At 39.4% G+C, this 141789-nt stretch overlaps 5 protein-coding genes, 1 non-coding gene and 1 pseudogene across 16 annotated transcripts; 2 read left to right on the top strand and 5 right to left on the bottom strand.

Annotated features, from left to right (window-relative positions):
• Positions 1 to 15110: 15110 nt before the first annotated feature.
• On the top strand, positions 15111 to 18733 carry LOC143884693 (O-fucosyltransferase family protein). Of its 6 annotated transcripts, none has more exons than XM_077388415.1 (3): positions 15142 to 15167; positions 16848 to 16942; positions 17070 to 18733. In XM_077388415.1, coding segments are annotated over exons 2-3 (1179 nt in total). In that variant the 5' UTR covers positions 15142 to 15167; positions 16848 to 16940; the 3' UTR covers positions 18247 to 18733. The 6 variants fall into 6 exon arrangements, with proteins under 6 accessions (XP_077244524.1, XP_077244530.1, XP_077244529.1 ...); XM_077388414.1 differs by having other exon boundaries at positions 15146 to 15167; positions 16837 to 16942; XM_077388413.1 differs by lacking the exon at positions 15142 to 15167 and adding an exon at positions 15414 to 15671.
• A 3884-nt stretch (positions 18734 to 22617) lies between these two features.
• LOC143882794 (fe(2+) transport protein 1-like) lies at positions 22618 to 27706 on the bottom strand (annotated as a pseudogene).
• A 34086-nt stretch (positions 27707 to 61792) lies between these two features.
• Positions 61793 to 63036, bottom strand: LOC143883388 (putative BOI-related E3 ubiquitin-protein ligase 3). Its single transcript, XM_077386746.1, has 3 exons — positions 62813 to 63036; positions 62488 to 62713; positions 61793 to 62402 (listed from the first exon to the last, which is right to left on the bottom strand). Exons 1-3 carry the CDS (start codon positions 62866 to 62868, stop codon positions 61839 to 61841), a joined length of 846 nt encoding a protein of 281 aa, XP_077242861.1. The 5' UTR covers positions 62869 to 63036; the 3' UTR covers positions 61793 to 61838.
• A 6572-nt stretch (positions 63037 to 69608) lies between these two features.
• On the bottom strand, positions 69609 to 99745 carry LOC143884692 (OVARIAN TUMOR DOMAIN-containing deubiquitinating enzyme 11-like). Of its 3 annotated transcripts, none has more exons than XM_077388408.1 (10): positions 99696 to 99745; positions 96057 to 96258; positions 92772 to 92845; positions 88990 to 89044; positions 88781 to 88855; positions 86313 to 86386; positions 86110 to 86158; positions 79142 to 79226; positions 69963 to 70019; positions 69609 to 69867 (listed from the first exon to the last, which is right to left on the bottom strand). In XM_077388408.1, exons 2-10 carry the CDS (start codon positions 96234 to 96236, stop codon positions 69824 to 69826), a joined length of 693 nt encoding a protein of 230 aa, XP_077244523.1. In that variant the 5' UTR covers positions 96237 to 96258; positions 99696 to 99745; the 3' UTR covers positions 69609 to 69823. The 3 variants fall into 3 exon arrangements, with proteins under 3 accessions (XP_077244523.1, XP_077244522.1, XP_077244521.1); XM_077388407.1 differs by lacking the exon at positions 99696 to 99745 and adding an exon at positions 99583 to 99654; XM_077388406.1 differs by lacking the exon at positions 99696 to 99745 and adding an exon at positions 99590 to 99654.
• Positions 99746 to 103874: 4129 nt separating this feature from the next.
• LOC143884691 (FKBP-like peptidyl-prolyl cis-trans isomerase family protein) lies at positions 103875 to 112829 on the bottom strand. Of its 3 annotated transcripts, none has more exons than XR_013253039.1 (5): positions 112527 to 112829; positions 111733 to 111855; positions 109143 to 109259; positions 108670 to 108770; positions 104246 to 104389 (listed from the first exon to the last, which is right to left on the bottom strand). XR_013253039.1 is itself a non-coding variant. In XM_077388405.1 (5 exons), the coding sequence occupies exons 1-5, from the start codon at positions 112785 to 112787 to the stop codon at positions 104298 to 104300; spliced, it is 624 nt and encodes a 207-aa protein (XP_077244520.1). In that variant the 5' UTR covers positions 112788 to 112829; the 3' UTR covers positions 104246 to 104297. The 3 variants fall into 3 exon arrangements, 2 of the variants coding, with proteins under 2 accessions (XP_077244519.1, XP_077244520.1); XM_077388405.1 differs by lacking the exon at positions 108670 to 108770 and adding an exon at positions 105229 to 105259; XM_077388404.1 differs by lacking the exon at positions 108670 to 108770 and having other exon boundaries at positions 103875 to 104389.
• Positions 112830 to 113082: 253 nt separating this feature from the next.
• On the bottom strand, positions 113083 to 113155 carry TRNAK-UUU (transfer RNA lysine (anticodon UUU)). Its single transcript has one exon. It is a non-coding gene; the product is annotated as a tRNA-Lys (tRNA).
• Positions 113156 to 115186: 2031 nt separating this feature from the next.
• On the top strand, positions 115187 to 141042 carry LOC143884690 (LOW protein: exocyst complex component-like protein). Of its 2 annotated transcripts, none has more exons than XM_077388401.1 (7): positions 115187 to 115393; positions 121943 to 122037; positions 125162 to 126203; positions 131115 to 131627; positions 138901 to 139089; positions 139862 to 139998; positions 140397 to 141042. In XM_077388401.1, the coding sequence occupies exons 1-7, from the start codon at positions 115298 to 115300 to the stop codon at positions 140638 to 140640; spliced, it is 2316 nt and encodes a 771-aa protein (XP_077244516.1). In that variant the 5' UTR covers positions 115187 to 115297; the 3' UTR covers positions 140641 to 141042. The 2 variants fall into 2 exon arrangements, with proteins under 2 accessions (XP_077244516.1, XP_077244518.1); XM_077388403.1 differs by having other exon boundaries at positions 115265 to 115393; positions 121863 to 122037.
• The last annotated feature ends 747 nt before the right edge of the window (positions 141043 to 141789 follow it).

Raw genomic sequence — 141789 nt, 5'->3', positions numbered from 1 at the left:
CCCCTCACTCCCTCGCAACTTCACCAGTCTCTTCCTCTCGGCCTATCTGTCACAACTGGCCCACTAATATTCCATGGATTTTTTTTTCATGGTATCGAAACATGCCCATAGTGTCCTTAGTTTATTGGTCTTCATAGTTTTCACTTTTTCTTTTTCCTTTATTTTTCTGGGGTGAATGGATAGACGGCCGTAAGACTAAACTGGATACACTATTCTGTAAAGAGAAGCCTCCCTTGGGCAACAAAAATTAAAAAGCCTTTTCGGAACTTACATTATCCCACACGACCATATTCCTCACGAACTTGCACTAGAAATCTATTAATTAACCCATAACTTGTAAAAGTCCTCTTTCACTCACAACCATTCAACATGGGTTTAGTGGATCCACTTGTCTTGGCCATGATCCATTTAAATTCCTTATCAATCCGGAATGTCCTTCGGATCCTGCTCGTGTCTCAGTCACGATTCATTTTAAATTAGAAGAGGGCAAGGGCGAATGTAAGCCCCAATGGCGATGGTGCAGTGGTTATGGACTTAGGGCCAATGGTTATAGAAGGAAGAGAAAGGAGTGACTCGAGACTTGAGAGAGATGAATGGCAAACTCCTAAAAATAGGAATCGTCTGAAAAAATTACAATATGCCTTATTCTTACTAAAATACCCCTGAAATAATACTTAAAGTTATAAAAATAGAAGGATTTTTGTAAAATAGTATAATAAATTCGGTTTCAGGACTACCCCATGGGCTTTTGTTAGTGGTTTGGTGTTGACGGACCCTAATCGTCTGGACCCATCCGATTCGGATCCTCCTAAGATTTAAAATCTTGGCCGATCAGACCTAAGAATGAATATCATTCAAAAATCTCACCACATTAGACAAGATTCGCATCCAACGGGAGTAAATCCATGATCAAATTAACTTCTAGCACATTCCATCCGATCCGATCTGATTTGATTGGATCCTTACTCATCTATGTTGGGTCCCACAATTAACAGTGGAGATTGAGGTGGGCTGCTTGAGCAACAACACCCTTTCATTAAAAGAAAATAATACAGGCAAAGTAGTCATTTAAATTAGTGGGAAGTTTCTACTTTCTAGAGAAGAAGCTTGGCGTCTTGCTTCAGAAGTGTAATCCGTAGGGCCCACAAATGATGTAATCGAGATCTATTTGTCATAGTCTAAGGCATTTGCTTCCGGTTTGATTCTCGCAGCTGGGTACATGCACGTAATGCCTGACTCCTTTGATTGTCTGAGATCGGAGTGCTTGCCGGAGAATCCATGGAGGAAGTTCCCCTTCACGACGTTCGTCGCCATGTTATCAGCTATAGCAACACTAATGGTGGATTCTTTGGCAATGAGTTTTTATAACAAAGGTAATTCTGACGTCGCCCTGAACAGCCATGAAGACAACCCTGAAGCTAAGAATAAAGATGGAATGATCTTGCGATGATATCGGGTAGTGGCTCAGGTTCGCCTTCTTGTTTCTGATGAAGAATTTAGATTTCATGTTTTGGAAGCACTTCTTTTTCTGTTTGGATATAGGGGGAAAAAATTTATGGCAAAAGAAGTATCATTTTCCAATTCAAAATTTTGCCCTCCACTTTTGGAGGGATTAGGACGATTCAATGGACCTGATTTTTGGTACACACCCTATCTATGATAGAGCCTTGCAAATGAATGGTTTGGATCACCACTAGGGGTGCAGCTCGGGTTGGGTTGGGTCGGGCTGAGGCCAACCCTAACCCAACCCGAGATAACATTCCCTCAACCCTAACCCGAGACTTGGGTTGAGAGTGGTCAACCCTAACCCAACCCACCTCCAAAATCGGGTTGGGTATAGGACCAAATAGAAAAAAAAGTAAAAGAAGGAAAAACATAATCTAAGAAAATCAGAGAAAATAACTTTTTTAGAATGCCCAGGGAAGAGGATTGGCAATGTTCTGATTGTCGCTATCATAATTTTGGATGCCGGTTTAGATGTAGAAGATGCTCATAGGCTAGATTGATTCCCTCCCCTTTCCCTCTTGGGAGTGGGGAAGGAGTATCTATAGAGAGACCCAAACATGCTCAAAAGAAAAGGATTGGGGCATGGTTTTGCTCTCCTTTCCAATACCTAAACTATAAATGGAGGGTTGAATGTCGCTGGTGTCATTCGACCAAATCATCATTAAAATGGATTCCTCGATCTCCCAGGGCGCAATCTAAGGATGATGAAGACAACCTTTGGCCCGACTCGGGTAAAATTTATCGCAACAGAAACTCTGCGATTCTAACTTTATCTATTTCAGGGTAGGAAGTGAATGTGCGATTAGGTTCTCTTCTCATAGATCCTGCTTGATCGGGAAAAAGAAACATGATAATAAGTCTTTGCAGGAGCTGTGGAATTGGGCACGAGTGTTTTGGGAGCTCCCCTCATTACATTGCCCTTCTTTGCTGGCAAAGGATGAAGTTCTTTTTATATTTGATTCAGAGTTGCAGGCTTCACAGGTCATTGCTAAGGGATCTGCGGCCTTGGACAACCATCTACTTTCCCTCTCACCATGGAAGAAGGAATTTATTCAAAGAGAGGAGGTGCTTTGGGTTTGTTTATATGGCATCCCTTTGCACGCCTGGGCTGTTTCTATGGTGGAGGCTTTAAGGGGGCTCTTTGGTAAGGATGTAGAAACCAAGATAGAGGGCAACCATAAGAATTGTATGAGCTTTGTTTCGGCTAAGATCCTAGCCCCTCGATGGCTCTTCCCTAATTCGGGTGTAAGGCTCCAAATCTTTGGCTAGTACTATCCCATCGGGGTTGAGCCCTCAAAGGAAACCCCTAAATCTGACGTCAGGAATCCGGTTCATCGTTAGTGGCGGATCGTCCTCCGATGACCTCAAGGCCATTGCCAGGTGAACCGTTGAACCGTATTGAGAATTCAAATTCAAATTCAAAATTCCTTGCTGGGAGGCCCAAGATAGAGACGTTGGTTATGCGAGGAAAAGGCATGATAAGACCTAAACAGAGGAATGAAAATTATTTGGGTTCGTTGGTAAGTCCCAAAAAAACCTACCCATCACATCAAACGGAAGCATGCTGTCAGAAAGAGCTTCGTCAACCACGCCCCTGGCGGTTCTTACAAAGACTCGACCTTCTCAGTCAGGGATTTAAGTTCCCAAGATCATCTCACCATGAATAAGATGAGCACTATCTTGGGTTCCAAACCGGGTGCGAAGAAAAAACTTAGCAGCTTATTTAAACTCTTAAAGTTCTATTCCAGGCCTCCTAGGTTTGGCCCTATCTATAATTAGATCTATAGCTGGGGTTCACGGGGTTGAAAAAGGCTATGACAATCAAAAGTACCCGAATGATTTGATTTTTTAATTGATAGCTAGGGAGGCGTATTGTCAGAATCATAGCTCTCATCTCTAGGAATGGAGGGTCCAAGGCTCCATAACCATTGGTTTTGCTATTAAACGGCCCTCCACATCTACTTTTGAAGATAGGATCTTTAAGAAAGTCGGAATGGCCTCCCTTGAGGATATGGGAAGACCAGCTTCCCCAAGTAGTCAGCTCTCCCTCTCTATTTCGTTCTGGGACCTCACTAGGAATTCGGGGATCGGACTTTGCTTTCGATGGAGACAAAAGAGATTCCACATTAAGGCGGTGGGTTGCCGCTTGGAAGTGAAAATTTTGGCGATCAGCGACCCTATGGAAGTCCTTATTTCCGTTTTTCGGGGTTGTATATCTGCTAGAGTCCCTGACTCAGCATGGCATGTTCAAGTCTCCTCCGGTTTTGTTGGCTTGTCTAGATCACCAAATTAAATGACAATCTAAATGGTGATGACATGTTTTGAGGAAAGCCTTGCATGAGAGGCTCCCAAATATGGCACTTTAATTTCGTTGGATTCGATATGTTGGAGGCCTTGGCGTAGTGCTATGGAGTTTTTGGGGGAGTGGTGAAGTCTATCTAGGCTACGATTCTAGATAGTAGGGAGGTAAAATAGGTATTCGGCAGGATTGCAGTGTCTGGATGGGTGGTCATCACTGTAGTGGATGAATTAGTAGATTTTCTTCGTTGGTATTATCTGGTCTAGGAGTATGCTCCAGGCCACCCTTAATTGATTCTATGTATTGCAAGATGGGACTGGTCCCCAATGTAAGTACCATAGTATCAATAAAATTGTCATCTTTCAAAAAAAATAATCTAAGAAAATCATGATAAAATTAAAGGACGGAGGTCAGGTTCGGGTTGCCAAGGCCTCAACCCTAACACCCGAAATTAAATCGGGCACAACACAACCCAAGAAATCGACCGGCCAAAAAAACCCACCCGAAATTAAATCGTGCTCAACCCTAACACAACTCAACCCAAGAAACCGACCAAAAAAACCGGCAAAAAAGGCCCAAGAAAATGCCAACCCAACCTAAGCCAAAATCGGGTTGAACCAGTAGGGTTCGGGTTGAGCCCGACCCGAGTTGCATCCCTAATCACCACAAAAAATGTAGGACCCATGTGATTGGGCACTCGAGCGCATATAAGCTTAGGTGCGCCCGAGCGCACCAACACTTTCCTCTTTAATAAATAGAGTGTTGCTTTGGAAACCGGCTGCCTAAGGTGCGTTTGGATTGCCGGAATCAAGAATGGGAATATGCATTCCATTGCTTTCCCATACCGATTCTCTTGCTAATGGGAATGTCGATTCCGATTTGGATGTTTGGGGAAGCATCAGAATCAGGAGGGATCTATCATTACGTGGTCTATTAATCCAACTACAAATTCTTTGACCGGCTTCAAAGAAAATGCCATGAAAGAAAATTGAGCAATTGAATGAAATAACTTAAGCTTTTATGGTTGATTGGCTTTAAGATGTTCAAAAGCTTTTCTCTCTCGACATCTGAAATCAAGAAACCAAAATAATCTATTAACTATCCCTTTTAAATTTCTGTTTTCTGTAAAGAAAGAGGAGGAAAAGAAGGTATTTTTGTACTCGTCTCTGCTGGGGCCATGGTACCTGGTGACATGGTGACGCATGATAAAAGAAAAATAGATGGTTTCTAGTTCTATGTCAGATCTAGAGAAAAAACCAGGTGAAAATGCCCGGATCGAGGGGAAAAAAGCACCGTTTTCCTGCCTGCATAAAAAACAGATGGTTTCTTGTTTCATGAAAAAAAAGTAGGAAAAAAAGCACCACAGAGGGAGATGAAAGAGAGCTAAAAATGTTGGATCTTGTTTTTTTTCATGCAAGTAAAAAAATCAGATTTTAATGGTCGTTAGAGTTGCTTGAGAACAAGTTTGTAATGGCTTTGTCGATTAAAAAACCCACTAGAGACGGATAAGAGAGAGAGGGAGAGAGAGAGAGAGAGAGGGAGAGATTCTCGGGATATGAGTTAGAAAACGTTGGGAATCAGAATACCACCTCTCTTGGTGGGTATCGTAATCCGCCCAATAATCCCCCTTTAATTCCGCCCGGAGTCGTCATTCCAATTACTAATCGCCATCCAAACGCGTGAAATGGGGAAGACCGAATGGGATACCCATTCTTGTTTCCAATTACCGCAATCCAAACGCTCCGTAACCCGTTTGGATGCCAGAATTTTTTCGGTTCTTGGGCTTTTGTGGAATTTCCGCAGGAAACCCACGTTTGGTTGCTAGTTATATAGTGGGCAAAAAAGAATCCTACAAACCAAAATAACCCCGCACGAAACCCAAAGCAGGAAAAAAAAAATCACAGGAACCAAAATAATCTCGCACGAAATCCGAGGAACCAAAATAACCGAAAGAAGAACTTTTTTCTTCCCAACAGTTCAAGCAACCAAACAAGGATATATTTTACCGGGATTTTTTTTTCCCACCATAGTCCGGTCAACCAAACATGGGATTTTTATTTTAACGGGATATTTCCAGGGAGTTTTTTTTCCCACCAATCTTTTTCCCACCAATCTCCCAGGAAGTTTTTTGTTCCACAAAAGTCCCAATAACCAAAATAATTCTGGCATCCAAACGGAAAATGGAATGAAAAGAAACTACTGCTGGTTCCAGGTTCCCAATTCGGTGTCCCTATCATGATTCTAATAAGTATACACTTGGTATGGTATAAGCTTTGTTGGCCTACCAAACAGCTAAACATTTTCTATATTAGAAAGTCTATAGTAAAGAAAGTGTGTGGCAGAGGAAAAAAAGGTGTATACTATAGAAAGTGTATACTTGGTACTATGTTTCCATTAGTTCTTTTTTATCTACCGGATAAGATCACACCTTTTACTTTGCTTTAGATTGCACATTATAACACCATTTTAGCTCATGTATGATAGTCAACAAATTTTCTGCTTTCTACTACATGCAGGTATTGGAACTAGGCATTGTAGTCCATTCAGTAGTAATTGGGCTTTCTCTAGGAGCTTCCCAGAAACCCTTGCACAATCAGGCCTCTAGTAGCTGCTCTGTGCTTCCATCAGCTATTTGAAGGAATGGGTCTTGGTGGATGTATTCTTCAGGTAAATTTCTCCCAATTTTCAGGATCTCTATTACATATGTTCTACTCAGCTTTTGCTCATTTTCTGAATTTTATTTTTGGGATATTGGTGAGGAAAATTTAGGCAGAATCTGTTTACCAATGCTGCCATGCTTCTTTTCACAAAAACATGCTATGTCAGGAGAACAAAATGTTGGGAGGCATAGCACAAGTTGCTGAAGGCAGTTTGGTGGTTATCTGAGCTATAATTCCACTGAAGAGCAGAGCCAAAAGATCTCCAAATAACAAAAGAATTGCTCAGAAAGTTTCAATCCAAAACCACAATTAGCAAGAGATCTTATTAGAGCCATAGCTGATCTCATTAAGGCTTGAGTCAGACATATCAGTCATCCATCTCTGTGGCCCCCAAATTCTCCTAAATATTGTATGCATAAGAACTCCACCTTACACTAGAAGACCTTGTACCACCCATTCCAATCAATTTCTTTTCTTTCGAGTGCCATAAGGATTGAAAGTGTTGAAAAACTATTACCCACAAAATCATCTGCCCTCAGACAAACTTCATAATCAATTGCAGATTTTATGAGATAAGGATAGTTGTTGTAGATATCCCAAACCCCCAATTTCATCCGAAAAGGGAAAAAACCATCCTGCCAACCACTCAAAACCGATGCATCTTCCAGAAGGCTATCGGCAACTGCAAGATAAAGAATGGTCGGATTTCTTAGGCCCCTTATATGGGCCATTATGTCCATAATCTCCTTCTCACTAATGCAGATTTAGCTGATGTTAGACCTCTGCTCCAGCTTCTTACAATGAATCATCCAATCCTTCTCAATCCTCACAAGGTGTATGCCCTTTAGAAGAATTGATATTGAAATAAATAAGTCGTCCTCAAATAAATAAGTCGTCCTATTAATCGTCGAAATGGAGTTGGATAAAAGATTTGATCATCTTGGTTCTTCAATTTGATATGCTACTCCATAGGAAAGGCCACTGGTTTGCATGCTAATATTCCCATATCTTGTAATATTTCAAGGACATATTTGCGTTGTGAGAACAATGCCTCATTTGGAAAGAAAGACCTCAAGTCCCAAGAAATAAGTCAAAGGACCTAAATCCTTAATGTGGAACTGAGGTTTGAAAAAATTCTTTAGATTACAGATTTCGCTCATGCCTAGTTATCACATTGCCATCAACATAAACCAAAATATAAGTGTATTTGCTACCGGATAATTTAGTAAAGAGAGAATAATCAGCCTTTGATTGTGAAAACCCACATGTAATTAAGGCATTAAAAAACTTAGGAAATTACTGTCAAGTGGCTTGTTTAAGCCCATAAAGTAATTTATTCAGGCAACAAACACGTTTCTCCCCCTTTCTTGTGAACCCAGGTGGAATTTACATAAAAACTTCTTCATTTAAATCCCCATGTAAAAAGGAGTTCTGAATATCCAATTGATGTAAAGACCTATTTTTGGCGATAGCTAGAGCGAGTAGGCATTGAACAGTGGTGAGTTTAGCGATTGGTGCAAAGATTTCATGGTAGTGAATGCCTTCGTTCTGGTTGAAACCGTTTGCAGCAAGCCGTGCTTGTAGCGCTCAATGGATCAATCGGCAACCAAGGGTACTTTTCTAACAGGTCAAGGAACTAAAGTCCAAATATGATTTTCTTCAAGGGCAGAAATTTCTCTGCTCATAGTCTCACATCTTTTTAGATTATTTCCATCTTGTTTAAAGGAAGTTGGTTGAATAATGCTTGAAATAGTGGCAACAAATGGTTTGCATCCTAGGGATAAACAGTTGTAGGGCAAAACTTCCTTCAAAGGATACTGTGGAACCTGACCGGTCATCGAAGTTGATGTAGAACCTGGGGAGGAGGTACTTATGGCCAATGAACAATGGTAATCTTGGAGGTATCTGGGCTTTTGTCTGTCTCGATTAAATCAGAATTGGTGGTATAGGAGATGGTTGGATTAGAATTGGTGGAATGGTAGATGATGATGGTGGTGGGTCAGTGGGGTGTGACGGTGAATGAGGACGATAGATATAGTAGTGGGGTTTCAGGGTTTGGGTGAATGTCGGTGATGGTGGATATAGTCGAAAGATGAGGGTCTTCGGGTAGAGATAAAGGTAGAACATATGGGTGACTTTTATGGGCATTTGAGGCAAAGGGGTTATATGTTGATGAAAAACTACATCACTGTTTGTGAACATCCTTTTGGAATCAAGATCAAAGACCTTGTAACCTTTTTAGAATGGGGGTATCCAATGAAGATACAACCCCTTCGTAATAATACAGATAACATTAGCATAAAGAATGACATGCACAAATCGAGAAATGGTCCAAATTCGTACATTTAGATAAGCTTATCTACACTTAAATTATCTATATTTTTCACAGGATAAGGTAGACAAAAACCATGTAAACATCCCTAAGAGCACACACTTGTCAATGTCTCATTGGGTCTACTTGTTGACGTCCCATTGTGTCCCGTTTCTGTAGAACCTTGGTGCTGATAAACTCCAACACCATCCCCACAAGCTGATTCACATCAGAATTCCCCGTGGTGTCGACGATGATCTTCGGCACATCACCGGTGTCATAGTCGTTGCACCCTCTGTACCCCTCCACCAACCTCTGTAGCTCCTCCCAACTCGCAGGCTTATGCCAATTGACACTACCACTAGCCACGGCCCTCTCTTCGAGTCTCTGCCTCCACATGGCCTCATTACAGGACCTACACTCAACAATAAGGATAGGGGCCATACTAGAATTGGCCAATTCTAGTAAGCTATCAAGGTGGGCGCGTCGGGATAGCGGTGAGTCGAGGATAAGGGTGATGCCCAATTGGAGTTGGGTCTTGGCTATACGCCATAAGACCACGTATGAGAGGTCGTTGAGCAATGAGGAAACATGGGGATTAGAAGAGAAGGATTGTTGGAGGGGTTGAGTGCAGTCCCGAACATCGTCTTTGTCGAGGAGAGGGCATCCGATGTGGGCCGCGATGGCACGTGCGAGGGTGCTCTTGCCCGTGCCAGGGTGACCCTTCATGGCTATGATCATTGGACCTGTTTTATGATCCATTTCTCTAATCTCTCCCTCTAAACTCAAAAGACTTCTGTTGTGTATATTGTTAGAGTCAAGTTTTTATTGATATATGTATTTGGCTTCTTATGATTTTAAAAAAGGGATTTGAGCTTATCCATGGCCGGCAGAATTGGATAAAGAATTCCACCAGTGTCGGTCATTAGTTCTAGATAGGAATGGTTGACCAAAATGTGAGCAATTTTAGAAAATTGAAGAGGTCCGAATGGTATTGTTCTGAGATTTTCTTAAGGGTAATGATAAATTCGCACCTCTTGTAGGATAATTTGCTCTCCTTTTAACATGATTTGGCGTGAAAAAACGTTTAAAGTGTGCCACAATACACGTTATCAGGGGTGCGACTCCGAATTTATCATCGCCCTTTTCATAAACATAAATCCTAATGTTTCGGTCGAATTACATGCCCTCAGTCAAAAGTAAAGTGGGGCCACCTATTTAGATGATCTATGCCGTTTAATGGTTGGTCCGCACCGTTGATAGGCCTTGCCTCAAAGATCTTCTATATAGGATGATCCTAACCGTCGGATGTATTTGATGTAAAATAGAAAGTTTTTAAAAAATATTGACAGTATAAAACCTAGAGTCACGTTCATCCTGTGGAGAATATTTTTTTGCGGCACGGGGAACAAAAAAGTGGACCCACTTTACCTTCTTGTGGTGAAATACACCCAAATGTCATATAAAATCTCATTTATGAGATTATATAGAGATTAGGGCTGCAACTCGAGCTGGGTTTTACCCGACCCGAAAATAGCCTGGGTTGGGTTCAGGTTTCATGGGTTTCGGGTCGAGCCGGGTTGAGCATTCAAAAGCCCGCATGAATCTCAGGTCGAGCCGGGTTTGAAGGGGCCCGACCCGACGCGACCTGAGTTACATAAGTTATAGTGTGTACATTTTTTTCTATTGTTAGTTAAAAGTTAAAAGTGAAAACCCACGCACCCACTGTTACTGTATGTGAGTGTAATTTCTGCTTCTATGAGTTGAGTTGATTCAAGTGTTTGATTAAGCATTGTTTGATTGTAATTACAACATTGTTTAATTACAACATTGTTTGATTCAAGTGTGATGTGAGTGTAATTACATCATTGTTTGATTCAAGTGTAATGTGAGGGTAATTTCTGCTTCTATGAGTTGAGTTGCCTTGCCAAACAAGAATTTTCCTTAAAAATTGCGTCAACGTGAAAAAACCCGACCCGACCTGAACCGACCCGAGATTTATCATGGGTAGGGCCGGGTTTGGGAATCGTGGGTTTTCCGAAAAAAAACCCGACCCGACCCGACCCGAGATATTTCTCGGGTAGGGTTGGGTTCTCCAAAACCCGACCCGCCCGACCCGAGTTGCAGCCCTAGTTATCATAAGAGATTTGTAAGTAATTGGTTAGAGATTTCCATGTCGAGATCCCGCCCAGCGCTTTGATGTGGTGAAATACAGACCCACATCATAGGTGAAGAAAGAAAGGAAAAAATGACGTGGATCTATCCAAGGGCCCTTCTTCTTTAGCCCTTGCATCTATCATTCCTCTTTTTTAAGAGTTTTGCAAAAGAAGTCTTCTACTTTATTTGCAAAAAGAGCCTTCTAGTTTTTCAATTTGCAAATAGGCTCATCATATTTGAGTGAATCTTGCATATGTGAAAAGATGAAATTTATCTTAAATTACTCGTGACACACTCAATGATCTGTTTTGATGGGGTGGGTCCCACCGACTCAACTCAAACCGTGCATAGGGTGGGGCCACCATTTTACACCTCATGTTTTGATGGGGTGGGGACTTCAAAGTTTTGATAGGTTGGGTCCTACCAACTTAACTCAAACCCGTGAATCACTCAGGTGGGGGCCATCATTTTGCCTCATGTTTCGATGGGGTAGGTCCCACAATATCCATCCAAGCCTATGCATAGGGAGGGGCCCACTATTTTACATCTCGGGCTTTCATGGAGCGTCGAAAGTATTCTTATCTTTCAAAAGGTAATTTTCATCTTTTCAGATATATTATAGACATTTTGGTCTTTCACGAGTAAAAAAAAAATCTGCCATGGGTTGTTTGGTCACAAAATTATGGCATGACCTGATTTGCAAAATTCTATCAAATTAAATGTGATAACTCTATTTGCAAATTGTCAGACTATTTGTGCAAATAAAGCAAAGAAGACGGTCCCACCATAATTGGATGATCTGAGAACCTTGATCACATACTACCAAAATCACGTCAGGTCCTATCACGCGGACCCACCAAATCAATGGTTTGAATCACACGTGATGGATATTGGATAGTAGAGATCTTTACACCCCCCTCTTTGTCTTAATATAAGGGAAATGCTATGTTGCCCCCTTCGTTTTTACTTGGGACAGCCCCATCTACTATAAAACAGTAGTCAGAAATACACCAGAGAGGCCTCTCCCAAGTACAAAACAGGGGGAGGTGGGTACCACTTCCTAATATGTTTCACAACCTATTTTTGGTTCTCTAACTATGCCAGTTTCTTACTTTCTTTCCTCCAAAAACATACCTGACAAAATTTGGTCCTACAGGGTACAGATGATAAAAAGCAGATACCACCCAAAGTGAATAACCTTTTTCAGCTCTCGGCTCTCAGGCCCCTTCTTAAAAGACTACATTATCCTCAATGTTTTTGTTTAGGCCATCACTCTTTGGCAGAAGAGGCCTCTGTTTCTCAACTTTCTCTTGAGATGTGTAAATCTGACAATTTTAATCAGTGGGCCCTCAATGTAAAGCTGGATATGTAGCACACCCATAGACCATTCATTTGGTGGGACCCTAATATCACGTCCGCCGTATGTACACATTTCGGGGTTGTCGAAGCTGGAACCGTTGATGTTTAGCTTCAACCAACAAGGGTCAGGTAGGGTCTATCTAAGGGCCAAGACCACCTCTCGATCCTTACTTGCACAAATCTCCCTTCACCAACATATGGTATCTGTAGTCGAATACATATTGAAGCAAGGGAGAATCCTAGCCCAAGAATTTGTTGGTCGATTACATTCTTAAAGGACCGAGTGCTCCTTTCTTTCCATAAAGCCCAAATAGTGGCCAACAAGACTAGCTTCCAAAGAATCATCCCTTCCTAGGAAGACGCAAAGAACAATGAGTTGAGAAGATCAGAGAGATGAGTTGGAAAGACCCAAGAAAACCTGAACAATACCAGTATTTTAGCTCACACAGGTCCAGAGTACTTACAATGGAGAAGTATATGTTCCACGGATTCACCTGCCCGCATGCATAGGGCACATTGATCTATGATGAACATGTAACGGCAAAGATGGTCAACTGTTTGGATTTTGAAATGCTATTCATCCGGACACGCAGACTTTAGGTGGGGGCTGGAACACTCCAAATTCTGGATAACGTCAATGGAGAGGGCTGGAAGTGAAATGGTAGTAGAACAACTTCACCGTTAAAGAGACTAGAGGAGTCTAGCAACGAAACCCTTTGTCACTTCTAGCCTTCCCAATGTAGATGACAACCTTATCATCCTCCCAATCGAAGAAGTTCCGCCTAAACTCAAATTTCCATGAGACATTGTGTCCTTTCCTTGTGAAACAATCGTGAACGAAGACTTCTTTCCTCAAAGACACTGTAAAAAGACTGAGAATATGTCCATACGAAGTGATCTCTGAGCACCATTTGTCACGTCAGAATTGAACCATGTCACCCGAGTAAACTCTGAATCTAATGCCTTGTATGAATCTGTGCATGTCTCAAGATATCCGTCCAATATGTCATCTGTACTTATAAATAGACCATTGCCAAATCTGAGCAACACAAAACTGTTTTTTGTAAATCTTGAAAAATGAGTTCTCCAAAGTTTGTCTAAATTGTTTTTTGTGATTTGTTTTAAGCATTAAAAGAAAATCTCCAATTTCTAGGAAAACTTCAACCATACAAGACTGATTTTTCTTTTCATTATTTTTTCCTAGAACTAAACAAACAAAGGAAAGGGGACGAGGCTTGTTTATTTAAAAGTCCAAACCCATGTTACCTTATAACTGAGTTTTGTATAACAAACGAGTTTATCCATTCATGACAATTCCCAATATCGAGTTTACTTTCTCATTAAACAATCTCAATTTTCGGTGGGGACTGATTTCCTGTATTTTTTCAAGCCCCAAAAAACTATCCGATAGATAACCTTAGGCTCCGTTCATTTGCATCCCCACGCAGGGAATTGATACATGTGCATCGTGCACTATCACGAGAGGTGCATCTTGCGCTATCACAAGATAAACAGTCAAGATCATCGGACCCTCAATCGGATCGTCGAGGACCCTTTGATCAATAGATATCAGGCGGCGTTTAAATCAATGGCCCACGTTGATCGCTAACCTTTGATTTATTAGGCCTTTTTTTATTTGAATTTTAATTTCCTAGGAGTTAGTCGAGATTCTTTTTTAGAGTAGGATTTGATCTTTGAGAAATTGTAGGAGAAGATTGAGTTGGACAATTTTGGTGTCTATTAGGATTTGTTTTAGAGAATATTTAGGAGTTCTAGTAGCAGTAGTAGACGTTTTTCTCATTATTAGGCCATTTGGATACACAAAATATAAAATTCAGGTCTTTAGTTTGAAAACAGTGTAAAAGTGGCTTAATGATCAAGCTGATGTATGCTGTCTTGACAGGATTTCTTAGATTTTGAGTTAGAATTTCAAGTTTTAAAAATCTCTTCTGCATGAAATATGGGAGGATCTTCTACTCTCTTGCTGTCGGAAAGAAGGGTGAGAAGTAAAAAACAACGGCCCGTCTTCGTCTATTAGCTACAATTTTGAAGAAATCCCAGATTCTAAAATCAGCGTACCCAAACGGTGCTTTTAGGAATCTTAGAATAGCTAGGATCTTGGCCATGAAAAGTCTATAAAAGTCTATCCCTTGTAGACGATTCACAACTTTATGAATAAAATTTTATTTTTGGTCCCTCGGTTGTCCCTCGGATTTGTCCCGGAAAATACTCAGCCATCTGCTGCTGTTACATGAACAAGCCACCTGCTGCTTGCCACAATCGATCATCTTAGTCTAGGCATGTTTTACCCGTTCAACCATCCTATTGCTGCCATTAACTTCACCCTTTTCTCCTAAATATCCTCTCCAAAAGCAACAGATTTAAGCTCATATTTACCCATCTTCGATTAATTGCCCTCCTTAATCTTGTTTCAAAACAGACTTCATCTCCTCCTAGTTTAATAGTTTAAGCAGAACACCCACATCTTGAACCGCCCTTTTTCTCTTGAACGTAGCACCCACACCCACTCTTTCTAACCTGTCTAACCTTTCTAAAAGCATGTGCTCACAGAGAGAGAGAGAGATTTACATGAAATAAATAGAACCAAGGAAAAGAAATTTCACCCCACCCCGGCGCAATTTAGCGGGGTCCCGCCACGTGGAATGTTTCCCAACAAGAAAACCCGATACGTGACTGTCTCTGATTTGCATATCGGGGACATTTTTTAAGAAAAACTAAAAACTTAAAGGGTATTTTAGTAATGTTTCTAAAAGTGGACTTCTTTAATGGTGGATTTCATTACTTTTACATGATACCACCTTGCTCAGATTTCTCTGGGGTACAGAAAGGGATCCAACTGAACAAAAAATGGCAGGTACTTTATTTATTCATTCCTCATTTTACAGCTTATCACTGCAGCCTCTGTAGTTCTGGATTCTTTCATCTGGTCTCTACCCATTCCTGTCAGATTCTTTTAATCTCCATTTTTTTGTTGGGAAATGATATTTTCCCCCCTGTAACGGTCTCTTCTCTGCTTGAGGATAAATTCACCCCCCCCTACCTTTAAAACTTAACGGATAACGTTAGAGGGGGGATTTTATCCCTTGGAAAATATCATTCCCCTTTTTGTTTCTTGGCTTCTTTTGGGTTTTATTCGATTTTTTTTTTCTTGATGGGTGTGGGTGAAATTTTACTGAGAAACTGGTATTTTCATGGGTTCTCCTCTGGTTTGTTTTCTCTTTGGTGGGTATTTGTTTTTTTTTCCTAATAATTGAGGCCGGATGGATAGGTTAAATGGGTTTGTTCTGATTTTGGAGGTTCTGTTGTTTTCTCTTTGATGTTTGATTGGAGCTTTTATTGTATTATTCTCAGATTTGAGGTGAGAAATGGGAATTTTCATGGGTTTTAATCTTTATTCTTATATGGTCATATTCTGATGATTTCTTATGAGGGCAGTGTTTTAATTTGTGTTTATTTTTACTCTTGGATTTAAATTAGCAATTGGGTATGAGTGAAATAAGATTTTGAGTCTTTCTGTTCCTTTTATTGAGATACCACAGTTTTAGAAATGGTAATTTTCTTCAGGCTTTTTAGGTGTTAAGTTTTGAGAAAAGATCTTTAAAGCTTATTTCTGTTCTCTTTTTTCTCATTTCTTTGTTTTCCCCCCTACACTAAAGCTGATGCAGACGGCACTTTGCCGAAATTTCAGCCAAAAATAAGAGGCGTTAAAAACCCCATTTGAAGGATTTTGTGAAACAACCAGTTACTCCAAAAGCTTAAGCTGTTGGAGAAGGGCGTTATTTAATCTTTTATACTTTAACACTCCTCCTCACGTGGGCCCCTCTTTCTAGGGTTGGCCTACACGTGGCACATGTGGCCCCTCTTTTGGGTTTGGCCATTGCATGTGGACTTTTGCTATCAAGGAGGTTTGAACTCAAGACCTTTGCTCTGATACCATTTGCTCTGATACCATGTGAAACAACCAGTTACTCCAAAAGCTTAAGCTGTTGGAGAAGGCGTTATTTAATCTTTTATACTTTAACAGATTTTGTTTTCTAATATAATCCTTATCTTTTTACCTAATATTTAGTAGTTTAGGATTTCTTTAGTTTCCTTTTGATTGGTGGTTTTAATAGTTGCTTCAATTAGGAGTCCTTTTTGAAGTCCTCTTAGAGATTTTTGCTCTTATGCAATTACAAAGAAATGGACGATTGAAGACACATGAAACACAAGGAAAACACGAAATATGTGGTTTTGTAGATTTAAATTTTGTTAATTTCATATTTCCATTTGAATTTTTCTTATTTTTATTTTTATTACAATATATGCTATTGTTTTCTTTTTTAATATCTATTCCACAATTTTTTACTGTTTTTTTCCAAAATGATTTTCGAAAGTTCCACAAATGTTTCCGACACATTTCACATGTGTTTTCTACGAGTGTTGCATACGTTTATCATGCGTTTCACACATGATTTATGGGGGATTTTTTTGGAGATATTGAAATTTTAAGCAAAGTTTATTTCTTTCCATCTTCTTATTAGTTTTTTTGCAGAACTGTAATTCTGGCAATTTTGTGACTTGTGATGCCCTCAGAGGAGGAATTGGGAAGAAACATTGCAAGGATCCTTGCAATGGCCTGGATGACATGTAAGCGTCTTATATTCTTGGGCTTCCAAAGGAATTCTATTTTTTGCAAATGCCTCTCTTTGGTGTGTATTGCTCTTATATTCAGAGCTGTTTTCCTTTATCCTTTTCCTGGTGTTGGTGTCTTAAGGGAGAATAGTTTCTACTGGGTGCATAGTTCTTCTGTTTCCAATACTCAATATGGTGTTAGAAAAGATAAGTTCTTGGAGGTTCCTCAGATTGTTTGGGGATTAAACAATCAGAAAATTTCATTTGCCAGAGCCTGTTTGACTTCGAGAATGCTGAATCGGACTTTGTTAATGCCTAGCTTGAGTGCTTCTTTGTTTTACAAAGAACTTGAACTATTGCAACCCATCTCTTTTGATAAGATTTTCCAATTTGAAAGATTCAATTCCCTCTGTAATGGGTTTGTTCGGTTGAGTCGATATTCTGATCTTTCCAATCGAACTGTTCCATTTGAGCTACAGAAGGGAAGTGGGAGGAAGTGGACTGTGGAAAGGGATTTGGATCAATTGAAACAGTGCAGGGAAAACCCAATTGACGAGTACGAGTCCATTCGGATTGTTGGAAAGAACCCCTTTCTTTGGCATGATCATTGGCCTGTTAAGGATTATGCGAAGATCTTTGAATGTTTGGTTTTAATTGATGAGATAGCAGATGAAGCAACAAAAGTTGTGTCGAAAATTAGAGAGATGGGGAGTAATTTGAGAAGTAAAACTGAGACGCTACAACAGAATATCAGTTCTTCTAAAGAGCATACACCTTATGTTGCTGTTCACATGAGGATCGAGAAGGATTGGATGATTCACTGTAAGAAGCTCGAGCAGAGGTCTAACATCAGCCAAATCTGCAGTAGTAAGGAGGAGATTATGGACAGAGTGGCCCACATAAGGGGGCTAACAAAGCCGATCATTCTTTTTCTTGCAGTTGCCGATAGCCTTCTGGAAGATGCATCGGTTTTGAGTGGTTGGCCGGATGGTTTTTTCCCTTTTGAGAAGAAGAAGTTGGGGGTTTGGGATATTTACAATAAATATCCTTACCTTATAAAATCTGCGATTGATTATGAAGTTTGCCTGAGGGCAGATATTTTTGTGGGTAATAGTTTTTCTACATTTTCAAGCCTTATAGCGCTCGAAAGAACACAGAAGTTGATTGCAATGGGTGGTTCAAGGTCTTGTGGTTTAAGGTGGAGTTCTTATGCATACAATATTTTAGGAGCATTTGGGGGGCCACAGAGATGGATGACTGATATGTCTGACTCGAGCCTTAATGCAATCAGCTATGGCTCTAATAAGATCTCTTGCTAATTGTTGTTTTGGATTGAAACTTTCTGAGCAATTCTTTTGTTATTTGGAATCTTTTGGCTCTGCTCTTCGGTGGAATTATTGCTCGGATATCCACCAAACTGCCTTCAGCAACTTGTGCTACGCCACCAAACATTTTGTTCTTCTGACATAGCTTGTTGTTGAGAAAAGAAGCATGGCAGCATTTGTAAACAGATTCTTCTATTCTTTTCGGAACCTTTTGAATTTTCCGGTGGATATGGATTACTTTCCTAACATGTACTAGCTTTCAACAGCAATAGAAGGGTTCATTGGCACTCGTGATTGCGAAATGTTAATGCCATTAGAACACCTCCATCAGAAAGTGGGCATATCTATGTAAATTGGTATCATACTTGTGATGGAATCAGGTACCATAGAATTATACAATTTTGTATGTGTTGATTTTTTTTCTGCGATGTCTATTGGTGTCTAATTTGATATATTTAGCATATTGTGATTCTGATGGCAACATTCTTGCATTTTTTGTGGAAAATGCACGTGATTTAAATATAATTTCTTTTAAAATGTTTTACCACAAGAATGGATGGTATTATATTAGAGAAGATGATACAATAAGATGAACTTGTGTAAGTGCTCTTGTGAAGGGCAGTGACTCCCCCCAAATAATGTCAACATGCTCCTGGCTATTCATATATTTGGCCCTATCATGAAGATGCCATAACCATTTGTCAGTAACCTTCCAATTGATGGTTAAAGAAAGATAGAACAAAGGTCCAGACTCAAGGGGGAAAAAATTCCTCCTATGGAATGGTTAGGATTTGGAAGAGTGACTTTTGGGATATGGTGTCTGCATGGTGGGGTCACCAGATGAACGGTCCAGATCATGCTGTATGTCATGTGGATGGGACCAATGGCAGCATCTCATGGGAACTCTTGTGAAAGTGCATCTCATAGCATCATTACAGGTTCTCATACTTCAGTTTTATTGACTCCAAAATGTATTGATTAGTTTACGAGGCATTGACTCTTTTTATGATATTTGTGCCTCTTATTTGATATGTAAATTGTCCGCTAGAAAGTGAACGCTCTTTGATGTTTTAATTTGTATGCTCTGCTTTGATTGATTTGCTGAAGTTTACATACTAATTTGCTTAAAATTGGTTTCAAAGTCCGTGTCCTTCATCTACCATACTGCTTTATCTTCATTTTATTGCTTCTGTATCATCATGGTCTGATTCTGAATTTTTATAAAGATTTTGGTCCTCGATACAATCCCAGAGATCTGTTTGAGTCAAAGAGGGTGGAGACGGGTTCTCATAGATGGACCCCTCCAGATCCAGGATGGCTGAAGCTTAATTTTGATGGATATAGTATTAGTAATCCCGGGGCAGATGGTGTTGGGTGGTTCCTCAGAGAGGAGTTCAGCTTGATTAGATTGCCATTTTCAGGCTCCAATGGGACCTTTTGGATACGCAGATTTTAGGGACTTTGATTTCCTCAAAATCCTGGATGGGAGACAGAGAAGAAGGAGACCTTCTGTCGATTTCTAATTTCTCGCCCTTCTTTCCGTCGAGCAAGAGAGTAGGAGATCGTCCCATGTTTCCAGATTTTGGAAATCTCAGGATGGAGGAGAGATTTCTAAAACCTGGATTTCTTACTTAAAATCCAAGATAATTGATTGTAAAATCCAGAATTTTACACCGCTTTCAAACTAAAACCTGGATTCTAAAATCCACGTATCCAAACAGCCTCTTGGGGGAAGATTCCTAATGAGGAAGAAGTGAGAGTGATGTTGCAGAGGATCAAGATCATTGACAGTAATGATTTAGACAGTCTTATAGTGGAGGAAGATTCCTTCAATATTATTAAATGAATGATTGGTTCTCAGCCTCACCTGTGGAGGCTCTCCCAATTCTCTTTCAGCGTATTATGAGATCAGCTAATGGAGAGGCACAATTAGTAGGACGATATTGGAGATTTTTTATACTCCTTGATCTCTCTTGTTTGTTTTTGTTTTCATTCTTTATTTTGGTGTGTTTCTAAAAAAGAAAACACGTATCAAAACTTCATAAGTTTACCATCCTCGTCTCTGATTGTCTTCTCTGCCCTACAGTTTATGTAGCTACTGCAGTGTTCACAAATACGGCCAAGAAGATATGAATTGATCAATCTTTTTTTTGAGAACTTGTGAAATACATTTTTACTTACATATCATGTTCTTGGTAAACTTGATGAACCACATATATGGATGATAGGCATGCTATATTTGAGCTCAGTTTCAAGGTCATGGTTGTAACTTCAAGCGCTGCTGTTTTCTGATTTTGGTTCAAATAGTATCTTCTCCTAACTTTTCTTTCATACTTCAAATGCCTAAAACTATTAAATGTAAGATATAGTGCAAGTCAACTACATTTTGAACTGCCAAAACTTTCAGTATATTGGAGCATATTGTAGATAATACTGTCTGGAATAAGTTCTGTTTTTAGAGAAGCAGCTTGTATTCAGTCAATGTAAACAGATTAATGATTTTTAATATTGATCATGCTGGTGATGCATTTCTATTTAGTTCCAGCTTCCAGCATCTGAGATTGGTATGAAAAAGTAACTGTTGTTCCTTCTGCAGTCCATTCCAATAGATGGTATACTTTGAGACTACAACAGAAATTCAAAGCTATGTTAAAATGGTTAGAAAAAATTGGAGTACTTTTTAGAAATGCAGATAACTTCTTAAGGTTATGGTTCTTGTCATGTTGATTTCCGTAGTTTTGAGTGATAAAATCCAACAAGAATCCTGAAAAACAGATGCTTAATGTGGAGAACATCATTTTCTTTCTTTATGCTTTTTTTACGGTATTTTTTCTCTAATGAAAGCTTGAAGCGCTCCCTCTTTTGCACTTTATATTCGACTATTTGGAGGGAATGATGCCTAAAGATACACCCATCTGAGATCTTAGGCCCACGATGGGGAATGGTAGTATCAGATGCACTTAGATGAGATACTTGTATTAGGCCCACTTGGGCCCACTAAGGACAAAGAAGCAACGATCCATGTTCATTTCTTCGATCGGATCGTCGGGATCATGTGATGATTGTGGTTTCTAGGTTTTCATCTCCACAATGGGTTCCACTGGATGAATGGTACTGATCATGGTGATGATGAATGAGTGGCTCAACAGCATGTCATTTCACAATTGTCCTGTGAAAGTTTTACACAGCAGATCATTACCTACTACAAGTTTTAGGGGAAAATGCTGAAAACACTGACCATTTGGTTCTTTTCTTGACGATACTTTTTTTGGGCCCCTCGTGTGTCATGTGGATGTGATCGGGTCCATTGATCCAACTGACAAACACATGCCCGACTAACCCAATACTGTTGGCCCCACTATATCAGATGTTCCTACTCTTATATATTAGGTCCTGTTTATGATTCAGGGAAGAGAAGAGAAGCTGAGGTGTTGATATTTTTGCCAGCCTTTATCTTACGGATGGGATGTCCATTCAGCATTGAACCAAGACAGTGTGGGCGGACTCATGATGGGCTTCTAAATCACTGTCTTGACTACATACAAATGTCATCATGTTGGACCCAATGTTGATGGCTGCGATTGATCCCAACAGGGCTTCTTCAAATAGTCAAACTCTAGCGTTTAATGGCAATGGCAACTTTAGTCTATTGTGATGATTCATGGTTGGGCTCCAATATCATGCCCACAATATCACAACAGAGAGGGTCACCTGGTGACATTGGGTGCTGGCTTTCAAAGCTGTGATTGGCTAAACATGTTGTTGGAATGCTTCAACAACACCGCTACGGATATGCGATGTGAACAAAGCAAATCACAATGCGTGATCATAGGAGCTATGTACTTTGACACTTTGATCCAAAGAGCACTGCTTATATACCTAGTGTTGGCCATGATTCACAAGAATATTCTGTAGTCTTAGTAAGGGGCGAGGATTTAAGATTTATCTGGTGTGAGAAATCATATTTTCCGAGGAGCCTTAGATGCTGTCAACAAGGGCATTCTAGATTCTTATATAAGACTTATCATTTGATGATCCCATGTGAATGAATCGCTAGAAACGTGTATGGCTAACCTAATCACGAAGATTTTGTAAGGGGACGAGAGAGAGAGAGAGAGTCATTTTACTTCATTAGAGAGTCCTTTCACTTTATTAGCACTCAATCAAACTCGAAATTCAAACGGAAACCGTTTTAGATACTTAATGAACAGTCAATCTAAAAGAAAATTTATGATTCTCCAAGCCAAGAAAGCAAAGCAAATGAATGGAAGTAAAATTTAACAATCACCAAAACTGGTTCCATCTCAATTTAGAATCCGTAGAACCAAGGTTTCTTTTCAGAACTTTAGCTTCACCATTGCTCTCTCAGGCCCATTTCACCATTAGTGACATGCCGCCATTGCCTAAAAGAACAGCAATATATGACCATCCTTGAAGCTTTGGAGAGCTTTGTTGGGTATATAATATAACCCATATATGTTCTAATATAAGCCCAATAAGATAATGAACCGGTGTAGTGGGCCTACATGGGCCAGAGTCCATTAACCAGTCAATTACCCTAGTGTATCTCTATATATAGGGGCTGGAGGCAACAAACTAGGAATTCCAAACTAGATACCTTGGGTGTAATACTTCAAGATTGTTAGGGGTTAAAGACTATGTAGACATGTCTTAACCTACATCCATGTTATTTTGAATTTTTCGAATCTCCCTATCTTGGCCAAGATAAGCACTTGATATGTTTCAATGATGTTTACAGTTGTCTTTACGTCATTCCACATTTGATGACATGTCCTTCTTGGGGAAGATTGTTTCATTCCAAACTTGATGATACAACTTAACTCAATTTGGATATGATGGCTATAACATTTCAAATTGAAACATGAAATGGTTCTTTGCAAAAGAAACTATTTAGGTCTTGTTCTTGATTGAAACTTGACGTTGATGCTTATTGATATTTGTTTTTCAACAATTATGAAATTGTACTAAGTTCTTCTGGTATAACTAGATACTTTAGCATTTTACACAAATGATTGGAATTATTTTCATGAAATTCATATTTGGTAATTTACAGGAATTGGCAAAAATGGATGAGCTTGCCTCGATTTGGATTTTGATGAGGATGACTTACTTGATGAGTGAATCCTTATAGAGCAGTGGGGACTATTATTTTCTTTTCAGTTGAATGAATAGTTCACTTATATGCTTTTATTTGAGTTTAAATTATTTCTAAAACTCTTGGTTATTCTTAGAAGTATTCTTGTTTTTAGTTGGATTACAGATCTTTTTTGATATGGTGATATGGATGATTCAATATTTTGTTTGGACATCACATTATCTATCTATTGGATTGTGCTATATGTAGAACATAGGAAGGGATTGTTGGGTTTATAATATAACCCATATATGTTCTAATATAAGCCCAATAAGATAATGGACCGGTGTAGTGGGCCTGCATGGGCTAGAGTCCATTAACCAGTCAATAACCCTAGTGTATCTCTCTATATAGGGGGGCTGAAGGCAACAAACTAGGTATTCCAAACTAGATACCTTGGGTGTAATGCTTCAGCAACCTCTTGCTTGACCTAACAAGCTTTGCAGCTTTGGACCCATGAAGTCCTCTGCAAGTAGATCAACCAAGGCCATGTAATTCAAGAGCTCAGCTGATGATGCATTCAGTAGTCCTACAACGATGAGAGCCTCCGGGCTGTTATCGCTGTACACATTCGATAATCCGATGCCAAGTGCAATCCCAAATGGGGTTGTGAAAGAGAAGTAGCTTTCATCTTGGTTGCATATTCTGCCTAAATTTTCCTCACCAATACCACCAAAAAAATTATGAAAATGAGCAAAAGCTGGGTACAACAGATGTGATAGAGAAGTAGAGATCCTGAAAATTGGGAGAAATTTACCTGAAGAATACATCCACCAAGACCCATTCCTTCAAATCGCTGATGGAAGCAAAGGGCAGCTACTAGAAGCCTGATAGTGCAAGGGTTCTGGGAAGCTCCTAGAGAGAGCCCAATCATTACTGAATGGACTACAATGCCTAGTTCCAATACCTGCATGTAGTAGAAAGCAGAAATTTTGTTGACTATCATACATGATCTAAAATGGTGTGCAATCTAAAGCAAAGTAAAAGGGGTGATCTTATCCGGTAGATAAAAAAGAACAAATGGAAACATAGTACAAGTATACACTTTCTATAGTATACACCTTTTTTTTCTCTGCCACACACTTTCTTTACTGTAGACTTTCTAATATAGAAAGTGTTGGTAGGCCAAAAAAAGCTTATACCATATAAGTGTATACTTATTACAATCATGATACGGACACCGAATTGGGAACCTGGAACCAGCAGTCCCTAGCCTCTTAACATGTTGACAACTACACTTACCTTCATCTTAGTTTCTTTTCATTCCTTTTTTTTTTTTCCCTTAAAGTTAGGCAGCCGGTTTCCAACGCAACACTCTATTTATTAAAGGAACAATTACCAATGGGGGACAAACATTAGGCAAAATTATCAACAGGACCTATGCTTTTCAAAAATTATCAACAAGGGACAAAAGAGGTCTTATCAATAAAAGCTGGACGGAAATGCCCTTTGGCATTTACAACACATTTTGACCTTGTTTTTTCCTTCTTTCCTCTTCTTTTACTTTTCCATTATCACCTTTTTGATTTTTTTACCCTACTAGTCGTCTTCCTCCTTGTTCAGCCACCATTGTTACGGCCAAATCTTGAAAACTTGAATGTTGAGTTCTTACCATCTGTCTCTTTGTATTTAGGTTTTTTTTTTTTTTTTTTTAGGGTTTTGCATTATTTTTCATTCCTCTATTTCTGATTTATCTTGTTTAGGGTTTAAGCGATTTGTATTTTAGGGTGAGTTTTAGAGATAATGCATGGATGGCTTCACTCACTTTTTTGGAAGACAAGTGGTTGTATAAAAAAAAAAGTTGATGTAATACATGAATGGATGGCTACACATTTTTTGATTTACTTTTTTTTTTTTTTTTTTGTAATACACAAATTTGGATATAATACATGAAGCACATTTAATGAAAACAACATCCATTTCTGTTGTTATTTCTATCATGAATAGAATTGTAATGCCATTAGAAGAGTTGATATAAGCAGAGGGTTTTGTAGCATAAGGGGTTTATCAACTCTCTGGAAGGGGGTTAGTAACTCTCAAAAGTAGGGTAACCAATTTTCAAATGGGCTTATCAAGTGCTTGAAAATTGGCCGAGGATACTGGAAGTTTTGGAAGGGGGTTTTCAAGTCTCTAGGATTGGGGTTATCTAGTATAAAAAATGGGGTTACCAATTTCCGAATGGGGTGATCAAGTCCCTGAAAATTGGCCAAGGGTACTAGAGTTTTGGAAGGGGGTTATCTAGTATAAAAAATGGGGCTACCAATTTCTGAATGGGCTTATCAAGTCCTTGAAAATTGGCCGAGGGTACTAGAGTTTTGGAAGGAGGTTTTCAAGTCTCTCGGATTGGGGTTATCAAGTATCAAAATGGGGTTACGAATTTCCGAATGGGCTTATCAAGTCCCTGAAAATTGGTGGAGGGTACTAGAGTTTTGGAAGGGGGTTTTCAAGTATTCGGGATTGGGGTTATCTAGTATCAAAATGGGGTTACCAATTTACAAATGGGCTTATCAAGTCCCTTAAAATTGCCCAAAGGTACTAGAGTTTTGGAAGGGGGTTTTCAAGTCTCTGGGGTTGGGGTTATCCAGTATCAAAATGGGGTTACCAAATTCCGAATGGGCTTATCAAGTCCCTTATGAACACGTTTTTACTTCCTGTTTTTTTTTTTTACTTGTTCATTGTCACGGTTTTTTCTTTCTACCCTACGATTCAACTTCCTCATCCTCCATTGAAAGGGAGAAGGAGAAATGCAAAACGCTAAAACAAATGAAAAACAAAACCAAGATATTGAGAGATAGATGGGAATGAACTCACGTTTCAAAATTTTGAGTTTTCCCGCCTCCAATGGTGGCTAAATGATGTAGAAGATGACTGGTAAGGTTAAAAAAACAAAGTTGAAAATGAAAAAGTAAAAAAAAAAAGAGGGAAAGAAGAGAGAAGAGGGAAAAGTGGAAAAGCAAAACGTGTTGCTTAAGAAAAGGGCATTTTCGTCCAGCTTTTAATGACAATACCTCTTTTGTCCCTCGTTAATAATTTCTGAAAAGCATGGGTCCTATTGATAATTCCACCTAAATTTTATCCCCCATTGGAAAATGATACTACTTTTGCCATAAATTTGTTTCCCTATAATCCAAACAGAAAAAGAAGTGCTTCCAAAATATGAAATCTAAATTCCTCGTCAGAAACAGAAGGTGAACCTGAGCCACGACCCGATATCGTCGCAAGATCATGCCATCTTTATTCATGGCTGTTCATGGCTGTTCATGACCTTCTCCGAGTCGCCACCCAGACCGTTGTCTTCTACCAACATGGTGCCGCCTGAATTACCCTTGTTATAAAAATACATTGCAAAAGAATCCACCATTAGTGTTGCTATAGCCGATAACATGACGACGAATGTTCTGAACGGGAACTTCCTCCATGGACTTTCTCAGGCAAGCGAAGGAGTCTGGCATTACGTGCATGTACCCAGTCGCGAGAATTACACTGGAAGCAAATGACTTGACTATGACAAATCGATCTCGATCAGGTCCAAGGGCGGGGACCTACCACACGAAGAGAGGGAGATATACACCTAACATGCTAGTGACTAGGATGGAACATATGGCTATGAACTTGAGACGTAGGGCGGAGGGCTCGTTATAGCACTTGGCGGTGGACCCAGATAGTTCGCAATTCGAAGAAGTTCCGGCGTCGTCCCTGCCATAAATTTGTGAGGGCTCTCCAAACTGTCTTACTTAGGTGGGTCCCATCTCTTTATTGTTTCCTTACTTGGTAAAAAATAGCGAAGAATCTCGTGTGATAAGAACAATAATATTCGTTCCTCTCAGTACCAATATGGTAATTTCACTGTTAAGAGAAGGCATTTGCGTGCGTAGGATTGTCCGAGGGGAGACTCTTGTTTGGAGCAGGCCCCTTATTTCGGGCACATGCTCTGCGTACCAAATTACCACTTTTTCTATCTAAACTTCACTTTTTTGATCCTCGAGGCCATTCATCGCACCAATCTAGCCGTGATCAATGATCCTAACCCTTGGCGAAGGCAACAACGAAAGAGATCAACGGACAAAAAAGGTTTACAAAGAGAAATGATATATTTGGCCCCCTTTTATTCCCCACTCACCCCCAGTCATCATACTCATAAGTCATAAATACACTAGATGGGGTCACCCGGGAAATAAAACGAGCCAAATAATTCACTTACCTTGTCATGGCAAAGACTAACTGACATAGGCGTAAGAAGGAGTTCCTCAAGTAAGGCATTTCGAGATCAGTATATTGATTCGAATTTTTGTTCTTCATTTCTTATTTGGGTTTTGTTTTTTATTAATCTGTATGCTATTGCCAATCTTATTGAACTCAAATGGTGTTTTTTTTTTTTTTTTTTTTTTTTTTTTTGTAGAAGTTTATTTATTTTTATTGTCTATGAGAAAACTGTTGGTGCGCTTAAGCCCACCATTTTTTTGGTGCGCTTAAGTTGTTATAACGCCTCCCATTCGTTTAAATGTTTGGGTCCCGCTTAAGCACACCAATGGGAGGCGTTATAACAACTTAGGCGCACCAAAAAATGGTGCGCTTAAGCTCACCAACAGTTTTCTCATTGTCGATTGGGTTTATATTCGAATTGTCACTGGTTTTATATCTGGGGTTAAGCATGGGAGGTAGCTATGACTAACTTGTTCCAAACATATCTAGTTTACACTCTCTTTTCGTTGACTAGTATCTGATGGATCTTCCCATAATTTGATTTTATATTCACTCTCGACGTAATGTGGTAGGGATGACGTAGAATGACACTTGTGATGGGTTACTTGAGACACCTTGAAAGATTATGGCCTTTTACCTAATGAATTGTGTCTTGATTGATCAATCAATTTCATCCTCTCAGGAACACACATACTCACATACTTTATCACATACTATTTATACCGATTTCATGTTTTATTATTTACTTATTAATGTACAAAACATGTTTAATACATTATTTATCAATCATCTTATCTTTCTTCCACGATTTTGTACATGTTTGTTGTTTTGGAATTTGGAGTGACCACCCCTCTAGAAATCCTTAGATAAAAAAGGAACATCTTTAGGTGTCATATCTTATGAAAGATGTTGGTTTTTATTGTATGCGGGTGGTTATGAATAATACAGTGAAGTGCATTGGATTTGGGTGAAAGATAGGGTGACAATATTGTGAACATTGATAGTTTCTGCATCTTGTGGAGGAATAGCTCGGTATGTTTTTATCTCTTCCAGATGGCAAGTCTCTTTTGAGGGCTCTAGATATGATTCTCCGGCTAACATTATGTGGGGTGAGTTGTTGGACTATGGACTGTGGGAGAAGTTGGCTTTTGATGTTGGGCTATTTGATGTTGGGATTGGATTAGGACTAAAAGTTGGCAGGCTTTCTAGGACTTGATTTTCTTTTTTCTTTTGGTTTAGTTATGGAAATTTTACATTTACTGTTGAAAGGAATGTCAATTGGTATGTTTTGGTTAGTAGGGGAGCCAGCTAAAGCATTTAGAAGATTTTACTTGATTAGGATAGGAAAGGTTTGGGGTGGGTATCACATTTAAGGAAGTAGTAAGAGGATGAAGGTCATTGGTTGGTTGCTGTTCAGTAAATGCCTTCTGCATGGGATGAAGATGATTAGACTCACCAAAATTTCACCTTGATTTTCTGCCTCCATTTTGCCTGTTTTGACACTAGAAGCTAATTCCCTTGGAGGATGTTGCTGCTCGAATCTGGCTCGGGTCAATCGAAGGGCCTCTCCCCTTGGACGCTTTGGTTGTGCCCCAAAAATCATCTCTATTGGATGATCTTAACCCACTCTGATATGGAGACGGACTACACCATACGTAATTCTCTCCATATCGAAATCTTAGGATCTTCCTATGGAGACGAATTTTAGGGCAAGGCCTATTTATGTTGGGGCCAACAAATGAACTGCTTGGATCTTCGAACAAGGTAAGCTATAGTGTATTTTTTAAAGTATGCGGCACTTGGTCATATAGCTTTCGACTATCTATGTTCAACAACAAATTGTGTAATCTGAAAACAAAGGAACAGGCGTGTTTCAAAATGTAAATCTACAGGGTTTTCTATTTTTCAAAGTCTATTGACCAGGGTGCATTGGCCGGGAGGTCTCCCATATTTTAGGAGAATTTTTTAATCTTCTTCAAGACTTGCCTCAAAATATGACCAAATCCCCTGCAGCTGTAGAGCACGAGATGAAGGAACAAAAAGATTACAACATTACAAGATCAATCAGAATGCGGGAGCACAGGGCCCTATTAGTAAGGGGGTACGGGAGCATAAGACTAAGGGTGTGTTTGGCATACCGTTTGAAATAGCGTTTAAAACGCCGTTTTACAAAACGGTGTTTTGGTTCAAAACAGCATTTAAACGGCAAACGGAGGTATTGTGTGTTTGGTTGCAAATGCCCCAAAACGAAGTTTTAGTGGTAAAATGACCAAAAAGGGCATTGTTTAGTTGGCCTCAATGTAACTCAACTACTCTCTCATTAGGCCCAATATTAAAAGGCCATTAGGATCTTATTCAAACACTATTAAAATTAAACATCATTGCCAAAAAAAAAAAAAAAAAATGGCTATACCTTTGGGGTTCTTCTCCTTCTTCTTCTTAACGGCCGGATTTGACGAATGAGTGGAGGCGCTGAGGCAGTGAGGCAGACGAGTGGGTTTGCAACTTTGTAAAGTAGATGAAGAAAGTAAGAAACTAGGGTTTCTTTTAATTCTTGTCTTTAAAAAATCAAAATTAAGCGATCATATAATGATATCAGCAGCCCCATTGTTTTGAATTAAATATTAACAATTTAACAAATTTGTGTCCTCAAGAATGATATTAATACCCTCACTTTTTTGGTATTTGACGTAACACATAAAGTCGCACGCATATATGTAAAAATGGGTTTTGGTGAGGGCAAACACGTAAAAACTCACTGCCCAAAAACTTCGTTCAAAACAGCGTTTTGCAAACTGACCTCCCCCCCTCCGTTTGCAAAACGCCGTTTTGAGGGTTCAAAACGGTGTTTCAAACGGTGGTTGCGCACCCAAACACTCCCAAACGGCCGTTTGGCCTCAAAATGGTGTTTCAAACGCCAAACGGTGTTTTAAACGGTACGCCAAACACGCACTAAGAGTCATGTAGTCCCACTTTCTTTTACTTTTTTTACACGGATTTGACCTTCTGGCCCAGGATTTGCAGTAGCAAGGGTTGCAAGGAGGCTTCTAACTATGCTTCTCCACATTGGTCTCCTCCCACTACTGAGATGGTCAACCTGGACTTTAATCATGCCTACAAAACTAGGGTGCAGCTGGGGGGATCACCCACTTGAAAATAAGATTTTTTTTTTCTCACTGCTGTGCTTGTCAACTTCAATCTTTTAGTTGGCAAGAGTGGGTTCAAGTTTCTTGATAGTGTCAATATGGTGGTCATGCAAGTGTTCCACCATGTTCTCCATTTTATCGCTAGAGTCAGAAATATCCCAAGTCATCACTAGATGTCAGAGACATCTAGGGGCCGTTTGGATACGTGGATTTTAGAATCCAGGTTTTTTTGTTTGAAAACAGTGTAAAAGAGGGTTCATGATCAAGCTGCCGTATGCTGTCCTGACAGTGTTTCTTGGATTTTAAGTAAGAAATCCAGATTTTAGTAATCTCTCCCACATCCTGAGATTTCTAAAAACCTGGAAACATGAGATGATCTGCTACTCTCTTGCTGTCGAAAATAAAGGGGAGAAATCAGAATACGACGGCTGGTCTCTTTCTTCTCTCGTCTCCCACCTACAATTTTGAAGAAAACAAGGATTCTAAAAGCTGCGTATCCAAACGGCCCCCAAATGTTCGGTAGAGTTCCAAGTCACTGGGTAATTAAACCCCATATGCATTATCACCCGTTTTCTTCGAAGGTACTGTGCTAGCAGCACAATTGATGCTTCCTTGTCCACGGGCAACAACATCAGTCTGCTCTGTTCCACAATCACCACACAAATTTCCAAAGGTTTTGGTAAAGTATAATCTAAAGATATAGTTGCAGAGAGATGTGTACATACAAATAATCGTCTACATACTTCAAATAGCATTAACATGTATACAGATCTGTTCATTTTTTTTCTAAAGAAACAGGCCAGAGTGATAACTGCAATTGTTCATCAGTGTAGAGAACAATTCAATATGTTAGCTTCCATCAACATAAATAGCATTTCTAGTCGGATGCATTGTGTTATTGGACTCAGTGAGATTTCCTTTGACCTTTACTGATTTAGTTTGCTTTCACTAATTAACGTTACAGTTGAGAGCATCTGAAGAAGAACTTGTGGTTCTAAGGAAAGAGAGAGATCAGCTATTGAAGCAAAAAGACTCTGCCTTCCAAGAGGCACATCTATGGTGTTCTGAGCTTGCAAAAGCTAGAGAACGTGTTGTGATATTAAAAGCAGCTGTTGTTAGAGCTGAAGAGAGGGCCAGGGTTTCAGAGGCTGATGCTCAAGCTAAACGGAAGGATGCTGTACAAAAAAGAGTTGGTTGCTACAAAAGAAAAGGAGGACCTTATAGTCCATGTGAATATTTTGCAAGATTCCTTCAAAGGCAGTGGTTTATTTCTGATGTTTATTTTTAACTCTAGTGCTAATTTTCTACTGTTATCCATATGTTAGTTTCAACTTTTAGCATTTGAATAACAATACGTTAAACCTCCTTTGGGGTGTCTGTGGGGGTCTCACAAGGACGAGTATGGTAATGATTTGGTTATTTCCATAATCATTTGATTTAGTCATTTCTCATGATCCTAGAAAATTACAAATAGTCCCATTTGCACATTTTCGTCTGTTACAGACATTGCACATTTGCATTCTTATGTTATTCATTTATCTGGGATCTTCCATTTTCTTTAATTCTAGGAACTAGGATGTTAGTATGTCACCTATTACGATAGAATGGGCATAGTAAGACAGAGATACCAATGAACCAGTAATGAATATGAACAAATAAACAACATACCAGATGCCAAGATCAATGCATGAGAGCACAAAGAGTTCGAGAATAAAAAGAAATGAGAGAGAGTCCTGAGATGAGATTTGGTGATCCACTAACCCCACATCCACGTGCACTGTTTATTCTCTCTCAACAACCAAAACAGTTAAAATTAATAATGACATTGACAAACAAATTCTATTTGAACATTTTGGTGTTTGATTTGAAATGAGAAAGGCTTGAGATGAGAATTTTATTTTTTGCCTTGAGATGAGATTTGGTAGTCCAGTATCCCTACGTTCACGTGTACTGTTTCTGTTGTCTACAAAAGGTAAACAAGAAATTGTCAGTTATGGTATCTCAGTCATTTAGATTTGAGACACGGGTGTATTTTGAGGTCTAGCATCTTCAGTGTTTATGTGGTCTTCTCTCTCTACACTTGGATTTTGGTTCTGGCATCTTCAGTGTTTATATGGGTCCTTGATCTTGTATCATGACTCAATTATGGTGAAAAAAGGTGTCCTTTATTAGTTTTTGCAAAGCTGTTTGACTTCTTTGCATGCTGGATCTCATCAGACTGTCTAATGTGTCACTTAGTTGTAGCCCAAGTGACCAACATTTACAATCACCAAGCATGTGATCTATGTATGGAGGTGGGTTATGAGTCTATGTCCATTCAGATGGTAACTCTTTCCTAGTCGAACTCATGGTTATTACTGTCACCCTATGATTTGGCCGACACTTTGAATTTATTGTTGACACACGTGTCGTGTCGTGTCCGACACAACACCCATTTCCACATGTGTCGACACTCTTTTCAACACTTTTAAATGTCCGCTAGTAAGTGCCGGTAACTTTATATGTATGTACGCGTATGGGCATGCCACTATTTCTAGATTTTTAGGGGTTGACATGTCAAACACCCCATATCTGCGTTGAAACTCGGCACACAAATCTATATCCACAAATCAAGATTATATATACTTTATATTTTAGCCGTGTCTCCGTTCTAGATTTTGTAAGCTCGCTGTGTCCGACACTCCGTGTCCGTGTCGATACGCGACACTCGTGTCCGTGTCCACAAATCATAGCTGTCACGCAATTGAGGCCGTACTTGGGGTAGGTTTTAAAGAAAATATTTAGAAGTATCGCGATTCTCTTTGAGGTATAGTGGATTATGAAGTTAAAAAATGACATTTGTTTTGAAGAATTGTCATGCATACGGTTTTACTAAAACTATTATATAGTTCTTCATTTTACCATATTAAATGTATGGGTGTGGTTCTACATAGCATGATTCAATAGTAAAGCAATTTTTCCCTCCTTATTACTGAATCTAAGCTAATAGATGTGAAGCCTTTTTCAAGGTCAGGACTGTTCATCAGGCGGGACTTGCCATTGGATTTTGGCCTTAGCCAAAAAATGATCATTGACGGGAGAATCCTTATCCACCTTGGGGACTTTTACCAGTTGACTGTCGACCATGAGTCAATTCTTTTTAACCATCCTTCTACAGTCCTCAAAAGCCCTCTGGCTGCATGATCAGGATTGTCTGATCAGTTATCTCTTGGCTATGGTGGCTCCATGGTGGCGGTCTGCTGGGTGACTGGTTTCTATCTTTCAGATAGATACCATCTAATTTCAAATCCCCTGGTAGGGGGGAAAGTGTTTTGAATACTATACATAATCTACTTTTTTTCTTTTTTTTTGAAAAGTGACATATTTCATTAATATTCAGATAGCATTCGGGACTAGGAGTCTCATCCTGCAATACAAAATATTAAGGTGAATTCGCACGGGCATACCCAAGACCAATTCAAAAGTAACCAAAAATTGCAATAGAAACTAAGCATTCCTTTCGTCTATTCTGTAGTATGTGTTCTTTACATCTTTCATAGCAGTCTTTTAAACCCGTCAACTGTACCTTTTTTAGATTGCGTATAATTGTAGATCTCCTAAACAAAAACCTCTTGAAACTTCAAGCTGACTGATTCATCTGAAACTACCAAACCTGCCTCCTGAAACTCTTAAACTCCAGATCTGATGTAAAATTCCAAGAAGGTATAGCAAAGTTAAAATATCCAGACAGGAAAACTTAAGCGAAAGAATGAATCTCTCAAGCTATGGCTATGGAAAAATGACAACTTCTGGATAACGACAAGCAATTCACAGTGCTATTAAACGATAGGTATCCTGGAAGATTTTGAAAGGGATTTACCCTTTAACGACATACAGTTCCAAATTCTGAAACTCCATTAAAAAACCATCAGATTAGAAACGAACCTATCTACCACCAAAAGGCACTGGACTGAGGGATTCTCAAACCTATGGGGAAGAGCATCCCACGGAAGAAAATGCTTCTAGTGAAGCCATCCCAAAACACCTATCTCTTTCTTATAGTCCGGCCTTCAATTTTCTCACTGAATTCTATTTTCCTTTCTCCTTCATTTCTCTATCTATTCATTTTCTTTTCTCTTTTTTTCCTTCCCTCTTTTTCCTCTTCCTTCTCCATTTGTCCTTTTTCTTCTCCCCTTCTCTTTTCTTTCCTCACTTTTTTTTTTCTAGGGCCGGAAGGCCTTTCATTGAGGATTGCTACCCTCGGCCCCCTTTCCACCATCATCCTTCTCAAGTCCAACCTCCCTTCGCTCTTTCAAATCCCTAATAGCCATAGGCTGAAACAAATTTTTAGTGGCTTCCATATCATCCTCAAAACCTATTCCAAAGACATCCCCTATAGCCAACAGCTCATCCATTTCCTCAGAGGAAACAACTTTACTTTCTTCTGATTCCAGAAAATCCATCAACCTTGAGTCCGCCTCTTGTCCTTCCACATCCACTCCCATCCGAGTCCAGACCTCCATGATGACTTCCCGGTCTAGGGAATCCCTTGACTCCTGAGATACGTCTAATGGGGTACCCATCAATTTTTCCAATCGCTCAATCTCTGCTGCTTTAACCTCCTCCCAACGCTAACGGCGAGCTCTTCGCTCCTATTCTAGAGCTTCCTTAAAGTATGGAAGTTTATAAACTCTGACAAAAGCCTCCTTCGGGTCAGTCTTCCCCGAAACCTCTAGAAAACAGTCCTTGTTAGCCAGAGCATCCATCTTAAATTGTTTCCATTGTCTCTTCCAAATTCCCATGGTAATTTTCCTAGGCGTAGAACATTCTTCTGCCGCCATTGCTTCATCATATTCCAGATCCCTAAGAAACTGTAAATCATCTTCCTTGAACGTAACCGCCTTCCTCTTCCTAGATAAGGAACCAGAGTCGGACGACATGGTAGATGAGAAGGCTTTGAAGGGTTTATCAAAGTCTTTAAGAAGGAGGCTAAACTTGGAAGCTAAGTTAGTTTTTTCTTGGTTCTTCTTTTCTCCGAAAACCCAATAGGTTTCTTTTAAATAGAGAAATACCTCCTTTTGTAGCTAATAAATAGTTCTCGAGGCACACGCCCCGCTCCTTCTGACCTATTTTTTCTTTCTGAAACAGAGTGCCTTTTTTGGAGGGATTAACACGAAACCTTTTGATGTGACTGTTGATATCATTCAAGACTTTTGAACTTCTTTTATTCGTTTTGCTTCTAAAAAAGCGGTTTTTAATCCTTACCGCCTTTTCTACTGACACTGGTTGTAGATTGCGACAGTCGGAAATTTCTTTTCTGAAAGCTTTTCCGGTGAAAATACTAGATTTAGCTTTTAATGACTTCTGACACAGTCCTTTCTCAGGACTGACCGATTTCCCTTTCAATGATGGGACGAAACTTTTTAGTGTATCTGCCGGTTTCTCCATTCCTAAAGTAGAGGATAATTCAAAATCTGTGACAGATTTGTCCAACGTCTCTTTTAACTTGGATATGACAGATTTACCCCCAGGGAACGCCGGTAGAGACCCAACTACAGGCGGGTCAACCACTGACGGTGGATCAACAGAGACATCTAAAGCAGGGACTAAAGGAGCGGAATCCCCCTCTTCCAAAGGATCTTTAAAGACATTAAAGCCTCATCCACCATCTTAACTCCAGCTGGATAAATCATGGAGTCTACCATAAGATTTATGAAAGATGGTAAACAATTCCACAACGAAGTTAAGACCTTGACAGAAGCTAATTCCAGGCAGTGGTTATGACTGCCCGATATCTGTGTTTCCAAAACTTGTCCAAAATGCTGACCCAAAATCTCCACCGTAGAAAGAGACCAGTCATGAAGTAGAATATTAAAAAACCTAAGTCTCCTTATTCTTGCACCAGTATTTAAAGCAGGGGACCACGGTTGAAGGGAAACAAGGTATCCACCCAAAGCATCACCTCCCCACCGTAGGATGGAAGTAACCTGACTCTGAGACTTAAAGCAAAAAAGCACCATTGAGGGACTAATGCATAATGGTTTGCTGAGAAGCGGCAAGGCCCATTTTCTTTTCGCCCAGGTCCAAACTTCTTCCAACAGGGACCTGTTTCTCAAAGTACCTATCAAGCAACTTTTTAGAGTCTTCTTCCTATCATTGATCAATTCGATTGGGATAGTGAACACGGGGGTTTTTTCATCCACTCTAGGTGTATGGATCTCCTTGGGGGGCGTCTTAGGTATCCACGAATTAACGACCTCTGCCTTGTTGCTATACTTCGGCCCCAAGCATTTTCTGCAAATACGGCGTGTGCCATAGTTGTTGTAGCTGCACTTCATACACTTCCAATTTGGAATACTTCGCCTTCCTCGAACAGATCCATTTCTAAATTCAAACCTTCTTGTCATCATGTCTTCGATCGAGGAAAAGATCTGGGGGGGCGCCTGTGGAACCAGATCCGAGGACGGGCGTGAGGGGACGGGCCCCCGCGCGAGTCTCTCTAGATCGTCCACGTGAAGGAGAGCCCCACCAAGGAACCCTCGAAAGAGTGCCCCTCACAGCATGAGCGGCGATGTAAAGTGAGATACCTCTCGATTCGGGGACTAGCCCGGATTCGAGACGCACCTCGAACAAAGAAAGAGTCGCCATCCAAGGAAGTGGGCCCTGGATCCCATGCTGTGCTCTGTTGCAACGGATAACCAGAGATATAAAATAGGGTTCGTGCCTGATGACGAATGAGGAAGGGATTAGGCGCCCCCAATTCGCCCAAGTGCTAGCACCTGGTCTCTTATGCCATTTATTATTAATTTTGAAGAGTTTTGGGCGAAAATCATGCGAAATGAGAACGAATATCTCCGAGATAACGTCTAGCTAATCATGCATGTCTCGGAGATGAATAAGAAGCACACACAAAAGAAATGAAAGATATGTCGCCTAAGAATAGCTAGGTTATGAGTGCCATGCCTAATTGGTGTCTAAGTTCTGGTGGACAAGCACATGCATGTTACAGCTAAAGGTATAAGATCTGTACATAAAAATAAGAAAACACAGCAAAACACACAACACAACACGACTCGACACACGACCCGACACGACAAACCCTAGACTCTAATGCAATACTTGACTCGGACCAGAATGGCCATCCATCCTAGCTGCACTACGTATCCCGGCCTCGGGAAGAATCAGAGCCAACGTAGTTCGGTGCCCTATTCTAAACTACGATGCCTAAAACTCTAGGACCGCTATCCTAGACTCGATCCACTAGACTCGACTGATTTTTAAAGCTTTTTGTGCGATTGCTTAAATTCAAGTGGATTGTAATTTTTAGGACTCTATATGCCCTAACTAATGCAAGTTGATTAGCCTTAGGCTAATGCAGGTGGGCCCTACATCCTATGTGTACCTAGGCTGTGCATTCTAAGGAAAACCATGGGTTGACTATATGCTTCCTAGTCTAGCCATCGGTTCGACTAAATGTCTAACCGATTGACTTGAGGCCTCCTAACTCTAGGGACACTCACACGACAGGACACACCATATCAATACAAATCAGGACCGACTCCTAACTCTAAAACACCCTAAATATCTAGGACAGACTCCTAACTCTAGGGGAAGATCTTTTTGAAAAGGTTTTGAAGTTTTTTGTATTTTTTTGAGGTTTTGAAGTTATGAAAAATGGTGAAAGTTGTGAGAAATATTTACAAAAATGGTGTCTAAAAATGGTGAAAGGGTGTAAAAATGGTGACTGAACTCAGGGTGCCAGCAGCACGCCTGAGCTGCCTACGTACCCCTCAGCTAGGGATCAAGCCATCCGTAGTTCGGAACAGAATTCCTAACTACTCTGCACATGACTCAAGATTTTTTTTGAAATTTTGATTTTTAAAATGTTTTTGGATTTTGAATTGTTTTTGAGATGTTTTTGAATTTTCAAGTGTTTTTTGGAATGTTTTTGTTGTTTTCAAGTATTTTTGAAATGTTTTTATTGTTTTTTGACACCAGAGAATAAAATCCTATCATCATACGGGTAGGGAGACTTCTGGAATCCCGCAAAGGTTGGATAGCATCCTATGCTTTGCGGGGGAACGAACAGGAAAATAACTCGGCAAGGGTTGGACAGCATCCTATACCTTGCCGGAGCGGGTAAAGATCACGACTTGATGAGAGGATGGACAGAATCCTAACCCCTATGATGATAGGAAAAACTCCTGGACTGACTGAATGACTGACTCCTGTGCTGAAGACTGTTATAATTACTATTTATAATTACTATACAAGATTACTATTCATAATTACTATTCAAAAATACTATTCATAATTACTATTTATAAGTACTATTCAAAACTACTATTCAAAACTACTATTCAAAGCTACTATTTATAAGTACTATTCAAAGCTACTATTCAAAACTACTATTCAAAACTACTATTCAAAACTACTATTCAAAACTACTATTCAAAACTACTATTCAAAACTACTATTCACAGTAGGACCTACCAAGTACTATTCATACATCGGCGGGCCCCACACAAGCGGGTCCCACACAAGCGGGTCCCACACAAGCGGGTCCCACATCGGCGGGTCTCACATCGGCGGGCCCCACACAAGCGGGCCCCACACAAGCGGTCCCACATCGGCGGGCCCCACATCAGCGGGTCCCACATCAGCGGGTCCCACATCAGCGGGTCCCTCGGTAATTGGAAACGAAATAACAATTAAATATTCCACCGAAAGAAAAATAATAATACTTAATTAATAGTAATCATCTCGGTCAAAAAAATTAATAATTTAATAATATTAATAACCGACAAAAATAATAATTTAAATAAAATAATCATTACGGTCAAAAAAACAATAATTACTCACCGACAAAAATAATAATTTAATAATATTAATCGACGAAAATAATAATTTAATAATATTAATCGACCTGGTACTGTTCACGCAACCTTTACTATTCACGAAAATAAAAATTTAATCCTATTACTATTCAAACAGCTGTTACTATTCTCGATAATTTAATATTAATAATCAACGAACAGTCAAACATGCAATGATGAAACGACAAAAAAAAATTAAAAATAAATAAATAAATAAACATAAAAAATGAAAATACCTGAGCGTAAGGGTGGCCGGAGTTGGGGCCGGATTCCGGCACAGCCGGTCGGAGGTGGTGATGATCGGACTCCGACGAAATTTCTGTCGGAGAAGAAGATCCTTCTCTCTCTCTCTCTTTTCTCTCTGCAGATCTCTCCTTCTTTTTTTTTTCTTTTCTTTTTTTTAAAAATAAAAAAAAAAATAAAATAAAATGAAGAAGAAGAAGTTGGAAGTGGGGTGGAGGAGATGGTGGTAGGGCTGGAAATGGCCGAATAGTGGTGGTTTGGGTTTTGCAGAGGAGAAAAGGGGAAAATGAAGGAGAAGGTGGAGATGGTTCGACGGTGGTGATCGGATTCCGGCAAGCTTGCCGGAATCAATGGAGGTGGTGGCTGTTGGTGGTTGTGATTGGGTGAAAGCTCGATCGGAGGTGGTGATGAGGGAAAATATGGGCGGCTCCGGTGGGATGTGGTCGGAGGAGTTGGGTTGCAGAAATAGGATGGAGGCAAAGATGAGGTGGTGGCCGATCCGATCGGAGCTCCGGCACCGTTGCCGGAGGAGAAGCTCTCTCTCTCTATCTTTTTTTGTCTTTTACCAATGAGCTCCCCCCCTCCCCTTTCGTTTTGATTTTTTTTTTATATGTTAAAATAACCTGTTGATATCCGCACCCCCATTTGATGGGCGCACAAAAATGGATGAGTCGCGCCCGCCATTTTTGTCTTATTCGGCCTGGGCGTGACCATCACAGGATAACTCACCCCCCTCTTCAACTGGATATCCCATTCTTCAGATAATTCACCCCCCTTTGGATTTGTACTATGCACCCTCTCCCGGCTCGTCTTATTTGACAAATCAGCTCGGATCTTGATGAAATTTTACGGGGACCTATGGGGGACCCTAACCTAGCTTAGGGTGCAATTCGGGATCCTAACTCACTGATTTGACGAGACTCGCACAGACAACGCAAACTTGGGTCTGGTCAAAATGGGGTGTCTACAGATGCCCCTCTTTGGCAGAGCGTGTGTAACACGCGAATGGCAAAGCTGAACAGACAACGCATTTTGATCGACCCGAAAACAAAAGAAAAATTTTTTTGGGATTTTTCGGTTCTAAGAACGATACTTACAAGGATAAAATGGATTTTGGTTTTGAAATTCAACACTCAACATGACTTATGAGTAATTTGGTAAAAGGCGGGACACATAACTCAGCATTCAAAACATATTGGTGAGATAGCCTCCCACCAGAGAAATAACTCGAGTAACACATCGGTCACACTCGAGTAACACATCGGTCACACAGGTATTCCTGACTCCGCACTTGGGTGACGGCACACTGTGGAACGACGGACCATGACTTGACAACAAAATAACTAGAGAGAGTTGTTGTCCAGCTTTTCACCAAATTAGACAAGGAAGAACAACAGTTGAATGAAAATTTTGATCAGGGGTCCATGGTAATAAGCCATGAAGAGCCTTGCAGAAAACGAGGGTCCACGGTGGTGAACCGTGAAGAGCCAAGCAAACGGGAATCGAGGGTCCATGGTAGTAAGCCACGAAGAGCCTCGCGGAACGAAATTTATTTATATTTTTTTTATTTTTAGGAAACTAGAAATCGAGGGTCCACGGCAACAAACCGCGAAGAGCCAAGCCATAATCCGGGGTCCGTGGTAATAAGCCACGAAGAACCTTGCAAGAAAGATATTGAGTGATTAATGGATTAGAAAAACTGAGAATCAAGGGTTCATAGCCATAAGCTATGAAGAGCCAAGAAGTAATCGAGGGTCCACGGTGACCAGCCGTGAAGAGCCACGCAATGAATCTAGGGTCCATGGCAAGAAACCATGAAGAGCCCAGCAGAAAGGAATCAAGGGTCCACGACAATACTCCGTGAAGAGCCAAACATTGAATTTGGGGTCCATGACAATAAGCCATGAAGAGCCCAACATGCAGAAACAAATGACATGTAAAAGATATGAATGGAATGACTATGAATAGTGGGTCCGTGATATTTCTGGAAGGACATATCACGAAGAGCCAATCGGGGAGCATGGGTCCATAGTATACCTGAATGGTAGACCATGAAGAGCCAAGAAGTAATCGAGGGTCCACGGCAACAAACCGTGAAGAGCCACGCAATGAATCTAAGGTCCATGGCAAGAAACCATGAAGAGCCCAGCAGAAAGGAATCAAGGGTCCACGGCAATACTCCGTGAAGAGCCAAACATTGAATTTGGGGTCCATGACAATAAGCCATGAAGAGCCCAACATGCAGAAACAAATGACATGTAAAAGATATGAATGGAATGACTATGAATGGTGGGTCCATGATATTTCTGGAAGGACATATCACGAAGAGCCAATCGGGGAGCATGGGTCCATAGTATACCTGAATGGTAGACAATGATGAGCCAAGAAGTAATCGAGGGTCCACGGCAACAAACCGTGAAGAGCCACGCAATGAATCTAAGGTCCATGGCAATAAGCCACGAAGAGCCTAGAATGAAATTTGGGGTCCATGACAATAAGCCACGAAGAGCCCAACAAGAATAACAAGTAATGGAGATGAATGAAATGAGCATGGAGAGCGGGTCCATGATATATCCTAAAGGACAGATCACGAAGAGCCATTCAGGAAGCAAGGGTCCATGATGTGCCTGCCTGGCAAACCACGAAGAGCCTTGGAAGGACAGTGATATTGCTGAGAATTGGACTCAGATAACTTGCAGGGATTTGGATATTGACCATTTTTTCTGATTTTGCCGGGGATTGAAGGCTGCGCGAGCAAATTCTAGACTCCGCTTGGGAAACTGATTTTCTTAGAGAATTGACTCTTCTGAAGAGAGGACTCAACTGAGGAGTTTAGAGGTTAGGCTTGAGATGTGCTTGTACCCCTCTTATCCTTACTTGCTTGAGACATTGTTACTGATTGCCTTTGTGCGCTTGACATCTTTTATGACGCAAGTCATAAAAGATGCCCCTAGTATATTGTGTTTCCATGACAGGAGTTTTAAGAAGGCAAGACAATGATGGTTGAAGAAAAGATGTTTCGTTTCATGAAGGCTTGAGGATGCAAAGTTTTTTTTTTTTTTTTTTTTGTATGGAGAGAATAGGACAATAACCATGATGGCTGAGTCTGAAAATCTCTTCTTTCGCATGGCTCACTTTTGGAGGCTTAAGGTCTCGGGTAGGTTTGAACAAGATGTCTCCCGCCCCTTCTGATACCTAAACCAGGATTTACTCTGAATTTTCTTCGCATTTTGGAGGACACACTCCCATTCTTCCAGCACCTGACAGTTTGGACTTTGCAAGGAAAGGGAACACAAATATGAAGGAGGAACAGATTTCCAAGGACTCAATCAAAGAAGACTCTTATTGCTCGAAGGACTCGACTCGCTTTCGACTTCGCTCTTGGATCTGATGTGTCATTTTTTAAGGGTATGGCTTAGTCACTCTTAGAGTATTTCGAAGACCGTGTCAAGAGGCACTACTCTCCTTTTTCGGTGTTTAGGTCATGGTTATTATCCCTTTTGGATTGCTCGGTTTCAATGCCCCAGTTTAGAGGAATGTTAAAGTAAGCTTGCTGGCACTACTTGGACCCCGAGATTTTACGCTGGTTGAAGGCTGTTTCTCCATCTCAATGATTCGCTTTTTTGTTGGAAGTCATTGCCATTGATCAGATTGCCTTTTCAGGTTTTCAATCTGACGGACCGCTTGCCCTAACTTTTGCCTGGTTCGCCCTTTCGGGTTTTCAATCCAGCGGGCTCGATACCCTAACTTTTGCCTAACCCGACTTTTCAGTTGTCAACTTAGCGGGTGAATGACCCTAAATTTTGCCTAGACCGCCCTCTCGGGTTTTCAGCCTAGCGGGTCTTCAAACTCCATCATTTTTTCTTCTTGACTTTGAACCACTGCTTGTTCACCAGAAGGACTTTCTAGGCGGGCTTGGGTTCAAAAGGGTTAGATATCGGAAGTTCAAACGATTTGGATCGAATCTGGTCTCGCCAGACTACCTACGTACCCCAAAAATGGAGGATCAGATCCGCGTAGTTCGCTTTGGGTTTAACAAAGAATGGTTTAGCTTTTTAGCTTCAAAAGTTTGAAAAGGGGATGATTTAGTTTTTATCCCCAAGGATTTGACCGAACCTGAATTGATCAAGTTGCCTACGTACCCCCGAAGAGTTGGGGATCAGGTCCGCGTAGTTCGGGTCGAAATGCCCCTGGTTTGCGGGTGTTTGAAAAGAATGTTTGATTCGGTTGAGGCTCAAAGGTGTTTGTAAAAGGATTCTTCAAACTTGGGATTTTTGGCGTTTAAGGCTCTGGCGTCCAAGGATGGCCTTCTGATGTTTTGGCATACAAGCTTCTTGAATGGCTAAGGTTCAATGGCTTTGAACTTTTTTTTTTTTTAGGAGTCTGGCGGCATTTCCTGGCAAGACTTCATCTGCACTGTGCAAGCTAGACTGATTGAATTCCCACCTTGTCTTTAGGATCTTGCACTGATATTCGGGATTCTACGACTCTGGGTCTTCTCTGAATGCTGAAGATTTTGAAATTTTCAATCTACTTATCGACTCCGCTTCCTGCGATTCTGACTTTCTTGAGAAGTTGACGCGGGGCATGCTCCCTTCTCCTTTCTTCTCTGGATTCTATTTTTTCTTTGTTCATTCCGATTTTTTTTTTTTTGCTTGGATGTGGGGAATGCCCCTACGCCTTGAATGCTTTAACTTGAAATTCCATCGCAATGTATAGCCCAAGTATTCTTTTTGGGGTTCATGCTCTATGCTCATGACTTTGTTGTCCGAAAGTCTTCTCTCAATTTTTCATTCACTGCATTTGATGTTGGGTATCCTTCATTCGAAATTTTTGCTCTTTCGACCTGATGTCTGAAGCTGAGGGTGACTCACGTTGAACAGTGCTAAGGCACGCTTCTGATTTATCCTCATAGGACCAAGCAACACTTCCTTGAACCCTCTAAATAGGTTTATCGACTCTTTGCGCTCTTCAGGAGATTTTGCTAATCCTTATTTCTCGAGTTTCGGATTTCGATAACACTATCCACGGTATCGATTTCATCTTCAAGTGGCTTTGCTCAACACTCTTCCTCTCGTTTGATCATCTTTCAAATCTCGAGGAGAATTTCATCGGCATCCTCGTCCGAGGAGGGTGTCTTAATTTGTTTATTAACATTAGATCCAAGAGTGAACATATACAAGAATACTGACGACACTGGAATCAAATGTTCGTTGCATTGAATGTTTGAAGTACATACAATGATTCTTGACGCGCCACGATAGGCTCTCCATCAAATTCAACAAAAGATTGGATATTGGCTTACAATGAGAGAGACCAATAAACACAACATAGTTAGAATTGATATTGACATGGTTAGACTTACCAACTTTGACAGGAGGGTTGGTATACACACTTCAAAACAAATTTCAAAGATGTGACACTTCATCAGAGGCAACGGATTGGCGCTGAAAGTTCAAGGACAACGTGCCTTCATTAATGATGATGATGATTGGAGAGAGCAATCCTGGAGTTAGAATCTCAGAAGGGAGGGCCTCTCAAATTGTTCTTTAGCACCTGACAATGGCAAGGCTTTCTCTGGTATAATGTTTTCAAGGAGTTCAAGCTCTGACATTTTTCTTTTCCCTTCCTAATCATTTTCCAGCCCAGAGGTGGTATAGGTAGAGGTGGTAAGATCTATGAAGGGTTGAAAGGGTAGAGTGGTTCCCATGGTGGGTGTAGGAGGTGCAACACGGTTATGTGCAGGGTTCTCAGAAGCATTTGAGTTCAAGAAGAATGAGGGGATCCCTGTCTATCAGGTCATGGATGTCATCACCATCTCTCTCATTTCTCTCAGGACGAGACTTTCAGCATACTCAGCCATCTGGGCAATGTGAGAGGAAAAAGGTATAGTGGGCTAGACCAAGCGAGTTTAGAGATGAAAGCTTTTTTGGGGTTGATGGTAGACGAGTGACTAAGACTCCTGTCATGGACACCATAAACACTAGGCTCAATGAGAATTAATCGCATGACAATGTAATGCGCAAGTTGAGACAAAAGGTAGCACCAATACATCCTTCCGTTGGGTAAAATCCGACAGCATAACAACTGTACATAAAGATGTGGTACGGCAAGTACATGGTTTGTCAACAAGCCAAAAAGGATGATGATCACACTCAAGGTATTTGGAGAAAATTCGACAGCATAACGGCTATACCAGGAGATGTGGTAAGGTAAGCACATAGTTTGTCAATGAACCCAAAAGGATAATGATTACGTTCAAGGGTTCTGAAAAGAATCAGCAGCATGACGGCTATACTAGGAGGGTCTCAGCAACTAAACATGAAGAGTATGCCGTCATGATCAAGATAAAGCAGGGCTCTCAGCAAGAACACACACTCCGATAATGATAATGGCAAGATAGACTCACAATCGACATGTGGAACACGGTCTGATCAGGATCAATCAAATGATCAAGCTCACGGAAGACAGATCATGACTAAAAGAGCCAAGAATCTGATGATAATCCACAGAATGGATAGATGGGGAAAAATTGATTAGATTAGAAGGAAACCTAACTAAGAAGCAAGCCCTAATCTAATAATAAATATATACATATATATATATATATATATACATCCTAACCAGGGGCACCAACCCTAGTCTAACTAGCGGAGTCGAGAAAATCTTGACCCAGAAGTGTCTGTGAGTGTACTAGATAACGCGGCGGGTAACCACGGTGTGACTTACCCTTCTACACTACATGGGTAGGCTGACTTCTATCCTAGGCTTACATATGCTAGTCGCACATGTTCGTCCTATATGAGTACATATATATAGTGTCCTAGCAAGGGTTCCCTAATTTTGGTTCTAAAGGGAGAAACTAATATATATACATAATATAATGAAATAAAAGTAGGGCCCGGGCATTTCTGCAGGGTACTATGCTTATGACCATACCCTTGATGTATAACGCCAGCACACCCAGCATTATACAAAGTATGTTCATTGCTCATCGGCTGCTGTAGAACACCAGCACACCCAGTGTCTACGGCTGCAGCTCCGGCGCATAGCTCGGAAATAGATACAACGGTTCCCATCTGGTACGCGTCATATCTATTCCCTGAGGCCAATAATGAAAATGATGAAAGAAATAAAGAATATGACAATGTATGATGTGCGATGTGTGAATCCCTTGTTTTATTTACGCGCCTACTTGGTGCCCCTGGATTTCTAACGATAAAGTTCCCATTTAACTCGATTTTGGCCCAAATTTCCTCAAAATTAGTAACAATGGCATTTTTACAGAGTTAGGCAATGTTTCAAGAAATCCCCAGCAGAGTCGCCAGCCTGTGGAACCAGATCCGAGGACGGGCGTGAGGGGACGGGCCCCCGCGCGAGTCTCTCTAGATCGTCCACGTGAAGGAGAGCCCCACCAAGGAACCCTCGAAAGAGTGCCCCTCACAGCATGAGCGGCGATGTAAAGTGAGATACCTCTCGATTCGGGGACTAGCCCGGATTCGAGACGCACCTCGAACAAAGAAAGAGTCGCCATCCAAGGAAGTGGGCCCTGGATCCCATGCTGTGCTCTGTTGCAACGGATAACCAGAGATATAAAATAGGGTTCGTGCCTGATGACGAATGAGGAAGGGATTAGGCGCCCCCAATTCGCCCAAGTGCTAGCACCTGGTCTCTTATGCCATTTATTATTAATTTTGAAGAGTTTTGGGCGAAAATCATGCGAAATGAGAACGAATATCTCCGAGATAACGTCTAGCTAATCATGCATGTCTCGGAGATGAATAAGAAGCACACACAAAAGAAATGAAAGATATGTCGCCTAAGAATAGCTAGGTTATGAGTGCCATGCCTAATTGGTGTCTAAGTTCTGGTGGACAAGCACATGCATGTTACAGCTAAAGGTATAAGATCTGTACATAAAAATAAGAAAACACAGCAAAACACACAACACAACACGACTCGACACACGACCCGACACGACAAACCCTAGACTCTAATGCAATACTTGACTCGGACCAGAATGGCCATCCATCCTAGCTGCACTACGTATCCCGGCCTCGGGAAGAATCAGAGCCAACGTAGTTCGGTGCCCTATTCTAAACTACGATGCCTAAAACTCTAGGACCGCTATCCTAGACTCGATCCACTAGACTCGACTGATTTTTAAAGCTTTTTGTGCGATTGCTTAAATTCAAGTGGATTGTAATTTTTAGGACTCTATATGCCCTAACTAATGCAAGTTGATTAGCCTTAGGCTAATGCAGGTGGGCCCTACATCCTATGTGTACCTAGGCTGTGCATTCTAAGGAAAACCATGGGTTGACTATATGCTTCCTAGTCTAGCCATCGGTTCGACTAAATGTCTAACCGATTGACTTGAGGCCTCCTAACTCTAGGGACACTCACACGACAGGACACACCATATCAATACAAATCAGGACCGACTCCTAACTCTAAAACACCCTAAATATCTAGGACAGACTCCTAACTCTAGGGGAAGATCTTTTTGAAAAGGTTTTGAAGTTTTTTGTATTTTTTTGAGGTTTTGAAGTTATGAAAAATGGTGAAAGTTGTGAGAAATATTTACAAAAATGGTGTCTAAAAATGGTGAAAGGGTGTAAAAATGGTGACTGAACTCAGGGTGCCAGCAGCACGCCTGAGCTGCCTACGTACCCCTCAGCTAGGGATCAAGCCATCCGTAGTTCGGAACAGAATTCCTAACTACTCTGCACATGACTCAAGATTTTTTTTGAAATTTTGATTTTTAAAATGTTTTTGGATTTTGAATTGTTTTTGAGATGTTTTTGAATTTTCAAGTGTTTTTTGGAATGTTTTTGTTGTTTTCAAGTATTTTTGAAATGTTTTTATTGTTTTTTGACACCAGAGAATAAAATCCTATCATCATACGGGTAGGGAGACTTCTGGAATCCCGCAAAGGTTGGATAGCATCCTATGCTTTGCGGGGGAACGAACAGGAAAATAACTCGGCAAGGGTTGGACAGCATCCTATACCTTGCCGGAGCGGGTAAAGATCACGACTTGATGAGAGGATGGACAGAATCCTAACCCCTATGATGATAGGAAAAACTCCTGGACTGACTGAATGACTGACTCCTGTGCTGAAGACTGTTATAATTACTATTTATAATTACTATACAAGATTACTATTCATAATTACTATTCAAAAATACTATTCATAATTACTATTTATAAGTACTATTCAAAACTACTATTCAAAACTACTATTCAAAGCTACTATTTATAAGTACTATTCAAAGCTACTATTCAAAACTACTATTCAAAACTACTATTCAAAACTACTATTCAAAACTACTATTCAAAACTACTATTCAAAACTACTATTCACAGTAGGACCTACCAAGTACTATTCATACATCGGCGGGCCCCACACAAGCGGGTCCCACACAAGCGGGTCCCACATCGGCGGGTCTCACATCGGCGGGCCCCACACAAGCGGGCCCCACACAAGCGGTCCCACATCGGCGGGCCCCACATCAGCGGGTCCCACATCAGCGGGTCCCACATCAGCGGGTCCCTCGGTAATTGGAAACGAAATAACAATTAAATATTCCACCGAAAGAAAAATAATAATACTTAATTAATAGTAATCATCTCGGTCAAAAAAATTAATAATTTAATAATATTAATAACCGACAAAAATAATAATTTAAATAAAATAATCATTACGGTCAAAAAAACAATAATTACTCACCGACAAAAATAATAATTTAATAATATTAATCGACGAAAATAATAATTTAATAATATTAATCGACCTGGTACTGTTCACGCAACCTTTACTATTCACGAAAATAAAAATTTAATCCTATTACTATTCAAACAGCTGTTACTATTCTCGATAATTTAATATTAATAATCAACGAACAGTCAAACATGCAATGATGAAACGACAAAAAAAAATTAAAAATAAATAAATAAATAAACATAAAAAATGAAAATACCTGAGCGTAAGGGTGGCCGGAGTTGGGGCCGGATTCCGGCACAGCCGGTCGGAGGTGGTGATGATCGGACTCCGACGAAATTTCTGTCGGAGAAGAAGATCCTTCTCTCTCTCTCTCTTTTCTCTCTGCAGATCTCTCCTTCTTTTTTTTTTCTTTTCTTTTTTTTAAAAATAAAAAAAAAAATAAAATAAAATGAAGAAGAAGAAGTTGGAAGTGGGGTGGAGGAGATGGTGGTAGGGCTGGAAATGGCCGAATAGTGGTGGTTTGGGTTTTGCAGAGGAGAAAAGGGGAAAATGAAGGAGAAGGTGGAGATGGTTCGACGGTGGTGATCGGATTCCGGCAAGCTTGCCGGAATCAATGGAGGTGGTGGCTGTTGGTGGTTGTGATTGGGTGAAAGCTCGATCGGAGGTGGTGATGAGGGAAAATATGGGCGGCTCCGGTGGGATGTGGTCGGAGGAGTTGGGTTGCAGAAATAGGATGGAGGCAAAGATGAGGTGGTGGCCGATCCGATCGGAGCTCCGGCACCGTTGCCGGAGGAGAAGCTCTCTCTCTCTATCTTTTTTTGTCTTTTACCAATGAGCTCCCCCCCTCCCCTTTCGTTTTGATTTTTTTTTTATATGTTAAAATAACCTGTTGATATCCGCACCCCCATTTGATGGGCGCACAAAAATGGATGAGTCGCGCCCGCCATTTTTGTCTTATTCGGCCTGGGCGTGACCATCACAGGATAACTCACCCCCCTCTTCAACTGGATATCCCATTCTTCAGATAATTCACCCCCCTTTGGATTTGTACTATGCACCCTCTCCCGGCTCGTCTTATTTGACAAATCAGCTCGGATCTTGATGAAATTTTACGGGGACCTATGGGGGACCCTAACCTAGCTTAGGGTGCAATTCGGGATCCTAACTCACTGATTTGACGAGACTCGCACAGACAACGCAAACTTGGGTCTGGTCAAAATGGGGTGTCTACAGCGCCATGGTGATCTCTCTCTACTCCCCCCTTGACTTATCAAAAACAAAGATCTCCGGCAACAACTGTTAAAGACTCCAGTCGTATAGATAGCTTCCTGAGCTGAGTATCCACTTTCTACAAGATCTAGAAAAGTTGGAGCCACCCAGTAAGGCTGGAACCACAGACACACTGATTTGTGAAGGTATTCAGGCTCGTCGGGGGATTTGTATGCCAGCAATTAGAAAACTCTCGGACAGACATTACCTAGATCTCAAATCAGTTCATCTGCTCTTCTATTTCTCATCGATGTCGTAGTACTCTACAACAACACTAGATTGACTCACAAATTGCCAACCAAAAACAACATGATCATCCGCTTCTACCCAATCTTGCATAATATCAATGTTCTCTAGGATGATGGCCCTTTACATAATCTACTTATATTACCATGCATTGTTACTTATGCTGCAATGAGGAGTATATTTACACCTGGTACTTATTAACACTATTTTCTCTATATTAGGCTCTCTGATCCATGGGTTAATGGTAATTACAATTATTTATATGCAGTTTAGCAAATCAATACTAGGAAAGACTAGACTTGTGTAGATATTAATCCTTTTATGTTTGAATGCTTCTCAATACACAATTATTTTCCAATAACTTGTGATGATTGACACTAACTTTGCCTGCCACGGGATAACATCTAGTTATCCCCTGATTCCAAAATTTTGACATTTAACTGCATATAATGAGTGGACATTTTTCTTTTACCAGACAACAGAGAAATACAAAGCAAGTCCATTGCTAAATGTTGAGATGTTTATATACCAAAAATCAGTTCCCAAGGCAATCCTCTAATTTATGTTCTAAAATAAGGTTCTTGGGTTTCATTTTGACATTGTATTCCTTTCTGAATGAAACTCTTATCTATTGTGACCCCGTACATGCACAATATTAATGCTAATAAGAGTGATATTGGTGGGTGATTCTCAGCATGCTTTGTTCTACTTTGTTTTTTAATGTCTGAAATCCAATCAAAATTTAATCGTTACATGTAACCATGCTAGTGAAAATTTTGTCTGGGAGTCTCCTGAAAATCAGTCCGGAGGGTTAGGAAGATTTTGAGGAATGACTTATCTATATGGATTTGCTAGGCAATTTCCTAGAAAGCCATTTGGCAACTCACTTTCCAGGAGAGAACAGCCACCTCAGATGAATTAAATGAATAAGACAACATCTAGTACTAGATGGCTGTTCTCTCCTGAAAAAGTGATCTGCTAAATGGTTTTTTTGGGAAATTCCTGTTCACAGAAAGCCATGTTCCGGCTCACCTCGCATGAATTAAATGAATATGACAAAACTGTTACGAGGTGGTTGTTCTCTTCTGAAAAAATTGAGCCGCGAAATGGCTTTATGCAAAATTGCTTACCAAGTCCCTTTATATAATTAGAGAGAAACCTATTAATTTTCAACTGCTGAAAACTACCGAGGCTAATAAATGAAGCTCTTATGCGTATTCAGCTAGTCATACAACCCAAAAATTACCATTTACCATTGATCATAAGCGTAAGTACTCTATGCCATTCTCATAGTAGATATGGTAAATGTACACGTTATGCATATCAAAACTTTTTTCTAGAATTTTTTCTCAAACTCATCCTAATCATTTTCCATACTTTTCAAACATATTCGTCTCTCGCTGGTTATTTCTAAATCTGAACCTTGTTACTATGCAGCCATTAACAGCTAATTGGAGAAATATAAACTAAAGAGGAGAGTGGATTGCCAAAACAAGAGTATTTCATCTCCTTTAGCAAATATATGTTCTATCTTTCATCACAATTCTACCTTAAACTGCAATTGGTTGGGCCTTGAAAGCCCATTTTTCAAGGGAGACGATAATATCCTGCATCTAGAAGATTAAGAACTTTTAAGATAGGTTGCACTAGGAGTCATGTTTGGTACGTCTTGTATTTTCATTGTCTATTGTAAGAATCAGCACCTTTTTCACCATGGAAGTAGAAAAGAAGCCAAAGAGAAAATGTTGGAATTAATGGTCTGATATATGACTTAATCGGACCCAAAAGGTACAACTTGAAGCTAAAAACTGTTACTTGAAACGAGAACTTTTTTCTGTTGAAAATTAGAAATCTAAATAAACCAGTACTTATCTCTTTTGTAGAAAACGTTTCTAGAAAAACAGATTTAAGAAGAAGGCTTAGTCGTGCCAATGGTTACTCTCCTTATGAATCGTATCCGCCCCCTACCGATGCAACCGGGATCCGCGAACCGATGCTCTAAGATAAAACAGCCAAAGTTGGCTCCAGTCTACATGCACTCGCTGACTGGTCCACCCATAACCACCTTGGAATAGTGCTCAAACACAGAAAGATCGGAGGAAGAAGATGATAAAAACAGAACAAAAGTTGCCTTTAAAAATCAGAATTCGTGTACATAGATCTGTATTCCAAACGGTATTGTTCTCTCCTTTTTATAGATGATGAGGAAGTAACCGTTGGAAGAGATTAATCACCACCATTAGTGTCTTAAACGTTTCTCTCACAACAGTCACAAATATGATTGTTGGATATGAAACTTTGTTTACACATTTGCTTGTGCGCTTCTAAAAGCCCAAGGCCCAACAAATTCTAAAGCCCCTTGAAGGCCCAAGCCTTTCTCCAACTCTCCATCTTATATGGATGAGATGAAATTTCTTCCAAAGCAATGTGGGACTATTAATTTGCCTTTAGTTTTGAGAGCACAACATGCATACACACACTCCAAGGTTTTGGGTTCAAGTCCCCATTCAATCAAAATACATTTGCTTTCAAAATAAGGGGAAAACTTTAATTTGAATCTTCCCTCCAAATTTTAAACCCAAAGGAAAAGGCATCTATGACTTTTCAACTTAATTTTTCTTCTAAAATTTCTAACAGAAAAGATATTCGTACTCCCTAGAAGCTTGATGGGGCAATTACCCTTAATCACACCCTTATTTTAAGCTACTCCGTGAGTCCCATAAAATTTCATTAGTTTCTATCCATCCACATGTAAAGAGAATCTATAGTTAGTAATGTCACCAGCACAGGCCTCCTTTATTATTTTGTTCAGTTGTGCAATTGTCCACATGAGCACCATTCAGAAAGCTACCACTAAATCATTTCTTTGTTGGGTAGTTGGGCCATCCAGGATTTGGGTATTAAATTTTATTTTAATTTTGTACTCCAAAATCATGTCCAACCAAAGCATGACATAATGATTCTGCCTAAGATGGGAAGTTGGTTTTACAATCACTAGTTCTGATTTTTCAATCTCCACATCTTATAAATGGAGTGATGGGGTGCTGTGGACTTTGCACATGGAATTGTGCAAGTGGGGGAAAGTGATGTTTGCACCAATCTGTCTTAACTCTATTAGAATAATTTTCCCTTTGTCTATGTCCATCTCTTTATTGGGTTTTGCTTCAACTATGAAATAAATAAATGCCTTACTTTAGCCCTACTCCATATCCCTACCAAATCCATCCCATGGAAAGTAAACTCATGGCAGTCATTGAAATTCCCACATAAAGAAAGATGCATTGGAGCAAGTGTGGGGTGTGTGATATCATTTCCAGGTGAAATAGTTTAGGGACTGTAGATTCTTATCTTGAGCCTTCTATACATAAGTAAAAGACAAATACACTCCTGTCTAGAGTAGAAAAGATGGATAAGTGAGTTGTCATATACAAGCATGGGGCCTCATTTTTTTAAAGAGAATATATAGAGAACAAAGGAAGAAACAACACCCTTCACCAAGGAGAAAGTTTGGGTTCCCATCAATGGCCCCATGTGTCTGATAGAATCCAATTTCTATATGCTTTCCCTAGGCCATCTTCCCAAGTCACCCAAGTGCATGGAATATAAGATTATATCCAAAGTTGACAGGCTATGTGACACACGTTTCCAACCCTTTATGCAGACACACAATTACAAAAACGTATAGGCATATATGGACCTGGGGATACTGGGATTTTCCGGGGGCCCAGGTGAAAAAAGCCTTTGGTTCGTGTCATTGTCCACCTTGTCACGGGTAATGCGTCGGCAGAGTGCGTGGCGTCTACGTCTGAAAAGAGACGGTGCACTTAATCATGAATGCTAGCTCACAGTTGGTTCAGTGGACTAAGTGGGGGAGGATTCATGGATATTTATGACCCTCTCTCCTTTTGTTTTGTAACAATCACCTTTCTATTTTTTCCTCCCCATATGATTAGGATGTGTGGGTGGGGAAGGTGATTTGAATTAATGTATTGCTAACATGGTTTCAAATTTTGATTTCAGAATGTGTTTCGGTCCTCACCGAAACTGAAATTTCGGCCAAAATCCGACGCACCGTTAAAAATACTATTTTATTTTGTACCAAATTTCAGCTGAAATTTTGGAAAAATATTAAATAATTAAAAAATCAAGTTTTTTGGTTGAATGTTCTTAAATTTCGGAAAAATGAATTTTCGGCCGAAATCCTGTAACGTTTCGGGTACTGTACATTTCGGTTTTGGGGTTGACCAAAATCCGAAATTTCAGTCTGAAATTTCGGATTTCGGTCTAAATTTAAAACCATGATTGCTAGGAAAGTGTACAGAAGGTGGGAGAAATGGTCCACATGGATTTGTGATTCTATGGCCACAAAGTTGAATGCTTATTCACACATCTTTCCTTTTTACTTTGTGTGTTTTTGTGATGATTTGAGCAAGCACTGAAAAGGGGTCCGATGTGGATTGAAACACCCAACAAAACACTCCATTAGGAGTTCATCTGGTGTTTCCAATTATGAAAGAAATGCAGTTCTCTACACCATCTTTAAGCACAAGACCAACCATGCAGTGATATATACCAAAGTTAGGTGTATAGCGACTCTACCTTGTAACTAGTCCTCGCTAATCGACCTGTAAATTTTTGGGGTATGGGCCCACTAAAAGAGGTAGAGCAACCATTGGATTGTATGAATTGATAAGTCATCTGCGGCTGATTGGATATCTGTGATGGCTTATACACAAGTTGTCATGTATGATAGCTAGGTCTCTATCGAAGGGTGACATGACAAAATAAAGAAGCATTTTGTTTTCTATGAAAGATTCCTGGGCAAAAGAATCATGGGTCCCTCTCCTTATAAACAAAAATCATTGTTAAAAAAACGAAAAAGCAAACACATCTTTCCATGATGAATGAAAGGTGGAGAAATGGTACGTATTCGAGTCCTCTGATGGGGATACGTGGGGTAGGGTTATCTGATATTTGTGGTTCTCGTTCTGAATGCATCTCCAAATTGTGGCCCGCTAAATGAAGGGTCAAAATCATGCTTCCCTCATTGATTATCTCATATGGGTGTGTTCTTACAGAGCATTCCCTATTGGGGATGTCAATGGACTCACTCAGTCCAATTATGTCCAAAGGATCCTAACGCTAATGAATATGATTTGGGCACGACAACTGAATTCGAACGGTGAATATTAAATTTTGGGATTTTTGCTGATTAGTCCCTACATAGCAAAATAATTGCTTATTAATCCCTAAGGAAAGCATATTAGCTGAACAGTCCTGCTTTTAGAAAATATTTGCTAAAAGGTCCCTAAAACTCACCAACTTCAATTTTCTTGTTTTAAAATTTTAAAATGGCAAATTTAACCCCAACCCATTTAATCCGTTTTAGCGTTTTTTGATTTCCCTTCCAATATTTTTGGAAAAAAAACTAAGAAATAAGCAACAATATTATCTCTTCCAAAATTGACTTTCCTTTTGACATTCTCCCTTCTTTTTCTCTTTAGATTAGAAGCCAAACCACAAAAGTTGGGAAAGGAAAAAAAAATCTAAAATTTCTTATTTCTTACACATAAAAAAGATAAGGTAAATCAACCCTATTCAATTTTTCAGTTAGGGACCTTCGGTTTATGATGTTATCCCTCTAAATTAATCAGACATAATTCCTCAATGAAAAATAATTTCCATATAAATAATTTTCCATCAGAGATATTTTCTTGCAATCCAACCAAGATAGGAATTTCTTAGAAAAGTTAGAAACGAAAAATATTCCTAAAATTTCTTACTTTATTTATCTACGAAGAAAAGATAATTCAAACCAACCCTATTTAATTTATTTTAGAGGGATTTTCAATTTATTTAATTCCTAAAATGATTTTTTGTTGAAGGTTTTTTTACGAGAATATTGGAAGAGATAATATTGTTGCTTATTTCCTAGTTATTTTCCAAGGGAAATAAAAAACGCTAAAACTAATTAAATGGGTTGGGGGTAACTTTGCCATTTTAAAATTTTAAATGGAGAAAATTGAAGTTCGTGAGTTTTAGGGACCTTTTAGCAAATATTTTCTAAAAGTAGGACTATACAGCTAATATGCTTTTCGTAGGGACTAATAAGTAATTATTTTGCCATGTAGGGACTAATCAACAAAAATCCCTCGAATTTTTATCCTAAGCATCAAAATTATCGTGACATCGTGACCCAAACGCAAATGCAAAATCTGATGGAGGCCAGGTCCTAGTTCTGAATGGAAGGTTCTACTAATGTACAAAAATACCCTTCATATTTTTGTTTATCCACGTGTAATAATTTTATTTTGAAAATGGTAGCCAATTTATTAATAACAAAGACCGAGATGGTCGAGATATAGAAAATAAAGTATAGGATAGTAAAAGGAGCACTACAATAGCACAACAATTAAGGCGAGAAGGAGTTGAAAAGCGCCAAATATCTTCCTTGGAGACACCCTCTCTTGCTAGACCATCCGCCACCGTATTAGCAGAATGATGGACATGATTAAACACAAAAAAAGGCGATCTCATCCAATCAAACATTTTGTCAAATCTCCAAGGGGGCTTTTGGGATTCATTAAGCCATCGAATGACAATCCAAGAGTCCCCTTCTACTATCAAGTTGCTTAGATGATCTCTGGCCACCAATTTAACTACTTGGTTAGCCGCACTTACTTCTGCTTCCTAAAGGGATCGCAAACACCCAAATAACCTCCCCCAACTTATCCCTCAGAACGCCCCCAACTCCGGCAGGCCCGGGATTCCCCAAGCTAGAGCCATCAAAATTGAGCTAAAAAAAAACCAGGCACGGGGGGAGTCCATTCTTGAACTATTTTTAGATTTATCTCCACACTACTACACACTTCACTCCACCTTTCCCATATATCGACATGGCTAACACTTTGACAAAGATGAAAGCGGCGCTTCTAGAGGTTCCATTAAAAATTCTAGCATTTCTTTCCTTCCATAATGCCCATATTACTACCATGAAAGCTACATTCCATAAAGGACTATTCCTTTTTTTTCTCCACGGAGCCACCGACCACCCATAAAGGACATCAATGAGATTTTCAGGGAAACCCAACAAATGCCGATTTTACCAAGAACGATTCCCCAAATCCCCCTATCAAATTTGCAATAAATAAATAAATGAACCACGTGTATTAACTATGAGGGATGTTTTTGTAATATTAAAAAAACATGACTCAAAATTTCAACAAACATTTAATTTCCAGCTTTTCATTTGGATCTTTTTCTTTATGTTAAAGTAGAAAAGATTAAATAACAACTTCTCAAGCTTTTGGAGTAATTGTTTTTTCACATGGTATCAGAGCAAAGGTCCTGCGTTCAAAACCCTTTGAGATTAAAAATCCACATGTAATGACCAACTCAAAAGAGGGGCCACATGTGCCGTATGTGTAGGCCAACCCCTAAAAAAGGAGTGTTCACACGTGAGGGAGTGTTAAAGTATAAAAAATTAAGTAACACCTTCTCCAAAAGGTTAAGCTTTTGTATTTGTTTGTTTCAAACTTTCGACCTAAAAATGGACATAAAATTTGTTTTATGTTGTGTAAAAAACATAAGACCGACCTAGGTACACTTGAATGAATAGTCGGATTTGAATTGGAACATGACCTATTTGAAAAATATTCCGAAAAGGAACTAACCAATGAGAAATCTGAATATAAGATAATGACCAAGAATTAGGTAGATCAGTTGTTGGATCCGAAGTGAATCCATTTAATATTTCCTATAAAATAAATAAAAATGAGTTCCCTCTCATGACTTTCTTTTAAACGCATGCATGTGTAAGATTAGGATGCCCCATATGGAGAGACAAATCCACGACAAATCTGAATCTTTCAACATATAAAAAAATATGAAATTTGGGCATCTTATTAGCTGTAAGGAAAGTGATCTTACTCTTATTTTTTCTAAGTAAGTTCATGCATTTCAAGGTCAAAAAGATACAAAAGATCTATGGGCGATCAGAGTTATCTTAAAATTGTAACTGTCACGTGCATAGCTCGTGGGAGAGCAATATGGGTAGGAGACCCAAAAAAAATATTTATATTTTTCTAGACATGGTTGGATTTTGTGGTGTTTAGATGAGGTGACAACACAACCTCTCTTCTCTCACCTCATTGCTTTTTTTCTTTTCTTCTCTTCTCTTCTCTTCTCACCAATAAAATAAAGCATTCTCATCACCTGCAATTTAGTTATGATTCATAAGGTATGGGACTGATATAAACACCCTTAAACTTAGGCATGACGTCCATCTTAGCTTGTCCGAGTCTCTCACTCTCTATATACATTGAACAATTTTGAGTAATACAAGTGATAGTGTCGTGGGGCACACATGATAGCTTGATGGGCTCTCTAGCTAGTATACAGGTGCGACTTTTGGGCTGCGCTCAAAACAAAATTGACGGGGTCAACCTGATTTCGGCTCGGGTTTGGCTGGCATTTCCTTTGATTGGGCTTGGTTAATATTGGGGAAAGGCCGACTTGATTTAATTTCGGATCGAGTTATAGGGTTGAGGCCTTGAAAAACAAGTCTTAAATCTTGAGTTGGGTTAGGGTCGAGTCCTTGAGCAACAAGACCGGATTCGAACCCTACCCATCCTCCTAATTTTATCGTAATTCAATTAAGAATTTCAAAATCTCATCACTAAATTTTATTTTTATTTTTATTTTTATTTTTTTTGTATTTTAAAATGTTTAGCCTTGGACCAACGACCCAACTTGGCCTACTTTGAGAAATTGGGTTAGACAAGTTGGGTTGGGATTGAGTGATTTTGTTAGACATTGGTGTGGACTTTCAGTAGAATATTCAAAGGTGATAATTTTTTGAAGTTTGCTTCCACCATCAATCAGATTTAAAGGTAGTTGATTGGGTCAGGGCTAACTCCTCTACATGAGGCTTTGTATTAGGTTGGATCTCTACCTCAACCCTAGCCAACCTCATGCTAGTTGCACCCTTGCTCTCTATATTCTAGACATTGTGAGTCTCAAACTCATGCAGAAAAATAATACAAAATCCTACGCACCTACACAGTAGCTATATGTATATCTTTCTTCTTAATGAGTTTTCCTAACAGTGCCCTAAGGGCTCGATAAGAGGCAATTAATTACTATTGGGAACATGAATTTATATTAAATAAAACTTTCCTAAACTCGATGTTGCTTTGGGGTAGGTAGGGGTGTAAACGGGTCGAATTCGGAGCGGATATGGCTATATCCGAATTCGATTACAGTATACACTATCCGAATTCGGATTCGGATTCGACGGATATTTAATATCTATTACCGAATTCGTATCCGTCGGATATTGTTCGAATTCGGATATTATCCGTATCCGTTTATTCGGTAAATTCGAACATTTTATTGCAGCACTTTATCTTTTTTCTCCTACTTACTCGAATGAATTTTTCAAATCCTAAAACTAGACCTCTACATTCTCTTCACAAAATTAACTCTCAAACCTTAAAATATATGAGATCATCTTCTTCCTTTTAAAACAAAGGCAGAGAGGGAGGCGATGGGGATGGGGATGGGGATGTATGATAGTGTTGGTAGTGGTCTTTGGGTTTTTTCTTTTTTTTTGTATATGATGGAATGGGTTTGGGCTATTTTTGTTTTTATTTTTATTTTTCTAAAAAGAACATTCACTTTTCTTATAGAAACAAAAGATAGTGTGTCATTACTAAAAATAAATATTAATGATATTATTAATAATAAATAAAAAGAATTTACTTCTCGGATTCGGATGTTAAAGGGATCGAATATACCATTTACCAGATTCGCATCCGCTAAGAGCCGGATATCTCATAAACGGATTCGAATAATATCCGCTTGAAACGGATTCGGATAATATTCGCTTTAAACGGATTCGGATGCGGACGGTAATCGAATTTCCGAATATCCATTTACACCCCTAGGGGTAGGGTAGTTGCTAATTAAAACTCGGCGTTATCCCCACGGCAATGTCGTGACTCGAAAACAGAAACAGTTGGAAAAATCCCACGTTTCTGTTTCTAAAAATACTCCCACGTCATGATTCATGAAAGAAAAAGACGAATGCTCACGTGGAGCCCACCTGGTCTCTACCATCTATTCACATGGACCTTCCCATTTTTGTCCCTATTCACGACTTTAAGGTACACCAACCTTTTGATTACGCCACTAACGTACGCCAAAGTCCTCTAAAATCTCTCGACCCACGATTTTCACGGCTTTTTGTGATTAATGTCAGGCTAAAAGACGCACGGGCGCGCATTTCACGCAACTCTATTTCACCCTATTTTACTATTTTTACGTGGGGCCCAGTACCTGATACTTGCATGTGTCTTACGTGTCAGTTATCCGTGACAGGTGGCATCTGGGCCCACCCTCGTGTCATTCAAAAGTCTACCTCCCAAACAGGCCTTCAATTTTGTCCAAAACTACGTAACAAAATATGATTTTATTTCTCCCCCATAGTCGGTAACGTTACGGACTTTTTCACAATCTCGACCATATATTCAGTTACTTAAAGGCGATGATATTTTCACTCCCCTGCAGTACGCATTCGCCTTTTTGACGTCAAATCACGTTAAAAGGGGAGCGAATGCGTACTGTAGGGGGGGTGAAAATATCATTGCCAAATAAATAAACAAGAACTAAAAAAACCCATGAAATATAACCAATAAACACAAAAAAAAGTTTTGTTTTTTTTTTCTTGGTCTTTTTTCAGATCATGACATATTGATATGTACACTCGCGTTCTTGTTTGATCTACAAATGGGGCAGATATGGAGCGTGGACCCACACCCCGTGCAGAGACAAAGATGTCTACACGGCAAAAAGAGTACACACGATTCTCCCTCCCCACAATTCCTACACCTATTGTTGTATTCCCCCTTATCCTTCACCACTTCATCTAACATGCGCCCCTCTTTCCCCTTCTCTTCCTCATTACTATCACAACACGATTCGGCATCCTCCGCTACGTATCCTTCACCACCAGCGCAACTTAGCCCCTGAACGTGCTCTTCACTAACATGCGCCAAAACCTGCTCAATATTGCTACGCAACGCATTTGCCGTGGCCTCGTTATTACGAGCAAGTTCCCTCCATATCTGATTCTCCATATAGAGACTCTTAACCTTTTCTTCCAAAACCCAATTCAATTTCCCAATTTTCTCAATCTCTTCTTCCTTAGCCTTCAATCTCTTAATCATCCCCTGTTCAACAACTTCAAAAATTCGCCTCGAATGCCTCCTCCTCTTCTCACCCAGCTCTAATCTCACCTTCTCAGTCTGCAATTAGATTGATAATTCAGAAACCCAATTGAAATTAATAATAAAGTAAAAGAGATTTGAGAATGAAATTGAGGAGAATTACATGGTGGGCAATCAAACGATCAATCTCTAATTGCTGCCGTTGGATTTGTAATGAAAGATCTTCGCCTAAGAAGGAGAAGGGATTATTGATTGTAAGTGCTGGAAAGGAATCAGCAATGGGTGAATTGTAGAACGGAATTAGATTATCCGGAATTGGGATTCCGAAACCGAAACCCATCTGGGTGTTATACAGATTGCTATTGTTTTCAACAGCGTTTATTATTTCTCTGCACAAAACGTTCACTTATATAAGAACAGAGAACAGAATGAAAAGAAAACCCATATATAGAAAAGAAGAATTAGAAAGTTGGAAGGAAAGAAATTACCGATTGTTGATCAGTTGGGTTGGAAAGAGGTGCAGATGGTGAGCTTCAACGGCCATGAAAAATGAGTTCTTTGTTTTATAAGAAGAAGAAGAAGGGAAGAGAAAGCAAACATGCAATAAAAGTGAGGAAAGAGAGGGTTTATTAGGGTTTGGTCTATGAGAGAGAGGGAGGGAGGGAGAGAAAATCGGTGTGAGTTTGATTGGATTTTCTATTTATAATAGGAGGATATATTCTTGAGAAGTTTGAGTGTATTTTGAGAAGCTTTTTAAAAATAACTGATAGAGATTTCAATTTCCAATATTGGGCCTGTATTGAGTTGAAACTTGAAAGAAGATCCCGTGGCTTGAGGGGAGAGTTTTGGAAATTCAAGAAAATGAAGGCGTTGTTTTCCGGAAAAAAATGTAAATCAGGCGAAGTTCGAGGGTTTATTTAGAAATTTTCTGTGTCGGAAAAAGAGGGACGTTATAATATGGAAAAAAAATGACAAATCTGAAACTGATAATTCTAGACTTTGACACGTAGCACCTAACGATCGGGAAACTGCCACGTAGGTCCCCACTCAATTCCAAACCCCATTATTCCTGTCTTTAGGAACGTGAAAGAGGAAAGCCAAGTGTGGGGCCCGCACCTGCACGGGTGGGGACCACCAGGAACGGGCAATGCAGCAGTCGCCACGTTTAGCATCTACGTGTGGGTCCCACTGTTTGTTCGTGGTCTCAATTTCCTGGCATTTTCCTTCAATCTCTTCTTTTTGAACCCCCCTCCCTTTTTTTCTTTTTTTCTTTCGTTTTTCCCTTAATAAGAATCACCTTTCATCTACTCTGGCCCACAGGTTTCAATCTCTCTATATGTCCATTGGACGGTTGGGATTGTGGAATCTAGCAGCAACTGCAGTGTGCCAATTCAAGTTGGGCCCCACTAGGAGAAGTTATTTTCATTTTTTAGAATTAAATTCCTTTCGTACGTGATTTGTTTAAATAAAGAGGAATATTTTTATTTTTATTTTTTTGATGTAATAAAAGGAATATAGAAAGTTGAGTAGAGTTGGAATTGGGTGGGGTATTTTAAGAAGGAAAAAGACGTAGAAGGCACGCAGGATGCATGAATTAGGAATGGTAAAATATTTACCCCCAGTGATGTGAGGGGGCAATTCGAGAAAATAGGGTGGAGACATCACACATGGTTCGAAACAGGGGGTATGGAGACTTCTGAGGATTTTCATATTTTCAATTCTATAGGGGTGGGGGCCATTTTGAGAAGAAATGGCATAATTCCAAGTATGGCCTTTTGAATTGACAATATAATAGTGGGGTCTTAGCATCTCATGAAATTAGGGGGTCATGGAAAATACTTTCTATATTACCAAATGATAACCATAATCTTATCTTTTGATGATGACACTTTTACTATATTTAAAACTTTTTAAGGTTAGGTAGTGAAAACTTTTTTTTTCTAATAATAACACCCTTTAAACCATTCAAAAAATAATGATAACAGCCTTTAACTACTAATTAGAATATTATAAACTGCAGACACGAGTGTTATTATTAAAATTAGGTATAGCACATATATCGTTTTCGTATATTTATGGGATTTGCTAGCCAATTTCGTGAAAAGACCGCTCACTTTTGCAGGACAGAACACCCACCCACCTCTGATGAATTAACTGAATAAGACAAAATCTGCTAAAAAAAGTGAGCCTCTCTGAATGTTTTCTCCGACTAAAGTGAGCCACGAAATATCTTTAAGCTAAATAGCCTACCAAATCCTCCCCCCAACACACTAGGCGTTATAACAACTTAAGCGCACTAAAAAAATCTAAATAGAGATATGTTGTATTTCTCACATTTAGTTGTGAATTAGTGTGGATTGTATTTGTTTATACATTGATAAACAAACTACATGCAAGGAAATGGAGACTGTGTAAACCACTAAAATGACATTATATTCTCGATAGTGGTTAATATATTAAATTTAAGTTATTGAAAGCACGATGAGTAGTGAGGGGGGTAAGAACACGAGATCATGGCCCATTCAAATGCGACAGGCACCCCCAGTCCGTCCTAGATACGCTTGGGATCACTTTTCATGATCCCTGGTATCATCTTTATGGGTCTGCTTTCATATTCTGCGGACCCAAAAAGCAAAAGAAAGAAAAGGAAAAGGAGAAAGGAAAAGAAAATTCCATCATCAAAGAGGAACAACAGTAGGATGAGTGAATGGATGAAAATTGATTCCCCTTCTCATTATACCCTCTGTCCTCTCTATTATTGTTCCCATCCACACAACAAAGTATCATAAAACACCTTTGTTTAGCCACCCAAATCACAACATCATTAAAACAAAGAGAAAAAAGGTGGAGAGAGAGATCATTTGTGTTTTTGCTTCCCCCTTTTCAGGGGAATAGAAGGGGATGCACCTTGACTTGTGGCTTTACCCCACCACTCCCCTTTTTCTTTTACTCATTTTCAACTTAAAGCTTGTTTTTCTAGTATACACATGTGCTTTGGCCCTCTCCTTTTTTGAATTTGATATTTCCACTCCATTTGAAAAGAATCTCACTATCCCCTCTTTCACTTCCCCTTTTATATAATTTTATCCTTCTCTTGTATGTCAAAATCTCATTTCAAGATAGCATATTCAAAGGGTGTTGCTTGCTTGTATTCTCTGACCAAAGCAGAGTAAGGTTCCCCCCCACTTCTTCCTTTACAAAGTTGTTGTGACAACTTACTACCATAGTTTTCGGTCCCCTATGTCATTATTATTTCGTGTATTGGAAACATACCTTACTTGTCCTCTGAACCCTTAAAAGCTTTCATTTTAATCAATGCCTAATTTTGACCGTTGAGTACCCAAAAAAACAAAAGGTTCCTTCAGAGGTTGTGGGGGTTCACTTTCCTTCCTGTTTTCATTATTTTTTTAGCGTAATGTAAGCGTGTGTGACCTAGCTTTGCCATTTTCTTAAGTGTAGTGATTAATGATTATGTTTTCCCTTTCAACTACTTGGACCCAATGCTTAAAAAAAGTCACTGCTATGTTCCTTAATAAATGAAACATGAGGGTTCCCACTTCTGTTGATCCAATGGGTAACCATAACTATAAGTCTCGAGGCCAAATGCTACTGAGAACACCCTGATCAGATGATCTAATGGCCCTGATTCATCAGGGCTTTTTAGGATTCTACCAAGAAAAGCTAAGGTCATGTTCTTTAACCTTGTCAGCCGCATTTCCATGAGATGTCTGAATTGGATGGGAGTAAAACTCATGGCATTCTACAAGATCAACGGTCCTGATTTCACATTCATGCTTCCCTATGCACCCCACCCCATTGTGGGACCCAATACTTGCCTTTACTATTGATTATGAAATTGATTTTCTTTTATTCTCTCCTTAGTCGCTGTAATAATATTCCCTGCCTATAAGCTATACATATATTGATTAGTGTATAGTCTATATACCATTGAATTGCTGTACGATTGTGTCTATCTCACCCTTCAATCAATTAGGTCCTCTCTTTGATGGGTCATAGAGTAAAACTCTCACCGATCAGTGCAATAATGGGGTTATTCACATCGAGATCAATGAGCATGTGCCCGGTTTGGATGGTTGAGATGGGATATACAATGGGTTTTGGTGTAAATGGAAAAAACTAGAAACCCTAACGGGCACAAATATGAAGAACTTAGCATTTAATGGGCAACATTCAAACTTGAAGGAAATTTGTGACCAAGAAAACCAAAACCAACCAAGCCAGCCAACCAACCTTAAAGCACAAGTATCATGGTCTAACAAAGAGTTTTGGTGTGGAAAGGGTTGTGATAGAGGGTGTTAAGTGTGGTCTAAGTTGCAGTTAGTCATGTTTGGTGGATGAATTAAACCTCTACAAAGTGGGGCTGAAAATCTCATGATGAGAAGACAATCTTTTCTTGGTTTAGGTCAGCTATGGTTAGAGAGTATTAAAATTTTCATGTGCTTGAAAGACACCGGAATTAAAGCCTAAAATTTTGCAATGGAACATGACTGATTTCGTGACCTTGGCTTATTCTCAAGATCGTTGATTTCTATACAAGTCAAAAGATATAATACGATGTGTTGATTAAGATAAGACTATGAGGATGGTGAGGATCCCGATTACTTTGATATGATGAAGTTTACTACTAACATAGATTTGGGTTGCGTGCATATGACAAAGACTGTTGAGAATTTGATTTTAAAACATAATATCAAGTTATCAACAATTCAACACTCATGTTGATTTCATCTTATTATTATATATTACTGTTATTAATACTATAATAGGGTACTGGTGTCCTCAGGACAAGAAATGGCTTTCCGCGAAATTGCCGTGACATTTTCTCATTATTATTATTATTATTATTATCATTCGAGAAAAGTGAAGCTACACATACGTGTAGCTAACTTAGCTACACCGACAGCTTAAAATACAGTGGGCCCCACATTGTTTGGGTGATGCAAACCAGTCATTTGATGGGCTCTCACATAGATAGGGTGTGACTAGACCTGGCAAAAAGTGACCCGGACCCGTGGGTCCACCCGGCCCGCACGTAAATTTACGGGTCCGGGTCACCTGTTGGTGACCCGTTAGAAATTGACTCGCGGGTCCACCCGGCCCGTCAAAAGTGGGCCGGGTCGGGTGGACCCGCGGGTGCCCGTAAAAAAGTGCAAAAGACGGTTTTTTTTATTTTTTCCGTAGTTTTCTCGATAATTGTCATATTTTATATGTAATTTTTTTACTTTTGACCTTTTTACGGTCATTTTTCATTTCAAACTTAGAAATTCTGAGAATATTTCAAAAATCCGTAATGATTACTTCTCTTTATTCTTTTGTTGCTAGCAACCTTTGCCCCAGACCGTACTTCACCCAATCTTTGCAGCAAAGGAGGGGCTACAAGCCAAAAAATAGCCCAGGAGAAGGTGGCTAGCAAATCCCTAAATAAAAAAAAAAACTCTTAAAAAATACGTCAAAAATCCGGGTGACCCGCGGGTCGACCCGGCCCGTACGGGCCGGGTGCGGGTCCAATGTCAATGACCCGTAGAATTTTCCGGGTCACTTTGACCCGGACCCGTACGGGCCGGGTCAAATCCGGCCCGGCCCACCCGTTTGCCAGGTCTAGGTGTGACCAAAAAATCAGCTCCATAGGATCATCCCAACCCTACGATTTGTGAAGGCACAAATGGACGTGTAAAAACCTTCACAAATCTGTCCATTTTACCTCCATAGTTTGAAGGGTTGGGATCATCCAATGGAGCTGATTTTTTTAGCACACCCTATAAATATGAGGGCCTATCAAATGAATGGTTCGGATCACCCAAACAATGTGCGCCCACTGTATTTTAAGCCGTCGGTGTAGCTAAGTTGGCTACACGTATGTGTAGCTTCACTTAACTCTTATTATTATTATTATTAGAGGGATACTAATCTCAGAGGAGCACAGGATCAAAAGCTTTGATTACCATGCAAATGGTTGCAAGCAGCCTAGATTCGATTGATAGAGATCGTCCTCCCATAATTACTGAAAGTTTTCTAGGGGGATTCCCAAATTCAGGAAAATCACATTTCTCACATGCTTCCTCTTAATTAAGAGTACACTTTCTATTTGGGTGACTATTTTGTCATGAACTTTTGATAATGTCAAAAGAATGTGTTTAAAAATTTAATACTCATCTTAAGTTCAAAATAAAACTTATGTAAATCTTTATTCAAAAATTAACATTAAATCTGCATTAATAAAACATTCAAAGTTATAAATTTCTAAAAAATGTAATTCTAATTAGCTGCTAACTCCTCTTTACTATTTGTAACCCCTAACTTACATTAACACTTCCTCCCTTTCTAATATCTCTTTGTATACAGTACTTGTTAGCTTCCAATGAGGCGAATCACATACTTCATGCTGGATTTCAATTACACTTTGTATATGCTTTATCTTTATTTGAAATTTTTCATTTTTTTCTCTGTTCTAGATTCACCGCCTCCCACATCGCTTCTCACACTTGATTCTCTCTTTGGCAACTATGGTTCTTCACTACTTCTTCTCATTAGAAAATATATGAGGTCAATTACAAAGTTTACCTAATGTGGTGCATTGTAAAAAAAATTCTTAATATATTAAGAACTTCTATAAACATCAACACAGTGTTGTGAACCTAGTGAGCAAGATACTTCAATGCAAGATAGTTCATCTCTCAATCTGAAGAAAGAGGAAGTAGAGAGTTTACAGGCCGGATAAAACAAAAAAATAAATAAATAAAATCGCTGAATTTTCATCCTGCCATATGTAGATAGATAGCCATATAGATACCCTCCTTTTTTTTGAAATATCAGCACCCAGTGTTCTTGTGGGAAAATAAAAGTAGAGAAATTATTTAGTATCAGGCCCTATTCTTCCAATGGAAAACAAGGGCAGGCAAACTTAAAAAATGTGAGGTGTTCAACAATCCAAACTATTCATTTAGTTGGTCCACACTGAAGAGAGGCAATGCCCCAAAAATCATCTCAATTGAAAGGTCCTAGCCCTAGAGCTTGAGTTTTGTAAAATAGCTAAAAAGGTAAGAAGGAAATGAAATCAAAATTCTCCACAAATAGGAAGGTTAGGGTAATCTGATTGTTGAGATTTTCGACATGGAGGCCATCTATTGTAGGGCATAGCAGATAAATGACTTGGATGACCAAACCAATGTAACCTAGTTTTTTAAGGAATCAGTATTTTCTCTACTTTCCTGCTCAAACAGTTCAAATTCAGAGAAAAGGTAATTCAACGGTTACTGGGTAAAATCAAGAAAATGAAAAACTATATTCAAAGATGGAATGTAAAAATTACATGGGTTTCAATTTTATGCAAATTTACTACGAGAATCTGTACAGAAATATAGCAAGTCTCCTGTGTCGATCCAAATAAAGATCGTTAAATAGTATCTAAGTGATTTTATACAGACTGAAGGAATGGTAACTGAATGAACCTCCACATAAAGATCGTTAACTAGTATCCTCTAGAAAAGCCAATGCTTCTTTGTGGGTACTCGAGTAGGAACGTCTGCAAATACAAAAGCAACACTAGTCATATCTTTGCCCCAACAATATACATACACATGCATGAAAATGACAAATGACCATCAAAGAGTTTATTACATCCGATCTCGTACAAGGAGTTGTAATGTACTTCACTCCAAAAGCTCAGCCAAAGCTCTGCAACATATGAGACATGTAAGCTAAATGGGCCAGTTTAGAATATATGAACAAAGCATAATAGATAGAGAAAACTGTGTTCACTGACAATATCTGTTCAAAAAAACTCTTGAAGTCCACCATTAAAAAAAAAAAAACCTCCTTGAGTCAATCATTGACTCCCCCGACTCGACTCAGTTTTGGCCCTATACCAAGTCAATTGAAAGCCCAGTAGAAAACTAGATGGCATGACGATGGAAGCGTAGCTTAGACCCAAGGTTTTAAATTTCGGTCAACACCAAAACCACATTCCGAAACCGAAATTCCCGAGACGTACCAAATTTCGGTCAAAATTTCGGCGAAATTTAAAATAAAATATTAATTTTTTATTCCTTCACGATTTCGGTGGCCGAAATTACCGAAACTTTGGGCCCAAAACGACATTTCGAGCGCCCATTACCGAATTCCGGCTGCAGTTTTGGGATTTCGGCTAAAATTTTGGTTTTGGATAGGACCGAAATTTAAAACCTTGCTTAGACCAACCTTTGTTTCATACACCGACAAGAGGATCAGGCTCCACCTCTGCCACCTAGTCCTTCCATGAGCCTAGTTTTAAAACTCCCTCGTGTCATCGTGGACTCCCCTGCGTCGACTCCCTTTTACCTTGGCCGTGTTCCTCGCTTTTCCCTACAGAGTCAATAAAAACTCATTTGGCTCTCCTGAATTATGGCCGCGTCAATCGAGTACTCAGCAGCGTCAACCAAGTACTTAACCGAGCCATGCCGAGTCAACTAGGATTTTTTTCGGCCGCGTTCCGTGCTGCAGTCGTGTTTTTAAACACTGAGCCCAACTATCAAGTGACCTTGTCCAAGTCAAGCCCATTTTATGTGACAGGGACCCATTTACTTGTCATATCAGCTAAAATCACGATGCCTCAGGATGAAACAGTTGAAGCTTTCAATTTGTCACCGGAGACACAAGTATCAACTAAATCATGCGTGATGCAGCTGCGCCAATTTGGGTTTGAACAGGAAGTAAAAGGTGTTTCATTTTTCATCCGTTCTTTTGGATATTTTGTCTCTGTTGTGGTATTTTGAGCCTTGTCATCTTGGCAGCCCTCTAAAAGACCAATTACAGAGGGTTTTATGGGCTGACGGTATCAAAAAGTATGTTCATGCTTCTTTGTAATCAGCCTTGAGATAACCCTTACGAGTTACAGATTAAGATGCAGTGAACCACGCACAAGATATAAAAATAGTTAATAGAAACCTCCCAAAAGAACCCCATTTACTGATAACGGTGTGAATCATCTGCAACATATTGCAAAATTATGTGTGTAGGAAAGGTTATAAAAAACAGAGCTAACAGAAGCAGATACTTAATGTAGCATGTGTATGAGAGAAACAGAGATAGGAAGAAGAAAACAACAAAGATTGCATCAGAGATGCAGTGATATCTATGAAGAAAAGAGCAATGAGGTCATTGTGGGAGATGGAGGCAAGAGCTAAGGAAAGGAGGTGGCGATGGAAGAAGACTAGTTGACAGAAAAGATACAGTTGTTCAAGTTCAACATAAGATCTTGCTTAGAGATACGGAAATGATATCCACACTCCTCCCTTTCTTAAGCCGTTTCATGATTTGAAGTTGATAGCTTTATGTGAAATTGTAACTAACCTTGAATAGCTAACTAGAAAAACATAAAATAAAGAGACTGCTATTATCAAATATGGGAATGTGAACATCATCCCCACCCCACCCAACGCACAGATATCTGTGTGTGGGGAGAACTGATATCCATTCTCTCACTTCCTATTTATGATACTGCATCCCTTTCTCCTCCTGTCTTTTCTTCTTTCCTTTCTCATCCTTCCTCACCTCACACCCACATCTCTCACATAGGGAAGCGAAATCCACACTCGCTCCACATTTATGATAGTTGCAGCCCATAATTATTTGTTCTCTTTTTCATATTTTTTTTGACATAGGGTATCCCCACCCCCATTTTAAGGCAGGACTAATCCCTATGGATGCACGTAATCACACGTGTATCGGGTAACTCCGAGGGGACTCGAACTCACGTCTATGGGGAGCAAACCCACAATGCTAGCCGACATGCCAACCCCGTACGGGTTCTCTTTTTCTTTTTTAAATGTCCACAAAGCCCTCATCCAATTGTCTTCTCTTGTATCTCATTTCTTTCTGTTCTTCTCCCATCCTTCCTCAGCTCCCATTCCCCTCTCAAAAGCCTCTCCTATTCATCACAAAACTGCTGCCACCATCGCGAGGAAGGTGGAGTTCATAGCTTTCAAAAATGCAACAACTTTCTCCTTCCACAAACCCCTCAACAACATTTGCAAATCTCGTCCATCCAAACCCTTAATCCCACTTCACTCTCCTCTCGCAACTTCACTGTTACTGTCTCTAGTAATAGGAAAAGGTCAAGTGCAATTTCACCATTTTGACAGGGTAATTCCCAGGCCCAATTCCACATTGTCACCATGTCCAAACCCTCGAAAAACATATTACTGTGGGCACTCACAAATTTGTGAGGCAGCAACCTTCTTTCTCATAATCTCCCATAGTATTACAGTGACCCCTTCTCTCTCGTATTTCCTTACCCTCCTGTAGTTGGAAGTCTCTCATAAAAATAAAAAAGCCATTTATTTCTTCTTGACAACGCAAAAGGAGCCAATAAAAAAGAAAATGTTTTAATAAAAGTGTTGTATATATGCCTCAAAATTCAGCACTTGCGAGTCCAAAAAATACCGAAATGGATATTCATTTTGTTTATGTAATAATAACATGTCAGCTTATCAAGGCTCCGGCACATTTTTCATGTTCATCGTGTTGAAAGAGACTAGTTACATGTTTCTTGAGTATAATGTGTCGTTTTATATGGTGCGTCCATATTTTAAGCTTATGGGTATTATTGTCATTATGTAATATTTCTTTTAAGTTAATAAAATAAGGCATGCCCCACGAAGGGAACATACCCTCATTCCCATAAAAACCTTTTTTTCTTCTACAACTTCTCCTTACGATCAGCAAGGTTCTATTTCTACATGGTATCAGAGCGGGACTAGCCACTTATTCCTAGATCCGACTCCTTCACCTCTTCAAACCACAACAAGCAGTGAAAGAGGAGCCATTTAGAAGGGACAAGGACCAGAACCCTTTGTAGAACTCACCCTATCAGTGGTACAACATATCTCATCCCATATTTGAAACAAGTGCTGAGCAGTGGGTCAAAATCATCTTCAAGGTATTTTTTATTCAACTTTGTAGCATTCTTTCTTTCCTGTTGTGTCCTTTAGGACCAAAAAACAAAGACGATGAATGGTGGTGGTCGTGAGAGTAGTGGCTTGTACCTTCTAGACCGAGTTGGATACGTCCACAACTCTCCATTCTACGTTAGTCAATAAAAAAGATCAAGTGATACTATGGCACTCAGATCTCTGTTCTTTCATTTTTTATTTTTTGATAATTTGTTTCCTTCATTGATGATTTCTCCAGATCTAATTGAATTTATCTTATGAAAAATAGAGATGAGGTTTTCAACAACTTTAAAATCTTTCATAAGATGATTCAAAATCATTTTGAACAAATATTATGATTATGCTCTGATAATGGTGGTAAGTATACCTCTCATGACCTTCAGAATTGTCTAGTGGAGAATGATATTGAATTTCACAGTTCATGTCCCTAAAACCCACAAAAAAATGAAGATGGGGAGAGGAAAAATCGCTATATCCTTGAAGTCACAATGTCTTTACTTCTAAGAACGAACATTCCAAAATCTTATTGGCATGAGGCTGTTTTGATTGCATCATATCTGATAAATCGTATGCATTCCTGTGTGCTCGATAGGAAATCTCCATTCCAAGCTATCAAGCCTAGTGCTCTGTTGTTATCTATCTACCCCAGAGTGTTTGGATGTATTTGTTTTGTTCACATTCATGGTCGAAGTAGAGACAAGTTAGGGACTCAAGCTATCAAATGTATCCTTTTAGGTTATTTGCATTCTTAAAAGGACAATCAATATTACTCTCCTGGGACAAGGAAAAGGTATGTATCCATGAATGTCACCTTCATGAGGAATTTCCTAGTTTTCACCTCTTGGAAAAACCTTTCAAACACAAACTCCAGAGAAGAACATTCCCCTTCATGTACTTCTTGAGTTTAATAGCGCTCTACCTTTACCGATTGATGTGCTCTCCAGGGATGGTGCAAAATCAATCCAGGAGAATACTCGGCGAAAGAAGGGAGCTAAACCGGCTACCACCATCTCAGGAGACTCACTAATCAGTAGCCTTGGATTCAGGTAATGTTCCTCTTAGTAAATACATGTTCCCCTTCATGTACTTCTTGAGTTTTATCACCGGATTTACATATTGCCTTATGCAAGGTTAAGCGTTGTTGTAATTCTCTTTTTTATTTCTAACTTTGTTTACTATGAGTCTTTCTCTCTCTTACAAAGCTTGCCCATCTTCAATTACCTTTGTCTTTCTACCTAACAAAGATTTTAATGTCTTAGATCATCAATAGTGGAAAGAAAAAATGCTTGAAGAAGTGCAAGCGCTAGAGAAGAATCAAACTTGGGAACTGGATGAGTTACAAAAAGGCAAACATGTGGTTGGATGTAAGTGGGTGTAACAGTCAAGAACAAACAAAATGAGACGATAGATCAGTACAAATCCCCTCTTAGTAAAACAAAAGAGTTCACTCAACTCTATGGATCAACTACCAAGAGATCTTCTCTCTGATTTCCAAACATATTTCCGTAAGAGTATCTCTATCATGGCTGCCAATAAAGATTGGACCCTTTATCAGCTTGACATTAAAAATGACCTCTTCATCAGCCTGATGTTAAAACTTCTTCCCTATAGGAGACCTTCTGGAAGAAGTCTGCACAAATCTATTATCAATATTTCATCCTAAGGAGGGGAACCACAAGGTGTGTAAGATGAAGAAAGTGCTCTATTTACTGAAACAGTCATCTCAGGTGTGATTTGACAGATTTATTTCATCTTGTGCATATCACTTCATTTTCATTAAACGGGGTAGTAGGAACCCCAAAATTCTAGTCATGTACATGGATGTCATAGTTCTAACAGGTGATGATGCTAAGACTATTCAAGATCTAAAGGATTTTCTTGGATGTGTCTTTGACATAAAAGACTTGGGTTCCATCTGTTAACTTACCAACTTCTTCAAAAGCTTAAGCTGTTGGAGAAAGGCATTATTTATCTTTTATACTTTAACACTCCCCCACACGTGTGGCCCACTTGGCAAACACGTGCCACATGTGTCCCACTTTGGGCCGACCATCGCATGTGGATTTTTGCTATCCGGGAGGTTTGAACTCGAGACCTTTGGCTCTGATAACATGTTAGAACTGGAGTTAGGGTTAGAAAGAGAAGAAGAAGAGGAGTGAAGGATGGAGAGTCTCCACTGGTAAAAACCTTGGAAACCATGCCCATAGTCTTAGCATCCCAACAGTCAAACTCCTTCTTCATCAATGCCAATTCCGAGGCCTTTCCAATTCTGATGATCTTACGAAGCCTCTCTAGCCCCCTAAATTGATAGATTCATCAAGCATGAAACAGTACAATATCTGATGTCGCAAGTAACAGCAAGATCCAAACCCCTGAACATGCAGCGGCCATGAATAGCCGCAAGGACTATCTTGCGGCACCGCTGAATCGCCGAGAACACATCTTGCATCATCTCTTTCATGCCGACATTGTAGGATTACTCGGCGAGGGCGGTGATGCCAGAACAGAAGTCAAGCCCGTTGTTGAAAAGTACCACAGCATGCACGGAGGGGTCTTGGTCCATTGAGGCAAAGGCTCTAGGGAATTCCATGAAAAACTCAGGGCTGGGGCGGTCAATGATAAAGCAGACGACGGCTTGTTCTCGTTCAACTTTTAGGGTTTGAAACTCCATCTCCGTAAAAGGAGAGAACCCGCACGCACAATTTGTGGGCACAACAGTAAGGTTGCTCCATTATGACACGGTGGTCACAGGTTCGAGTCACGGAAACATATCACCCTCTCTTCTATCTATTTCTCCATCTTATTATTAGCCTGGCGAAGCTAATTGCTCGTTCCAGAGCCTGTTATGTTATCAATAATTGCGGAGATTCGCTTTCTTTCGATGAGAGAGGCGAAATTCTTCTCTCTAAAACAAGCTTGACTTGACTCAACAGTGACGTATGAGTAGTAAGGGGAACATGAATCAGATTGGTTCACCGGAGTGAGCAAGCAAACCCTCCCCATTTCTTTGAAATGCACCTTGAGAGAGATTTCGACGTGGGAGAAATGGAGAGAGCCGAACCCCTATTCTTCTTCTTCGGCGGCTCCGGGGTTTGATAATAATAGGGCGGAGAGAAGGGTGTTAATACGTGTATTATAGATTCTTCTCGGCGAACCAATGCTCTTTCTATTATTCAACTGCAGAGAGGTTGTTTTCGTGACTCGAACCCATGACCACTATGTCACAATGGAGCAACCTTACCGTTGTGCCCCCAAACTGTGTGCGCAGGTTTCTCTCTTTTTATAAAGATGGAGTTTCAAACCCTAAAAGTTGAACAAGAACAAGTCGTTGTCTGCCTTATCATTAACCGCCTCAGCCTTGAGTTTTTCATGAAAGAGCCTTTGCCTCACTGGACAAAGACCCCTCCGTGCACGCTGTGGTACTTTTCAACAATGGACTTGACTTCTGTTCTGTCATCACCGCCCTCGCCGAGGATGCCGGCATGAAAGAGATGATGCAAGATGCATTCTTAGCGATTCAGCGGTGCCGCAAGATAGTCTTTGCAGCTATTCAAGGCCGCTGCAGGTTCGATGTTTGGATCTTGCTGTCGCTTGTGACATCAGATATTGTACTGTTGATGCTAGCTTCATGCTTGATGAATCTATCGATTTAGGGGGGGCTAGAGAGGCTCCGTGAGATCATCAAAATTGGAAAGGCCTCGGAATTGGCATTGGTGAAGGAGTTTGACTGTTGGGATGCTAAGAATATGGGCCTGGTTTCCAAGGTTTTTACTAGAGTGGAGCTCTCCATCCCTCACTCCTCTTCTTCCTCTCTTTCTAACCCTAACTCCATTTCTAACACTCTTAAACACTTCTTAGGGATTGAGCTAGCTAGATCAAAGAGAAGCACAAAGTATGCTCTTGAGTTATTGAAAGAAATAGGTATAGTTGGGGCAAAATTTGCAGAATGCCCTATGGAACCAAGTCATAGATTGAAGAATCAATAGGGGGAGTTACAAAGCTAGGAGACTACACGAGATTAGTTGGGTAACTAATTTAACATACCATCACCTGCCCAGACAATGCCTATACTGTGAGTATGGTTAGCTTATATATGCACTCACAACGGTTTACACATTTGAAAGAGGATATTGAGATATCTTAAGGGAGAGTCTGGCAAAAAGGTGTTCTATATGCCAAGAGGGGACACATGACCGTAGAAGGTATGCAGATTAGGCAGGCTCATAAATGAAAACCGAATCTATGAATGAAACAGAGCTGTCAAGGTTCTTTCTCTTGTATGTGCTCCTTCATTTATGCACTCTCAAGCATGCCTCTTATGATAATGTGTCATTCAGTGATAATAAGTGTCATCCAGATTGTATCCAATAGTGTATTCCATTTAACAAGCTAAACATATTGAAATGAGTTGCTATTTCATCACAAAATTTTACAATTCAAATAGTTGTGCTTTCCATTGTTTCCTTGCCACTTCATGTTGCAGGGCCATTCATCAAGTTCATTATTCAAGAGCGATCCACCAATCATTCACCAAGTACAGCTTGGTTAGGTGATTGATGTTCTTTATCATTTATTGTAAGCCCCCAATGACCTTTCTGTTTTTTTTCCTAAAGTCTTGTAGTTCCTTGTATTTTGAGGATTTATGTAAATTGTATGGTTTTTCTATTTTGGCAACAATAACAATTTATGCCAGTCTCTTGAGCCAACACTAAGGGCGGCCCAGTGCACGAGGCTCCCGCCATTCGGGGTTTGGGGAGGGCTAGATGTACGCAGCCTTACCCCTGCTTTGCAGAGAGGCTGTTTCCGTGACTCGAACCCGTGACCACCAGGTCACAATGGAGCAACCTTACCGTTGAGCCAACACTACTACATCAAAATTTTGTTATTTAAGCTATGTCAACAAAGAAATTAAATAATGTCGGGTTGATATGCTTCTCTAGCACTACTAGATCATAATTTAGAATTAAAGCAGTTATCTGTTTGGCTCATTTTCCATTTTCTCTTAATCAAACTTACTCAGGGTCAAAGTTAAGATTTTAGTGCTTTTCAACAAAAGGAATATAAAGTTTTGTAAGCCATGACTACGAACATCTGTTGAAAACAATCAAAATAAATAAAAGAATCAGAAAATTACAGACAGAGAAAAGCCAAAAGGTAAAATTTTATGAAATAAATACACTGAAAGATGGAACAAGACAACAGTTAGTGTTATGGTTTCCGTTAGCTCACAGTGAAATTACAACCGGGAAAGAAATCAATGAGTCATGTAAAGATCTTGAAGGGGAACCACAGTAAAGCATGGGAATGGATGGTAATTTGGATTTTGGACTTACCCAACAAGTTGTAAACATGTGTTTTTAGGGATTTGCTAGCGTCCATCGCAGAAGGCATTTCAAGGATGTTCTGTTGCAGGTCAGAGCAGCCATCTCGTGAATGAGGAGAAAATCTGCTGAAGTGAAAAGTGAGCCTGAGTGGCTGCTCTGACATGCAACAGACCATCCGCGAAATGCCTTCTGCAATGGATGCTAGCAAATTCCTTTTTTAAATAGTAAGTATAATATATTAAAGGGGCCAAAGGCCCAAATAAAGGTACATATGGATATCAGAACAATACAGAGAAGGGAAAATCAAGGAGGAAGGAAATCAACAACTTGTAAACATGTCTCCAGTGAATATGACTTAAAGTAAATTTAAAATTGCTAAACCAAGTGTCAAACAGCTTTATGCATAAGAAAGAACTGTGCAAAAAGTCAATCATTCAATTAATAATTTTTATATATCAATTATTCTGTTAAAAAAATTCTCATTTGACAACATAAACGATATGTCAGTGTCTCAAGCTGGAATATTTGTCAATATCTCCATTACCTCTTGACGGGTTCTGGTCCGTGGGAACAATTTCAATGAAGCAAGTATCTCTAAATGATGTAAGAAGACAAATTTTGGCTCCAAACTGTGAGAAATGTGAATGGCAGTTAGAAACAAAAGGAAACATTAATCAACGATAAATTGGAAATGAAAAAGATAAAATAACAGAAAAAAAATGAGCATCATAATGCTAAAAATGCACATCATAATAGTGAGATGAGATAGATAACAGACTGCATATCATAATGCTAAAAACGGATCCATGAAAATATGTTCCCAATCAGCATGTTACCCATGCAGCAAAGAGCTAAAGCATTAAATAATTTTAGCCTAGCCAAAGATAGAGAAATTTTATGTTATCTCTAGCCAATGAGAAATCAGTAGTTCACCACTAACATAACTGATCTGATGCAGCCTTACCAGAAGAAATTAAACAGAAAATAGGAAATAAATAACTAGAATAAGGCTTTACCTATTCGTGAAGCAGGAAGAATCGAAATACATAAGTAGAATAGAGCTTTACTCGTTCGTGAAGCAGGAAGAATCAAACAGGAGTAAATTCAACTTCAGAAGAACTGAAAATTTGTCCTATAGCACCCGGTAAACTTCATTTATACAAGCTATATAATGGACAACTCTCCTAATCCTTGCTAAACCATAACTTAAGATTTCAAATGTCGGTTTCGGTATGGACTTAAGTCCCCACAGACGTGGAAGTCTATGGAAGTCCACAGAAATCCTGTAAAGATCATAGAAGTTTATGAAAGTCTATGAAAACGATAGAAATCTATGATGAAACTTCAAGAAATGCTAGAATAAGCACAAATAGCCACCTAGAAACTATCACATAAGTGTGTGATGGTCCATAATGGTTTAGCAAGATCAAAAAAATCTAGTGACGTTTATTATCAAGCGTGTCTGAAATAGTAAGGTTTATTCTAAACATACATATTTCAAATGTGTTGAAAGTTGATAATTGTGCAATTTCTTTTACTTTTCAACTTATTCATCTTATTAATGGAATGACATTAATATTTCCTGGATATATGGGGTTTCTTCGATACGTGGGTGCATCACAAGGAATCAAAATTGGGTCTTCGATCCCACGAAAGTTGACACATGTTGGCCAGAATCAATAGATGTCGGTGGAACATTAAAATCATGCCTGTGAAAACTTACCAATGTCTCCAAAAGCTTAAGCTGTTGGAGAAAGGCCGTATTTAATATTTTATACTTTAACACTCCCCCTCACGTGTGGCCCACTTGGAAAACACGTGGCACACGTGGCCCCACTTCTTGGGTTGACCATTGCATGTGAATTTTTTTTTATAACAAGGAGGTTTGAACTCGAGACCTTTAGCTCTAATACCATGTGGAAACTTACCAATGTCTCCAAAAGCTTAAGTTGTTGGACAAAGGCAGTATTTAATCTTTTATACTTTAACAATGCCCAAACTATACTGACTTTTTCCAATCATAACTCAAATCTACTTGTTAAACTCTTGATATAATTCGTGGAGTAGGTAGAAGTAGAAGAAAAGAGAGGAAGAAGGCAAAGAAAAGTGGGGAGAAAGAAACTGTGTGGGGTTGACCCCCACAAAAGTATTGTACGTATAATATTTCACTTAAATTATTTACAAGGAACGCCATTATGGCCATCAAGTTATGGGCACTATTAAACTAATATAAAAAAATAAAAATAAAAATAAAAAACTTGCTCTAACGTCTACGTAAGTATAAAGGATCCGTGAGTGGGCTAATGAACCCTATATCACTGAAGTTTTTCAACTCCACCACAAGGTAGTGCATTGATATATCATTCCCATCTTAGAACAGATAGAACAGATACTTCCAAATTGGCTGCGTGCAAGAGCTTTTGTAAATATGTTCGCTAATTGATCTTTAGATCTCACATATTGAGTAGATACAAACAAAGGTTTTAAATTTCGGTTTTGGTTTCAGTTTCAATTGTCAGGAAAACAGAAACATTTGGGTTTCAGTTTGAAATTTTGATATAAATCCTGTAAAATCACGAAAACGTATGCAAACATATACAAGTGATAGAATTTTTAGATGGAACTTCAGGAAATGCTAGAATAAGAACAAGTATGCACTTAAACACCATCACATAAGCAAGTAAACTATCCAGAATGGTTTAACAACATCGAACACCCAGTGGCATGTGTTGTCGTGCATGTCTGTTAATCAAGTGCATGCCAATGTTACCTGGAAGTCTTGAACTGTTCTACAGGGTCGTGCTGCAGCAACATTTGGTTTGAAAACCAATTTTGTAGAATGTTCCATAAAGCAGGAACAGAAGTTTGGTGAGTTGCAGCTTGAACAGTGAGGTCACTGCGGAGTCTCTTGCCAAAAACCAAGGGACCCCAAGTGTCCAAATGTTTCCTAACATTTACTTTTCAGACAGAAAGGAAAGCCACATCTGCCGTTTAAGACAGAAAACTTTAAAACAAAAAATGGGTGTTTGAAAAGGTCTTTTCACCTTGGAAAGCCTTGTGCAACCAAATAAAGGAAATTGGCAAAAACTTGAAAAGGTTTTCCTTTCTACCAGTTTCCACCACTTCCCTGCCAACCAAACATGATGAGAAAAAAACAATCATGGTACGACATAGACCCACTACTACATGTATGATGATTGGGTTCATTACTATTGTTGATCTCAGCTTCCAGACACCTGCTTCAGTGGGGGATTTGCACAAAACCTGAGCAACTTGTATTTCGGGCAGTTTTGCAGTGTTGTTTGAGCTGAGGTTGTTGTTTGCATCTAGTACCAGCAGTAACTAGTTTCTATAGTTGATTTTGGCCTCTTGGAGCAGCAAGTAGGTGAGATTGATCCGGAGACAAGTGCAGCCCAGCCACCCACCATATTTAAGTATTCTTGCAGCAAACACAAGCATCCAGATCTTCCTGGCAGCATAGTGCAAGCAGATATGCTACCGAAGCGAGCCACTATGGGTGATTCTGACCAGCAGATACACATTCGCCAATGTTACGAGGCAGTAAGCCTTTAATCAGGCCAGATGGACGAACACTAAGCTCAATTAGGGGCTGTGATGGGGGTTTTGATTGATAGAGTCAATCGGTTTGACCACTCAGCGTCAGACTCTATCTCCACCACAATAGGACTTTCATCAGTATGACAAGGATGATGTGTATGATGAGCAGATTCACGTGAGGCGCAGGAGACCAGCTCCCTCTCAATATAGATTGCTCGTGCCAGCCACCTGAGAGTCCACTAGCTCGTAGAGATACATGGCAGGATTCTGGATTAAAGCTAGAGATTCTAGAGTTCACGGGTGGATTAGAGCCAGAGGACTACCTTGATTATGAGGCTACAGTTGATGAGACACTTGAGTACAACGAAGTCCCAGAGGATAAGATCGTTTCTCTTGTTGCCACGAGACGGAGGAGCCAAGCATTGGCTTGGTGGCAAGTAGATGAACCTTTATCTCTACTTGGGGTGAGATGAAGAGAGAGATGCGAAGGAGTTTATTCCCTTCAACTTCCATAGGTACTATATCATTGTCTCCATAAGCCGGTGCAGGGGACCCAGTGAGTGGTTCAGCACACAGAGGATTTCCATCACCTAGTTGCCTTGAATAGCCTACGAGAGACACGAGATCGGTCATTGGCTCGCTACACTAGTGGTTTGAAACAGTCGATTCAGGGTGCCACGATTGAACATACCATACGGGACGTATCAGAAACCTTTAGCAAGGCTCGTGCTATTTAAGAGGCCCAACAGAGAGGGCTGACAGCTGTTTCCAGCACTGCAATATTCAGAAGCAGGATCGAGTTCCAGCTATCACACCTCCAACGCCTGTTGCTCCCACTCCTACCACAATGGCACATAGACCTCTTACAAGGTCATAGACAATTGGATAAATGCCACATAAGCATCAGACAAAAAAGACATTCGTCTAGTGAGTTAAGTGTCAGGGAATGGGGCAGTACTCCAATGAATGTCCAAAGGCTCGACAGCAACTATTCAATCAGGATGATACAGAGAAGCCGGGTCCTCAAGAGGAGCCATCAAATGAGAAAACCGTTAAGTAGATTTCTATTAACAACATTGTTGGTGAGTGTCACCTTGGCAAGAGAATATGTCAGACTCCCAGGCATGGTTTTAAATTTCGGGCAAAATCCGAAATTTCGGATTTCGGTCAAGGCCGAAACCGAAATGTACAAAAACTGAAATTTCCGAAATTTACCAAATTTCGGCCAGATTTGCGGTAATTTCAGCCCAAAAAATGAAATTTCGTATTTGTTTACCGAATTTCGGCCGAAATTTTGGTTTCGGCTGAGTCCGAAACCAAAACCGGAATTTAAAACCATGCTCCCAGGTCAGATGAGGCTGAGATGAGGCGTAGCATCTTCATACCCAGATGCGCCATTGGCGACAGAGTATGCATCTTAGTTATTGATGGCAGCAACAGCACTAATGCTATCTTAGACGAAGCCCTCAAGAAGCTTGGCTTGACACGAGGAGCCTCGCCCTGAGTTGTACCCACTAGTTTGGCTGAATCAGCATGATGATCTATCGGTGACAGGGCAATCCTTAGTGGCATTTACATTGGAGGACAAATACAGTGATTCAACATTGTATCGATGGACGCATGCCAGGTCCTACTGAGCAGGCCACAGCAGTTTGGCGGAGAGGTACTTTATGATGGGAGGAATAACATGTATACCTTCCATATTGGCCAACATAAGATAGTCCTATTGCCTTGGAGAGGGGAAGGAAGTGCATCCATATCAAAATCAAAGGTCGCCCGTCTCGCTAAAGCCAAGCTAGAAAAAACAGGTGCAAGAACCTTTTCCCACCTATTCCATGCCTATGGGTTTGGCAACGGTATACGCCGACTTGTATAAGGGACCCCTACCACAATTTACAACGGATTTTGTAGATGCAAAATCCATCAAGCAAGGAGTTATTGAGGAGTATTGGGTGGAAGAATAACATTGTCAAAAGAAGTATTTTTGTGAGCCTAAGGATGAACACTTGAAGGCCTAGATGTGTCACAAGGTGATCAAGCACCAGAAAGAATCAAATGGCTACATAAGGTTCGACTGAGGACAATGACGCATGTTTGGTTCATCCATGGAACCCTGTACTTCTATGCGAGAGCTTTACCTTTGATCCAGGCACCGCCGGTCATGTCTGATGGCCGCTCAACCAATGGAGCATATTGTCACATGAAGAACAGGAGTCTTCCTACAACTTTGAGTTGTAGAGAGCATTCGGACTGAAGGAGGATATAGTTGCAATGAGGCATTAGTAGTGGTTTTATTTGTAATTTTCTCTTGTACTAGGGGTGTATGTGTTTTCTTTTAATAGAAGGACATTGATGTATCTGAGAGATGTAATAAGGCATCATGTAATGTGAGTAGTCTAGGAATGGGCACCATATAAATAGCCTCTCTTTTTTTAATTTTGGAGGGATGTGCATGACGCAGTTGGATCTAGAAGCATTCGACAACAATCTTGAAAATCAGACAGATCTCAAAAAAATTCCTCTTTTTTTATTTTTTGTAGGAAAGGATAAATCTTGATCTACGCCACGAGTGAGGGGACGCATGGGCTTTATCAATCGCCGAATTGAAATGATGACATTCTTGCATTCAACAAAAAAGGGCGGCCCAGCGCACGAGGCTCCCGCCATTGCGGGGTCTGGGGAGGGCTAGATGTACGCAGCCTTACCCCTGCAAAGCAGAGAGGCTGTTTCCGTGACTCGAACCCGTGACCACCAGGTCACAATGGAGCAACCTTACTGTTGCGCCAAGGCTCACCCTCTTCTTGCATTCAACAAGAAAGTGATAAATGGAAGATATGGAATAAAGATTAGAACACTAATCTCCAAATCCCAAAATCACAAGAGAAAATGTAAAAGATAAAGAGAAGAGTCTATCTCAAATTTCTCTCCAAAGAGAATCTTTCCAAAAATTTCAATTCCAAAACTTCTACAAATGAAAGGGAAAGATGCCTTATATAGGCAGCCCCAAATACAACATTAAATTCTTAGACTACGCCTAATGGAACATAAGACTACTAAAGTCATCACTTAATGGCCTAATTACAAGAAGATAGACTAATACAGTGCACGGATATAAGGCTGATGCGCCGTGAAAAAAATACTGCATCAGTGCATTAGCTTTAGGAGAGAGAAATCAACTTGTAAAAGGAGCTTTGGAGGTTGTTTGAAGGGAATTCCTGCTCAAGAAGGCCTTCCACTTCATCTACGTCTCAGCTGTGAGGTTTAAACTGAGCTAAATTTTCTTTTGCTGCTACATTTCATTGGCATTCAATAAATAGTCAGTTCATTTATGTTCTTGCGCATGATTTTGTGTTTTTCCAGCATTTTCGGCACATTATCTGCTCATCTTCTGCAATTTGTAGCAACATGCTTCTTTAGGACTGTTTTTTAGTAAATATTTTCAATCCATTCATTGTTCTTGGCAGAATCTAAGAACTAAAATTGCATTTCTCGATTAGATCCTCAAATATCTACATCAGAGGAGCCCCATCAGTGACTTTCTCAACTAGAAGTGCTATGAGTGAAATGCAATTGAGAAAAAGGTTAGGCTTAGGTTTCTAATACAATGTTCACTTTATTGAAGACAGCTATGGAACTAATATTTTTTTGTTACTTTTGTTAGGAGTATCTCCATAGTCTATCCTCAACTTATGCATTCGTAATTATTAAACATCATAGTTATTTTTGTTGCTCATAACCATTTGAATTCGTTAACTTCATCTGAATATGTAAATCTGCAAATTAGAAAGAAGCCTAGCTACATCCCATCAAAACATGGAGCACCATATTGATTAGATTTCCAATACCCCTCTACAGAGAAATAACGAGAGGCGTAAATAAAAAAATCATGCCAAAACATGTTACTAGAAGGTTATAACTGCAGTAATGCAATTCGCAAGGGAATTGTAGTTGTACCCGATCTGCAGCTGCTTGTAGGGTTATGTGGTCTCCCCACTCTCCTGACCTAGACATATAACAATACAAAAACAACAAATGGATAATCAAGAGGTCGCCAAAAATATTATGGGGTTATGATAACAATATAAGTAAATAAAGATATGATACCTTTTATTTTTATTGCATGAAAGAAAATCAATGTGAAAATCAAAATATTATACCTCTTCATTTTCTTCAGATAAGTTTTGTACTTCATTGGAACATAGCCCCCATACGATTTTTTGCCATGTTTAAGCTGAAAAGGTAACAGAATAAGCCATGAGATGGTAACCGATCATAAGTCTAACATGAATGTAACCTCCCTTTTAGCAGCAATATATTCTGGTAAAAAAAATCAAAATAACTTCACGCTAAAATTCCATCAAGGTTTCAAAACATGGCAATCATGAAGAGTAGCTGATGTTGCCAAAGATGTGGCCAACAAAATAATGTTACAATAACACATGTGATTATTTCAGTACAATGCATACACAAGCATCAAATGGAGCCTCTTCATTAAGGGCAGTCTTGTAATTATGCAACTTATTTCTCTAGATATGGATGGAATTAAAGAAGTACAATACATGAATCATAATACAATTTCAAGCCCCATAAATTGTGTGGCTTCCCCCGTCTCTCTTCCCACGAAAATTCTCCTCTCCCTGTAACCTTGTATGATTAGTTACATAATATCAAAACTAGGGGAGAAAGGATTCAAAGTACTGATCTTCCGTTCCCCAAGAACAAGGCAATCGAAGATTCAAGCAAGAGATTAACCTTTGATTCTTCGCTTATGTTCTTTCTTCTTCTTATATCATGCCTTCTCCACTCGGAGTTGTATAGCAAGGATCTTATCATTGAGACACTAAAACACCCCAAAATATCCATCTTAATCAATTCGGAACCCTACTCTTATTCCTTTCTCATTCAAAACCCTAATCTTACCATCCAATCCTGTCAAAAATAATAACACCTATTTCCTCCATTCAAAAACATAAAACTAAAATCTCATCTCTCGAAAACCCAAACCCCTAATCAAATTTCGCATCACTCGAACATCCAAAACTCTAATTCCAATCTCTCAAAAATCCAATCTCTAATTCCCCCATTCGAAATCTATTAATCAAATCTCCATTTGAAATCCCCAAAACCCTAGTTCTTACATCTTAAAACCCCAAATGCTTTTCCTCCCATACAACCATTCAAACCCTAATTTCTTCCCTTAGAACACTTACAAGCTGCTAAGAGAATCATGAGGTATCCCAAAGGAACCTTTATTCTTGGCTTGTTATATGGACTGGTTTAAAACGAAGGAGTAAATTCGATTATATTCTCAAACGCCAACTGGGCAGGATATCTTGATACTAGAAGGTGAGTTACAGGTTACTAAGTGGTACTAAATTATCGTATGGTTTCATGGGTTAGTAAGAAGCATACACGCTTGCAAGATCTAGTGCAGAGTATAGAGCCATGCTTATACAACGCCAGAAATGATTTGGTTAAAGCAACTACTTCAGAAGATTCATATGCCCCCCCAAGAGGACAAGCAAAACAGTAATATGATGACCAACGTGCAATTAAGATATCATAAAATCTGGTCTTTCACGCTAGAATGATTACATAGAAATTGACTGTCAATTTGTTATAGAAAGAGTAGAAAGTGATGAGATAGTTCACTCATTTTTCATGTAAAGACAAGGTAACAAAGATCTTCACTAAAGGTCCTCCGAGTGATCATCATTCCTATTTATCGGACAAGCTGATCACGTTCAAAGACAGCACATCTTGAGGGGTGTTAGCACAACTTGAGGGGGTGTTAGAAATAACATACAAGCAACTACTTTAGTATGGTGTATACACAAGCACTAAATGTATCTCTCTCTCTCTCTCTCTCTCTCTCTCTCTCTCTCTCTCTCTCTCTCTCTCTCTCTCTCTCTCTCTCTCTCTCTCTAATAAACTTGTAGGATTCTCTACAAATAAAAGACATGAAAAGATGAAAAACTGAAACTAACAAAAGAAAATGAAAATCGCCCCCCCCCACCCCCCACCGAAATATAAAGATGCTAGGCGCTCAGTTTTGTCAAACATCAAATCACTAAATGATGATGAAATTCAGGCTCTGATATAGTATAAAGCCAATATTTGAAAGATCTTTTAACTGATATCATTCCTTCCTAACTAATATTGAATCAAATTTGAAACTCCTTAAAGTGGCCACACTACTATCCAATCAAATTTTGGACTGAACCATCAGTGAAGCACATAAATTCAAATGTGACAGGAACAGCCATTGTTCAGAACTATGATATACTGCCTGCGTGGTTGCAGCAGTTACAGGACTAAACATTAACAAGATGCCCCTTAGCTTCATTTTGAAGTGATTTTGGCTCAAAGGTTTTGTCAATGATTTTCAATGCGGAAGACATCACATCAGACACCAGATCAGACCATGAAATACAAGAGTGGGAAGGTACTCCAAACTCCAAGGGTATTAAAAGTTCAACAATTGGTAAAAAACAGAGCTAAACTATTAGCCTGATTAACTTTGGTTCTGGATCTATGTTGGCACTGTTTTGTATCTTCAGCAAATATGAGGATTATATTTAAAATAAGAGCGAATAAAATAGAGAATGCATAAGGAGAAACATACCTGCTTCACAACCTGCTTCCTCACATGCTTGTGATAGTCAGGGTTACGGAACAGCTGATCCGCTAAAGCTCGAAACTGCTCATAAATTATTAGAATACGGTTTGAAGCTATGAGATACATAAGAGCAGTTGTATTACCCCTTCAAGATATCAGCATTCCAACCATAACAAATTGCGAAAATCCAAAATATAAAACTTTATCCAACGAACCTGGCAATTTCCATCCCCTTCAACTCGCAATTCAGCTAAGCCGTATGTGATCAATCTGATTAAAACCAAGAGTGGAACTTAATGGAGAATAATCAAAGAAAAGAATGTGCGCGCAGATAGTGACATGATTTGATGTGTTCATGAAGATTGCAAGCCAAAACACATTCAAATATCCTCCCTCTATACACGAGTTTGGTTGAGAAGTTTTCCACCATTAAGATTTCATATTGATTCTAATTCGTGTATCTTGATGAGATGCTACTTTGCCAGTGGTTTCTGAATGGAGGGTTTCCTTATGTGAGTCAGGATTACCTTATGTGACTAATTTATATGCTTTAGACCTATTAAATAGTTTGTGAATTCTGTTGATGACTTAGGGACTATAAATGGGATGTCCTTTGACATAATCGATTGTGCCTTTCAAGATAATAGACGGGTTGTTTTGATGAGTTTCAAGTGATCCATCATGGATGCCATGAGTGATAGCTCAGATTCCATCTCAGTGAGGTTTGATGGATCTAACTATTCCCTGTGGTTTCCGGATATTTGTTGAAGCAAAAGGAGTGACACGAATGTTAAATGGACCTGATTCAAAACCCTCGTCTAAGATAGAGATGATCCAGCAAAGGATGAAAAGTACACGACTAATCCCATGGATCTTGAACCCCATCAACCCTTTATTGCCCTGAATCTCAGCCCTTATCAAGCATTTAAAGAGATGTGAGACTACTGGCAAAAGATACATCAGCAGGTCAACAAGGTGAGATTGTTTAGGACACCCCAAACAATCTCACGAGGCAGTAAAAACATACAGCCCTATTACTACAGATTTATAGGCCTTTGCGAAAATATGATCCAATATCATCAATCAAGGACAGCTTCCGCACTTAATGTCAGCTACGTCCAAATTTCTTGAGGATGAGACTGGATCTGCACACAGGCCACTACTGATGTGAGAAATCCTTCCACTAAAGATAAGGTATTTGCCCAGCATTAGAAGGGAAAGCAAAGTAAACATGACCTAAGCAAAGTTCAATGGCATGAGTTTAAGGAATTTAGACACTTAGAATTGACTTGTAAGAAATTAACAACTTTCCTATTGTTGCCGAGTGCTTTCAATGACCTGAGGCCCGTGGAGGTGGCAGACAGTAGGGATAGCAAGATACCCCTCAGGGAGGAAGTACTCGTGTTTCTCCTCAAGGAGGTGGAGGTGGAGCTCAATGGGCCTATCAGGTTACTAGACCTAATATGGGCACCACTCAGACAGCGCATGCGACTCATCCATCTACTAATGATATTCAAAGATGGCCAAGAAAACCGTTGTAGCAACTATTCCTAGAGCCATTTCAATATAACTCTCTACTATTGGTTTTTCAAGTAACTTTGATCCTTCATTAGCTCCCACTCGTCCATTATGGCGTTTACAATCTAGTGCCTCTAATGACATGACTGGAGTGCACAAGAACCTTTCAATTACTCATAGGCACAAGGGTCACTGGAAAATTCACTTACGTATCTTCGGCTTTTGTTTAGTCTCCCTTTCTGTTTCACCTATATTATTTCTTAACAGTGTTTAATTTGTTCCCATTTTGTCTACAAATCCACTTTTAGTGGGGCATTTTGTTGAGAATTATTGTTCTATCACATTTTTTTCTAATGGTTGTGGTATACTACGCACGAAGGTGATGGGAATAGAGATAAGCAGGGATGATATTATTTTCTTGAATTTGATAAGTTTTTTTATTTTTACCGTTCTCAATAGATTTTCAGTTAGGGTATAGATTATGGCCTCTGTAGCATAGATGCTTAGGTCATCCACATGGAGACAGGCTAAAATTTATGTTGCATTCTAGTTTAGTTACAAATAGAGTTTGATGTTTCTCGAGTATCTTTTCTCTATACTTATGATTTTTTTTTTTTCATTTAGCAAAACTGGTTAAATTATCTTTTCCAAAGTCGTCAGTTTACCACAACACCCTTTGCACTAGGGGTGGACAAGGTTCGGGTCCAACCCAAGGAACCGAACCGAACCGAACACTTTGGTTCGGTTCGGTTCCGGGATCCTGGAACCGTGGCAATTCGGTTCGGTTCTGGGCTTGGGCTTGGGCTACCGAGAACCGAGTGGGATCATTCCACCCCCCCCCCCCCCCCCCTCAACGTTTTGCTTTGCCTTTTAATCGTAAGTTCCTAACGTTTTTGGTTGCCTTTTAAAAATGAATAAAATACCAATCGGAATGTGGAAACCCTAGTTTTCTACTTTTCCCCTACTCTCGCCACTCTCGCCGTCGTCTCCGACTCACCAACCTCGCAAGCTCCTCTTCTCGGCTCTCGTCGGTACTCTCTCTCTCTCTCTCTCTCTCTCTCTCTCTCTATTGGTTTTTTTTTTTTGATTTCATGTTTTCTCTATGTTTTTCTGATTTCATCATTTAATTTTTTTTTGCTTGATCGAACATCTATTGAATTGAGAGCATAGTAGCTGGAACCTTCTGAAGTAAGGGTGGGTAAACCCAGAACCGAACCGATCAAGTTCGGGTCTGGTTCCAATTCCAGGGAACCGATAGCAAGTGGTCCGGTTCTGGGTATACCACAGAACCGAACTGAACCATGTCCACCTCTACTTTGCACTAGCACATAGTGATGTAAGCGAAGCTGAACCAATTTGAACTCTTCAGGGGCTATTGTAATTTCATTATGTTTATAAATGAATTTTCTAGATATACATAGATATTGGTACTACATAAAAAATATGAAGTGCAAATGTATCCCGTACTTTCCTTCAGATGGTGAAAACCCAGTTCAGTCAGTCATTAAGATCCTATGACCTGATTTAGAGGGATAGAACCTCCTCAATGAATTTCAGCAATTGCTACAAGAGCAGAGGCATCTTATCCAAGGTTGCCAGACCGGGAATCGAAAGTGGGAATCGAAGGCTCCCAGGGAAGAATCCTACTCAAGGTTGCCAGAGCGGGAATCGAATGGGAATCAAAGCGGGAATCGAAGGCTCCCAGGGAAGAATCCTGCTTCCTTGATCTTATCCCATAAGAGCTTCCCTCAAAATCATCAATAGAATGGTGTTATGGTGTTCCTAAAAGGAAGAATGGGTGTATCATACATTATATTCGGACTCCTCTTATTGAGTCTCATGCACCATATTTTATTCGGGGTGAAACAACTCCTACAACTACTCATCTGATAAATTGTCAATTTCCTGACTGCACTTTATTTCATGTGTCAAGCAGTGTTTGATTTGTCCTCCTACTAGCGAAAGGGATAAGCTTCCTCGCCATGTAACTATGTGTGTTTTATAGTACGCTATAAAAATAGACAAGAGGTCATTGTTGCTCTGGGTAGTTAATTATGGGTAGTTAATATTTCATTGATAAATTATGGATAGTTAATATTCTATTGATAAATATGTCAGGTATCAAAAGGTGTGAATTCATTGCAATGAGAACCTATGGTAACCGACAGTTGGTTGATAAGATTTAATAATAGCTTGCAATTTCATTTCATGTTATTCTGAAGCAAAAAGAAGAAGCATAAGAGATCCGTAGCAAAAAAAAAAGCAAATAAAACCAGCTCTTCAAGAGTTCAAGAAGTTAAGTGCTTCTAAAGGACAAGGAGGGAATAGCTCCAAATTGTAACAAAGATAAAGACCTACTCTGTATGAAATAGGATAAAGAAAAATCATGGCAAACAACCAACTCGTCTAGCAAAATTGTAACACAAAGTACACCAAAAAACACGTACACATTTCAAATAAGAGAAGCTTGTGTCACAACCTTTCTGAGAGTCGTTCGTGATCAAAGGTTGCATCATTCACATCAGGAATTTGGCCATTAACTCGCGGAGTGTGCTGCCAATCCAATAAAGCAATGAGCACAATGTATCAGTGAGCTAGTACTTACACAAATTATGTTAACAAAACAAATAACATGAGGCTTTGTTGTAAACAACATGACAGCCCGAAGCACACGGCATACATAATTGCCGTGCCACGCTTCGATATATTAAAGAGTGAAAAAGAATCCCAACAATTTAAACACCATAAAGCGGCAAAACTTAGGAAGCAAATGCGAAAAATAATCTTTCAATGAAAAGCAAGTTACAATATCGTAAGGAAAAGGTCAAATTTGTGGTATAGAATAGAGCTATGGATTCGAATAGCCACCGGAAGCTCCAAGAGAAGTGTGGAAAAATAATGGATGGAGGAGCAATTGTAGAGATACTTTGTTGAAGCCACTTGGAAGTTGAAACATCCTTCTGCTGCTTAGTTTCTCCCAGTGTTTTCTGCTTCCCTAGTGTTGTACTCTTTTGTTTGGATGCCGGTGAAGAAACTTACCAGGATGCCGTTGCTGTGCTCTCAAGGCTGGGATTAATTACTTCCCGGTACAAGAGCTTACGAACTTCCTGCAATTTTCTGGATTTCAGAAGTGAACCTTCGAAGAGTTTTGGCCTGGAGAATTTTCTATTTCTAGAAATTCTGGGTACCGGATTCTCTGTGCTCAATTAAAGGAAAGAGATTGTAATCTTTTACAACCCTGATCACACCATTTTGGTATCAGAGCAAGTAGATCTTGGAAAGGGATCATAGGTTCCGGCCTATCCTCATGAGAGGATTCGGCTGCATAGAGGAAGTGCTACACTAAGTGAGCAGTGACTCAATCAGCAGACAGAGTGCTCAACTGGTGGAGGAGATACAGGGAATGAAAATATATGGAACAAGGATGGAATCACTAAAGGCTCATACCCAGCACACGCCTCTGTATTTTTGTGGCTCTCTGGTTCGTTATCGTGTCAATCACCACCAGTTTGAGAAGGAATAGCTTGTTCACAATTTGTTGATCGACACAATTTATTGTGTCGATCACCACCAGTCTCGACTCTCAAGATACCCAAATTCAAACAACAATGCATGTGGAAGAATTCATCATTTGGCTCTCCAAAGTAGAAAATGTGTTTGAATTACTGTTTAAAAGCTCCCTAAGCCAATCATCAACGTTGACTCCCTTTTGCCTTGGTCAACCCGACCAAGTCAATCAAATCTACTTTGAGATGCTCGTGTTGAAGAAAAATTGACCCTATGGATCATTGACCCGCCCGAGTCAACTCCCTTTTAGCTTGGCCGAGTTCTTGCCCAAGTCTGAGTTTCCAAAAACTGGTTCGAATCCAAGGAGATGCCCGATGATAAGGTAGAGATTGCATCCATTAAAGTATGTGGTTAAGGATTCCCAAGTCCTCTCCATATTTTGATGTGGATAGCCTGTTATTGTCATTCAGAATCAAAACTGGGGGGATCCATCCAATTGAGATATCTCTCAACAGGAAGCATTGACTCGGGGCGCGGCAAGAGGCTTTTTTTTATCCTATCTGTAGAATCATCTACTTTGCGTGGGTAATGTCTCACCAGTCTCTAGTTGATCGACAACAGGTACTCTCCCAGGGGCGGAGCCAGGAGTTTACACTTGGGGGGCCTAACTAATTTACACTTTGCCTGCATTGGTTATTTGGGGGGGGGGGGGGGGGGGGGCACGCTATATGTCCTTCTCTCTCTCTCTCTCTCTCTCTCTCTCTCTCTCTCTCTCTCAGAGACAAAAGTCATAATCAATGGCAGAATCAACGAGATATAAAGGAGAGGTTAATTGATTTAACAATTTCAATTTCCCAGCAAAGCTCTTCCAACTTAGAACTCTTTTTTTAATGAGGAACCTAGATTAAAAATTCTTCATAATCTCATGTTGACCCGCCTTCCATGCCATATGTGTGCATTCGCTCATTCGTTGTTCGATCAGCCCAGATTTTACTTTCCGAGTTCTACCCATAAACTGCTTCTATCCCAATGACATTTGGTTGGCCACCTATCAATTCAGGTGGAGAGACAAGCAGTGTGCGGCTTCCATCTATTTGAAGTAACAGTTGTTCCGTTAAAGGCGTGATGCCAGCCTTTAAATTCGTCTTCCATTCCTGAAGGCATAAGAGATTTGATTTTAACATGGAGGAGCTGGCCGGCACAATAGATTTTCCTTTTGCCCCCTAACTAGAATCCTTTTTATGTGGAGAAGGCCCGTCGAAAGATAAAGAAAGCATGTGATTAATTTTCATTACTTCTAGAGATGTTTTAATAATGTCGTCGCCTACATCTTACATTACTAGCTATAGGGCTTATGGTTGAAGTGTTAGCTCTTGGTTGCTTTCAATAAGTAAGGTTAACAGCGTTGAACAAGTCAAGAAACTCTTTGTATGGGCGTTAACATGAGAGACTTCACATTCAAGAGGGAGCTTAGCAGTTAGCGATAGAGTATACCTTAGAGAGTCAGTGATGGCTATAAAGGTTTCATACTTTGATATGTGGTCTTTTGGTGGCTCGATAGACTCAGCTTGCTTGGTTGTATGTCATCATGAGAACGAACTAGTTTATGAGTATCATTATTAATGAAAGTACTGAAAATATGATTGAAAAAAATCATCACAGTTTGTTATTTACTAGCATAAGATTGTGTGAGTATTGAAATAGTTTACCATGTAATTCAGAAAGAATACAAATAGTTCGTCCAGAGACTCCAGGGACCAGTTATTTCCAAAGTAACAAATGAAATAGAAAAGGAATGTAGTGCATAGATCCATTGAATTTTCTTAAAAGGTCACATTAGTCAGTGGGAATGCAAACTGGTATTTGCGGTCCAGCCATCTTAAAATGCATCATATGCTACTCTAAGGTTAGGGGAGGACGGAAGTAACAATAAGATATGGGTCCAAATAAATAGAGAGCAATTGCAAATTGTATGTAAAAAGAAAAAGATATTAAAGTATTAGAAATCAATTGCTAATTGTAGGTAAAAAGAAAATTGATTTTAAAGTATTATTTCACCATTTTCAGAGAAATATTTACTACAAGGCATAACTGATTTTAAGAAGCAACATCTAGACATATTAAAAAGAAATACTAGATAATTTGATAGATTTTGCATGGAAATAAGCAAGGCATAATGGCGATGCCTGTGTTGCACAACATCAACATAAGTGAAACAAAACAAGAAGGTATTAAGTCTCATGGACTGAGGTCTTACTGGGATGGAATCTAAATGAGATAGACGCTTCCCGAGACTCCGTTCCACTGGGAAATTTTCTTGTGATAAAATATTGGCAATAGTTCTATCATCATCAGTATCTTGCAAACTGCTATTTAAACTCGAGCTAGAACTTGCACGGGCAGAACTTGCACGGGCATTGTCATATTGTTCAGACATACTAGTTGAAGAAGTGCATCCACTACAGGTAAGATAAATGTAGGAACTTCAAGATATATCATCTAGTAAAAAAACTGATGGCTAAAATAGTTGCATACAATGAAATAGAGAAAAAAATCGTCAAACGTGTGTTGATTTGACATCCACAAAATATAATTCCATCATGTAAACAACTAAAAGTTAAACTTTTTAAAGGTTAGACTCTGCCTATGTACATAAACAAATAAGCTCAGTAGCTCAGGCAATCAATTGAAGTAAAAGCATTAAGAATTATAATAGGATGGAACAAAATAACTATTTTTTGTGTTGAAAAATTATGAATAAAAATTAATGGTAAAAAACATGTCTACATATCTGCAGAAGTACAAAACATTGGGCGCCTCAATTCTCCTGTTTTTCCTTACGTGGCTGTAATTCCAATAAGAAACCAAAACTGTTGGGGTATATCTTATATTTCCTAAGGAGTTTGGTGCAACAGATATGTACACAAGTGGATAGTGACCACACACACACACATATAAATGTGTGTGAATGTCAATAGATTTAACATTCCATCCTGGACTCCCTCGAGTCGACTCCCTTTTGCCTTTGCAGGCTTGCAGCGTTCCGGTTTGCCTCACAAAGTCAATAAAAATTCCTTGGACTCCCCAGAGTTATGACCGCATCAACCGAGTACTCAGCCATGTCAACCGAGTACTCAACCGCCTTGTGCTGAGTTGACTAGGATAGTCTTCAGCCCCATTTTGACCCGCATCCGCATTTTGAAACATTGAGTTATAGTAAGACATAGAAATTCATCGCACATACCCTTTTTATTGACTCAAGTATCCACATAGTTGCACCAACACTGTAACTGACCTCCAAATCGCATCGTGTACAAAATATCAGAGAGAACCACTCTAAAGGGGTATCTGTTTCCTATCCTTCTCTAGGATTGCTCACCCAAACCGTAGTTACCACAAAACATGTTTCCCTCACAAATACCTCGGTTTATCTCTGACTGTTTCCCGTGGCATTGGTAGAACCTCTTTCTTGGCTAGCAACAATGTCTCAAACACGTGGATGTCTTAATTATTCCCAAATTCAATGAGCCCCTGGGACTTCTAAGGCAACTACTTAAACAAGATTAAAGTACTATTTTGCAACCCAATAGCATCCATTCTATCCACCCATTTTCACGCATCTGATTATTTATAAGAATAACTGTCAATTCTGTTCTGGAGGCCGTTCCACTTTTCATCTTGATTGGAACATTTTTGGCATCCCGCCTGTTACTATTTCAGAACAGACACAACAAAAAATCTTTAAAATATTAAGAATCAAAAACTTAAAACGATTTAGAAAAACATTAGAACAACCTAATGTAACAAAAAATCACTCATTTTAATAGTTAACATGAATCCATGCTAGATCATCAATCTAGTGTAGGATGCATTGTCATATCCTTTTCTATATGTTGTTCTTATCTTTTCTAATAACATAGGATAGGTTATTCATTTGTGCTCCTTCAAGGACAATTTTGTGATTATGTTTGTAAGGGTTTTAAGTTTTAACAAAGTAAAGAAGATAGGCATTTTAAAGCCCTACCATAGTTTGTTCTAGTGTCATCCACTTTTTTGGTACTTGTCAGTTGCCACCGATATCTTTATTTAGAACTTTTTCATTGGTTCATACAACTCATTGTAGCTTATATTAACCAATACTAGAAATCAACATAAAGGAGATGAGGCGCAAATAACAAAACAAGTATAGCAAAAACTAGTCAGTATAGCTAGGTAGATAGGTATAAAATATATAGATAAATAGACACCTATAAAGATATAGGATTTATTTGAGAAAAAAATAGTCAATGAGTTGCTTTTATGTTTCATTTGATAGGAAGATAAGTGCATGTGTAGGTTCAGTATTTCTCTAAGCATAATTCTTGTGTGGGATTGGAGCTTACTTACATTTTCCAGTGCTGATTTGGATCCAATGCGTAGGGGTATAAACGGATCGAATTCGGAGCGAATATGGCTATATCCGAATTCGATTACAGTATACACTCTCCGAATTCGGATTCGGATTCGGATTCGACGGATATTTAATATCTATTACCGAATTCGTATCCGTCGGATATTGTTCGAATTCGGATATTATCCGTATCCGTTTATCCGGTAAATTCGAACATTTTATTGCAGCACTTTATCTTTTTTCTCCTACTTACTCGAATGAATTTTCCAAACCCTAAAACTAGACCTCTACATTCTCTTCACAAAATTAACTCTCAAACCCTAAAATATATGAGATCCTCTTCTTCCTTTTAAAACAAAGGCAAAGAGAGAGAGAGGGGGAGGCGATGGGGATGGATGATAGTGTTGCTAGTGGTCTTTATCCAGACTTTTTGGGAGAGCATTGTCAAGTAATGCACAAGAATGCACAAGAATGCACGAGAATGGCCGGGAAAGAATACTCCCACGAGGAACACATTATATTGTCTAAAGACATCTCAATCAAAAGGTAATAATGGAATAAAAAAGCAACAGGCCATTTTTGGTTAGAATGAGACGGGGTTAGGGCTTTTCATGAAATAGCAATTTGTTGGTTAATACTTAATACCCTAAGCCAGAAAGTTCCAATGTATAGGTTTCTAAAAGATTGTTTTCTACTCCCATATCCTAACGCTAATATTTTCTACTAAGAAATTTTCCTACAGAGTTCCTAACCAAAAAGCAATAGCATGCTCTAAGAGATCCATCGCAAGGCCTACATTACTAAGATTGCAAAACTTACTGGCTGACATATAATCCCACTAGAAACTGAAATAGAATATATAGAGAACCAAGATATCAGGATAAAAAATAGAAGAAAAACCTCATTTTTTTTCATTCAGCAAAACAGTGCCCATTTGCAGAACCAATAACAAAAGAGGTAAAATACATATAGTTCTTCAAACATCCAAACTAAGAAACATCAAAAGAACAAAACCAATATCCTCATTCAGCAACAAAGTAAGCGTTTGGCTAAATCCCATCAAAATTAGAACAGAGCAAGTAGAATCCTAACATGATACCCAAAAGAAGAAGCATAACAAACCAACCCAATTTGTTCACTCAACAACTAAAATACCCAATTTCAAAATCCCATCACAATTACAACACAATAGATAGAATTCTACCAAGATACCCAGAAGAAATTATTCCAAAGATAACAAAAACAGCATCCCCAAAAGTCACAGAATTACAACAAAACCCCAAAAGAAATACCCAATTACAACAAAAGAAATACCCAATTACACAAAACCCCACAAAATCACAACAGAATACAGCGAATTCAAAGAAGAAGAAAAAAGAAAGAGAGGAAATACCCAGTACCCAGAATTGCAAACTAATTACAGAGCTAAGATATCTGTTTCTAATCAATGGATAAAGGGGGGGGGCGTGTGTGTGTGTCCGACGAGATGAAGAAGAAAAAGCTTACAGAATATAGAGTTTTCTTCGGATTGACAAAATTGAGATATATATATATATATATATATATATATATATATATATATATATATATATAAGAGTACACACAAATCAACCTCTTCGGAAACTTCTAAAACCGTGTACGCACGATAACGTGTAGTACCATAGAGTCGTTTATTGATTCAAATTAAATCCTATTGTTGGGTCCCACACTAGATGTCTATTTGAGACCGTTGATTGTGTAGACTATCACAAAGCAATCCTCGTAGTTTTTGTGCCCAAATAGACATCCCCCAATCAGGAAAACACTTCCTTCTCTTCTTGTGCATGTGTCACCATATAAGCTTTTGACGTTTTTTTAACAAGACCTTCTGTGCATGTGTCACCATATAAGCTTTTCCGTTTGGTTGCCAGTAAAATTTTTGTCCTACGAGCTTTTTAATCTTAACACTGAAGTCAACAGAATTTGCTAGGTTTTTTTTTTGTTTTCCTACAATTGCTAAAATTCCCGCCAAAATTTAGGGGTGTCGTTACCAAATATGGGAAGGGAAGAGAGAGAAAGAGAGAGGACATCATTTCCCGGAAAAGAAAGAGAAGAGACAAAGTGTCCATGTCATACTCATAAGCAATCATTACAAGAATGGGATTAAAAAAATTCCAGTACTAAAAGGCAACCAAATATGGGATGGGATGAAAATTTTACTAAAAACTTCGTAGGTTTTAAATTTTACCGGCAACCAAACAGAATAGAAGATAAAATGGTCCTGTGCAAATATCAAAACATGTTTCTGCTGATTAACATTTCCCAAAATTATTAGTTTAACTTCTTCGTAGAACCCTAAGGCGTGAGTCAATATTAGTGGGTAAAAGTAGTGGTCAACAATTAGATCAATATATCGAATCACATCCGCGTGACACACTTGGGCTTGAACAAGTATTCATTAGGAAACAGTCTAACCCCACTTTTGTTTAGTAATTTTCATATCGAGATTAAGTCATTTGACTATATCCATATCTACTCAAACCCATGCATATGGTGAGTTCCACTATCTCAAATCTCATGCTATGATGGTTAGGGGACCAACATTTTATAACCAGTTAACCACACATTGGTGGAGCCCACCACTTTACACCCTGTGCTTTGATGTGGTGGGCTCACTATCTTCACCTAAACCGATGCATAGAGTGGGGACCACTGTTTTACACCTCATGTTTTTATGGGATTGGGCCTACCAATTTACACATCATGTTTTGATGGGGTAGGGGGCCATCACTTTAATCCTCACCCCTATGAGGTGGGGTCCACCTTATCTATATAAACCCTATGCATTAGAGTGGCCCCACCATTTTACACGTCATGCTCGGATGGTGTGGGGTATGCCATTTTGTACGCATAGCATGGACCTGGAATGCTATATAGGTAACATCGTCTAATTAAAATGATCTGTAGAAGTGGATAAACTACGAGTCTCCGTCAAAGGCCAAAAGACACATAAGAACTAAGACAAGAGGAGCTGCCAAACAAATGGTCTATGCTCCAGGTATCATCTCAGCCATATCTTCTAACAACTAGAAAAGTTTAATAAGGGCATGGACCCACATTGTTTGGATGATCCAGAGCGTTCATTTGATGGGCCCTGACATAGATAGGGTGTGCCCAAAAAATCAGCTCCATCGGATCATCCTAACCCTTCAATCTGCGGACGAACCGTCAACTGAGGGGGCCTACCTTATAGAAATTGAAACCACAGGGGCTCTACTTGTAACTTTTTAAACATCAGGGATTAAGTTGAATGTGTCAAAAACCACAGGGGGGGTCTAAGTGTATTTTTCCCTTTTCCTTTTTCTTTATTTTTTTGAAAAGGGATTTGCCTGAGAACATCACAAAAGGCATTTCGCCGACATTAATGAGTGCAACAAGCTAAAAGGGAACTGCACCACTAACATCTAGTAACTTTTGTTCCACTCATTTGTCAAGCAGTCTCGATATTATTATTGTCTTGCGTCAAAACAATGGAGATCTATTATCACACAAATTTAGAATTTGCATGTAAATGTCCCTGATTCTCCAAGCTCCAAATGACCTTATTTGTGTCCATGGGGGTAACATTTGGGGAATCACATTCTACCATTAATTTCCTAATAATTTATGTAGATATCCAAAGTCCTCATAGTAGAGCATGTGCCACTGCTTCATTTGAATCGCATTCTCCAGTAGGACCGAAGTATGCCTTAAAAGATAACGCCATGATGATCTCGAAACACACCCCACTTCGGCTACTCCAGAATTATCTATTAAACTCCCATCAAAGCTTATTTTTATCCATTCATAAGATGCAGGGTTCTCAACATGGTTGTGAATATCAGTGCCTCTTTCCCAAACAATGCTCCTCTTAACTCCTTGATGTTTCTTGAGTTGAGAGTGGACACATCAACTTTTCATTCCTTGCCCATTAAATCGAATCAATTTTCATTTATGTTATTATGCTTCTAATGGGCTGGTGGTGATCATCGAATATTATGTTATTTATTTTGTTCCTAACATACAAAATTACAAATCATTGAATATTATATATCATTTATAGGATTTGCTACGAATTTTTGCGGGAAGCCTGAAGCCATTTTGCAGGAGAGAACAGCCACTTCAGATGAATTAAATGAATAAGACAAAATCTACTAAAAAGTGAGCCTATCTAGTTGTTCTATCCTGCAAAATGGCTTTCCACAAAATTGCCGGAGCAAATTGTTAGTGATTTTGCATTTTCATAATCATGTATATTACATGTTTTAGTGTTTTGGAAAATGTTTTATCAAAAGCGTTTGGGAAAAAGAAAATGTTTTCTTGGAAATATTTGCTTTTACAAAAGGATGTAGAAGTGTAGTTGAAAAAGATAGTTCCACATCGGATGAGAGAAAAGAAAGAGAAGGGCTTATAAAGCACTACCTTTTCTAACTCTTGTTGATTGCACATTGGGTTGAACCCATGGTTGGACCCGCGGGACGGTGCAACGCACCGTTCGCACACGCGCATGCGCACCGGGCCCATGACTCCAACGGTCAAAGGGTGTGATCAAATGGGTTGTGTCCCTTCCCCCAACGGTCATGTGCCAAGGGGGTGCGATCCACACCATAGATGGTTGATCTAACGATGACTGGGTTGGAGAGAGGTTTTACTCAAACCAACAGTCACCTCTAGAATCGATCAGGACCATTCAATATCAATGGGTGCGATCTAACGGTCAGATTTCAAACATTCTGGAAAAGTGCCCTGTAGAGGTGTTTTTCACACTGAAAAGACACCAGATGGTCTATAAAATATGTGCAAACTTCAGTCATTTCAGATAGAAATCGAATTGGCAATTCTGACTGATTTTACACTCTCTTCTACACTCCTAGAAAAATCCCCAAGTATTTCTACATACTGTTTTTCTTTTGTTTACTGTTCTAGATACTGTTTTTCTGCAGAAACAGAATCTAGAGATTTCTCTAAGGCTTGAAATTTCGGAAGGGCATTTCGGATTTGATTCCGCTAGTGCTACGCGTCATCAAACATTAGTAGGGCTTCCCTACTAGGCTTCATTGTATCTTGGAGGCAATTCGCGGATCCCCTTTGCACACTACTAGTGGGGGCGAATCTTGTCTTAAGGAAAGTGATATCACGCCTTGAAGCAACAAGTTTCTGTTTTCTATCATCAACAGTACCCTCAACAAATTTCCAACACAAATCTCATTATTTATTTTGCTCCTTAAATGCTAAATCATCGCTTGTGGAAGAAGGCATCGTAGGATTATTATTATTATTATTATTTTATTTTTATTTTTTTGCACTAACGACCTGTACCCGTCTCCAATCAAGAATAGCTTTATCAAATGAACGGTTATGATCAGTGGGTCTCATTCACCCATCCATGTTGAGCCCACATTTTGACTGGTTCCAAATTTATAAGCACATGTATGAGGCAGATTGTGTTCCTCTTTAGAGCCATGCAGGCAAAACTATAGGCTTTGTATTAGAAAATGGGATTTGCTGGCCAATTTCACGGAAAGCCATTTCGGGGCCACAGTTTGACTTTTTGACTTGCCTAGGAGTTTCAGGGGGGTAATTGCGCTTGTAAATAACATGTAAGCAGTCTTTAGAAATTATGGAAGAAATTTATCTCAAAAATTGTGTTTTAGCACACCGAGGAGCACTGACAATTCCCTAGAAGTGGGCCAAGAGGCTGATCTTATCTTCCCTCTAAGAAAATCAATCATGTTACAAATCGATTCAGGTTCATAACATTTGGCATGGCCCACCAAGATGGTTCGATGGTGGCATAGCTCAGCCCCTTATCTATAATCAAGTAACATGGCTTTCAGAATTCAGCTAAAAGGCAATGAAACAGGGGTACTGTTTTTAAATCCATTCCACACTTAAATTACAAACCTGATCTCCAGGAAGGTGAAAATTAGAAGGCTTGTTATGCCATCTGAAAAATGATTTTTAACTGGCCTTTACAAACCTGATTTCCAGGAGGGTGCCTTTTGATAATTGTGATTTTTATGTTAATTTTTTTGAATTAAGACACTGACTCGAGAGTTTTACGGATGCCTTAGGCTGACCAACTCGATGTCAAATATGAGAGTCCCTAGGGTCGAACCTTCCCCATTGGCAAGGCGGGTCGGATTGAAAATGGTGGTAAACAGCCTCTGTCGGTCGAAGAACTGCATATAATGGAAAAACAATAGATTAGTAATAAACCCAACAAATGGGAAGGGAACATCAGGTTTAAAGTCTCCAATGAAACACTGAAAATCAATTTCTGTATCATAGACAATTGGAATCATTTAATGGGGAAATTAATCTCATTTGCAACAACACTGAATCTCAGTTAACAATTATTATCACTGTTAAATCATGATCAGATGATGATTAGTGTGGCACACCAGCAGCTAGAGGTAGGAGTAAGGACTCCTTGGTCTGCGTTATACTTTCAAAGAAAGGACTAGGTCCCACCATTTCCAAAATCAAGCATAAATCAGAATGATCATCTCTATGCAGATAAGTGAACCCGGATTCAAGTCACGGAAACAGCCTCTCTGCAAAGCAGTGCGTACATCTAGCCCTCCCAAGGGCGAGCCTTGGCGCAACGGTAAGGTTGCTCCATTGTGACCTGGTGGTCACGGGTTCACGTCACGGAAACAACCTCTCTGCAAAGCAAGGGTAAGGCTGCGAACATCTAGCCCTCCCCAGACCCCGCAATGGCGGGAGCCTCGTGCATTGGGCCGCCCTTTTTTTTAATGGTAGTATAGCAGTGTATTCTTTTCTTTTATCGATCTTTCACGATTTTATTGAGAACGTTAAAAATTGGTGATATTTGTGACAATAGTGAGACCCATTATCTACTAATAGAAACATGCTTGGTGGCCGACAGCTTCCATGCACGTTGTGACCCCACCAGCTAATCACCATCAGATTTACACTGACGATCCAGTGTAAATACTGGATCACTTCACTGATCACAATGTTTTTATGATACAATGGTTAAGGCTTTGTATCTCACCTTTGAGGTCGCAGGTTCGATCCCAGCTCACCTATTAAAAAAAAAAAAAAAACATTGCTAGCCTTACTAGCCACCACTGTCAAGCTTAGGTTAATATTGCTATGAATGGGTAAGTTCTTAAGCAACTGATAGCAAGATGTTACTAGCCAAAGCAGATCCAAACACAAAGTTTCTCCTAGTGGCTTACCAAATCCAAAGAGTAAAGCAGAGTAAAATTTAACAACCCAATGAGTTTAGCAGCACTTGCGATAAAGCACTGAAGGGAAAACTTGTACGCATGGCAACAATCAAATTATATTGACTTATAAACCAAAAGAACAGGTATCATGTAATTAGGAAGGTGCACTTAAACTGTAAGCAGATGTGCCAACCAAAGTCTGTTGGTGGGGTTGGCATTAATAACATTAGATGTCAAATGCAGCTTTGCTAGCTAAATGGTGAAGAGTTACACATCAATTAGATGTGAAGAATGCCTTTCTTCATGGTGATCTTTCAAAGGAAGCATATACGGATTTTCACCTGATTTTTATCCTCAAGGGTAGAGAAGGAAGGTGCGTTGTCTTAGAAAGGCGATGCATGGTTTGAAACAATCACCACAAATGCGGTTCAACAAACTAAGCGGTGCTCTCCTCAAGATTGGCATTTGAAGGGGTACGTATGATCAGTGTTTAGAAGATTGAGGCTCACAAAACTATTTTGGAATAATATGTGAACAAAATTGTTTTTACCAAGGATTTTCCTGAAGAGATTCAAAAGGTAAAGTACCTTGGCAGAATTTTTGATATTAATGATCTTGGTCTTCTCAATCATTTTCTTGGTATTGAAGTTGCTCGATCTAGGAATTTCTTAGCAAAAATATGTCCTAACTAGTCCTCTTGGAGCAAAGCCGAGTCATGGATATATCTTAGAGCCTTTAAGAGATGTTACACGCTACCACCGATTTGTTGAGAAACTCATTTACTAAACGGTCACACATTCGGATATAACTTATTTCATAGATATGGTAAGTCAATTCATGCATAAACCATGTAAACATTATTATGAGACTATCATTCGTACTCAAAGACCGGAAAGCATCACTAGGTAAATGACTACTATATCAGAATCACAGTCACTTGGATGCAAGAGAGTATTATGATATTGATTGGGCTGGTTTGTCTGATGATATAAGGCCCGCTAGCCAATGTTGTATGTTTTTAGGTGGTAACTCAGTCACATGGAAGAGTAAGAAGCAATCTGTTGTTGCTCGCTCTTCAACTGAAGTTGAATAACAGTTGATGGATCATGCTACAGTTGAGGTGATGTGGCTATCTCTTCTCACAGATATCAGTGTTGAGGTTTCTACTCCTATGCAACTCTATTGTGATAATCAAGCAATCATTCAAAGTGCTTCTAAACCAATCTTTCAAGAGATGACTAAGCAAATAGAGGTGGCGGTGTCATTTTATTCGTGAGAAAATGTCTTCTAAGACTATCTCTACTCCTTATGATCAATTTGTATCTCAGTTGGCGGATATATTTACTAAGGCTATTGTTCGAGCTTGTCTTCATGATATTCTTGGCAAGTTGGGCATGCGTGATGGCTATGCTCCAGCTTGAGGGGGCGTAGAAGAATAAATGAGAAATAGATGGGGCTCATCATTAAAGTTCATTGGGTTTAGAGGAGCTTTAATTTTATAATCGTAGGGGCCATTCTTAAGGGATATTTTTGCCTATTTCATTATTGTTTGTTATATGTTTATGTTACTTAAGTGATGGGCCCACTTTGGCTTCTGCACAAGGAATAAAAGAAAAGGTTTGTGGGTTGGGTTTTCCAACCACTTTCTCTTCTTCTCTTGTTTCTCTCTTCTTTCTCTTCTTCTATTTCTTCGTCTACGTCTCTCCATCTCTTCTTCTCTTCTCCCATTGTCTTGTTTTTTCTCCTTCGAAACCCTCAACTTTGATTTATATCAATACCAGCATGGTAAAGAAAAGATCATGCTAAATAATGATTTTCTCCTATCAATAATAAATTGATATACACCATAGCTATAAATAAAAATGGAAACTAATAAATATTCATGTAGTATATACTACTTGAAAGTGAGGGAGTTTACTAGGAAAGAGTATTTGGAAATCGACAAATCGTATTCCGGTGCTAGTTTTTTAATTGATTTAGAAATGTATTCTAGCACTAATTTTTCAGTTGGCGCCTTGCTCAGCCCTTCATACATACTCATATATCACCGGGTTCTACCTCTCATAACAGATTGTATCCAAGTATATTCACTATGACACTAGTTCGTACAGTAGAAGACAATATCCCAATAGCATCCCATCTGGAAGATCATCAAGTGACAAGAACATTGGATTCAGCTAGATATCAAAAATATCATTATAGAAAGAACATTGGACAAAGGTAGATATCACAAATATCCTAGGTAAGCAATGTTTAATCCAAGTTGTTCAATACCCACCTTTATGGTCAATCCAAGGTGGCAAGGATTAGAACCTTGTGTTAGTGATTGACCCAGTGGCTCTCATTCGTATCCCTCTCGCATAAATGCTTAAACCTATTTAAAATGATGGGAACTTCAGCTTCTGATAATAACTTGATTTCTTCCAGACTCGGTGCTATGGATATAATGTTTGCATTTCTTTGAAGGAGCAACCTTCCATCATCGGATAATAGTATAAGGTGGAGCTTTCACAACGGATTTTGTCAGATGTAGGGTCTAGATAATCTCGAATTTGTGTCCTTCACTTTATGATTAAGAAGCCACTGAGTGTATGGAGTGGTCCGCACCTTCCCCAATTCACATGACTTTGCTTTCCTCAAGTGGACTAGTATATTTTCTGTCCAGATTTTACAGATTGTGGACCCTAGCTCTTCCTTCCACTATCTGATGTCAATAATGTTTAAAAACTCAAGACACGAGAACTCGGTGAAGGTAAAAAGGAGTAGACTCCAAGGAATCAATAATTGACACAGTCAACTTTTCATTTGCTCAGGTGAGTCTGATTGACTTGGTAGGGAAAAACTTAGACTCGACAAGAACTCATCTAAAGTAAATCGAGTCGACACGGGCAATCAATTGACTCGGGGAGTTTTTAAACAGTGGGTGTCGCAGGGAAGAGAGATCAATGGCCACCATTATAAAAAATCTTTCTTTCCTCTACTCAAATCCAAGCTAGAACTAATAGGAAAGATTGGAACTAGCTAGCCGTTTTGCCTTATTTCTCCATAAAACTAACAATAACTACCGAACCATCACTCACGAGATTATAACAGGAGGAGATTTCAAATATCAAGGAGAAATCTTAAAAAGAGAGAAACCATAAGAAGAATCCCACAATTAAAAGAATTTGCGAGATCTGTCACTGGAAAAGATCCAAGAAACAGCAAAGATAACATCAGACATTCCCAACTAGATGATGTCCACAAAAATGCGATTTACTTACAAAAGAAGAATAGGATTATCAAAGCACTCTGACAACAGGAAGCGCTATTGTTGGCACCTTCATTGAAGCCTGCCTATATGCTGCCACATCGCCACCATTCCCTTACAAAACAGAACTTCTTGTCATCAGGGCACCCTAATCATACCATTTCTCATGAATAACTTTTTCCCATGCATAAGCCCTAAAAAAGATGCATGTGAAATCTTGTACATTAAATTCCCATGTGTGCCTGAATGATAATTTTGTCTTTCTTCACTGTAGATGTTCTTGCTAAATGGATCACTGCTTGTTTTGTTGGCGGTTCAGCAGTAAAGACAATATGTGAAATTACAAATATCAAATGTCAGACTATTTTTAGCCAACATGGCTGTTTAATGTTATCCATGTGAATTAATCATAATTGTTCTTTCATAGCAACATCCACTTTAACCCAACTAATCCAACTAGAAAGAAAAAACAAGAGGAACACATACATTAGGTGGTATGGGTTCTTGTGATGTGTTTTGATAGCCTTGGGATGGTGGAATAACGGTCCGACGAATACCTCCTACTTTCATCGATTTCACGGCTGATTCGATGCCAGAAATAACCTATATAAAACATTTCCAACAATCAATATCAGCAGTTTTCTCAATTTGATTTCAATTATCCACGTTTCAATGTTTTTAAAAGAGGAATGATAGATGCAAGACCCTCTTTATGCAAGGACCAAAGAAGGGCCCTTAATAGATCCATGTCATTAAGTGCAACCGAATCCGATTTCTCAATCGACTTTAAAAATGACGTGGATCTATTCAAGGGCCCTTCTCCAGCCCTTGCATAAAAAGGACCCTTGCATCTATCATTCCTCTTTTAAAGATGTAAGAGGCATGGAATGCTCTAAGTGTTTGGCGTACTGAAGGTTAAAAACATCAAATATTTATGTTAAATAAATTGAAAATTTTAAGGGTTGTACCCTACCTGTGAAAGTATGTTAAGCCATGTAAAAATGAATATGAACAGGGAAAAATTTTTAGGATTCAGGAATAGAAGAAAGCATACACTGATAACAAATCAAGGAAATATTCTTGAGGTTTTCTAGTCTCTGTCTTCTGTCAAGGCAGTATGCCAAAAGTAGCAGGTTGTTTATCAATGGCAACAAACACAAACCCATGCCTAGACGATGAATTCTGGTCCTATGTGGACAATTCTCCAATCCTTAGAAATCAGAAGCATTTTATTCATTCTAAGACAAAAAAAGAAAACCCCCTAGAGTGGTCATGCTAATTGCCACTGGAAACGTGGCAACCACATTTGATAGGATCAATCTATTTCTCTTGACATAACATTACCAATTTCAAAACAAATATTGGTATTTCCTTAGCCTCCACCAAGATTTTCATGACACAAAGTCATATTACCAACTACAAGTCTTGAGATCAAACATGCTCGGATACCAATTATGATGCAGCAAAAATAGGAAAATAAACATGAGTTATGAAGTTAAATTCAACGAAAAAATAGAACCAAGCAAATACCTCAATAAATGAAAAGGAGAGCAACAATGTGAAAACAACGAAGAAAAAGTAAAATTCCTTGTATAAACTTCAAATTTGTAATTAATCTAGAACTTTAATTCCACATCTGACTAAACATCCTATTTTATCTTATTTTGAGCAAGTGAATTTTTATTAAAACAAGAGAACCATGCTAGTCGAAGCTATTGCAAGAAAAAAATGAGAATAAATAAAAGGAAAAAAAAGAAAAGAAATTACAAACTGGGTTTCTCATAACAAAACCTCAAACATGAGATATACCTCAAACTTGCTATCTTTTTATTACGCCCAAAGTCTAATAAAAACCTACATAAAATACCCAAAACATGAATGGAAGTGGCTTTTTCTGGACAATTCAGATTTGGAGATTCAATCGAGGCAGCGGTCTTAGCCTAGCTTCAAGGACAGAGGTTGGCTTTCCTGAACTTTATTTTGAATGGCAAAAAATACTTTATTAAAGGAAAATAGAGAGGAGGCCCTTGGTCGGAGCTACAAGATAAGAAAAAAGAAGACAACAATAAGATAAAAACAAAAAAACAAAAGCTAACAGGGAGCCAACAAAAAAAAAAATCAAATATCTCCAGAGCGGTCCTCCCTATACCCGATCGTGCGAGTCTATCATCTTCGCTATTCGCCGACCTCTTTACATGCTGAAAGCGGACATTGGAGTTAACTACTCGCTCGTGAATCTCGTCAATCATATCGGCGGATCTCCATAGATGGGGATGGCTACCATTCATCCACAGAATTACATTAAGCGAGTCACCTTCAATGACCAGCCTGTTTAAGTCCCTCTCCTCTGAAAGTCTAATACCCTGTAAGACAAGTCTTAGTTCAGCCTCATTGGAATCCACGATCTCAATTGATCAAGAAAAATCCCACATGTTCATCCCCTGATTATCCCTAAGAAACTCATACTCCAGCTGGCCTCGGATTGCCCAAACTCGAGCAATTAAAGTTGAACTTGAAGAATCTCGTTTAGGAGGGACCCATTGAGGTAAGGTGGCTCCTTGTTCTCTCCACTAACAGTTAACAATCGGCAGCACCACCATAAGTCGGTACTAGAAATGAAAGCGAAACAAGGGAGAATCTTTATCCTGGCGATAGTCAGTGTTCTTGAACTTGAAGATGACTCTAGGAGTGTCATAAAGTGGACTTCCCAAGAGTCCAATTGTCCATGGAGGATAGAGAACATACTGAGGAAATTTTAGACCTTACATTATCTTTAGATGAGAGTTTGGAGAGAAGCAAACTAGGTTGGCGAACAAATTGGAAAGTTATCACATCATGAGATTCGCTTGCTCACGGAGATTATTTTCCTCTCTAGTTCTTAGTCATTTTTGCTTCCCATGTGTATTCTCTCGAAACAGTCATTAGCTTTTATTTCTCGTTTTGTTTCTAATAAGTTTCATTATCATTCAAATAAAAAAGAAGGGCATAAAAAGCAATAAAACCACTTCTTGTATTTGGATTTACTAGCTACTTCCAACATAAGTATTGAAAATATCACAACAATCTCAAATCTTACTTTTCCCGATCCAACGACGAATACAAAAGGAACTGGGTCTCCTGTTTCATCTTTGTGATCGTATGTTGAATCAAATCGCCACCCTTGTTTTGCCGCCAACCTTCCGTAGTAATGAATCGCAACCTTTGTCGTGAAAAAAAAAACAACAACAATAAATTACTGTTAATTCACACGGACCAAAAACTAAGATTCGGAACTAGCAATGATCTAACTTCTATGTTCATAATGTGGATGTCATCTCAGCTGGTACATATCAGATTACCAAAACCAATAATACCAGTTCCTACTAGTAATTATTCAAGAATGCTGCTTTCATTAATGCAAAAAATCTACGAGAAAAGCGCAGGGAGCTTAACTGCGCTTTAGTGGTTTATAAAGCCTCCCATTGGTTCCTTTCTTGTGGACCCGCTATACGTTTCGAAGGGGGGCCCGCCATTCGAACCAATTGGAGGCTTTATAAACCACTAAAGCTCAGTAAAGCTCCCTGCGCTACAGCGCAGGAACGCTTTTCAATCTACATTTTAATCTATGCAAAATATAAAACCATGATTTTGTGTTTGTACATGAAACCAAAGATATCTGCTCCACCATGTTTTCAGCTTTAATGGGGAAGGGAACATTCTATTCAATTTGGCTAATACTAATACATCCACCAAATGATGGATCTAGGAAGAATTATCAAAGGCTACTGATGTCGGCACTGCCATGATTTAATAATTGCACAAACACAGCTTGTCTTTTCTTTTTGAAACAAAACCCTAGATAATACTAGAAAAGAAACCCTAATAATTCACCTGGTCTCCATCGATAGGCAACTCTCCTTCACCTTCTCGAATGTCGAACGCTTTTACTCCACCCGAACCTTGTAGCTCCAAGAAATCGGAAGCTACAGCAGATGAAGAAGAAGAAGAAGAGGAAATGAAGAAGAGAGATGAGAGCAAAGTAAAAGCTCTTCTAGAAGAAGAGAGAGGAACGATTTTAGAGGGATTTTTAGGGCGGGAAAAACGAGGAGAGAGACAAAACGAGGAAGATGCGCATAAGACGCTCATTTCCATTTCCTTTTCTTTTTTTTGTTATTATTCAGGCTATGCAAACAAAATCCTTCGAGATAGAAAAGCAAAGGCGAAAAACAAAACGCTAATGATATTGGCACTATCAGGTTTTTATAAATGCATTAACTTGTCTCGTCTTTTAATATTTAAACAGCAGTTAAAGGTTATTACAGTTTCCAAAAAGCTGGCAGAAGACGGCCTAGTTTTAAAAGAAAAGACAGGTGGAGTTTGTGCGAATATTAAAACATGAAAATGAAAATATATGTTGAAGAAAAAATAACTTTCATTTATTTTCTCGCGCCGACCGTGGGGCTCGAACCCACGACCACGTGGTTAAAAGCCACGCGCTCTACCAGCTGAGCTAGATCGGCTAAGGCAACAGACTGGGTAGTCTTAAGTTATTAAAGAGTTACACCCTACGGATTTTGTTGTCTCGTTCGTGATTCAACGAAACAAAGAAAAATAATGCAAAAAATATTTCTTTTGCACGCCAATCAATAAGGTAGAACGGGGAATAACTTCTCTTTTATTTATGGACCTATCTATGGCGCCATGTACTGTGATATACTGATATGGTCCACAGTTGTTGTTGGCCATCACAACCATTGTTTCTAGACCTTTGATCGAGCATTGTGAAAAAAGACGCCCGTTTAGATGTTTATAAGTTGCTCCCCTTTCATTATACGATTTTGTGAATATGATTATGGTTAGCATCGAATCTGTATAATGATCAAGATTGTTGATCATGTGAACCACCGTGGGAATGAGCCATGTTTTGAAAATTGAGAATAAGAAAAAAAAAATAGGCCTTTGGATGCTCCAATGAGCTAGACCGAAAATAACTTGGGTAGGAACAGTGAGGAAATACATGAGGGCTAAAAATATAACAGAAAACATGACCTTGGATATGATAGAATGAAAGAAAACAATCCATGCAGACAAACCCAACTAGTGTCGGGATTAGCCTTAGTCAATTTGAGCTAGATAGATCCTTTCACCTTCTTCATGAAAAAATTCTAAAGGATTCATTAGCCAACCCCAACTAGTTGGGGATAAAGGCTTAGTTGAGTTGAGTCGAGTTTCTCTCGCACACAGGACACACACACACACACACACATGTATGTATATATATATATATATATATATATGTATATATATATATATATATATATATATATATATATATAGAGAGAGAGAGAGAGAGGAATGTGTTCATGCGCTTGAGTGCACCAATCACATGGGTCCCACAATTTATGTGAGGATCCAAACCATTCATTTGCAAGGCCCTAACATAGATAGGTGTGTACAAAAAATCAGCTCCATTGAATCATCCTAACCCCTCCAAAAGTGGAGGGCAAAAATGGGCAGATCTGTGGTCTGTCCATTCTGACCTCCACAAATGAATGGGTTAGGATGATCTTATGGAGCTGATTTTTTGTACACACCCTATTTATGTAATGAGCCTTTCAAATGAATGCTTTGGATCATCCTAACAATGTGGGCCACATGAGTTTGAGAGCTCAAGCGCACCATTTGATTGGAACGCTCAAGCTCACAATCATTTTCCTCATATATATATATATATATATATATATATATATATATATATATATTATAGCAGAAGAGAAATTAAAGAATTTTTTGAATATTTCCAAAATTCTGTGAGATTTCCAGAAATGGTAAAAAAACCTAACCCTAAAATCATGGAAGACACTGTAACCCTAACCATAATGTCTTGAAAATAAATGAAGGCATTAAAAAAATCCAACCTATAAATTAGAGTATAACCTACTATTTGGTGGGCCACCCACAACTATATTGCATGGAGTTTGGTGCATGAAAATTTGGTTCACAGGTGATTTAAGGTTGAATAATGATAGGGAAATCAGGAACTTGAGCGACAAAGTTTCTGATCCCAGCTGTACTTGAGATTGATCTTGCTTTTATGGTTGTTGATGGGGCCGATATATCAAATCTTTTTGTGGACTAGGGCATGCCACAAACAAAATCTTATTCCCAAAGCTCTTTACAAGGAACAAAGTCTAGGCGGAAAATGATGTATTCACCCCCTGTTCTTCCCGAGGCCATTCCCTTACAATGTGAAAAGTGTATCAGTAAGCACTGCTTCAAATTTCGGTTTCGGAATGCGTTTCTGTCCTCACCGAAACCAAAATTTTGGTAATTCCGGCTGAAATTTCAGGAAAATATAAAATAATGATTTATTTATTTATTTTTTCGTGATAACACTTAAATTTCGGTCGAAACCCCACTCAGCCCGACCTGGCCTTGGGTTGGCTTAGGGTTGACCATCTTCAACCCGAGAGCAAATACCTGGGCATTACCGATCAGCGTGATATTTGGACATTGGCCCACCAAATGTAAAAAGTCACACACGCTGCACGACCAGTCGACCACTCACTTCCCGTTTCCAAAACGCCCCTCTTTTCGTTTCCTTCTCTCTCAGTTCAAAAAGTAAACGGAAAAAAAAAAAAGAAGGTGTGGAGAGTGGGGAAATGGAGAGCAGCGAAGAAGAAGAAGATTTTCCATCTCACGAATGGATCACCCCACAATCTAACATTAGCTCCATCTACCAATCTAAGACTGAGAAGGTGTGCCCTCACCCCCTTTCTCCACTTCTGTTTTTTTTTTTTATCAATCTGTGTGCGTTTTTTTGTTTTGGGAATAATCTCATTTGTTTAGTTGACTCAATTTAGGCTTTTTTTTTTTTTGAGGTATTAGAATCAGCAATTTCATGGCCTTAAGGGGCATTTATCCAGGGGCATCACGATTGCATTATTCCCATTATAAGGACGGTAGGGGGGAATTTTGTGTAAGATTGATTAACAGAAAGCATAGGATAGCGTATGGGTAGAATGGGATTTTTTGTATTTTATACTAGGAATGTTGGGTTTTAGGGCAAAATGGATGTTATGGATCTGGGTGTGGTCTCATCAGTGATAATCCTGAAGGATTCTTCAAAATCTCAAGGCGATTTATTGATGCAAGGTGATCCATGTTCCCCCTATATGTTTTTTTAGTGGTAGGATGCCTTAAGTAGACTGGTGGAAAGAGCTACTAGAGTGTGGTCTAATAGAGGGGTTTAAGGTGGACGGCTTGGAAGTTGGTGATAGGCTATCTTTAGCGTGTAGATGACAAGTTGCTATTTTGCGGTGCATCAATGGACCAAGCGATGAACCTCAGGCAATGCGGAGTTGGCGAATGTGGGACAGTTGAATCCCCTTCTTGGAAGTCTTGAAAACAAGAATTCAATACCTTCATGGACAGTTTTCTAGTTGCGTGGGCAAGGAAACAAACACTTTCTTTGGCTAGATAACTGGTGCGGTGGCACCTCTTTTCTTCGTGCTTTCCCTAACCTGTTTGCTCGAGCAGTTAATCTGAGGGCTTCCATGGCTGATTACATTCTTTTTTGGTGCATTCCTTTGGATATTTGAAGAGTCTCTTTAACCGGTTTCTACTTCTCTACCTTAATTTATCATGAAAAGTTGAATTGGTCCCCCGAACATGAAAAGATATGGTCAGTTAAGTCCCACTACTCAGTTTTAGTTAACCCCACGTTCTCTACTGACTTCCCTGACATTTGAAAATATATGGACTCCTCGATAACATTTGATTTTCTTTGGTCTGTGATGCATGCTATGATTCTCACGGGTAATCCGCTTGCTAAGCGAAATATTTGCAACCAACTGGATTGTTGCTTCTGTGCCATCCATGGTGAATCGCTCTACCTCATATTCATTCATCGCCCTTGGGTATCTAATGTTTGCAGTTATTTCTCTAGATTGTTTAATGTCATCCCTGACCAAAATGCCATCTCTTAAATTCTCAAGAATCTGAAGACCTTAAGCAAAAATTCAGATATAAAGACAATAACCAGACTCACTAACAGATGCAATTAGCTAGTAACCAAATTTCCATATTCTAATCCCACAAAATGCATCAGAGATCAAAATTAGGGTTTCCTCAACCAAGCTAACATAGAGAGGGAGGAGCTGTTAAAGTATAAAAGATTAAATAACGCCTTCTCCAACAGCTTAAGCTTCTGGAGTAACTGGTTGTTTCACATGGTATCAGAGCAAAGGTCCTGAGTTCAAACCTCCTTGATATCGAAATTCCACATGCAATGGCCAACCCAAAAAAAAAGGAAGGGGCTACATTTGCCACATGTAGGCCCACTCTAAAAAGAGGGGCCACACGTGAGGGGGATTGTTAAAGTATAAAAGATTAAATAATGCCTTCTCCAACAGCTTAAGCTTTTGAAGTAACTGGTTGTTTCACAGGAACCACCCTACAACCACGAATCAGCCTAAATAAAGGGCTGAATTAGGGGTTCCTCAACAAATTTGGGTTTCCTCAACCCAAACTCACAAGGAGGAGAGGAACTGCCAGACGGATACAACTACAAATCAGCATAAAGAAAGGGCTGAATTAGGGGTTCCTCAACAAATTTGGGTTTCCTCAACCCAAACTCACAATGAGGAGAGGAACTGCCAGACGGATACACAAGGATTTGAAAACAAACTAGGAGAGACCATGCAATAATTTAAAACCTAGATTGAAAGCAATATACTAGTTAAGATCTTCAACTTTCCACTGGTAGAGACTTCGAGCCTAACGGAAAAAAATTCAGAAAATGTCTTCACTTCTCCACTAACAGATTGTGTAGATCTTGCATTGCTTTGATACCATGTCAAGAAGCCTTGTTTGTAAGAAATAAGAGTTTAAGTCAACCTCAGGACTTGGCTCCTCCCCTTTTATATTAATCATAAATTTAAATTATGTAAAAGCTCATTAGTGTAGATAATATCAGTACAAGCATAAAGTTGAACTACCTAAATTGTATGTACATTGACACAAAAGTGTATATATTATGTACTATTGAATCCACTCTCACGACTTATACCATTGCCAACATTTAACAAGTTGTCTGCAAGTTTTAAACCGGTAAAGGAGTAGACCTAGTTTCCTTAAGCCCTCCAATTAAACCTCTTTTTTGGGTCCAACTTAGCAAACAACTAAGGAATTCAACCAACGTAAATAGGAAGGCGAAAGGGGGGTCACCTTGTCTAATACCTCTTGAACTATGGATCTAACCCACATTAGTACCATTTAGAAGAACCGAGAAGCTTGCATACAAAACATAACCATGCATACAATTTATTTGGGACCAAAACCCATCCTACGACAGTATAATCCAAAATACCCATTCAATGTGGTCATAAGATTTCTCCAAATCCTCTTGCTGAAGATACTCGACTACCTTCATGAGATTTCAAATCTGTGCTCTCATTGGCAATGATAACCCCACCCATCAAGACTTTGTCCTCTCCTGGCAAATCACCTGGAAACAATGAGATTGTATCCAATAATACATCGTTCAAGCTTATGGAGAAGGACCATAGCAATGATTTATACAAATTATTCTCAAGGCTAATATGATGAAATTCCTCACCTCATTGCTCCTTCCCTTCTTAGGGATGTGAGAAATGAAAAAAATTTGCACTCGCTCCTTTTTTGAAACAACCTCTCATGTGAAATTCTCTGGCCAAAAATCTACCACTTCTCTAGTCTATTGCTATCTCTTCCATGCTAAACAACCTCTCATGTGAAACTCTCTCACCAGATCCACAACTTCTCAGGTCTAATTCTATCTCTTCCATGCTAAAAACAGCCTTTCTTATTTCCTCTTACTCATATTTCCTTTCTAACCAATGTTTTCATATCAACAACGATAATATTGAGTCGAACCTTGTCAACTTTAAGTCTCCAGACATCATCCTTATTGCAAACTTTGGTGTAGAAGTGCACCCCTTGATCTCTTATTAATTTTCTACCAACTGCTGGATCCCATTTGCTATCTTGTGAAGGAAAGTTCTGTTCCATTCTGATTTTTTTTTGCGTCCTAACTTCTTCCCAATTCTCCCACCATTTCCTTGAAGCTCGGAACCGCTAGGCAAGCCCTCTCATGCCTAAACTGTCTTGGATGGTTGGACCTGACCTCCAAACTTTTAAGTGACGTAGGATGGGTCTATGGGAGGGAATTTTCCAAAACAATAGGGACTGATTTAATGGATAAAAGACACGAGAAAGGTGAATTACATGGAATCCAATCAACTTGTAAGTGAAATTTGAAATCAGAATTACTTTAGGACTGCGAACAGTGTTATAATCATTCTTTATAACAAATTTAAATTAACCAAAATTTCAAACAAGATCCAAAGATCAGATTTGTTATTACTTTTTAAAAATGTAATCCTAACCCTCGAATTGGAGAAGTTAATCAAAGAGACAGAAATCTAAGTAGAACTGGTCATAGTATTGTAGATCAAGATTGAACACTTGAAATTGAAGAAACTTTTGAAATCATTCTCTATGGTGATAGGAAATAAAACCTGAAATTTAGAGAAGACCCAAAGGAGGAAAGCAAGAAGAAGATTGAAGTTCAAGAGATAGAAAGTTACCTTTGAAGGAGAGAGAAAAAAGATAGCGACCACGCCATCACACCAAAGTATACAGCAGGAATGACGCCACTAGGGTTGTCAGGGCATCACACCAAGACATAGGGAGGATATCACGTCCAAGTTGCAAAATTACAAGCTTCAAATTTTATTCGTATTCATTATGCATAATTTTTTTTGTCATAGGCCTACATATAAAGACTCTTGTGACATGCATGGGAAGTCTCCTTCCTAAAGTTGAAACTTGTAACTTCCACACAATCGTGAGTTGCTAATCCTTTCTCTAGCGTGTCTATAAAACACAATTAAAAGAAAATGAAACTATCCTAGACGACTCACTAGCTAAAACAAGCCGAAACAAAACAGGAAGCTAACTTAACTTTTATTCTAAAAATAAGTCAAGAGGCACATTACGATTAATCTCAGACCCAACCAGGCAATCAACTAATTGGGTGTCTACACTAATGTAGGCCACCTCGGCTACAAAAACCCAAAAGAAGGGAAAATTGTCACTTTTGAAAGTTTGGCCAAAGTCAAACTTATCATAAGGTCATTTTTATCCCTCACCTATCTTACGACTTCACTTTGAAGCTTAGTAGGGGTGGATGCGCCACGTGGGCTCCACTTAAAGATGTATTGGCTCGACTTCTTTTGGCTTCCCTTCTCTTGACATGGATGGTCCCCATTATTGTCTCAACACCAAGTGGGCAATTATCGAATATCAGTTTCTGAGGTGTCTTCAAATGAACATTTAGGATTTGTTCCTCCTACTCCTTCAACACCAAAAATCTGTCCCATATACATATAACCGAATTAGTTTGATTGTTCAACCATGTAGGACAGCTCAGCCCATCAACAAATCCACAATCTCATTCGTAAGGATGAAGTTGGAAAAGTTTCAGATACTAAGGCTAATCTATTACGACCCCCCGACCAGTGGAAGCAAGCATCTCCTTATAAAGCTCCACACTACAGCCTTCTCCTCATAAAAGGGTTATTTGGTCCTTACATCTTGGATTGCAGCCACTGAAACCCACCATCCATTGACAAAAGCGTAAAACCGGCAGAGAACTCTCCCGTGGATAAATCTAAGCATGATAAGTTTTTAGAAGGCCAAATAATAATAAGACCCCATGCAACTCTGACAGATGAGAGGGATGCACGCTTGTGTCTTCTTCTTTCTCAAATTTGACTCTACTGAAGCAAAATAAGCATGGCTGGCTTCCCCTCTTCCTAGATCCTTAATGCATCTTTTCTTTTCAATGACCCAAAAATCTTAATATTCTAGGCAGTGATCTTTCTAGAGTGCTGTAATTAAGACCATCGTCTGCCCTTTGACCCTTCTTCCCAATTTTCAAATAAGTCATTACATAAAATTTCAGTACACCTCTCCCATTTTATTAGGTTCCTTTATATTTATAGCAAATGTAGGTGACCCCTCAGTATTGGATAATGCTGCTAGTCCCTTGGGAATGTAAAACATGTTTCAGGATAGCCTTTTCACTGTTTAATAGGAGTCCATTTGGCATGTCTTGGCTTGGACATCTACTCTTGTTTGAATGAAGTTCATTTCTTTGTGTTTGGCATACTGAGGTTTTTCTACGTCTGCTCTAAGGCTCTGTTCACTTGCGTTCCCAGGAAAGCAAATCCCTGGAAAACAACTTATTTTTTCCCTGACAAGACCTTGATAAGACAGAATTCTGGTGTTCATTTGCTTTCTAGGGAAAATAGAATTACACATGTGGAATATTTGCAAAAAAGCAAAAAATGACATGGAAAAGCCCATTTTCCCACCTTTTAGGGATTTCATTTCCTAATAAAAACACACGGATTTCGTTTCCCTGGAAAACTAGTGCAAAAAGAAGGGCAAGCAGTTTCCCTAGAAACCTTTTCCAACGCAAGTGAACAGTATAGGGAAACTTTTTCCTGCACAGATTCCCTGGATTTCTTTTCCTAATGCCACGTCAGATTCCCGGGAAACATTTTCTTTTCCTTTCCCGGGAAAACAAGTGAACAGAGCCTATGTAGAAATTACACAATCCTCTAATTGTCGCTTGGTCCTTGCTGAATCATTTACTGTGGGAACTTTTCTTTGCATTGAATAATTTCCTATAGTCATTCCCTGTAATTGCTCATTTTTTATGCCAAAGATATCAGACACTAGCTACTGAAATCTCAATGGGCTGTCTATGTTTTCTTGCAATCTTGAAAATAGGAACTGATTGAATCTTTGAGTGTTCCATGCATGTAGTGGCCCTTACCGCCCTTTGATTACACACACACACACACACACACACATCATTATTGCAAGAGGGACTAAAGTGATAATTTCCAACAAGCAATGCATATTTTTGATGCTCACTATAAAATATGTTTATTTTTTCATTTCCTTTGTCTATACTCTTTCGGGAATATTGATGTCAAGACTGTGGGAAATAATTATTACAAATCTCAAATCTGTGAAAAATCAGATAAGTCTTCTCTGTTGTAAGTTATTTTCTCCAATATATCAAATTTTAATTCTTGTTTTTTAGTCCTCAATGTTTATTTGGTCACTTTGGTCTCTCCGATTTCTTGCTTTTTAAGTGCTTGGTGTCAGCAGGATTATGCAGTTGTTTTCATGTTCTGAAGATAGTCTCAGTGTCAGAATTTCTATTTAAAGTTTTAGCTATCTGTTTAAAGGGAATTAGGAGACTTTGTTCCGAGCTACTGGATCTGAAGGATGCAGTGGAGAACTTATGTGGCAATATGCACTCAAAGTACTTGGCCTTCCTCAGGTAATAAAGCATCACTCTCTTCGTTATAACTATTAATTGGAGGGAAAATATTTTTACAAATATTAGTTCAATTATCCCTAAGAGATATTGGAGTCTGTTGACATCATACTATAAAGTTCTTTTACTTGTACAAGTATGTCTATAAAGATTCTAATGAGTGACTTGCCCAATATCAGGTAGAGTGCTGCATTCTCAATTTGTGGAATGGTCTGAAAGATATTTGAGCATGGTCAAAACCAAAACCTAGATAAGGAAACTCTGATGTTGATCACTTATGCTCTGTTTGGTTGCTTGTTTTGGGGGGATTGTAGGAGTTTCAAATGCATGAGATCTCCCAGAGATCTCCCCAAAGCATGTTTGGTTGTCATTTACACCTTTGACCACTAGACAACTTCTAGACATCATTATTGGTTTTTATCCTAGGTGGGCGCCTACGTGGCGGAGATGTTCCCCCCATAATCTTCTCCCCTTTTTTCACCAAAATGGAAAAATTTGTTGGGGGAATTAGGAGAAATTTTTGTCTTATTCTTTTTCTCTCTTTCTCTCTCTTCCACCTATATTTTGATAATGACACCCTACATCTTCCGCTAATTTCCTCGCGCAACCAAACACTACTCGCAAATCTCCCTCCAAATATTCTCCCCATCTTCCATTCTCTTCCATTCTTGTCTAATTCTCTTTGACTTATTTTTCTCCTATTCTCCCAACCATCTACAAGAAACCAAACAGAGCATTAGCTAACTGAGGGGGTTCTATGGAACCATGTCATTGTCTGGTACGAAATGCTAAAAATCTACTTTGTTCTCCTTTTCTTCCCTTTTTGTTCATTTGTCCCTTTTGTTTTCATTTTATCCCTACTTTCTCTTGTAGACCTTATTGACCTTTCTCTTATTTAATTGAATCACTTGTACAATGTGTTCACACACACACACACACACACACACACACACATAGATATACACAATATCTACCCCCCCCCCCCCCCCACTCACCCAACCACACACGCGCGCGCAACACAGATATTATAAAACTTCTAAAAGAATGGGTTTGGTAACCCCTTCTGAAATGCTTGCTGCTGTATGTACCCTAAATCGGGTTTTGCATGATTGAAATTGTTTCTGACAAAATGGGTTGAAGAGTACTGATGTACTTGAATCCATTATTTCAGAATGGTTTTAAATTTCCACATAAACCGGCAAAAATGACTGAAGATTTTCTGTTTCTATCAACACCGAAATTCACATCAAACACATACTGAAACCAAAAACGTAAGTGTATTAGTGATATACTATACCAATATGTATTACATAATTATATTTATATGCCTTAAAAAACTTAATTATATTTATATGAATTGTTTGTGTAACGTAGTGTATATCTTATGTATAGATATTTATATGAATTACATATGAAATATGGTATGTACTGTGTCAAACATGCTTGCTGCACGTGTCACCACTCACCAGGTGTTTAATTTTGTTATACCATTATGGGTGGGTTTTTTTGCCTTTGTTATGGTTTTTAGTGTATACTTGTGTTTATTCTCGCTCTTTCTAAAGTTTCATCTTAAATGTCTATCATTTGCATATGTTTCCATACATTTCCGTAGTTTTATAGGATTTCCACAGAAATTTCCATATGAAACCAACATATTTCCATTTCCATCACGATCGAAATACATACCGAAACTGAAACCTCAAACTTTGCTCTAGAATAATGCTGTGATTTCTTGGTGAGAAGAAATTACATTTCTGTTTTTCATTTAATTAATTTTCTTTTGCAATTAACGTTTTCTTTTCTATTTTTCTTCCCCCAAACCAGTGCAGAATATTCCTTCTTCAACCTCTGCTTCTGTTGGTTGGATTTATATATTACTTTTATTATTTTGTTCAAATTGTTGTTGTAAAATGGGCTTATATTTGTCATTTGGGATGTTTATGTACTTGTGTTTTAGTTAATCTGGCTAGTCTGTTCTTACTGAAATTACATCCATTTTCCAGTAGAGAGCTGTTATGATGCATTCATGTGTTTATGTGAACTCCCTCATATTTATATTGGCCAAATTGTGTTTACCATCTGTATTCTAGAAGGGCTTTGTTTTTTTTTTACTTTTGAATTGCAGGGCTTTGTTGTTTTCTATGACTTTATCTTGGTCAAATTATTGTTGTAAAATGGGGTTATATTTGTCATTTGGGATGTTTATGTACTTATGTTTTAGTTAATCAGGCTAGTCTTTGCTTACTGAAGTTACATCCATTTTCCAACAGAGAGCTGTTCTGATGCATTCATGGGAACTCCCAGCTGAGTAATTCTAGAAGGTCTTTGTTGTCATAGTTGTCAACCTATGACTCGACTCGTGACTCGATTTCTTAATTTTATGACTCGCGACTCGACTTGACTCGTGATTCGTAAGAGTTTTTAACAAGAATAGAAATTTAGTTGGAAAAAAGATATAATTATATATGAAAAGATGAACCATGTAAAAATACATATATAACCCAACAGCACATGGATAAAGCACCAGCCAAAAAATTATAAATAACTATATGTTTGTAAGTTGCATGCACAAAAATAATTAAGTTCTGAGTTCCAACTTCCAAGTTTTCTACCATCAAAACAAGAAAATCTAGGCCCAGCTACTCAACTCGCAAGAGTCTTATTTTTTCGAGTCGTCTCCCAGCGACTCGTAAGAGTTACCAGACAACTCGTAAGAGTCTTCAACAGAGGCGAGTACCCATGCGATTCGCCTCGAAAGACCAGCTACTCGACTCGACTCGACTCGGGAGTTGACTCGTACGACTCGTAAGAGTTTGACAACTATGTTTGTCATTGCTGGCTAATGTTCTATATTATGTTTAGAGCAAAACTCATACCATGGTTATGGTTAATGTAGGACTTCTGATTTCTATGTTTTGTATATTTCTAAATTTCATCAACCCGCTGAATAATTCTTGTTGATTTTTCTAGTTCTGTCCCAGACAGATGCCTCTTGCTTTTGAGACTGAAACCTGGATTGTTCATGCCTATTATTTGATGTATTGTCTTTGAAAAGTTAAGTGTATGAATCCAATTTTTGTAAAATTATGTTAATGTGCTCACCGCTTTTATAGTAACTTTTTTGCAGAATATCAGAAGAGGTTATTGAAATGGAACATGAATTGATTGAACTGCAAAAACACATATCTGCTCAAGGAATTCTTGTACAGGATTTGATGAGTGGTGTTTGCCGCGAGTTGGAAGTGTGGAACCAAGGTAACACAGAGAACCAGGAAGCTGAACAAGACCTTCAAGCTTGTGAATTTCAGGATCCCTTGCCGAATGAAAACAAGGACCACAAGGCTGCATTTTTGGAGACGGTAGATGTTCTCTTGGCAGAGCATAAAATGGAAGAAGCACTATCGGTGTTGGATGCAGAAGAGAAAAGTTCTCCGGAGCTGCTAGAGTCGGGAGATAATTTATCTACCGAAGTTTCTTCCTATAAGGTTGCTTTCCTAAAAAGGAAAGTGATGCTTGTGGATCAACTTGTTGAAATTGCCGAGCAACCATCTGTCGGCATTGTTGAACTAAAGAAAGCTTTGTCTGGTTTACTTAAACTTGGGAATGGTCCTACAGCTCATCAGTTACTGTTGAAAGCATATGGGTCCCGTCTCCAGAAAAGCATTGAGGGTTTTCTTCCTTCGTGTTCAATCTACTCAGAAACATTCCCTGCAACTTTGTCTCAGTTTGTATTTTCGACCATCTCTGTGGCAGCTAAAGAATCTACTTTAATATTTGGTGATGTGCCTTTGTATATCAATAGACTTGAGCAGTGGGCTGAGTTTGAATTGGAGGCTTTTGTTCATTTAGTGAAGGAAAATGCACCTGTGTCTGACACTGCCTCTGCTCTCCGTGCTGCGAGCATATGCATTCAGGCGAGTCTCAGTCATTGCTCAGCGTTGGAATCACAAGGACTGAAATTTTCTATGTGGATTACAGTTCTTTTGCGTCCATACATTGAGGAGGTTCTTGATATGAATTTCAGACGAGCAACAAAAATGGTTTTTGACTTAGTAGGGGAGGATTACACAGAGCTCTTGTCACCTCATTTTGAGTCACCACTTTCAGACGCTGCATCATCAGATATTATGCTTACTAGTAGTGGAAAGAAATTTATGGCCATTGTTAAGGTACGCTCATTTTTCTTATGTTTTCAGCGTATGGCCTTTTTTTCTTATGTTTTTTGGTATGTAAGTTGGGATTGAACTTACAACGTTAAGGTTGGGAAACCAAGACTTGTTCAATTGAGCTACAAGCTCAACCCATGGCCATTGGCCAAGGGTGTGAGTAAGCGAAGTCATGTCCACTGAAATTTCGAACTTCTTACCGGTGTGCTATGCGACTGTAGAACTTACATAACTATAGAACTTACAAAAGTTTTGTTTTTGTCTTGTTAGAGTTTAGAAACTAGTCTCATCTACTTTGTATTGGAGATGGAGAAGAAGAAGAGATAAAGAGAAGAACCAAAGGAGAGAGGAAGAATTTCCATGGAGGTTCAAATCCAACCCCATGACTTCTTATATTTATATATTTTGAGTTAAAAGAAACATCTTATCCCATTGGGCCTTCCATGATGCGCTTTATTTTAATAAACATGAAATAAACCAAATTACACCTTATCCCATTGGGCCATCCATGATGCGCTTTATCTTAATAACATGAAATAAACCTTTATCTAATGTAAATCTTATCCAACTTAAATTATTTAACTTTTAACACCCCCTCAAGCTGGAGCATAATTGTCATCCATGTCCATCTTGGAACAAATACTTTCAAATTGAGTGTGTGCAAGCGTCTTTATGAATGTCTGCCAACTCTTCTTCGAACCTCGCATAGGGAGTAGATATGAATTCACTAGTGACTTTTTCATGGACAAAATGACAATTTACGTCAATGCGCTTAGTCCTCATGAAACATCGAATTGCTAGCAATATATGCAGCTGCTTGATTATTGCACAATACCATTGGCTTGCGAACTTCAAATCCAAACTCTTCCATAAGTTTCATCGGTAAAATCAACTCACATTTGTGATTAATTACTCGATACTCGGCATGTGCACTGGATCATGCAACTGCGATTCTACCTCTTGGTGTGGCAGATAACTAATTTCCTCCAACCAAGGTACACTAGCCTGTTGTGGAATGTCAACCAGATGGCTGTCCAACGTAATCTGTATTTGAAAAACTTTTCATTTTTAAGTGGTTATTTTTCTTTAAAATAATTCCTCTGCCTGGTGCATATTTACATAACTTGGGATAAACCTAACTGCTTCTCAGCGGTCAATATTTGAACCCTGCATGAAATAACTTATAATACTTACAGAAAGAGCTATGTAAACTGTAAAGACTTGTAATCATTAGGCAAATGAGTCATCCAACAGGGCGACGATACTACTTCGATATTCATACAAATCTCCCTTTAATAATTTCACATTAGGATCCATAAGAGTGTAAATTGGCTTTGCCCCTAATATAGATGTCTCTAACAAAGGATCACAATCCTACTTTTTGTTGTGCAGATGTCTTGTATTCTGGCATCATATAGCGCCCTTGATGGACTAATGTGTGCGACGTACACATGAGTCGTGCCGCTTGGTTAGCTCACTGGGGGTGAAGGGGTTAGCGCATCCCTGTCGGGGTTTCCGGGGTACTTCCCCGGAAGGAAAATTTATTTTTTATGTTTCTCTAAGGGGTATTTCAGTAAATTTCTTCATGAAGTGGCGTTGATATATAAGCCACATGTTAGGGTTATGGGATTGGGAGATTTCCTTTGTATTTTCTTGGCGAAGAAGAAGATTTTTTAACGCTAGAACCGAAGTAGTGAAAACTCTTCTGCCGTGGACGCAGGCACGCTGCCGAATCACATACATCTAGTGTTTCTTGTGTGATTGTGTTTCTTTGCATCATTTCTTTATATTTTCTGCAAATCGTGTTTGATCCTTATTCCAGAAGGTATATTTACATTTCCGATGTAGGATCTTTGCTTTTGCATGGAACCCCAACCCTCCATGCGGAAGCAACATGGGCAATCTTGCCCCTCCACGTGGGAGCAACATGGGAACTACGGGATCTTCCTCGAGGGATTTTTTGGTTCACGGATGCATACCGGGGTTACCGAGATCTTCCCCGAAGGATTTTTCTGTCTTCGGAGGCACACCGTGGTGACCACGCCTCGGCTCTGATACCACTTGTTGGGACCCGAGTAGAACTCACCCTTAAATGCTAGACGTTAAAGGGAGGGTGAATGATACATGCCAAGATGGATTCCATTTAGAATGGAATAAATTACTTTCTTATTTTAGAGAATAAGATAAGATCTTACTAGATCTGATATATTTAGTAGCTTGATAGATTAGGATACCAATTTAGATTAGTATAATCTTTATTTGGCTATTTCTATTTTTATCATAAGATCTTTCTAGATCTTTCTATGTTTATCATTAAGTGCTTTATATAAGCATATGTTATTGTTAATGGAAATCAATGAAAAAATCTTATTAGAAATTGTGTCTTTTTGCACAAAGGAGGATTGATCCTTCCCTCGAAGTGGATCAAGAGGCTGATCTTCCCTCTAAGAAGATCGAATCACGTTACGAACCGTTCGGGTTCGTAACAGTGCCCAAGCCCTTATAAGCCCATCCACATCTCCTTACATTTCTGATGTGGGATCTTTGCTTTTGCACGGAATCCCCAACCACTCTTTTGAGATAAAATAATCACATGTTTCGATCATGCAACTACAGTACCAATAAGTAATGTACGTTTTCCAAATCTTTTGTCTGGACTCTGGACATGATCTTGCAAATTCATTTTTACTTCAACAATTTCCTTCTGATTATCTCTAGTGACTCCAATGTTGTCCACATAGACAACTAGTATGACAATGTTACTTGCCCCATTTACATACAAATACCGAGTTATCCACATGACTTACCTAACCGTACATGGCCTTTCGTAACTTGCAAACCTTACTTGATTCCACTTAAGTAACATGCAATGTTGATTGCTCCATATATCTTGCAAGTCACCATGGTGCCTTGGAGCCGATACTAAAGATTTGTGTATAGCCTTTGACGAATCAATCGTGCGTTCAGCCTCCCCACTGTACTCTTTGGTAAATATTTAACCTTATAAATATTTAATCATACGAGCCTTGGCACAACGGTAAGGTTGCTCCATTGTGACCTGGTGGTCACGGGTTCGAGTCACGGAAACAGCCTCTCTGCAAAGCAGGGGTAAGGCTGCGTACATCTGGCCCTCCCTGGACCCAGCAATGGCGGGACCCTTGTGCACTGGGCCGCCCTTTTTATATATCTTGCCGCAACCTACTACACATTTTCCTGCAGATTCAAATAGTCCCCAAATAATTTTGTTTAAATGAATCAAATGTTATAATTAGCAATGAGATGCTGAGTAGAAGACCGTTTACCTTTCTGAACAACAATGCTAACACTTGAGGGAATATAGTCAATCATATGATCTTCAGACACAAACATAGGTTGATTGGCGAGTTGAGTCATTCCCTTCTCATATCGGATAGAGAAACCACTGTGGGTATAGAGGTGGTGAAACAATAGATCCAAGTTTAGGTATATGATTGTCGGAAGGAGAGAAGTAAGGATTATCCTCAAATAAGGTGGCATCAACATGAACCTACTATCTTCTTCAAAAGTGGATTGTGACATCAATATCCTTCCTGAGTTGGAGAGTATCCCAGAAAACACATTTGTATGCGGGTCCAATATATATAGGCTAGGTGCCAGATAATGAACAAAGCATACACAACAAAACACTTTAGGAGGGAGATAAATCAATGTGCTATTAAAAATGATAAGGAATAAGTGGCAGTGTCTGGATGGGTGGTCCTCACTGTAGTGGATGAATTAGTAGATTTTCTTCGTTGGTATTAACTGGTATAGGAGTATGCTCCCGGACATCCTTAATTGATTCTATGTTTTGCAAGTTGGGACTTCTAGTCCCCAATGTAACTTCCATAGTATCAATAAAATTGTCATCTTTCAAAAAAAAAAAAAATGATACGGAATAAGAAGATTTTTCACACTAGGTGGAGGGTGGCATTCGATTGATCAGGTAAGTAGCAGTTAGGGCGACAATTCTCCAATAAAGCTCGGGACAGTCATATTGAGTAATAAAGGTCTAACAACTTCAAGCATGGGGAGTATGTGTGCAAGATGTTTGATGAAAAATACAAGAATCGGCTAGGAATCATTCAAAATCTTGTGATACATATTCTTTTACATTATTTGAACGTAAAATACGCATCGTACCAATTTGGTTTCTTTATGAAATACTTAAAATATAGACAAAACCTCCAATCTTTCTTTCGTAAAATATGACCAAGTCACGCGTGAATAATCATCCACAAAAATAACAAAGTACTTATACTTGGACAGAGAAAGGACTCTTTGGTAGACCTCAAATATCAGAATGTATAATGGGAAAAAAAGGAACTAATTGCCTTTTCTCATTTCTAGAAGGATACCCTATAGTGTTTACCTAATTGACAAGCTTCATACTCTAATCTAGTTACATACTTAAGATCGGGAACTACTTGATGAAGATTGTGAAGTGACGAATCTCAAGCCGGCAATGTCAGAGCTGAGGTGAAACTTTAGTATCTAAAGCTACATAGACCAGGCTACAATCTAAATAGTAGAGTCCACAAAACTTAATCTGTCCACCAATTGTCGAACTAGTCTTTGGATCTTGAAACACACAAGGATGTAAAAGGTTACTAAACAACTAAGAGATTTACTAAACAATAAGCTAAAAAAATGTTCATTAAACATGGATTAAGACAGTGTAGATCTGTGCTGCTATTGTCCTTTATGAAATTATTTCAAGCTAAATATAGCCGACATTGTTTTGAATAATTAGTTTTTGCTCTAATTGTCTCGATTCCATTACTTTCCTTTCTCCTGGTTGAATCCTAATCTTAATGTTTTCTCGTTTTTCTGAGTAAGATACTTGATATGTATGTTTGGACTCTTAACATGACACATGCTAGTTATTCTTTTCAGGATATTGTGGAGCAGTTAACCCCAGTGGCCATTTCTCATTTTGGAGGAACCATTTTACACAGGCTCTCCCAACTATTTGATAGATACATAGAGGCTTTGATCAAAGTCTTACCTGGTCCATCTGAAGATGATAATCTCACAGATCAGAAAGAGGACTTACATTTCAGGCCTGAAAGCGATTCTCAGCAGCTGGCGCTTTTAGGAACAGCATTTACTGTTGCCGATGAACTGTTGCCAATGGCCGTATCCAGGATTTGTAACCCACAAAGTGCAAGTAAGGAACTGGGAAATGGACCTAATGAAAATACTATTATTTCTACAGAATTTAAAGATTGGAGACGTCAACTTCAACACTCCCTGGATAAACTCAGAGATCACTTCTGTCGGCAGTATGTTTTAAACTTCATTTACTCAAGAGAAGGCAAAACAAGGTTAGATGCACAGATTTATTTGGACGGGAAAGAAGAGGATCTCTTCTGGGACTCTGACCCATTACCTTCTCTGCCATTCCAGGTGGTGTATTTTCTTGAATTGTTCAATTGTGTATTTGACAGATTCTCCTAGCACGAGAATGCTCACCACAATCAGTTTTTTTTCCTTTGAAACATAAACATCACTAAATAAAGCTTATTAGAGTGGAAAATAATTTATTGTTCAGGCCATTAACAATAATTTGCAGCAAGTTTTAGTTTTAAATCACGCACGTCCACATTTTTAGGTTATTCATTTTGTGAAAATTTGTGCACTTTTTCTTAACTATCTGGAATTCAAGCGTCTCTTTTTATTTTAGTTTTTAATTTCTTCCCTGATGTTAATGATAAATTTAGGGGAGTGATAAATCGACCTCCATATATCTTAAATCGCCCCCCTATGTGTCTATCTCTCTCCTCTTTCTCTCCCTAACCCTGAGGAGAGAGAAAGACACATAGGGAGTCGATTTAAGATATTTGGGAGTCTATTTATCACTGCCCTAAATTTATATGTAAACAGTAATAATGAAAACTCAATTAGTTTGGAGAGTTAGGGAAATGACTATTTTACTGACTAGCCAAAAATCAAATACTTGGTCCAAAGGATAGTTATCGAGGTTTTGGAAAATGACTATTTTAATGACTAGCCAAAAATCAAGTACTTGGTTCAAAGGACCGTTGTTCCAGCAATTGGGCTTCAAATAAATCTGGCATATATTTTTGCATTTTGAATACTCATGCCTGCATGCTTTCCAACATGCTGACGGATTCTACTGGTGGACCATTAATCAACTGGAGGATAATCGTATCCTATGATCGGTGGACACGGACACGGAGTCTTAGACACATCAAACCCCAAAAATTGAGAAATGGGGACACGGCTAAAATAGAAAGCATATATAATCATGACTTGTCGATACAGATTCGTATGTCGAGTTTCGACACGGATACGAGTTGTTTGACATGACAACATCTAAAAAATTTAGAAATGGTGACACGTACATACACAAAATTATTAATTACTATCATCATTTGTAACGATATAAATATGATATTCATTTAATAAACCAATAAATTTTAAAAGTAATCAACTATAACCTAGAACAAACATGAGATAATCAAATAACAATGCATTCATCAATTTAATCTAGTTCTCTTCCATCTCCAATATACAATGAGAAAGGGAGATCAATATGATATAATGAATATAGTATTAGAATTATAGTTTGTTTAGGGTTTTAGGTTTAGGGGAAGGGGTATAACAACAAATATTAGTTAAAGAAGAGCTAAGAGAAGAGTTCATAATAAATGAGTTAAACACAATATTTAATTACTGTTAACAGGTCTTTAGGTCTTTATGAGTTAAACACAATATTTAATTACTGTTAACAGGTCTTTAGGTCTTGATTGTAATGCCTAAGGGCATACTTGTCTTTGTACTTCACTCTTTATTATTTATATTACATGAGTGAGGGGGAGAACCCTAACTCAATCTTTTCTCTCAATCTTTACTTTCTCTCTTTTCTCTCAATCTTTACTTTCTCTCTTTTCTCTACCTCTCTCAACATGGTATCAGAGCTCTAGGGCATGGATGCCTAGGGCCATTTTTTTTTCTTTTCTTTCCTTCTTTTTCTTCCCTAACCCCTAACATTAACCTCCATCTTCTCCATCAACCTCAACCTCCATCTTCTCCATCCCTAACCCATAACCCCTCCATTCTTTGCTACAGTACCCGCTACAGTACCCACTACAGTACCCACTACAGTACATCGCTACAGTTCCTGCTACAGTACCCTCTTTTCCCCACTCTTCCTTGCCCTAATCTGATCCATCATAATCTCTTCTTCCTCTTTTGGGTCATAGCTATGCCCTAGATTTTCTTGTTCGGCTTGATCACTATCTTCATGGTGTTGTTTTGGATTTGTACTTACATCATTGCGATGTTTGTGGTTCAGATTTGTCTCGACTTTGTCTTTATGCCGTGCGGCTGTCTCATGCCTCCCTTATGCAAATGTTGTCCTCACGAAGCCGCGGTCTATTAGCTTGCTTATAGTCTTCATCGTTGTCTCTACTTGCTCGTTGTTGGTCATCTTCAGTCTTCTTTTCGGTCTCTTATGGAAGATACACCTAGTATTGATGACCCTACTATTTGTACTCCAGCTATGGCTACTAGTTCCCAGCCGTGTCAGGCTGCGTTGTCGTCTTTGTCATCAGTGGATGCGTCATTCCCACCGATTACCACTTCCCGTCTTGATGGATCCAACTATTTGACTTGGAAGATTGCTGTGGAGACATATCTGAAGGCCCGACGAAAGATTTCTATTATTCGTCGTGATCCCCCCTCCTGAGACTGACCCTATCTTTGATGATTGGGATGTAGATGATGCCCTTGTTCGTACACTTTTATGGCAGAGTATGACCCCTGCCATTGCTAGCATCATGATGGATCTCCTTACTGCCAGAAAGGTATGGGAGCACACTGCGGCATTATATTCTGGTGAGGGGAATGTCGCCCCTCTCTGCGACACTTACTCGCGCTGGATGGGTCACAGGCGCGGTGATTCTACAGTCTATGATTACTACAGACAGTTTGTCTGCTATTGCCAGCAGCTGGATGCTCTTATACCTCTCACCACTGATCTTACCACGGCAGCCAGACAGCGGGATCAGCTCCGTGTTGTTCATTTCCTTGAGGGTTTTGGACCAGAGTTCGCTCATCTTCGACAACACATCCTTGGGTTTGGTACTGTACCCACTCTTCAGGAGGTATTTTTACGAGCTCAGCAGTGTGCACTTGGCATTACTATTCCTACTCCCGTGGATGTCTCGACTACTGCTGCTTATGGCGCCGCTGACCGCCCTTCCCGAGGAGGAGGCACTTTTGGTCGCGGTCGTGGTCGCGATAGTAGCCGAGGCGGACGTGGCGGCGGCCGAGAGGGTGGCCGTGGAGGTCGAGCTCGGCCCTATTGTACTCATTTTAGGCGTGAGGGTCACTATCACGAGACATGCTTTGATCTCCATCCTGAGCTGCGTCACACTCCAGATCCTCGTCAGGGCCGTACTGCACATCTTGCCTTTCCAGATTCGACTGCCTATTGACAGCCCCTCACAGACACCACTGGCTACTCAGACCGATCAGATGGTCGTCTCTCGTGCCAACTATGATGAGCTACATCGTTTCAGATCTACCAGCCGCCCTCCTACTGCTGGTCTTGTTCAGCCAGGTAGTTCTCCTGCTTCGGTCCTCTCTAGTTCTAGCTCCTGGATTATTGATTCGGGAGCATCTCATCACATGACAGGTACCCAGTCATCCTTACATGATATTCATCATATTGTTTCACGTTCTATTACTCTTGCTGATGGGAGTACCTCTCCTATCACTGGTGTTGGCAGTTGTTCCCCTTCACCAGGCATTACATTATCATCTGTGCTATGTGTCCCTAAGTCACATTTCAGTTTACTTTCTGTTAGTCAATTAACAAAGCATCTTCATTGTTCTATCTCATTTTTTCCTTCATATTGTCTTTTTCAGGATCTCTCGACTGGGAGGACGATTGGCTCGGGCCGTCAAGTGGATGGCCTTTATCGTCTCGACTGCGCTCTGTCCCATCCGATTCTACATGGCTCGGTCGATGCATACCAGTGGCACTGCCGTCTAGGTCACCTGTGTATGGAGCGTTTACGCAGGATTCCCTTCGTTTCTTCTTCATCTGTTAGGTCTTTTCAGTGTGAGGCCTGTGAACTTGGGAAGCATCATCGTGTGCCATTTTCTTCTAGGACTATTAGTCGGGCTTCACACCCTCTTGCTCTGTTCATTCTGATGTATGGGGTCCTGCGAGGACTACCTCTTTATTTGAATTTCGCTATTTTGTGGTCTTTATTGGTGACTATTCATGTATGACATGGGCTTATTTAATAAAAGATCGTTCTGAAGTTTTTTCTGTGTTTCGTGGTTTCTATGTTGAAGTTAGTAATCAATTCTCATGTGATATCCAATGTCTTCGCACTGACAATGCAGAGGAATATTTCTCTTACTCTAATGGTTTTTAGGAATTCCTCTCTTCGCGAGGCATTCTTCATCAGTTCTCCTGTGCTCATACCTCTCAGCAGAATGGAGTGGCTGAGAGGAAGCTTCGCTCATTATTAGATGGGGCACGGACACTACTCTTTTAGATGCGGGTCCCTAAGACCTATTGGGCTGATGCTGTACTCACAGCATGCTACCTGACGAATAGGCTTTCCTCTTCGGTCCTTGGCGGCACCTCTCCGTTCTCGATTCTCCGTCCTACCTCTGACCCTTGCCCTCTTACACCTTGAGTTTTTGGCTGTGTCTGTTTTGTCCACGTTCTTGGGTCAGGATTAGATAAGTTGGATCCTAGGGCCAAACGATGTATCTTTCTAGGTTACTCTCGGACCCAGAAGGGTTATCGTTGCTACAGCCCCCGCCTGCGACGATCCTTTGTCTCGGCGGATGTTACATTCTTTGAGACTCAGTCATTTTTTAGTCCGTCCATCTTGTTGGATCCCTCCCCTTCTCCACTTCAGGAGGATTCCTCGCATACTCCTGTTCTTCCTCGCATACTCCTGTTCTTTCTCTTCCGGTTCTTCTTGATCCCATTCCTGTTTCTACACCGCCGGTGTCCAGTTCCTCCCCTACAGTTGATTCTACTGTTATGCCGACGTCAGAGCCTTGTGCAGCCCCTCTACCTCCACCATTGAAGCGGTACCAGCGTTGGGTCAAATCTGCTGCTCATGCAGCCCCGCCCGAGCCATCACCATCTCAGCCGGAGATCCCCACTTCTGAGGTACATTCTGACTCTCGCACTCGGTCTCGCAGTACTGCTCATCCCATTTCCTCTTTTGTGTATTATGACTTTCTCACCCCTGTATTTCGCAGTTTTGTTTCGTCTTTGTCCTCTCTTTCTCTACCTAAGACTCTACAGGAGGCACTTGATCATCAAGGATGGTGGGCGGCTATGAATCTTGAGATGCAGGCCCTGCAGGCCAATCAGACATGGGATTTGGTCCCTCTCCCATATGCTGCTCGCCTAGTTGGTTGTCGCTGGGTTTATGCAGTCAAGCACCTTCCTGATGGCACAGTTGAGCGCCTTAAGGCTCGACTTGTTGCAAAAGGGTACACGCAGACATATGAGATTGATTATGGCGAGACTTTTTCACCAGTTACGAAAATTCCTTCTATCCGTGTCCTGCTATCCCTTGCTGTGAATCATGGTTGGCATCTTCATCACTTGGATGTAAAGAATGCCTTTCTTCATGGTGATTTGGAGGAAGAGGTCTATATGGAGCAACCTCCTGGATATGTTGCTCAGGAGGGAGAGATCTTCTCTTGTTTGCTGTTTGAGGAAATCCATTTATGGTCTCAAACAATCTCCGAGAGCCTGGTTTGGGAAGTTCAGTGCTACACTAATTCACTTTGGCATGAAGCAGTGCGCAGTTGATCACTCCGTCTTCAGTTTTCAGTCTCAGGCTGGTTGTGTTCTGTTGATAGTATATGTCGATGATATCATCATCACTGGTAGCGATACAGGTGGCATTCAGAGGCTCAAATCCTTCATTCAGACAGAGTTCTCTACTAAGGATTTGGGTCATCTTCGGTATTTCCTAGGCATTGAGGTTGCCTATTCGACTAGGGGTATCTACCTCTCACAGAGGAAGTATGTTTTGGATCTTCTTAATGAGACAGGTTGTTTGGGAGTCAAGCCTGCCTCAACTCCTATGGACCAGAATATGAAATTACTCCCTGAGGAGGGAGTCCTGTTAGAAGATCCAGGGCGATACAGACGCTTAGTTGGTAAGCTCATTTATCTTACCGTTACACGTCCAGATATTACCTTTGCAGTTAGTGCTGTTAGCTAGCATATGAGCTCATCTCGCACTTCACACTGGGCGGCTGTACTTCAGATATTGAGATATCTGAAGAGTTCGCCAGGTAAAGATTTTTATTTCAGAGGCATGGGCACCAGAGAATTGAAGGATACACTGATGCAGACTTGGCAGGATCTCCGGCTGATAGGAGGTCTACTACAGGATATTGCACCTTTATTGGAGGTAATCTTGTGTTTCATGGAGAAGTAAGAAACAAGATGTCGTGTCTAAATCCAGTGCCGAGGCAGAATATAGAGCTGTGTCTCATACGAGTGGCGAACTCATGTGGCTACGTTCCTTACTTTCAGAGATTGGATTTCCTCCTTCTTCTCCAGCTCAGTTATACTGTGACAACAAATCCGCCATTTACATTGCCACGAATCCAGTCTTCCATGAGAGGACCAAACATATTGAAGTTGATTGTCATTTCATTAGAGATTTGATTCAGCGATGCTACACATCTCCTGTGTTTACCAGATCTACAGATCAATTAGCAGACATGTTCACGAAGCCTCTAAGTTAGTTGATAATTGTGACATGCTAGGAATGTTAGATATCTACATTCCAGCTTGAGGGGGAGTGTTAACAGGTCTTTAGGTCTTTATTGTAATGCCCAAGGGCATACTTGTCTTTGTACTTCACTCTTTATTATTTATATTACATGAGTGAGGGGGAGAACCCTAACTCAATCTTTTCTCTCAATCTTTACTTTCTCTCTTTTCTCTACCTCCCTCAACAATTACAAAACAGAATGTCCCACTTGACACGGTATGAAAATGTGTCCACATGCCCACATTAACTCTAACACTCCTAGCAGTACATTTTAAAGTGTCCAAAGGAGTGGCGACTTGTCTGGACACGCGTGTCGTGTCGGACACGGCAGGACACGCGTGTCAGCAATAAATTCAAAGTGTCAGCTAAATCATAGACCGTATCCAACCATTCATCATTAATAGATCATAAATATAGTTTTACCTATGGTTATAAAACTCCCTCGCATCCATGTCGACTCCCTTTTACCTTGGCCGCATTCTGCGTTGCGTTGCATCCGCATTCCGCGTTTTGTCCTATAAAGTCAAAATCTCTTTTGACTCTCCCAAATTAAACACTATTTCTACCATACTAGCCAAAATCAGTATGATCGATTCTAATGGAGGACTTTTTTTTTTTTTTTTGCATGATCTACTGGTGGATTCGTTAATCAATTGGAGATAATCATATCCAACCATTCATCATTAATGTATCATAAATATAGTTCTACCATACTTACGGAATCTAGATTTGTAAGGGTTGCCGCCCGTTTGTTCATGGTGGCTTTTATATTACAATTTTCTACCTCTTGTGTTTATTTTCCTTCTTTATTTTGTTTCATGATCTTTCCACATGTTCAATGTATGCTTTAATTATTATTTTTTATGTTGATGATGCAGGCATTATTTTCGAAGTTGCACCAGTTAGGAATCATTGCTGGGGATGTTTTAGTTGGGAAAGAAAAGATACAGAAAATTTTGCTTGCCAGATTAACAGAAACTGTGGTAATGTGGTTATCAGATGAACAGGGGTTCTGGGAAGTGTTTGAGGATGATTCTGCTCGTCTTCATCCATTTGGGTTGCAACAAGTACGTCTTTTTTGTTGTTTTTGTATATTGCTCCTTTATGTCTTCTCAAAGATTGTTTCTTGCACGTGTTTTTGCTTTTAGTGCATTCGCTGCTTGGCTTGAACCTTTTATTTAATTGGTGGCGAGCCTGGGTTGTAACCTATCAGGGCAGCTTTGGACCCTTTTATGTTCTAACTGCTATGACACGAGGCTCGACAATTGATTGTCGAACTTTGATTTTGTTGCCAACCATGTTACTCTGATAAGGATACAGGTATGTGAGAAATTGAGGTAACAAAGTTCACATGCTGGGATCCTCTAAATTTGTTTGGCTAATATGTTGCTTTGAAGGATCTCGTAGAAGCATTTGTCTAGTCTCCTTGTTGGAGCATTTTGAAGGATCTGAGTGTCATAGGTTGATGATGTACCCGAACAATCTCTTTTTGACTGATGCCTTGTTTATATCCGCAATTGTTTCTTTTGAGAACTAAAATTGCACTTAAATTTGTGATTCTATCACATACAAAGCAGGCTGCAAAAAACAATATAAATCAAGGGTTGCATTGTAGGAGTATGGCTTGCTTATAATATGGTCATCTTCGAAGCATCTCATAAGTTGTTTTTATATGAATATATAGTAGTCGCGAAACCCACTTGGTGTATGTTGGCAAATAAACCTGTTCACTGTTGCTCTTATAAAGTCTTATGCTCTGACATATGGCAATATCACTGTCATACATGTTTTCTATTTTTGAGCCATCCCGAATTCTAAAACATTTTTTTTCTGCATCAGCTAATTCTTGATATGCACTTTATCGTTGAAATTGCGGTTTGTGGGGGATATCCATCCAGACATGTGCACCATATTGCGTCAACTATAATTACCCGTGCGATACGAACCTTTTCTGCAAGAGGCATAGACCCACAAAGGTACATCTCAGTCAATCTCTGCTTTGTGTTTCCTATCCTGTTTCCCCCCTTTTTGTCGCCTTCTAAGGGGCTGTTTGGATACACGGATTTTAGAATCTTGGATTTCCTCAAAATCCTGAATGTGAAACGAGAGGAGACTGTCTGTAGTTTTTTGATTTCTCGCCCTACTTTCCGGCGAGAGAGTAGGAGATCGTCCCCGGTTTCCAGGTTTTAGAAATCTCAGGATGGAGGGAGAGATTTCTAAAACCTGAATTTCTTACTTAAAATCCAGGATAATGGATTGTAAAATCCAGAATTTTACACCGCTTTCAAACTATAAACCTGGATTCTAAAATCAACGTATCCAAACAGCTACTAAATTTCTGTGGGTTTGCCTGATCTTAATGGATTTTTTTTAGTGCCCTTCCTGAGGATGAATGGTTTGTTGACACGGCAAAGACAGCAATAAACAAACTTTTGTACGGAGCGTCTGGGTCCGAATCATCTGAAATTGACGAAGAGCACGTGCTTATACATGATGAAGTCTCTGACTCTGAGGACACTGCTTCAACCCTATCAACCATGCAATCAGTTGATTCTTTTGTTTCTGCAGATATGGGTGAAAATGAAAGTCCTGTGTACTTCTCCGACCCCGAGGGCTAAAAAATCTGGCTAACATTTATGCTGGGGAGATTGACAGATACCTTGTGTTTCTCTCATTGGAGTCATTTTGGTTTATATGGCTTTATGCCGACGAGAAAAATATGACCGCCTTCCAATCCATCTTTCTTGGCGTATTGTGGGGGATTTTTTATTCAGATTGTTTGACAACATCTTGGCAAACACATGGCTTCATAGAACTGGAGCCTTGTACAGTAGCTAATCTTCCTTGAATTATGCACTGAGGTTGTACACCATATTTTAACAAAGTCAGTCTTGTAGTTAAAACTAAGTCAGTCTGGTAGTAGTTAAAACTATCTTTTCATATGTGCTACTACTGTCGTGTTAAAATACTTTTAATCATTTTTTTTATGACATAGGGTATCCCCACCCCAATTTTTTGAATTATCAATTCTCCCCAATCCACATCAGTGTTGGAAAAGCTAGACCCAGATTCTGTATTGATCTTTTGGTGTTTAGGAATCTTGGATGTTGAAAAATAGGAAACAAGTATGAATCTTGGGAGATTTATTCCAACCAAAAGTCATTTTGTTGCCTTGTGCAGGGTAATAACCGTCATTATGGAAACAGAGGAGCATTTTAACCATAGTGAAGTGAGGATATATGTTGATATCTGTCTCCCCTCAAAAGGAGAATCCTCTATGATGAAGGAATTTCTAGCAGAGAGGAGAGCTCATACCTTGTTATTAGACTCCTGAGCTCTTTCCTGGCATTGCAGTTATACAAATGATAAATTTTATAATATTATGAGGTCATTTCCAAGGATTATACGATTCAAACAGTTATATTATTTCCTTTTGTTTTATGTAGTAAATTATTCTGCTAGAAAATGCTGTATTTGTGGTTGCAAATTTGCAACTTGAGTGTACATCCAAATGCAACCGAAGAAAGTTGAAAAATTTACAATCCAATAAGTGGGGAGAGAGAGAGAGAGAGTCCTTTTACTTCATTAGTAGTCAGTCTAACACATTTCACTTCATTAGTAGTCAATCTAACACAAAATTTATTATCCTCCATGGCAAGAAAGCAAAGCAAATGAATCGAAATAAAATTTGACAATCACCAAAACTGGTTCCATCTCAATTTAGAATCTGTAGAACCAAGGTTATTTTCAGAACTCTTACTGCAACA

The sequence above is a fragment of the Tasmannia lanceolata genome, unplaced genomic scaffold (assembly GCF_043159265.1).
Source record: "Tasmannia lanceolata isolate RefF3 unplaced genomic scaffold, GAP_Taslan_0.1 ptg000008l, whole genome shotgun sequence".
Taxonomy (NCBI): Eukaryota; Viridiplantae; Streptophyta; class Magnoliopsida; order Canellales; family Winteraceae; genus Tasmannia; species Tasmannia lanceolata.
Note: the sequence above shows the minus strand (reverse complement) of the source record. Positions and strands in the feature narration are given on the sequence as shown.

Bases quoted from the DNA above. Each gene is read 5' to 3' on its own strand.
- LOC143884693 (XM_077388409.1), top strand. From the start codon at position 16,879: ATGCCCTCAGAGGAGGAATTGGGAAGAAACATTGCAAGGATCCTTGCA.
- LOC143883388 (XM_077386746.1), bottom strand. From the start codon at position 62,868: ATGGCCGTTGAAGCTCACCATCTGCACCTCTTTCCAACCCAACTGATC. The intron at 62,714-62,812 runs GTAATTTCTTTC...CGTTTTGTGCAG, and splicing joins ACCCAACTGATCAACAATCG to AGAAATAATAAACGCTGTTG. The intron at 62,403-62,487 runs GTAATTCTCCTC...ATCTAATTGCAG, and splicing joins ATCGTTTGATTGCCCACCAT to ACTGAGAAGGTGAGATTAGA.
- LOC143884692 (XM_077388408.1), bottom strand. From the start codon at position 96,236: ATGTCTGAACAATATGACAATGCCCGTGCAAGTTCTGCCCGTGCAAGT. The intron at 86,387-88,780 runs GTATGTTTCTCC...TTACCTTTTCAG, and splicing joins GGAAGCAGGTTGTGAAGCAG to CTTAAACATGGCAAAAAATC. The intron at 69,868-69,962 runs GTAATAAACTCT...TTGTATTTGCAG, and splicing joins CTCCTTGTACGAGATCGGAT to ACGTTCCTACTCGAGTACCC.
- LOC143884691 (XM_077388404.1), bottom strand. From the start codon at position 112,787: ATGGAAATGAGCGTCTTATGCGCATCTTCCTCGTTTTGTCTCTCTCCT. The intron at 111,856-112,526 runs GTGAATTATTAG...TTCACGACAAAG, and splicing joins TGCCTATCGATGGAGACCAG to GTTGCGATTCATTACTACGG. The intron at 109,260-111,732 runs GTAAGATTTGAG...TGTTTTATATAG, and splicing joins TCGTCGTTGGATCGGGAAAA to GTTATTTCTGGCATCGAATC.
- LOC143884690 (XM_077388401.1), top strand. From the start codon at position 115,298: ATGGAGAGCAGCGAAGAAGAAGAAGATTTTCCATCTCACGAATGGATC. The intron at 126,204-131,114 runs GTACGCTCATTT...TATTCTTTTCAG, and splicing joins AATTTATGGCCATTGTTAAG to GATATTGTGGAGCAGTTAAC. The intron at 139,090-139,861 runs GTACGTCTTTTT...TTTCTGCATCAG, and splicing joins ATCCATTTGGGTTGCAACAA to CTAATTCTTGATATGCACTT.